This window comes from Schistocerca nitens, chromosome 3 (genome assembly GCF_023898315.1).
Source record: "Schistocerca nitens isolate TAMUIC-IGC-003100 chromosome 3, iqSchNite1.1, whole genome shotgun sequence".
NCBI classification, from domain to species: Eukaryota; Metazoa; Arthropoda; class Insecta; order Orthoptera; family Acrididae; genus Schistocerca; species Schistocerca nitens.
Window position 1 is genome coordinate 684148704 of NC_064616.1, and position 144179 is coordinate 684292882.

At 41.0% G+C, this 144179-nt stretch overlaps 1 protein-coding gene across 1 annotated transcript; it reads left to right on the plus strand.

The window, feature by feature from the left end:
• The first annotated feature begins 20737 nt into the window (after window positions 1–20737).
• LOC126249716 (fas apoptotic inhibitory molecule 1) lies at window positions 20738–99273 on the plus strand. The gene is made up of 5 exons (XM_049951397.1): window positions 20738–20996; window positions 40530–40655; window positions 67922–68144; window positions 89943–89992; window positions 98884–99273. The coding sequence occupies exons 1-5, from the start codon at window positions 20988–20990 to the stop codon at window positions 99034–99036; spliced, it is 561 nt and encodes a 186-aa protein (XP_049807354.1). The 5' UTR covers window positions 20738–20987; the 3' UTR covers window positions 99037–99273.
• Window positions 99274–144179: the final 44906 nt, after the last annotated feature.

A 144179-nucleotide genomic window follows, 5' to 3' on the forward strand; every position in this document is an offset into this window, starting at 1 on the left:
CCGCTCGGCCACAGCGGTTTGGTCAAAGACAGTGCAAGGGGGTCTTTCAGTCTCTAGTTTTGTCCTAAAACTGCGAGAATGCTCTCTGTCTCCCATCTGCATAGAGATAGATCATAAATTATGCATTATGCTCGAGGTATACTTTGATGATGTATATGTTCGAGAATTTACAATGGATGGACGTACTGCACAGTCACCTATCTACATTCGCAATGATACTCGCAAAGTAGAGAATGGACGGTTTAGCGACGACATTGAAATTGGGAAACATGCTGTCACATCAATGGTCGGTGTTGGAATTACTGTAAAATTGCTAAAATTGTTTCCACTATCAACTGTGATGCTTATTATTACAGTACATCGACGGTGTCTCTTCCATCCCATCCGTCCACTGGTATGCTGTTGGTTATCACATAATGATTGACTGACATCGTTAGTTTGAGATGGAGAAAGAGTTTTGGTGGAGGGGCAACACCTTCTGCGGATGGCTGGCACTGAAATAGTGATAGTGTTCATGACTGCAGTATGAGGAATCAGTCGAAATGGAACACAGAGCCATCAGCTATTCCATCACTGTGGCAGATGAATTTAAATGTAGAGGTCGTCATCTTCAGACTGTAGTTTGGAAACGCTCCACAATGGGCCAAACTCTTCCAGTTACCTTATGTTGTACCTGTCTTTTATTTAAAATCATCCAGTGTGTGTGGTGTGTTATGATAGCAGCAGTAACAACATGATTTACACCATGTGACGTTTAGTTTCCTGTGAGAGACAGTCTATCAGAAGGTGTTGTTTAGGACCTGACACAGACCTCGAAGTCATGGCAAATATATATATATATATATATATATATATATATATATATATATATATATATATATATATATGGCAGTGTATAAAGCGTGTTACAGCAGAAAAAAACAATGTTTCAAACAACAACACAAGGTCACAGACAGCGTCTCTTGCAACTTATAGTATAGTTTGTGGGATACAGTCGTCCCCCTACAGTACAGGTGATGCAACTTTACGCTGGTAGATCAGTATCTGTATATTTAATAGGAACGTCACATGTGCTCGATGCCGGCACACAGACGGTATTTGTTTTCCATATACGGGAGGAGAAAAAATGTTTAAATGTGTGTGAAATCTTATGGGACTTAACTGCTAAGGTCATCAGTCCCTAATCTTATACGCTACATAACCTAAATTATCCTAAGAACAAACACACACACCCATGCCCGAAGGAGGACTCGAACCTCCGCCGGGATCAGCCGCACAGTCCATGATTTGGGAGGAGAAAGATAAGGTAAAAATCTTATCGAGTTCTCTTCGGATGAAGTTAGTGGAGCTTTTATAGTTTGTAATTTTTCTCTGTTGGATGGTACAGAATAACGATAACATTTTGGGGTGATGGACGTGAATGGGCCCTGAGGGACACAGATCTTCTTCGGACTGCAGTAGCTGTATGTAGTTTGGGGACTCGCGACAATGCAGTAGCAAAATCCTCGTCCTTCTCCCAGTTCCCACACTGTCTTTTATACTAGCTTGTGTTGCAGGAGCTGGCTATGTCTGTTGCTGACCTTACACATTGTACACTGTTGGCGAAGCTACGACAACAGAAACCCATTTCCACCGAATGGTCAAAACATGGTCCTCTCGCACTAACTCAGGTCGCCTCTGTTTCTGCACGGGTTGCAGAAGGTGGTAGATACAATTTTCTCCGGCTTCTGCTCAGTTCCGACTTAAATTGGAACGATCACATGCGTAAAGCCGCAGAAATGGCAGCAATTGCCGGAGGCATAGGGGCTATCAAATGGTTCAAATGGCTCTGAGCACTATGCGACTTAACTTCTGCGGTCATGAGTCGCCTAGAACTTAGAACTAATTAAACCTAACTAACCTAAGGACATCACACACATCTATGCCCGAGGCAGGATTCGAACCTGCGACCGTAGCGGCCGCACGGTTCTAGACTGTAGCGCCTTTAACCGCTTGGCCACCACGGCCGGCGATAGGGGCTATCTAAAATTTTACTATAGCAGACAGGTTCGAAAAAGGTGACTCGTTTCGAGATGTGAGAGTGTCAGAAATATGATTCACTAGTGGCTGTAATCATTAAAGGCCTTCTCCATCTGATACAAAGCAGGTATGTGGTTGAATGGAGAGACTTCATTCCAAATCATAGACATCATCTCTACCAGAAAGCGTAGCACTAGAGATCTGGAAAACTAGTGTACATTTCTTACGACCTCAATCAGCATACCATCTACTGTTTGTGATCCTTCTTAATCAACCATCGCCTATAACCTCTAACATGCTGGAGAAATATCTAGCAGCGGCATGAGGGAGTTGTAAATACCGGTTTCATACCACGTTCCTTAGCCGAATATCTTTCTAAATTCGGTAATTTTATTACGAGGTTGCTCCATCGGCGACGTGTAACCCCGTTGTTGGTCTGATAATATACACTCCGGCGATCACTGTCTACATTCAGTGTCTCGGTATTTGTCTGGAAAAACCACTTGGTTCAGAGGTAATGCCATATCTCGATTTATAAAGCCGGTACTGCTTTTAACATTCATACTTGACTGCACCTGTAGAACCAAGACCGCTTGTGACAGTAACATACAGTAGTTGTTGCGATCGTGTTTCTTAACATCTGGCGGTTTGTAAGACGATTATGCCTCTCTTTCTAAGACACAGTGGCACCACTCGCAAGAAAAACCTATGAGACATATCCACCCATCGCTGATTTTCGGTCAGCATTATTTCGTATCTCCAGCAGTTAGTTAATGGCGTAGTTTTATGCTTAGTAATAGGGGATGTGTGATAGGTTTGCCTTGAGCATCGGGCTTATAAAATATGTGTATGTGTTCTGACATGTGCAAAGGAAATGACTATGTGCAGTCGTAAAGAAGGTATGGATTTGACATGGAATACTGTGATAGCAAAGGGAAAAGTATGTCAAGTCATAAGAATGGTAGAGATATTTCTATTTTCAGGGCCACAACTGTCAGTAGGGTGTATCTCCGATACTTCGCTCATTGTCGAATGTCGTCCAATTGAGTCCGCAATCGTAATATTAAATGTAAATACAGTGATAAAATATATATGTAGCCGGTTTTCTTGGACGATTCTGTTTGGGGGTGCGTGGCGGGAATGACTGATGGAGTCATTGTTTCACTAATAGCATGCTTGAAATGATGGTGAGATACACCATTCAATACATGGAGGGCACCAAGGGGAATTTTGCTCGAACGAGGGACATTAGGCCAACATGTATGAGTGAAGTTCGGTCTTCTATTGGTTTACCATACGTTGCAGCCATCTAAAAAGGAAATCGTCGAAGTTAAGGAAGAGCTCTGGGGTCGCGAAAACAATGGAACTGAAAAAATTTGGCGTGCCCATGAGCCTAAGACGATTTAGAACCTTAATCAAATACCTTCGCTACGATAATCGCAATTCCCGAGAGCAAAGGAAAAAGTTTGACAGGGTCCGTCTGCGGCGGAGATGGGTTGGTCGTCTGCATTTTTATTAACAGTATCGTTCAGTCCACCTACCTCGTTAGAGTTCTTGCCGATGTCCCTTCACTCTGTGGTAGCAGATACGTGCTAGGCAGTGTAAAGCAACGTTGATGAAACCACCACCTAATACTTACCACACGGAGGCTGCGTAACTGTAGTTGAAAGTCAGTTCCTGAAAGTTCATGATTAAACTATCGGGCATTCGGGATCTTCAGTCTACTTGCAAAAAAGTGTTTAAAATTGCATTAACTCTGCTTTTCATTCATATTGAAACACATGAAATGGCTATCAAGTCCCTATTTAATATGGTAAAATTTTATCATTCAAAGTTCACTGTCTGTATGACAAATATTCACTCGAAAAGCAGCCAGCATTTTAGTAAGTCCATCCGACTAATTTTCACGTTCTGTCTGTCACAGACCCACAACTATTCGCGAGTTAAACATTCGGGCATTTCAGTGGTCTTCTTCGTAAGAAGTTCTCGCCAAAATATTCCGTACAGAGCACGAAACACGCCACGAGGAGTTGTTACAACGACCAGAAAGTTCACACGCTCGTATCTCTCAAGCTACTTAATTTAGAAACACCAAACTTTCATTAAAATGTTCGTAACTCCAGTCGCTTCAGCCACGATGTGTTCGAACCGAAATTAGCACACTATTTCCTCATCTTACAAAGTATTTTTAAGGAGCGATCTGACATCGTGTTACCCGTAGACCGGCTAGCAAGCGACTCTTTTCAAAGTACTCCCCTCTTTTCGTGCGGGAGCAGCTTAGTTCTGATTGGCTGTTGATCTAAATGACCAATCAGAACGTTTCTTCCAGATCATTCTCGTGGCAAATCTTGCCTTATGCAATCACTAATTTGATAGTAATTAATGTCAGCAAAACTTCAAATTCTTGTACTTTGTTTAATCAAAATAAACTATGTGCGAAATATTCTTCAAATTGATAAATGAACTTATTCCGCCTCTAACTTCCATTCTGGCTACTTTTATACGTCACCTGAATCGTGGTTGCATCATAACTTTCCCACGGTTCGTTTGTACAAAGCTTTACGTAAAATGAAATATTAAATTTTAACATATTTCCCACATACACTCTCAATCATTCTCATACACGGCAAAATATAATCAAATAATAATTTTGGTCGATTTTTGTATTGTGTAACGCACATTGGACTAAAGTTTTAAAAAGAAAATTCTAATTAATCGATTTTTATGCACTGATAACTTTGGAATGGCTTCAAATGATAATGAAAGTCAATCTGTTATTGTTCATAACTTGGTTTTAAAGAACAAGCATAGGTTTTAGGCGTTTTAGGTAATTCTCTTTATCTCCAAAACTATAATAAATAGAAATCTGAAAATTTTAACAGTATCATTCCATTAACAACAAAAGGCTGTGTATCAAATTTGAACAAAATCGAATAATAACTAATATGGATTATTTAGATTCGTACAACTTAGCAACAATAACATCCTCAGAAAATTACAGTTTAGGTTTCAGAAGGGTTGCTCTACTGACAATGCCATTTACATGTTCACACACCAGATTTCATGAACATTAAATAATAAAATAGTACCGGTTGGTATTTTCTGCGACCTATCTAAGGCATTTGACTGTGTGAATCACAGTATCCTCCTGAAAACTGTAGTTTTATTGGACTGTTGGTATAACCAAGCAATGGACAATGTCATATTCAATCAAAATTATGCAGAATGTTGTACTTAGGAATACAGCCAATATAGGCTGGGGACATGATTCTGACTGGGGAGAAGTCATGTATGGGGTTTCCCAAGGCTCGACCTTATGTCCACTATTGTTCCTCATTTATGTACACGGTCTTCCATCTAATATACAACAAAAAGAATTAGTTCTTCTTGAAGATGACCCTAACAATATAATAAATCCAATCATACATACAGAATAAATGGTAAAAGAAGTACTTAAAAGTATCATTAACTGATTTGTTGCAAATGGTCTCACCCTCAACTGTGAAAAGATACAACATTTTCAGTTTCGCATATCTGGGGGCACTACACCAATGATAGATGTAGCATATGGCAAGGAAATAAAAAATAGGGTGCAAACTTCAAAATTTTTAAGTGTCCATACTGATGGGAATTTAAATTGGAAAAAGCATATTTTGGAACTACTAAAACGACTTAGTTCTGTCACCTTTGCACTTACAACGATTGCAAATCTTCAGGAGAGACAAATCAGTAAATTGACATATTTTGCCTATTTTCTTGCAATATTGTGTTATGGAATAAAGTTCTGGGGTCTCTCATCATTAGTAAACAAAGTCTTCATTGCAGAAAAATGTGCTGTAAGAACAATGCCTGGTGCCAACGCACGATCATATTGTAGAGATATGTTTAAGGAGCTGGGCATTCTGACTACTGCTGCACAGTATGTTTATTCCCTCACGAAGTTTTTTGTAAATAATCCACTGCAGCTCAAAAGGAACAATGCTGAACATAATTCATTACCAGAAGGAAAAAGGACATTCATTACTCCACATTAAGGCTGTCTTTAGCACAATATGGGGTTCACAATGCTACAACAGAAATTTTTGATTACTTACCAAGTGATCAGTGTCTGACAGACAGCAAAGTAAAATTTGAAAAAAAAAGAATTTCTATTCCTGTAATGTGAAAAAGGTGGCGAGTAGGACTCACAACATATGTATATCTTTTTTATTTTTTAAAAAATATTCAGACTGTAGCCATATGTACAAATTAATTTGTGACTTGAATGTGAAACGACTCGTTTCACGTCATTACGATCTATAGTGCAAAATGATCTATGGAACATGAAACTAACTAACTCAAACTGTTCGCCCTTGTAGATGCAAAAATTACCTACATGTACAAATGGCTCTGAGCACTATGGGACTTAACTTCTGAGGTCATCAGTCCCATAGAACTTAGAACTACTTAAACCTAACTAACCTAAGGACATCACACACATCCATGCCCGAGACAGGATTCGAACCTGCGACCGTAGCGGTCGCGCGGTTTCAGACTGTAGCGCCTAGAACCACTCTGCCACTCTGCCCAGCACCTACATGTACAACTTGGAAGTGTACGCTGGTACATAGTCTGGAGTGAGCAACAAACCACCTGACATCACTAGACGAATGGTTCAGCCCTAATTGGGAAGTAGTCGAAACATCACGTCAGACAATTGGTTTACCGATTTTACGCTTGTTGAAGAGCTCAAAAAGCATGAACTCGCCTACATTGGTACAGTAAGGAGAAACAAGAAACAATTGCCTCAGCCTCTCTGAATGTGGAAGGAAGGAAGCAATATGACAGTATGTTCGGGTTCTATGATTGGGAAACTCTGAGCTTTCAAATTCTAAGAGAGCAAAAAGTGTGAATCTTGTTTCTTCCTTTCATGATGACAATGCTTTTGATCCTTCATCTGGACAGGCCAAGAGGCCAGAGATAATAGCTTCCTACAGCTGCACAAAAGATGGAGTGGATACTGCACACCAGATGTGTACAATTTATTATGTATGCATAAATAACAAAGTTGTCCTATGGTAATCTTTTATTCGATGACGAATATGACTGGGATCAACTCCTCATCTGTGTAGGCAATTAAATTGAGCCATTCACAGGAGGGTGTTCCTCAAAAAAATGGCCCATGTGCTTACTCCCCCAGAGATGCAGAGAAGGAGCCAGAAGAGACATGGGGTCCCCTCCAGCCTCCAAATGCGCTTCAGGAAGTTCAACCCCGCAAGGGAGTTTGGTAATGCTGATCATAAAGACGGACCACCTTTCAAGAGTCGTAGGTGCATGCCCTGAACGACTGAAACTCGTTTGAGGAGGCTTACCATGTCCAGATGTCTGCGTTGCGCGAAGCCAATCTGAAATAAACACGAAAACAACGTCTGCGATGGATGCAAAGTTGCCATCCTTCCAATTCTTTCTGAGGGACCTAAATCCAGCGAAACTAAAGAGGACTGAGTTCATTAGGATCAGGCTAAGGTGCCTACCTCGTTTTATGTGTTTTCTTTTAACTTTTAGGTCACCATTCAGTCCAATTTTTGAATGAAGTACAGTGGAGGGCTAGAAAAAATGGTTATTTTTAAAATCGTGTGTTTTGGACAATAAAAAACTTTTTTCCTTCAGTTCTTTTTTTAATCTCGTATTCCAGATCCTAAGGAAGGTAACTACGAAGAAACACCCCCCGTATTCAAAAGGGGTTGAAAGTTATGACAGTTAGAAATTGTGTGCTTTTTTGGCACATTGCAAGCGAACGAAGTTACAAAAAGATTGCGACCGACGGAAGGTTAAGAAGGATGTGCTGTTTGCTACATGCTAGAAACTCTTCATTCCAATAACAAAGCTGGTCTGATATTCTGTGCACTCTTATTTTGTTCATTAAGCAACGGTGCAGAACTGTTCATTTCCCAAATTAAATGATCCTAGCTCTTGTTTGAGAAATGAGGTCACCTTCTTATCCATTTTCCTGGGCAAGTACGCTTTTGTACTTAATTTTATGCTCTTTTCACGTTGGTGAAAACTGTTGCAACAACCGCGCCCTAATCACTGATCCTAGTCTCTATGTGACAATCCTCGAAGAGAATGAATATATTCGCTACAAACGAGATTATTGCGATGTATTTGCATCAAGGGTAGTGTTCCAGATTAATGGTTCTAGACCGTTTTCAAGAAAACCTTTTATAGTAGTTTGGTAGTAAGTTTTGTGCCATTCGCCTCTTACAATACCTTGCACGTACACTATCCAACAAGGTAAAAATTCAAATGAAAATTTTTTTTTGTGCTGCACAAGGCTGAACTATTGGTCAAAATTAGCCACTGTGTACGTTTTGCAGTGTGAGGTAAGTAAACAGCCTTATCAGTTATTAATATAAGATGTTGATAATGAAGCACATACTACAACATCTTATTACTTGTAGAAGGTATAGAATACAAGTACACACAGTAAGAACTTTAATGAATCCTTCTTTATTTACCGCAATTTACTTCTCAACAAAAACGCACAACACAGGCACGTTTTTCACAGCTAGACAGTAGTAAAAAGAAGATGCAAAGGATATTCAAACAAAAGAGACAACACACAATATAATGTTCGACGTCTTGGTCGTTGACTGATACACTCGTCACATTTGCCCCCTCCCCCTTCCCCCCCCCACCCCCCCCCCCCATTTTGGAGTGGTCCACTCTAATAAACGAGACACTGTTACTCTGGAAACCTGGAGCACCCTGGACCTCACAGTACATGCATTTGGTATATCTGCCAGAACAGGTCAGAGGGGCGGGGGGGGGGAAGGGATATCCGGCACGAGAGGCTGAAGAGGATTGGCCGAAGGATCCGCACGCCAGGGGGGGGGGGGGCTTGGTAACTCGGTAAACGCCGGTTTCAGGTGGTCAACCGAGACTGTGACATCATTTTCATTTGCATCAACTATGAAGGTCTTGGTAAAAATGTAAATGTCGTGTGACTAGGACCTCCGCTCGGGTAGACCGTTCGCCGGGTGCAAGTCTTTCGATTTGACGCCACTTCGGCGACTTGCGCGTCGATGGAGATGAAATGATGATGATTAGGACAATACAACACCCAGTCCCTGTGAGGAGAAAATCTCCGACCCAGCCGGGAATCGAACCCGGGCCCTTAGGATTGACATTCTCTCATACTGACCACTTTTTTTATCTCATTTTGTTCGTTTTGTTCGTTGCATCTGGTCGGGGCGGACGTCGCAAGACACCCGTTTCAGTTCGTCGTTGATTGATTAACTCAGTTTTTTCTTGCAGAGGACAGCTAACCAAAAATGGTTCAAATGGCTCTGAGCACTATGGGAATTAACTTCCGAGGTCATCAGTCCCCTAGAACTTAGAACTACTTAAACCTAACTAACCTAAGGACATCACACACATCCATGCCCGAGGCAGGATTCGAACCTGCGACCGTAGCGGTCACGCGGTTCCAGACTGAAGCGCCTAGAACCGCTCGGCCACTCCGGCCGGCGGCAGCTAACGCCCTGACGTAACACGCTGTGTTACCGTGCCGGCATCCACTCAACTATCGGGGGAGGACAAGGTCTTGGTGTTACGTGAAATCACAGTAAATAGTCCTAAATAAATAGGAGCCAATGGGGGCCTGACGGTGTCGTCCTAATCCATACCTGAGGGCAAGTGAAGAGGTCTTCAGAGAAAAAGATTGGTCGAGAACGGTGCCGCAGTGGGGGAGGAGAGTGTAGCACGCGCTTTGCTACCTGCAGCTAACGCAGAAATTGGCCATACTCGCCTGTTCCCCAGTCACTCAAAGGGGATGAGCAAAAAATTCATCGTGCACCTTAAATGCTTCGCCGTAGACTAAATGCGCTGAAGAACACCTCATATTGTCATTTAATACGCTGCGGAGTCCCAACAGAACTATAGGTAAAGCAACTGCCTAGATTCCACCGTCGAACGCCAAGGCAGCCTTCAGAGTACGGTGCATACTTACTACCATCCCATTCTTACAGGGATGGTATCTCGTAGCTTTAAGGTCTTTGAAATCTGTCATACGTAGCAATTCACAAAAAAAAAAAAAAAAAGTTGGGAATCAAATCGACGGCCTCTTTCAGATGTAAGTGCTGTAGGAATACTGAACCGAGAAAACAATGTGGAGATGGTACCTCGGGCAACGGTGCAAGCAGAAATGTCAGACACTGGGCATGCCTCCGGTGTCCAGACATTTGCCACGGTTTTACCTGCTCCGAAGGGTTCGGTCCCTCGTCTCCCCCCCCCCTCCCCCCTCCTCCTCATCCTCCTTACCCGCCCGCCCAGTTTGCTTTCGAAGTTCCTAACGTGACCATCAGTATGGAAGTTATTACGACGAACAAGGGCAGGCCTCCTGCTCATTAGAAAGGTTTCGCGTATCTTAAACAGAGGGAATCTCAAGTTGTTGTTACATGGATGTGCTTACTCCGAAAAGCGGATCATTGCAAGGGAAAGCTGCTTTCGAGGAACGGAGAAGTGTTGAGTGTATTAGAACATCTCTGTGGACCACCTGACGATGCAGCTCTGAAAGTGAGAAAGCAAGTGGAAAGAGTGAACAGAAGGTCTCGAGAAGAAAGTACACAGTTATCGGAGATATACGCGGTTGAAATGGGAAATCTGTATAATAAAGTTTATGACTTTGTTACAATGATGCCTAATTCAGAATCTATGAAGAGAACCATGCGTCGTCGATGGAGTCAAGAGTGGGGGGACCAACAAGAGCTGGTAGTGGTTTGTGGGGGGTTGAAGGGACCAGACTACGAACCAACAAGAGCCTAAGAACTCTTATGAAATTGATCCTCATGAAGATCTATTAAAAATGGGAGATGGCAGTAGTTTTCTTCTGGAAGACGATAGATTAGACTTGAGAATAATGATTTTTAGTGGAAGCAAAGGAAAAGAAAGTTTAAAAAACATGTTCCCATTTTTTTATGGATGGAACATTTAAGAGATGCAGCTAGCAGTTTGCACAGGTCTACACCATACACGTAGACTTAGGAGGCCCGATTAAAGAAACAAACATTCTTCCTACTGCATTTACACTGCTCCCTAATAAGAAGAAAGACACATATGTTCGTCTGTTTCGTCTGATAAAACAGGCAGTCTCTGAGTGGTGTCCTAAAAAAGTAAAGGTGGACGTTGAGGCAGCTGCGATATCGGCCATTCGTCAAGTTTTTCCCACAACTGAAATAAATGGATTCTATTTCCATATGAAGAAGAGTTTATGGAGAAGAACTCGAGTTCTCGGTCTAACTGAGGAGTACCGGTAGAACGAGGATTTAAGACTTCACGTCAGCATGTGTGCAGCGCCGGCAGTTGTAAAACTTGAGGACGTAAGCAATGGATGGATTGAGATTCATGCAAAAGCTCCTGATAACGGAAGGTTCTCTCAATTTTTTGACTACATTATGGATAACTGGCTAGAGAATGAAGATATCGCAATAGAAATGTGGAACTGTTACGGAAAAAGGCACCGAACGACGAATGCTGTTGAAGGGTGGCACAACAAAATAAATAGTATTATTGGAAACCCTCACCCTAAAATCAACTATTTGGTGGAGTGCTTGAAAAAGGAAGCAGAGCTCACAATCTGCATTTACATGAAATTGGAAATGAATCTTGAAGGTAAGAAGAGGAAGAAGAAGTACTTGAAGCCGGAAGACAGGATAGAGAGAATCGTAAAGAATTATGAAGAGACTGGCAACATTAGGCCTTGCTTGAAAGCCATTCCCCATATTCAGAAACTGGACTAAAATACGTTAAAAGTAATGTATTAAAAACTATGAAGACCATTGAGTCCTCGCAGGTTACTGAGATAAAATTTTTAAAAGATTGGAGCAGCATTATCGGAGCTAATATTAAGTTGTAATTGTAAATAGAGTGTACATTAGTTCAGCGTGTTTAGGCTGATTTCACCCACACCAGAATGGTAGATGGTCATTTATCATTTTCACGGTCCAAAGCCTGTGCAAAGTGTGATGCGAATCAGCCTTTAATGTAAAAATTAAAAAGTGTTTCAAGCCTCACAAAAGTGTCCCTATTGTTGTCACGTTAAGATAACTTTTTTCTACCTTCCAATATTATGGTCATACTATTAAATAATTGTGAGTTCTAAAATAATTTTCTGAAGCTTCAGAATCGCAACTATCTACTAAAATATCATGGTTTGTTAAACTGATAGTATACGCTTTCGTAAAAGAAAATGGGAACTGAACCTTTGAATTGCACCTAAAATTGACATCCCAAAATTGATCTGATGCTAATGTTGACAATTTTGGCACCTCAAATATTTTTTATTTAAGTTTAGCTGCAAACATTTATAGTAGATGTAAATCTACTTAAGTACATTTAGATATAGTCCTTTAAAAATAAAAATTTCTTAACTAAATTGTTGATTATCTTTAAACAGGTCAGTAAAAGCAAGGATCTTACTACTGAAAATTAATTGTTACTAAAGAACATCAGAAAGAAATGTATTAGCCCTCCTATTCTTATACATTAGAGATTTTTTGAAAAGATATTTGATCATTTCCTCTGTCACTGACAGTGTAATTTCAGTTGCTTTGCAACACCAGGGATATCTACTTCTAAATTATGTTTGCAGCTGTTCTCATTTCGAGTTCTGGAATATTTACTTCGTCTTCTTTGGTGGAGGAATTTCGGAAAATGCATTTACTAACTCCACTTTAGTGGCACTGTCATCAGTAACATTACCGTCGCTGTCGCGCAGTAAAGGTACCTACTGAGCCTTTCCGCTGGTTTACTTAACATGGGACCAGTATCTCTTTGGATTTTCCGCCACATTTCTAGAGCGAGTTTCGTTGTGGAAACTATTAAATGCACCTCGCATTGAAATCCGCACCAAATTTCGAGCCTCAGTAAAACTTCACCAATCTTGGAGATTTTGCGTTCGTCTAAATTATACGTGCCTTTTGCGATGCTCCTGCAACAGCTTTCTGTCGTGTTTTGTGTACCATGGGGGATCAGTTCCGTCTCTTATTAATTTATTTGGTATGAATATCTCGAGTGATGTTGGTACTATTTCTTTGAACTTAAGCCACATATGGTCTTCATTTACATAGTTTGGAAGGATTGGAGACTATCTCTTAGAAAGACGTCACCCGAATTTTTAGCTGCTTTTATAAATAGATATATTTCGCGTTTAGTTTTGGTGAATTTCTTTGTTACGTAAGTGAGCCTCGCTACGACTGCGTGTTCACTAATCCCTGTATCCGTAGTGATGCTCAGGATTATTTGTGGCTAAGAGGTCAAGTGTGTTTTCGTAGCCATTTACAATTTGAATGGCCTCGTCAACTAATTGTTAAAAATAATTGTAAAAAACATTTAGAACAATTACGGAAGTTGTTTTCTATTTACAATAGGGTATGAAAACGTATTTTTGTCAACATGCGGAAGGTAGGTTGAAGTAACTGCCAACTGTAATTGTATGAGTAGGGTCTCTATTTGTGATGAGACTCAAGTTTTCTTTTCTTTGAACTGTTCAGCAACTGTTTCATCTGAGACAGGGGTCGGTAAAAGGAGCCAGTTATTAATTTATTCCGGTTGTCGAATATAACCTCTGCCCATACTAACTCACAGGAACTATCTGCTTCAAAGTCGATTGTGAGCTTACATTATTTTTCCTTAAGTTGTCCTTCTTGTTTCTGTTGTAGTGCAGATAATTACAATTACGGCTTTTCCCTCCAGAACCTAAGATGCTTTCTCTGTGACCCTGTAAATACCAGAGCTAAACAATGTAGAGCAACAACGTACGTTACAAGCGTAGCATTCTGTATTACTTCATTTCCTTATTTCTAACATTTTAAAATTGTAAGTCGATTTTAGATGACATGTCAATCATAGATGTTCTTATCTCTATTTAGTGAACGTGTTTTCAGTTATATTTTGAACATTGTCCCGCTACAATTTATTAACTAATTTTTTAGAGAGTAAATTAATAATGAATGTGTCGTTCTTCTTTTCAAACATTCACAAACCCATTTATTCTTTCCCTATTGTCTTTTGGGTATGCAGTTGTAGTAATTAAAGTAGGCACAAATGCAGTGATAAAAAAGAAATTACTAGCGTACATTTGCATTCTCGTTTCATCGATCCTTTCTTGTTGCTCCCATGCCGATGGACTGTTTCCATCGCAATCAGTAAGCGTGAAAGAAAGCTACAGTACAGACAGAGGAATCTATATTTATACTTGGCAGAACTAATTACATAGTGACATAATCGTCGGTATTGCTTACGTTTCCCCAAAGTTATAAATATTTCGACTTCGGAAAAGAAGCTCTGTATTTCGCCAAGATGTCGAAGAAGAAGGTCCCTTACGTACTGGTTGTATCGAGTAAGATGTGGAGACGGCGGTTTGAAAGCGGACAGAGGTAGTGCGGGGAAGGGCGTCCCTTACCTGAGGGATCGCTACTCAAGCTACCTGGCGAAGGGGCAAGTGTGGCAAATGTCCGGCGTGGCAAATGTCCGGTGTGGCAAATGTCCGGCATTCCATGCCTCCGGCCACCCTGGGACGCCTCCGGCCACCTCCTAAACCTGTCACGTAAGGTGACGACGAAACGCCTCCGAGCGATGTCAACATGAATGTGGGCAGAACGACCTGTAGGGCTGGGGAATGCATCTACAAGACAGGTCGTCTGGCGACCAATTTTGTTTTTCTGGCATGGTATACAATTACGCGCCCAGCACTGCCAATATTTCCGCATTCCTGGCCACACCACTTCGGAGGCCACGAACTTAGCAGAAACGTTGACGTTAGGATGTGACAAGCCGTGCAAAACATCGAAGATGGTGCTCCGCCAACTTAATGGAATAAACGTGCACAAAACGTTTCGAGAAGTGTCACACCGTAGATGCGACTGGGAACCCTGTATTGGCACACGTTCAGGTTTCAGACTAGTGGATGCGGGATGGAGCTGAGACTGTTGTAAAGATGCATCAGAATCTTGGTCTTTTGCGACAGCTGTCTAATTAATAGACATCTAAGATGTAGAACTGCGAGATAAACAATCCGCGACAATGTTGTCGGATCCAGAGATGTAGCTGGCATCAGCAGAATACTAGGCAGCAAGGAGCTCTCTGTCAAATGCACTCCAGTTTTTTGCTGTGTAGCCAGACCGTTTTAAAAGAAAACCAGTGGCTGCCACACTAATGATACTAATTGCTGGAGTACTGCCGCAACAGCTGTATGGCTGGCATCAACAAAAAGAGCCATCTGGGGAACTGATGACCTTAGATGTTAAGTCCCGTAGTGCTCAGAGCCATTCTCCGGAGGTAGTCGGTGTGCGCGGAAAGCGAAAGGTTATCCCGGTGTCGTGTGAGTGTGGTGGACGGTGGAATGTTGCCGCTGACTCAGTGCCAATACCGGATCCGTAATCGCAGGGAATTTCTGAAGCAACTGCTGCGCAATGTTGTTGGTCGGCTGGGCAGGGTCAATGGGTGCCGTCATTAAACCTCGTAATTCAGTCTGAGCCTCATACAGAGCTTTCTCCACATCAACGCTCCGCTGCTTGAGTGTATCATTGCAGTCAGCTAGGCTTCTTACAGATTCTTCTTCTTTGAGGAAAAGTTCATTGAGATGAGTAATCTCCTGCTGTTGAAGTGAAGCCCGCTCCATATATTTATGGGGAAGACGTAACACAGTCTTCTCGCGTGTGCGCTCCGCAGCGAGGCGTGCACGGAATGGGTAGAAAGAAGTTCTCGCAACACTCATTTTCGAACCTCTGTCGACCAAAAATTTCATTCCAGACGTCTTATCCAAGACAAACAATCTTGGAAGATTCACATTTAGCAGAAACTGTGGCATTATGCATTTCAGGTAGGCGCTTACTGGTTGTAGAACGGACACGCGCGTCTATGCGTGTCCGTTGTTGTCTTTGGGAACCTGCACGGTTATGAACATCGTCTAGCATTACGCCAGAACCAGAAGCGTCTATGCAACCAACACCATTCGAATTTCCGTGGCGTCTCCTCACCGGTGCGCCGCATGCTCCTTGGGCTGCCATCTGCCAGCGTGGAGTAGAGTCTTGCCGCATCGGTGAGGATTTGCTCCATAGGTGTCTCTGGCGGTTGCTCGGCTGATGTGAGTGCCTAGCGCGCGAAACATGTTACTCGGCGCGCGAGATGCGCACGGTTCGGGGTAGTTCTCTATAATGTCACCAATCGCTGCGCATGAATTAACCGTTTCATCACATGCAAGTGCCACAGTGTCTGCCTTTAAAGCCAGTTCATCCACAATCACGTCAGGAAATGCGGACTAAACTCCGCGAACAGCTCGCGGGAGACGACGTACCGAAATAATTTCATTGACTTTCCTGAAAGGAGTTCCGGACCCGCCGATGCACGAAGCGGGCATAGTAGCTGGGAGGGCGATTTACCGTTACTAAAATTGCTGTCCACAATCTTTTGCAAACAAGATTCTGAGGACCAAAGAAACGTTGCTAAACAATTTTTCTGAACACCGAACAAGAACGTCGAGGCAGAATATCCTCCGCTCAGCGCCGAATATGAGAGGGGGAGGCGGGGGGGAGGGGGGGTGGGGCAAACGGGGCTAGCTGCCTCGGGCGGCAACTTCATGAGGAGCCAAAATCATATTCTTGAAGAAAAAAACCTTGTTTCACAAAGCGCCTAGCTCCAGCGCACATTGGTCCATCGATTATTCACATGATTCTGAAACGCACCCCTGTTGCTTTTTGGACTTTTTTAACACATTCTAAGTTGATTTCAGAACGAATCATAAGTTGATTTTTGAATGTGTGCATAGTGTACATGATGTCGCATCTAGAAATAAAAAATCTTTCCCACAGAAAAAGGGGACGAGGCTACACGAGCTGAGCCCAATAAATACGAACGGCTGAATGCCAATCGCTGTTTATTTATGTGGTTGATTCGGTGTGCAAATGATAAGTGTTCTCATAATTATTAGCAAAATCCGTGGAACTAGACTACCAGAGTGGAAATAAACGACTAACAGGAATAACATACAAGAAAGATTACATATTATCTTCTAGGTGTAACCAAGAAAATTAAATTTTGGCAGAACATTTTTGCCCGATCAGTACACTACTAATGGCCAGTTGTATAGCGCCCAGTAGCAGCCGCTTAAGTACTATCCTCGGAATAGCGCGGAAAACGCGTTGTACAAACACTTAAAAAGGCCTAACCGGAGACTAAACGCGGGATAACTGAACCGGTGATTCTGGCAAGGTTAGTGAAGTTAACCGTAGAATAAGTTTTGACAACGGCAAGAATAGTTACAGAATTCGTGATGACAAGATTGTTTGTTAGAACGAGGAAGGAGAAGAAACGGCGACATCACAATTTATATGGAAGAATATGACGATTCCAAATTTATATAAAAATTTTGTACTGCTACCACTTTTCGATCTCATGTTTGGGGAACTGGAGCATATGAATATGTGAAAGTATTTCGTGACATAAAACGTTTTGCTTGTAGTAGGACTAATAGGCGTTTTATATTGGTACTTCGTGAATTATATCCTGTCGTGTTATTTATGCAAATGAGGTAGACAAAACGACCATTTGTGCCAAAACAGTCGCTCTTATTTGGCGTGTGTCACAACTGCTGCAATATTAGAAATGCCTATTTCGTTTTGCCTAGCAGGCAGTGGCAAAATAGACGTAATCAGATCGAGAAACGACACCATTCTTGGGTAATATCCCTGTTAACAGTTTTTTCGATATTATACGACATTTTGATTTTTCATGGAGCAAAACGTTTGACGAACTTTGATGAGGTAATAGATTCTTTCGCAGAAAGGAAAGCACTCTGTGTAAAGCTGTAGCGAGATTAGAGAGAAAAAAATGCTGGGACCTCAGGATTGAAGAAATGTGTACTGTCTTGCTTGTCTTTTGTCTTTACTGGTTATTGATTCCTATATTTAATTTTATGTCACACAAGAGAGGAAGTTATTAGCTAATAGGCCATAAAGAGTGAAAATTTTCTGAAGAGTTCTCATTCTCCCGGCCACAAATAATCCCACCCAACACTAATTGTGTTTTATATATATATATATATATATATATATATATATATATATATATATATATATATATATATATATAGGGGGTCAGGATGTCAAACCAGCCGACTGGGAGCAGGAGATGCACCACAGAGAATTTAAATTTTCACCGTCCTGAATATAGGTTTGATAGCTTTCATTACAAAATATACGCGTTTGAATTCCACAGAGCAAAATACAGTGACATGCGATAGAAGAATGCTGTGTGAAAAGGTGTGGCATTGCACTTTGGCACACTTAAGACCAAATAACGTCTCTCACATTTCCTCGAACATGTATGTTTTATATATCAAACTCTTCAGAAAAATGTGCACCACAAAATGAAAAATTGTTGGAAATTCGATCGGGAGAGGTGCTGGGAGAGAAAGGGGGGGAGAAAGGGGCGGGGGGACACTGTCATGTTTTTGTTTTGCCCCGGTTCGGAACTATTGTAGATCCAGGATCCGGGGCTGCCGCCTCTCTAGGTTTCCATTACGTTAGCTGTACCATGTATAGTGAATATGGATGTTCAATGAGATGTGAAACTGAACGATATGTAATTTTGAAGAAAGGACGTCCAGCGCCGGCGTTACACCTTTCTTCAGAAAGATGAGTTCAAAACACGTGCATTCCAAATTTCATGGTATGAGCAGCACAAATGGTTATGTGTTAGCCCTAGAAAAGGACAATTATTCAGCTCGTCATATTTGCTCTTAAGCACAAGAAAAACCGTATGGTCCTCTGTGGGTTCTAACGATCTGAAGAATCCGTCTAGAGGTTTAGCACGACATGCTTCTTCTAAAGATCATATAAGTCTTTTGTGCAAGCAGGAACTAGCTTTCAGACCCCATGATGAAACAGAAAATTCCTTGAATCCCAGAAATTTTTGAGCCATTCTTAACTTGGGCTAAACACAAATGAAGATCTGAAAGCACACTGGAAGAAAATGGGCTATTTCCTTTTCCATAACTATACAGAACGAACTGACTGAATGTGATAATGAGTCGATTCGTGGATATAAACTTCCAAGCCTACATTGTGAACGAAGCAGCAGCGAGATTCAAGAACATTTTCCTGGTTTTCATTAGGTTAGAAAAGTTAGAACTACGGCTGTTTTATTCATTGTGCTGAGTGGCGTGTTTCAAAACTGTGATATGAATATCAAACTGGTGACCCAAACTTATGGTGGTGCTTTCTGTTCTGGCAGAAGAATTAAATGGCCTGCAAGCTAATATCCGTGATTTTGTCTCCTAAGCTCTTTTTACACACTGTTTTGTACATAGTTTGAATTTAGTTTAGCAGCAGAGCTGTTCTTGTACAAAACCAGTAAGGATTTTTTTCTCCGCGTTTCGGTGTGTTCCTGCTTTTTTTCCACCAGTCTTCTAAACGTACAGCTATACTGAATAGTATTGTTGACAAACGCATTCTTTCGAGCAGTGACACGAGATGGAACTGTAACGCCAGAATAATAGGTGCTACTCTCAAAAACCGTCTGGGTCTAATTGAGGCTTTGAATGAAATAACTGACAGTCCTGACTAGTGCAACAAACCATCAACAACAAGAGAAGCCTGTGTTTTCAAAAATGGCCCCCTGGACTTGAACTGGTTTTTCGTCTCTTTGTTTTTCAAGGCATATTTTAAAGATTGAACTGCTTTCAAAAATTCTTCAGAAAACAACAATGCTGTCTCAGAATGCGTAGCTTACACAAAAACCTTAAGAAATGAAGGTAAATTGATGGACTTTTTAAAATCCATGAAATGCGGGACTAATTCACAACCTGGAGCTTCCACGAATAGAGTTGAAATGATGAATTGGCAATCCACTGATGTCAAAATACAAATAGGTGTATTTCGAGGTGTTGGATAAAAAAGCTGCTGTTTCTTAACTTAGACAATACTACTCAGTTCGCCAATTATGCTCAGCATTTCTCTGTAGATGGTGTGGATTCATTATCACAAATGTCGCTCACAAACGTCACTCACAGTTTCGTGTAGAGGTGGAAACTGTAAGTTCTTCTCAGCATAAACAAACATTTCACTATCTCAGTTTGAGAGACGTAATCAAAAGAATGACTGAGAATGAAATGGACCAAATTCTTCCAGAAGCTTTCAGACTAGTTTGTCTAATTGCTACCATTCCCGCAACGAGTGCTCCAGTTTAAAGGAGTTTTTCTTGAAAATTCATATCAGCGCACACTCCGCTGCAGAGTGAAAATCTCATTCTGGAGTTTTACTTGCCTTAAACGCGTAAAAACGTATTTGAGGACAGTATGACCCAGGATCGTTTAACAGCTCTTAGTTATTCCTCAGTATCAGTGCTGCGAATACTTGAAAGCCGAGACACATGGTATGACGATGTCGTCGAAAGATTAGGGAAGAAGACGGATCGCTGAGGTAACTTGTTTCACGAGTAACAACGTTCAAACGCCCAATACACCAGTTCATCAGTAAGTGAAAGTGAGTATCATTATTATTATTGTTGTTATTATTATTACTTTTATTATTATTAGCAGTAATAGCAGTAGTCGCTGTCATCGTCTTTTGTAGTAACAGTAGTAGCGGTGTTGGTCGTTAGGCCAATTATCAGCCACTGGTGAAAGGGCGTTCGTCTTCTTGATGTTTACCTCGGTTTGCTCGCTCACGCGGAAGCAGGACGCTCTCCACATAGAATGTTGTATAACGCAAGTTTGCCGGACACGTGGGTGGAGGCAGAATTCTAAAGCAGAATATTGACCAGCCCTGAGAACGATCAATATGCGGTGGCCTACCTGTAAATTTTACAGTTGACCCACCTGGCTTGTTCATGAACACGCAACTCGATAATCGGTCGTGTTCGCCTTCTTGCATTGACACTGTGGCTGTTGGTGTGAACTGGAAGAGCTGTTTAAAACATCGAACACGGTGATGAGCAAGGTGTGTACCTTAGCCTGCAGTGTCATTCACCCTAGCAAGTTACTATCTGTTGTAGCTAGACGACAGTTTCTTTACGAAAAGTCTGACTGTTGAGCTTAATTTTCATATTTGCTTGCATTTATTTCTCTTTCATACTGAAACGTTATAACACGTAAGAGATATAAATCTTATACCCTACGGCTGCTAACACACGAACTTTTGATGGAGACTTGGTTAAGCAGATGTTTGTAACGGATACACATACCGTACTGTGTTTTTTGTACTGTTATGTTAGCTCTCATTGTAATACTTATTAGTAAAGACATACGTTTTATAGCGTTTCACAATCTCGTCCGTAATATTTATTACCTAGTAAAGACGTGCACGTTATTGAGATTCGCAGAGTGTAGATGTAATTATGGAAACAATCTCGTGATTAATATGACACGTTTTGTCCTACATCCTGGCGATGCGCTATCGTCAAGGAACCATGGAACTCCAAAATAAATAAATAACTTTAGTAACTAAGTAATAACTAATTAAAATAACTTTAGTAACGTATAAAGTTCCTCTAAATATGACGACGCAAAATCACTTCCTTCACACAGTGACTCATGTTTAAAATGTTATCACATATATCGAAAGAAACTGTATCAGATTACCTTATATGACAACTAGTACTATTATTTCCCATTAAATCTAATTAAAGGAACACTTTTAGACCACAGATTCAAAATATCCTTACAGAAAAATCTGTCTCTTCAGACTTAAGTTTACTAAACAGTGGGTAGATAAACATTTTACTGGTAATGCTTCTTTTCTCATCCATGATATACCTGTTATTGTTTTAACGTATTAATATGGCAGCTCAATAAACACACACATAGGGAATACTTATTTCTCAGGATGAGAAGTAAGCTGCTACGTGTGTATTTTTTTTTTTTTTTAATTGGCACCTTATCTTTGACACATTCCATAATATTACTTTACAACAGATACCAGTTTAATTTATGAAATGCATACAGTACAGGTACAGCCCGTCAGGGTAACTTTTTACCAGGCAGGCTATCTTTGTACCGCCAACTATTTTCCTTTCAGATGGCCGGTGTTCCACTTATTCCACTTAGTGCCATTGATTTCTTCTAGAAATATCAGAAACAATAAAACTTACTTTTACAACAGAATAATGCCAGCAGGTGGAACACCAGCCATTTGAAACAAAAATAGTAAGTACTTCAAAGATACATTGAGTGGTTAAAAGTTACGCTGATTGACTGTAGTGGTAAGTTAATTAATTTAACTTAATAGATTTTTTTTTTGCTAAGAGATTTTTTGTACTGATTGTTAAAAAGGAGAAAGTAGCAATAAAATGCTTCAATGCTTCACTTGTAAGCAGAAGGGAATTGATTCAGATTCTGGTCCAACCATGTTGATTTTTATTTTCCTTGATGACGGAATCAAGATAAAAGAAAAGTATCACCCTGTGTGAATACTTGCTCTCTAGGACCCAAAATACTGAACATATGATCATAAATTTATCATCAGTGAAACAAAGACATTAGTTTCAATTTTTTTAAAATATGCTTTAGGAGACCAGTTCTTCCATTTTAATGCTTTAATATTATAGACCATGTTAAATATGTAACACATGTGTGTATAAAGAAAAGATTGGAACAGCCACACATAAGAAAAATTGTATTGAGACCAGTTATTTTCATAATATACAAGACACCAGTCAAGGTAGGCCTACCGGACTTCCGTTATGGAAGTCTGTACTTCAAATTCTTCTCTGGCCATCATCATTTCTTTTTCCTGTCTTTTTCTTTAATGAGTTCTTATTAATGCATGGTTTTCCTTCAAATAGGTCTTGGCGTAGGCCTATTTAGTTTTCTACCTTCATCCAACAGAACTAGTGTATACTCCAAATCAACTTGATGTTGATAAGACATTAAACTGTAACTTACTTTGTCTGTTTTTGAGGTCCTTGCATCCTTAGAATTTTTTCAAAAGTTCTAACATTACAGTAATTACTTTTTCTTTCTTTTATTTTCATTGAAGTTACTATTCTTTATTTATTTTGTGTTCTGCTGATCCATGTTGTGAATATTTGATATGGAACATGTCAGTTTTACACGTCTGGTGTGGTTACAGTCTATGGTATTATGTAAATAGCACTAATCAGTTTCATATTAGAATATCTACAACTTAGGATCTATTCCAGAAAATTATATTTTACATATAAATAAATATTACATAAAATTAATGTATTAGGAAAAAATAAATATGTTTCCAATAATAAATAGGCAGAAACACATACAAGGATCTGGGAATATATCTGAGACTTACAGATACATGGCTACTATACACTGTGGCTCAGGAAGTCATCAGTTATATAAAACAACCCACTACAATAGGAAATGCCGTAGGCTTTTTTGAACAAGAGCTTATCATCAACTAAACACAATATTTGAGAAGGGATGGCAGTAAAAATCTTCTAGCCACCAAAAGTGCACCCCTTCTGTACCATACTCAGGTTTGCATATTGGTCTATTCTTCTAGTATCATGACGATGATACACACTATTAGGTTTAAAAAAGAGCATTTTTCCCTTTTGAAACATATCAGAGAGAATACGTATCATGTACTGGATTTCAGAGTTTCAAGTTCCTTAAAAAGGTTGACTCCACTCATGATTCTTATGGCTCTTTTATGTACGTATAGCGCTTTTGTAGCTAGTGGCTGATTTCCCCAAAATATTATACCATATGGCATAATGCCATGAAAATAACCATATAAGTTGACTTAATGGTTCCGACATTTCTATAAGAACAATCCAGGTGTAAAGCAAAAGTCACTGAACTCAGTCTTTTGAACAGATCCAGGATGTGGTTTGATCCATTTAGTTTGCTATTAGTATGTAAGCCCCGTTATTTTGAAGCATCCATGCTAACCATCTACTGGTCACCTAGTTTTTCTCCTATTTTCTCATCTTTAGACATTTGAATATAGTTTATTTTAGTGAATTAACAAAAATACCATTTGTGTTAAACCAGTTCACAATATTCCTAAAACCCTTATTGGCTGACACATCAAGTTTGTCTAGTTACTCATCAGTAAGTAGTATCAGTAAAAATGATGTATTTACAATTATCTGTGAAAGAGGTAGATCATTAATAAAAATAATAAAAAAAGTAGGGAGCCCAGAAATGAGCCCTGAGACAAAAGAACTACTGTTCCTCATCATCCAAATATTATTTTAGATGAAAATAAGAAAAACAAGAAGACTCCAAGTTCACAAGGAAACACAGCATTGAAGGCTGTTGGACAGAAGAAATGCTGAGCCTCCTTCTCATCTCAACGATTTTTTATGTGTGAGCCTGAAGAAAAAGAAGGGACAACAGTAGGTAGTTTCAAGTGTCTCCTCTCTCCTGTCTCAAGACAGACTCCAATGGATTCTCAGTCAGGTAACAGCACCAATAGAATGAAAAAGCAAGAGGAAGGCATCTCTTTCTTTCATCAAAATATAAGGGGCCTCTTAAACAAAACAGATCAACTCCTTACTAACATTAGTGAAAAGGACAGTATAAATAATGCTCAGATTTTGTGCTTAACTGAGCACCATTTTACTGATAAATGTGCCTTGCCGTCTATAGTAAGTTATAGTTTAGTAACATACTACTGTAGGGAAAGTAAAGATAAAGGTGGAGTAGCAATTTATGTTAAGGAGAGTGTAGCATACAAAGCTATAGATATTAAGAAATATTGTGTGGAACAACAATTTGAGGCATGTGCCACAGAAATAATAACTAAATTCCACCCAATAATGGTGTTGGCTGTCTACAGGTCTCCTTCAGGTGATATAAAACTTTTTCTGCATTCAATGGAACTCCTTCTGTCTGGGTTACTTTCAAAAGCGAAGGATATTGTAGTTTTAGGTGATTTCAATATAAACTTTATGACAGAAAATAAGAATAAAATAGACTTTGAGATTGTGATGACCTTACATAATCTGACATCAGTAATAAACTTCCCAACAAGAATTACATCCAAGTGCCAAACTATGATAGACAACATTTTTTTAGATGTAAGTAGACATCAGAATTATATTGTCAGGCAGGTTATAAGTGGGCTTTCAGATCATGATGGACAAATTCTCACTCTTTATGACGTTAATCTGTTCAAAAAAGAATTTCCTCAATGGAAATTCATAAGAGTAATGAACGAAGAGGCAAAAGGAACTTTCAACCACAGGTTGCAGCAAATGGGTTGGTCTTTAGTATATAGCCACGATGATGTTGATACTAAATTTAACTGTTTTATAAATGAATTCTGTGCTCTTTTTGAAGAAATGTTTCCCAATAAATGGGTCGGAAACAGTGCTTCCAATTCTGTAAGTAAGCCTTGGATTGCTCTGTTTATTGAGCTCCCAAAAGCAAATAACCTAAAGCCTCCAGAAGTGTGTATAAAAAGGGATCTCAGTAAAAGTAAAATGGATTTATTCCGCAGTAAATTAAGTATAATAAGCTGGCCTGTAGACTACAATAGTTCAAGCTCGATAAACTATGACAAATTCTTAAATTGTTTCTTAGAGGTATTTAATGAATCATTTCCTCGTAGATATAAGCAAAAGAAGGTTAATGGTAAACTCAAATGGATTACAACAGGAATAAAGATCTCTAGTGCCAGAAAGAGAGAGCTCCACAATGAGTTAAAATCAAACAGAAATCCAGATTTTGTTATTTATGTCAAACAGTATAAAGCTGTATTTAGGAAAGTTGTAGCGGCAGCTAAAAAAATGGCAAATAATAAATTCATACGAGAACACAGAAATAAGACAAAAGCAGTGTGGTCAGTTGTTCAGTCTGAACTAGGAGCCAAAGTAAAAATTCATGAGATTTTGAAAATTAGACATGAAAATGAAATTATAGTAAACCCTGTTCAGATGTCAAGTTGTTTCAATGAATTCTTCCTAAATGTAATAAGATCGGATGTGGATATGACATTCTATCAGGGCATCACAAATTTGGAAAACAGCCAGAACACATCTTTTAAACAATTTGAAAAAATAACCCAAAGGGATGTGGAAAAGGAAATATTGTCTCTAAAAAACAAAACCTCACATGGGTGGGATGAAATAACAACATCTGTAATCAAGTATGTGTACGATATTATTTCCCAACCACTGTCAACTATTATAAATCAATCTTATGAACAGGGATGCTTTCCAGAGGTATTGAAATATGGTGAGATCAAACCTCTATTCAAGAAAGGATCGACAGAAGATATGGGGAATTACCGCCCTATCTCTCTCTTGCCGGTCTTCTCTAAAGTGTTTGAAAAGATTGCAGCAAAACAAATTAATAACTTTCTTACTGTAAATGATATAATTTTTAAAAACCAGTTCGGATTCCAACAGGGTAAAAGCACTGCGAATGCTATAAATGAGTTTATCAAAAAAATATGCTCCACGTTAGATAAAGGTAGAAAGGTCACAGGTATATTCTGTGATCTGACTAAAGCTTTTGATTCAGTGAACCATGCATTACTCCTCCACAAATTACAGATGTATGGAATCAGAGACACTGCTTTAAAATGGTTTAGCTCGTACCTGTCAGGTAGGAAACAAAGAGTAATTTTAAATTCAAATGGAACCAATTATTCATCAGACTGGAAAACAGTTCCCCAAGGAGTCCCACAAGGTTCGATATTGGGTCCCTATCTGTTTCTTTTTTACGTAAATGACCTACCACTTGCTATTGATGTTCATTCAGTCTTATTTGCTGATGATACATCAGTTCTAATTGAAAATGAGGTATCTGAAAATATTCCAGAAAAAGCCAAAAATACTTTAGAAAAACTTGAATCTTGGTTCTATCAAAATGGACTAAAACTAAATGTAACTAAAACCAAAATGATGCAATTTGAAGCTAAATCAGTAGAAAGGAGTGAAATAAAGATAACTTGCAATGATCAGGATATCACAGAAGCAAACCACGTGAAGTTCTTAGGCCTAAATCTTGACAAAAATTTAAATTGGAAGGTACACATAGATTACTTAGCAAATAAACTGAACAACTTAGCATTTGCAATGTGTATTTTGTCAGGTGCCACAAACATGGATACCAGAAAGATAGTTTATCACTGCTACTTTGAGTCAGTTATTCGTTATGGCATAATCTTCTGGGGAAATTCAGCAAATGTCACTAGGCTCCTAGTATTACAAAAGAAAGTAATTAGAAACATGTGTGTTGCAAAAAAACGGGAATCCTGTCGACCACTGTTAAAAAATTTAAAAGTACTATCTATCCCCTCACTTTACATATATGAGATGGTGGTGTTCCTATATAGAAATCAACATACACTAGACAATTTCCGTTTTGACCACAACTACAGCACTCGCCACAGAGATAACTTCAAACTTCCAACACATCGTTTAAAACTTTATGCCCAAACGCCAGAGTATATGGGGTTAAAAATTTTCAATAAAATAAAAGGCAGTAATATATTTAAAATGGAGATTGGTTCACTGAAAAGATTGCTCTTTACTCTCCTGGTGGAAAAGTGTTATTATTCTGTCGATGAATTCATTGAGGACAGCTTCACAATCTGAACACAGGGATTGTAATACATTTATTATATTATGTACATGTGTAGCTGTAACTTAGAAATGTAAAATATAATGTAAACTTTTGTATTTCTCTTAAAAAAAAGTGAAAAAAGTTCCTTTTGTAAACCTTGACATGTCTCCTGTACATCAAATCAAATGATTTGAAAATTGTATGTAATGAGATGAATAAACCACATAACCCACATAACATAACATAAAACAGTCATGTAAAACCAAAAGGGAAACTTATGCTGCAATAAGATTCTGTAAAGATGTAAAAAAATGGGAACACTATAGATTATACTGTAAAATTTTGAAGAAACTAATACGAAAATCAAAAGCCTTTTATTATGAGAAGAAAATAGATAATTCTATTAATAAAATAAAAACAATTTGGAGCATTGTAAAAAAAGAAACAGGAAGAGATACAACAAACAAAGAAGATGTTAATAAAATCAGATATGAAGGTACCCTAGTAGATAACCCCAAAACGGTGGCTGAGATTTGTAATAAACGCTTCCTATCAGTTCCGTAACTCAACAGATTGGTTGCAAGCCCAATGTTGATGAAGCTGTAACTCTTTGTCAAGCAGTATATTCAAACACAATTTCAGAAATGCACCTTAATCCTGTCACTGTAGAAGAAATTCAAAAAATCATCATGTCTCTAAAAAGTACGAACTCTGCAGGGGTTGATAATATATCTAGTAATTTATTAAAATATTCTTGTGTGTGGATAAGGGACATTCTCTGTCATATTTTCAATGCTTCCCTTCAGAAAGGTGTTGTTCCCAGTAGACTTAAGTATGCCATTGTGAAGCCCCTGTACAAAAAGGGCCATAAAGCTGAACTAACTATCGACCGATCTATTTGCTGCCAGCTTTCTCCAAAATTCTAGAAAAGCTAATACATGTAAGAATTACTGATCATCTCATGAAGAATGGAGTTCTCAGCAAGAGCCAATTTGGCTTTCAAAAGGGCCGTTCAACAGAAGATGCAGTCTACACATTTGCAAATGAAGTCCTAGAAACCCTTAATGAAAAATGCTAGCACTTGGTGTCTTCTGTGATTTATGCAAAGCGTTTGACTGTGTTCATCACCAGATTCTCTTGCAAAAAGTACAGTACCTCCAAGACAGAAAACAAAAAGTTGTATTGAATAGCTCGGGTGGAGTATGTGACACTTACTCAGATTCTGAATGGTGTTCCATTACATGTGGAGTGCCTCAGGGCTCAGTTCTTGGGCCACTATTATTCCTGATTTTTATAAATGATCTACCATCATGTACAAGCCTGCCGTGTAAATTTACATTATTTGCTGATGATACCACAATTTTTATGAGCAGTAGAACAGACAACAGTCTTGAGGAACTCATTTATCACACACTCTCAGATGTGGTTAATTGGTTCAAGGTGAATGGTCTCTCATTAAATTCCAGTAAGACCAGCTTTATTCAATTCTGTACAAAAACAGAAAAAGAGAGAGAGATAAGTGCGACATGTGGTAATCAACCAATAGTAAGAACGGAAATAACAAAATTTCTTGGAGTGCACATTGAAAAGAAAATGAACTAGTCTTCACATATTATTGATCTCTGTAAGAGGCTTAGCTCTGCTACCTATGGTTTACGAGTTGTCACTGCATGTGTTGAACCTAACACTGCAAAAGTGGCATACTATGGCTATTTTCATTCTCTGATTGAGTACAGAATTATTTTTTGGGGCAACCAGCAATTAGCAAGGAAAGTGTTCATTATACAGAAGCGAGCTTTAAGAATTATATGTGGATTGCGCCCAAGAGACTCGTGTAGAAATAGTTTTCATAAACTTTAAATATACACAACTACATGCCAATATATTTTTTCTCTCATGTGTTTTGTTTGTAAAAATATAGAGATATTTCAACCAAACAGTAGTTATCATGAGCATAACACATGGAGGAAGAATGAGATACACAGCGAGCTCAGAAATTTGAGCTTGGCAAATATATCTAGTAATTTATTAAAATATTCTTGTGTGTGGATAAGGGACATTCTCTGTCATATTTTCAATGCTTCCCTTCAGAAAGGTGTTGTTCCCAGTAGACTTAAGTATGCCATTGTGAAGCCCCTGTACAAAAAGGGCCATAAAGCTGAACTAACTATCGACCGATCTATTTGCTGCCAGCTTTCTCCAAAATTCTAGAAAAGCTAATACATGTAAGAATTACTGATCATCTCATGAAGAATGGAGTTCTCAGCAAGAGCCAATTTGGCTTTCAAAAGGGCCGTTCAACAGAAGATGCAGTCTACACATTTGCAAATGAAGTCCTAGAAACCCTTAATGAAAAATGCTAGCACTTGGTGTCTTCTGTGATTTATGCAAAGCGTTTGACTGTGTTCATCACCAGATTCTCTTGCAAAAAGTACAGTACCTCCAAGACAGAAAACAAAAAGTTGTATTGAATAGCTCGGGTGGAGTATGTGACACTTACTCAGATTCTGAATGGTGTTCCATTACATGTGGAGTGCCTCAGGGCTCAGTTCTTGGGCCACTATTATTCCTGATTTTTATAAATGATCTACCATCATGTACAAGCCTGCCGTGTAAATTTACATTATTTGCTGATGATACCACAATTTTTATGAGCAGTAGAACAGACAACAGTCTTGAGGAACTCATTTATCACACACTCTCAGATGTGGTTAATTGGTTCAAGGTGAATGGTCTCTCATTAAATTCCAGTAAGACCAGCTTTATTCAATTCTGTACAAAAACAGAAAAAGAGAGAGAGATAAGTGCGACATGTGGTAATCAACCAATAGTAAGAACGGAAATAACAAAATTTCTTGGAGTGCACATTGAAAAGAAAATGAACTAGTCTTCACATATTATTGATCTCTGTAAGAGGCTTAGCTCTGCTACCTATGGTTTACGAGTTGTCACTGCATGTGTTGAACCTAACACTGCAAAAGTGGCATACTATGGCTATTTTCATTCTCTGATTGAGTACAGAATTATTTTTTGGGGCAACCAGCAATTAGCAAGGAAAGTGTTCATTATACAGAAGCGAGCTTTAAGAATTATATGTGGATTGCGCCCAAGAGACTCGTGTAGAAATAGTTTTCATAAACTTTAAATATACACAACTACATGCCAATATATTTTTTCTCTCATGTGTTTTGTTTGTAAAAATATAGAGATATTTCAACCAAACAGTAGTTATCATGAGCATAACACATGGAGGAAGAATGAGATACACAGCGAGCTCAGAAATTTGAGCTTGGCAAAAAAGGGTGTCCACTACACTGGAGCAAAACTCTTCAATGCTCTTCCTCCCAAAATAAAGACAGAGATTCATAACAAGAGTAAGTTTAAGAAAGCACTAAAAATATTTCTGCTAGAAAAAGCTTTTTACAGTCTAGATGAATTTTTAACTAAATAAATTGTTATATTTTAATATTATATAATACAAGTTGACATAATGCCACTAAGAATGTTATTTAATCTGAGCTCTGTATCTGTGTGTGCTCTGTATCTGTTTTCTGTAATGTTTTAATGATTCTAAGAAAATATGTATTTTCTTTTTCTGTATTGCTGCCCAAAGAATTTACTGTATAAATTTTTATATAATTATGTACTCAAATTTCTGTATATGCTATAAGATTATCAGATTGTATTTGTAAAAAACTGACTCGTTCCACGTCCTCGTGTATCCAACACAGTTGGACCTATGGAACACGAAATAAATCAAATCAAATCAAATCACTCCACATGTGTTGGTATCCCATTCTGATACTATTGTGATACCTACTTGACTGTCCAGTATAACTTCTTGTTTTCTGTTAGGGAGGTGTGAATCAAACCACTTCCTTGCACTTTTACCTAGATATGTAGTTTTGTGTAAAGGTGTTTAGTGACTGATACAGTCAAATGCTTTTGATAGATCACAAAATATTCAAAAAATCATCATTTATTTGTTGTTAGACTACAAAGCATTGGCAGCAAATGGAAATATTCTATCTTCTGTTGATAACCCCTTCTGAAATCCGAACTGACTTGCTGATGGTACTATGCTCACTAGGGTGCTTGCAATTGTAGCTTGCATTACTTTTTCTAAAACCTTGGAAAAGTTGATCAGTAGTGACACTGGTTGATAGTTAGAAGTATTTGCCTTATATCGTGTTAATACAGTGGTTTTACAACTGATATTTAAGCCACATGGCTGAGTTTGCCTTCTTAAATGGTGCATTGAAAATTTGTCAAGGGATTCTACTTAAATAGTTACCAAAACATTCAAAATTTACTAGTTATGCTGTGAACTCCAATAAAATTTTTACTTTTCAAAGATTTAATGAGTTTTTCAATTTCATTTATAGTGACTGTTATTACTTGTATCTGTTGAATTGTGCTAAGTACACTGGCTTGCAGAAAATTCAAGGTTTGATTTATGTAATCTTCAACTGACACAATAAAATCATTTTCGTCATCACCCAATTTAATTATTACTGAACATTTGGCTGCAAGTAACAGTGAGAATGGCTTCAACAATACCAAAAAAATTTCTTTGTTTATGTAGTGTTTTTCTTCAATGCACTTTATTCTTAAACCCTTACCATTCACTCATTAGTCCCAAATAGTGAACATAATGCAGCTGTGTATTTCTTTCAGTATATTTAATCAGTTGTGAATGCAACCAACTATTTACTGCTTCATAATTTTCCTATTTCTGTGTAATATAAGACTAAGTCTTGGTTAGCATGTTTATTTTTCCACTAAATACAGTATTACATTGACAAAGTCTATTGATGTTATCAAATTGAGACTGGCTTTTAATGAGAAACGTTTTATGGAAATTAATGTACAATGAGGCAATGATCTCCTTATCTTTCTTAGCAAGTTGAACTTTCATAAATGTATTGAATTTCCAACTGGCTGAGTTTGCCCAAAGGGCGTGATCTTTGAATTACTTTCCTGCGTGGAAAACCAAGAACTTTGGGTTACACTGAGAGGCTGTCCTGAGCAGACATATTTGCTTAAATAAAACTATATCTGTCTTCAGCCTTAAATTGTTTAAGGAGTGAAGGTGACAACTCATTGAATAGTGGTGGTACAGAGTTGTTGACGGGCACATGAACAAGACTGAGAACTTTGCTAGCTTTCAGATGAATCTTTCTTCAGAGCTATATACATACATGCTACAGGGTGTCCCAGGAACAATGGTCCATATTCAGGGATATGACAAGAATCATCATCTGAAGCAAAAAAAATTCATATGGGCAAAGGCCCTATATTGAATGGTTTCTGAGACGGAACACATTTAATGAGCATTGTCATTTATTTTTTGTATTATCCAATACACTACCAGGTTTACACATGCGTAGTAATTGTTAAACATTACAACAAAATACCTATTGAAAGATATGAGTTTTAACACATTCACCCCCAAGCATCACCATACGTATCACATTACAGTTTTTGTATGGTTCATAATAAATGTTTGAATTCACCACAGTTTCAATGTATTTGTGCACTCTTGAGAGAATGCATTGTTTTGATTGCCTGAGTGTGTCTGTACTTTCCCTAATGAGACCAAGCAGTTCATCTTACTTATTCGAATTTCATTTGTACAGTTTAAATTTCATCCAGCCCCACAAATAAAAATCTAATGGTGTAAGGTATAGTGATCTTGGTGTCCAATTAACTGTACTACCACAACCAATCCAGAAATTAGGGCAAGTGTGGTTGAGATGTTCCCTCACTTAGCTGGTAAAATTTGTAGGGGCTCCGTCATGCTGGAAGTACATCGCAATCCATGTGGCAAAAGGGACAACCTCCAAAAAATGCAAGTAATTCTGCCCTGTCATTTGCTCTTCTAAAATGACTGGATCTATTGATATGTTATCAGTCATGCCACACCAAACATTGTGTGGATTTTTCTACAACCAATGATTCCATTCCCTGTAAATGTACTGATGAAAGAAAGTGGTGATTTTCATTTAACCAGTGATAAAATTGAAGTTGCGTGGCATTGCCACTAATGTGAGGGTCATAGACACACTGTATGTGAAATGGGTATAAGTTTTTCATATGTAATGTTTGCCATACATGTGTTCATGTGACATTGATACGTGCAGATAGTTGCTGCATACTGGTAGGACTACACTTCACCATTTCAACAATGTGATGCTGTTCCTGCACAGGTTTTTGAACTACATGTTCAGAAGAAAAGTGGAAATTGGGAAGAATACCTGTCTCATCCAACGTGCTGAAAACTGGTAAACATTCTACGATCAGGAATTTGACATGTCAGAAAGCGTCGATGATACTGTTCATCAGCAGCAGGAGCACTAACATCACAGAAGCCATAAATATACAACTTACCTTCATATTCTTCATCAGTGTACATGTGTGACATTTTGCCAGCATGTGTACAAACACAGTTAACCAATGCTTCTCCTTGACACACTCTCAATCCCTCCCATTGCTTCACTTGAAACACATCATGAACAATTATGCATTCAGCAGGCTAGTTTAATGGCAGAAAGACATCTCGAGCAAAGAGGTTAAAAGCAATTAGGTATGTTAGGCTAGAATAAAACATCAAAGAGGTTGTGCAGTAAGACACATTTGTGAGCACCACTAGCCCAAAAACAAATGTACAGGGTTATTACAAATGATTGAATCGATTACACAGCTCTACAATAACTTTATTATTTGAGAAATTTTCACAATGCTTTGCACACAGATACAAAAACTCAAAAAGTTTTTTTAGGCATTCACAAATGTTCGATATGTGCCCCTTTAGTGATTCGGCAGACATCAAGCCGATAATCACGTTCCTCCCACACTCGGCGCAGCATTTTGGTGAATTGCGAAATGACAGACTGGAGGATTTTACAAAACTGGTGCTACCCCTAATGGAGTTTCAAATCTTGACAACAGTCTGTTCTCTAAGTTAAGCAGATCTTTCTCTCTTCCTAACACAAGACACTCTAATCCCAGCTTTGGCAGGTGATCACTAAGATTTTAATAGTCACTTCTGTCAGTGCATTTCTGTGGATCTCCTAAATCTGTTACTATTTGGAATGAATGGAGAATCATATCATCTAAAAATCTCTCATAGGCACCAAAATTACAGTCAGGTAGATGGCTATCAGTTGTACAAGTCCGGAAAGTCACAAGACCTTCAAAATATTTTGTTTAAGCCTTCCCTGTCACAGAACCAGATTCCATGATGAGTTCTGGGGTCAATGCTAGAGGTTATGAGCTTCACAGAAATTCTAGGAGTGAGGATAATCTGCCCAGCCTCCCCTGTCAGTCACTGGAATGATAAAAGTATGATCTCAGAGCCCAGATGCCAAGCATCATCTGCTGCTATGTGTGTCACAGTATGTAGCAGGTTCCGATGCTGTTCCCTCAGTGGCCATCAGAACAGCATCTTCAACATGTTCAATGAGGACCCATGTGCACAACTAAATGTAGAAGGTGATCTTTTTATCTCTTGCTGCAATTCTTCTTAGGGGAGCCATTATTTGATGTATGTTAAAAACTGCTAGTGCTTAACTGATTCTTATCCTTCTGTGCTTGTATCCCCCAATACAAGACACACCATGCTTCTCAACACATGAAGTGCATTGCACTGGCATGGTTTCAGTTTCAGTGGGAAACAGTATCTTGAATGTATTGCTAAAGGGGATGGGTATAGAATCATGGGTATATAATCTTGAGGTCTTCCTGTTCCCTGCATTTCTTGTGCAGGACCAATAGATCTGCTACTAACATGCCACTCACAGTCAATTCAACAAGTAGTTCAGCAGGTATGTACACTTTCAAAATTGTTTTATGTTTTAAATTTAGAAATTCAGATGCTTATAAACAACAGTTTTAGTATTAATTTATGTTCAATATTCATTTAGTCTTTTAGCAGCCCTTTTTTGGTGGATTGCTTGTGATGGTAGTGGTCATGGTAGTGTGGTGGTGGTAGTAGATTTCATTTCAAAGCCCCTTTCAAATACATTTCTTTAGACTGGATAATGACATTTATTTTCAGAAAAATTGCCCTAATCATATAGCACTCACTCAAGACATTTAGAAAAACCTAGAGCTTTCTTTACTATGATGAAATTAAGGAAATCATAAAATAAACTATTGTAGATCACGTAAAATTTATAGTTCACTTGCCTTTCTTGCTGTTGCATGAGAAAGACGCAGTCTTAATCACTGCTCAAATTTTCAAAAGTGTATAAGCCATGTGAACATTTGTTACTGTCAAAACTTTTCATTCATTGCTAGAAATAATTAAAGTCATCAAAAGATCAAAACAAATTGCAAAATGATTTAGAAAAGATGTCTGTATGGTGCAAAAATTGGCAATTGTCCCTAAATAATTAAAAGTGAGAGGTCATCTACATGAGTGTCAAAAGAAATCTGTTAAACTTCAGTTACCTTATAAATCAATCAAATCCAAATGTCATAAATTCAACTAAATACCTAGGAATTACAATTAAGAACAACTTAAATTGGAAAGAATGCATAGAAAATGTTGTGGGAAAGGCAAACCAAAGACTGTGATTTTAGAATACTTAGAAGCTGCAACAGATATAGTACGCTTGTCCATTCTCTTTTGGAGCACTGCTGCATGGTGTGGTATCCTTACCAGATAGGATTAATGGAATACATTGAGAAATTTCAAAGAAGAGCATCACATTTTGTACTATCAAGAAATAGGGGAGAGAGTGTCACGGACATGATACATGATTTGGAGTGGACATCATTAAGACAAAGGCATTTCTCATTGAGGAGGGATCTTCTCACAAAATTTCAATCACCAACTTTCTCCTCTGAATAAAATTTTTTTTTCTGATGCCAACCTACATAGGGAGGAACAATCAGCATAATAAAATATAGGAAATCAGAGCTCACACAGAAAGACATAGGTGTTCGTTTTTTCTGCGTATTGTAAAGGTGGTTCGATGAACCTTCTGCCACACTGAAGTGTGGTTTGCAGAGTATCCATGTAGATGCAGATGTGACATCACAACGCTGTCATCATGAGTTCCACCACTGTGCCAATCAACACTATCTATATATATACTAAGATGGTATCTGTTCTTTCGGATATCAAATTGTCCCAAGAGAGAAACCTTCAGTTTATTGTAAGTCCATAATTGCCTAGTGACAGATGACAGGATTGGAGAACCCAACTGAAGATATGTCTGAGAATTGATGATAGTGGCAGCAGAACCTACATGCAAACAGCTCGACCAAGTATTTGGACAGTGAGGAATAACTTCCCTGAAAGGGAAGAAGTACAATTGACAGATAACACAGAATCAGAATCAGCGTCATGTTCATGAACATCATGTATGCGGTTGGATTGGCAAACGGATGACACATGACCCTTTTTTTTTGCATTTGTGACACACGGCCCAACGTTGTGGACAATCTTCTTGTGAATGTTTCGTAAAACACTGCGGACATGAAGGAAGTTGCCGTGGGTTTTGCTGCAGTTTCTTAGAGGTTTGCTTACGGTTAGGCTGAGGCTGTGCTTGGGAGCGTACTGTGGCCACATCGGCCAGGGGGGAAACGCCACACCCTTCGTGAACATCGCACAGAGGTTGTATTTCCCCGACGTCGCCCCATGCCTCTATTTGCGCTCCAGCGGCGCGAGAAATTTCAAAGGACTGAGCAATGGATAGGACTTCATCTAGAGTCAGATTTGCCAACTGAAGGGAACATTGCCTAACTTCTTTGTCGGGCGCCAATCGGATAATAGCATCCCGTACCATGGAATCGGCGTAGGATTCTTTGTGAACTTCAGTAACAAACTGACACTTTCTACTGAGGCGATGAAGTTCAGCAGCCCAAGCGCGATAGGATTGATTTGGTTGTTTTTGACAATGATATAAGGCAACACGAGAGGCTACCACATGCGTTTGCTTTTGAAAATAGACAGACAGAAGTGAGCACATTTCAGCAAAGGACAAAGACGCAGGATCTTTCAAAGGAGCCAATTGCGACAACAACTGATACATTTGAGGTGAAATCCATGAAAGGAACAGAGACTTACATGTTTGTTCATCCACGACATGAAATGTCAAGAAGTGCTGTCGAAGACGTTTTTTGTAATCAGACCAGTCTTCTGCCGTCTCTTCATAAGGAGGAAAAGTAGGTAGAGGCAACGACGAGAGACGCCCCGCATTTGATGCCGCGACGAAATCACGAATCGCATTTGTGAGAAGCATTTGCTGTTCTATGAGACCTTGCAATAGTTGCTCTAAAGTAGCCATGGAAACATGTGGGTCAACGATGGAAAAGAAAAGTCCCAACCCCGTCGCCAATTGTTATAACTTCAAGTTGAACAGATATATTTCAAGGAAGATGCAATACATGAAAGTCACAGATCAAGTAAACAGAGTAAGACGTGTGTACACTTTAACAGTCAAATCATAACTGAGTCTAAGTCTAGTGGCCACTGGCTGGCTGGCCACTTAGGTGGCTGGCAGACAGCGCCGCATGTAGAAGACATGCGTAACTGCGCGGCAGCACTTTGAAAGATCGGCGAGTCACAACAAGAACATGTATGCAAAGAATGCACAGGCATGGAAATCTTGCATGTGCATTGATTTGCAGGTAGATGGCAGATACCATCAGCCGTACTTAGCCACCAGCAAGGTTTAACCACCTGAAGATGTCAGACTGTTGCTCCGAAGCAATGTGGAATTTGCACAGTGTCATCTGATGGCAAACCAGACTATTTACAACATATACATATGGAAAGCATGAAGAGTCACATGTAGTTTCTCTGTTCGGAACACTCTGCTACAGAATGAAATATGTTTTCTGGAACTATTTTTGGCTTTTGCCTGGTATTCTAATTACATTTTAACACTTCATTTAGGAACATTTTCCTGGATTCAAGTTTTTTTAACTTGTCGTTAAGCACTGAAACAGTTTGTATCACCATACAAGTCTATAAACTATGTGCTGAATATTAGTGTAGTGATACATGAAAGTACAGGTGAAACATCCTTACATGGTAAGATAACTAGAGAGGTAAAAGAAATATGATGCCTAAAAAGGTTACAAAAATATACTCTCTTTTTGTAATTAGTTGGTTTGTTTCACAAACATGGTGAAATATGAGGTGTTAAAAATAAGCATGAAAGCAGATCTTCAGAATTCTTCAGGCATATTAGAATGCATGAAAGCCATTTTGGTATACCTGAAGATTCTGATTCATAGTGGTATTTACAGAGTAAAATGTTTCATTATGTACCAGTAATGGAAAAATAAATATTCAGAGTTGATTAACAGATGACTGTAAACCTCTTTCTAACCAATGTGTGACTTGTTTCTCAATGCTTCTTGAATAGCTGACTGAATTTATCCAAAACCAATGTAGTGGGCAAGATAATTCATTGACACAGTTTACACTTAAATATGGTACCTTCTCACCTGAATAAAGAAATATTGCCATCTTAAATGGTTGGACTTTTTATAACAACAAAAAATAAATAATACTGGCACACTAATATCAACTAATTTGGCACTGAATGAAGTAGAATGAGGGAATTCAGGCGAGTGAAAAACTTACTGTAAGCATCATGTGCACATTGAGTGATGTAATTTGTAAGCTGAGATGTAGGTAGAGACTGGTATCAGAAATGATGTACTTGTGTATCAGGCTAGGTGGGGACAAATGGCATTTAAATAATAAAATAAAAACAATCAGTGGAAAAAGCAATGCATTCGTGTATAAAACACTGTTATTTCACTAAAGTTTAAAAGTTTACCTGATTTCTTCAGTTTAATAATCAATGAAAGGAGTTTAGAATTTCTTAATGTTCTAATCTGCTCCCATTGATAGTATACTACAGTTCCAGTAGAATGAAATGCTCTTTCTTTTCTAAATAGCAAGTACTGCACAGCCTCCAAAGCACTATTACCTGGGCAAAATTTCTGATAGCACATCTCACTCAATAAAACAGGAAAGTGGTAATAGTCATGCAGGTTGAATCTATGTAATAATGTATATGTAAGATTTGAAAGCATCATGACGTAAAGCTTGTATGGTTTTAAGCTGATAGTGACTAGGAGTATTGTTATGAAAGGGTGGAATGCCACATGTTAGCATTATATGTAATTTATATTTGACAACATAATAAATATGATGAATGGGTTTTTAAATAATTAAATTGAGAAAATGGAATAGAACATATCCCCTGTCCACCTAAGTCTACTTGACCCCAGAAAACAGTGGACTACTTGATTGGAAACTTGTCCTAGATCAAGACTGTGGAATGTTTCCACATTATTGTTGATTTCTGATTTGAACAGGTTTATCTGTGTTTCATCATCTGCCACAATATATAGCCAAGACATTTATGTATTTTGTGAAGGCATTATTGACTTTCATGATCAATTTATTGATGTTATAGTTATTGAGCATCTCTCAGAATTTGAGACATTCTCTGATTCCAAAGAAGCAATAAATATTCTATGAATACTGTCTGATACAATTGTAATACCAATTTGTTTCATAGTCCACTAGTTGTTGCAGGTGACTAGTATGATTTTGAGTAATATGTGTTAATGCTTCCCCAGTTTGTTCATCTTCAGTTGACTCATCTCTGTGCATGAATTCCCTATGTTATTATTTTGCTGTATAATATGAAGGTGCGTGTTTCTTCAGTGTCTGCATAATAGTACTTTTATTGCCTGACATAATATACATTTCAGACATAGAAATTTTGATTCAAAGTAATTTTTATATTTCATATTGATTTACAGTTAATAACATTTATCACAAGCTGTCACTGTTTCATATATGTTAATACAAACTGGATCATGATTTCTGTGCCATGCTCCGTAAGGTGGAATGTTGAGTATCAGTGTAGATGTAAATGTTATGAACAGATCACTGCTAACATTGTTTTTATTAAGAGTGTGAATTTTGTTTCACAAGGAATCAGAACAGGCTTCTGGTGATCTAGTTGCCATATGGGATGTTCCTCTCAATGATGGAGTTCATAGGATTGAATTTGAACATGGCACAGCATCTGGTAAACGCATCGTAAGAGTTGATGGAAAAGTAAGTTCTTACCTTAATTTGAAATCTACAAAACCATGAACTTAAGGGAGATGCATGACTTTATCTTAGAGATGTTCTTTCTTTCCACATGTTTTAGTTATTTCCTTGAATGTATTTTTATAGTAGTCTGAGGAATAGCTGAATGTTGTGTATCGTGTACATAATATGAGGGTGTAACTAACTGAGGTAATTATACTGAAAAATCTTCTGCCTTTCTGTAAAATCCCAAAGCTGCTCAGAATAAGATTGCAATGTTAGTTGAAAATATGGTGCTTAATGTAACAAACGAATTAGAAACAAAAATGAAATACCCCATAAAATAACTAATGAAAAATGGATCGGATAGATCATTTGTATCTTGCTGCCTTTTTTTTTTTTATTTACAAAGTAGGATAGATGCTGAGAACTTTAGTTTAATGATCTATGCCAATTGATTGGTTGCTATTCAAAAGCAGCATACCCAGGATCTGAGATAGGGGTGGGGGGGAGGGAGGTTACAGTGACTAGTGATACAAGAAACAACATCACAAATAGAACCCAGAGCCATCTGACATTTTCAGCTGTAAAGAGAACAGCGACAAACTGCAAAATAGTTTTGAGGTTTCATGATAAATGGCTCCATATACACTTATTACCAATCAGTATCCATTTCTTCAAATTGATATATCTGTTTTTGTGGCACAGTAGGAATTCGAGTTCAGTAGGACAGATACCCTCCTCTGTCTCTTGTTGCATATGCCCATATTGCTGTAAACTACACCAGCCTCTGGAACAGCTACTTGGGCTTCTCCACCAAATAGATTTCAGGACCAGTTAACGTACATTATATCATTCACTCACATTTTTAATGAAGCATTTCAGAGTTGTTATATCTACTATCATTTCCCCTGCTCTCATATGGTCAGTACAAACTTTTTTGTTTCCAAAAACTTCATCATATGAGCAATAAGCATGTGTACCACTGTAAACAATAGGGAAAAGTGATAGTTTTTGATAGTTTTCTGTTTATCTCCTTTGATTTTTCCACATTCTATTAAGTATATTCATTTCTTCACAGCTATAGGGAAAACTATTTTTCCCTTGGTGGTCTAGTAACCCATTATTTTAGAGCATGTAGTTGGAGACAGGAAGTTATTGCTTTAATCTCCAGCAGCTAATGGGTTTCAAACAGTTGTTTTGAGTTTTGTCTGTGGAAAAGTTGTGCATATAAATTTCATTATAAACTAAATAGTGGTTTAAATTTCATGTTAAACAGTTATTTTTGTAATTGTTGAGTTGGCCTTGTCAAGAGGCTGGAGAAACTCATGGGTATACCAGTGCTACTTAGCGTATGTCTACTAACATGCCACAAACAATGGAAAAATTACAGGTAATGCCTTATCACAGAGATAAAGTGTTGAACATACCTGCAGAGTTGTATTGGTGAAATATTTCAGGGAAAACTTGGAGAAAGTTGCACATAAAGTCTGATCGTGCTATGGTATTAGAGAGAGATTGCAACATTCTAGCTGCAGACTGAGAGATTCAAATGATTGGGGTGGTTAGTAAGGACAGGGATTTATGTGATATTGTTTTATATACCTTATCTGAAAATTAATTTTAGCACTTAATCTGAGAGTGACTCGTGATTTCCTGGTTACAAGGTGGCTGAACTTATTGATTCAATTAACATAGAAAAGGTGACCATAAGACTGTTACAGTATCATTGGCTACAGGTTTTAATAGGAACATTAAGGCTGTTGCTTCATAAGTGAAACAAGAGATAGATTTCAGATCACATGAACAATCAACATCAAACATTCATCTCTGAAATTGAAAATGTTGAGTATGTTGTTGTGGTCTTCAGTCCAAAGACTGGTTTGATGCAGCCTTTTGTGCTACTCTGTCCTTCCGAAGCTTTTACAGCTCCAAATAACTACTGCAACCTACAGCCTTCTGAATCTGCTTTCTGTGTTAATCTCTTGGTCTCCCTCTATGATTTTTACTCCCCACACTTCCCTTCAGTACTGAATTCATAATCCCTTAATGCCTCAGAATGTTTCCCACCAACCAATCCCTCCTTCTACTTAATTTGTGCCACAAATTTCTTTTCTCATCAGTTATATTAGTACTTTCTTATTATTTATATGATCTACCCTTCTAATCTGAGTATAAGTAGACAAAATCCAAAGATACTGTACAATATGTGTTAAACAGGTTTGTGTGAAATAGTCATGAGAACTGGGAAAGGTGCATCATGGCTCAAAATCCATGTTTCAAAGTTTTTCCAAAAGCATCAAGAATGTCATCTGATGGCAAAATCCATGTTTCAAAGTTTTTCCAAAAGCATCAAGAATGTCATCTGACTATTTACAACATATACATAGGGAAAGCATCAAGAGTCACATGAAGTTTCTCTGTTCGGAACACTCTGATACAGAATGAAATATGTTTTCTGGAACTATTTTTGGCTTTTCCCTGGCATTTTAATTACATTGTAACACTTTAATTACATTTTAACACTTCCCCATACTTCAAGAACATCAAGAGCATCACCACGGTCTTAACTGTAACCACAGCCTTGTTCACAAACATCAACTGAATGTAGCCAAACTGGGCATATGGAAAACCAAAAGTTAAGTATTCAATAAATTCAAAAGTAAAATTCTATCCACTGATCTAACAAAAAATGCTAAGAAGTTTTGGTCTAGAAATAAGTCAGTAAATGGATGAAAGCCATCTATCCATTCATTAGATGACCATACTAGCATGAAAAATAAAGATGTCAGAGTGTAGAGCAGGGTACTAAATTCCATTTTCTGAAATTGTTCCACTGAGGAAGACCACACTACAGTTCTTCCTTCCAGTTATCACATGAATGCAAAAATAATAAATATCAAGATAAGCACTAGAATAGAAAATCAAGTAAAACTACTCAGCTGAAGAAATTTGACTGGATCTGATGGAGATACCTACATGATTCTACATTGACTATACAAAAAAATTATTCCTCAGAATTCTATCATAGATAACTGAATGAATTGCGTGTGGCAAATGTTTGGAAAATGTGCAGATCATTGCCATTTCAGAAAGAGTCACTGGACGGTTGCATGCAACAACGCATCAATATCAGTAATCTCAATTTGCAGAATTTTTCATACTAGTATATTATGACCTTTCTGGGGATAAAAAATCTCATCTGTAGGAATTAGCATGGATTCTTGAAAGAAGAGTTTTGTGACACTCAGCTCATTCTGTTCTGTCACAAACCCAGAAGACAGTAACTACTAGTGTCAGGCTGATGCCTAGTTTCTTGACTTCTGTGAAGTATTTGGTAAAGTTCCCATTACATCCAAATGAATAAAACATGAGCATACTGAATATCAGATCAGATCTGTGATTGGATTGAGGAGTGACAAGCAAATAGAACACATCATGCCATTGTGTTAACTTCAGAGTAGTGTTATTGGACCATTACTGCCAACAATATTTATAAATGATCCAGTGGTTAATGTCAGAACTTCCATTGGGTGTTTTTGGATGATGCCGTTCAACATAGAGAAGTCACAACACTAGAAAATTATAGTGAAATACAGAGGATGGAAACTTGTGTCATGTTGACCATCAACATGAAAAAATGTAATGTATTGCAAATAGATAGGTGGAAAGAGTGGAAAGACTTGTTATTGTTTCATTACATAAAAAACAATACATTAGATGAATCATGGATTGTCACTCATGGAGAGTGAAATAAGACATAAGGATGGCAGTAGCTTTGCTTTATTAACATCATTATTCCAGGTCTCGATCATAGTACATGAGGAGTGGCTTGGTGGAGGTGTCCAGTTACCTCTCATATGAAACAATACATGTCTGGCATTGCTGACAGCACAAACAGTGGAGCCAAGTGTGGTGTCACTCGAATTCCACTGTCAGCAATGACTCAGGAAAGGCTTCCCCATTCAATGGTTGAACAGCGGACTCTGTACAGCATTCCAGGATGTCACTCAGGGTGTCACATTCTTGTGGTCTAGGCTGTGATACTGAGATGAGAATAATTTAGTTCATGAATGGTTGAGTACTTATATGCTCCAGACTATGGTTGTTTAGGGCTTAAGGCACATTCTCTAAAAACTTCCATGGTGGCAATTGAGGGCAGACTACTGTCTTACCCCCAATGTATTGCAGCATTAGCTGTTGCTATACTGCACTTAGCTAGCTCTGCTGCACAATGCCTGTCTGCCATGTTTTGCTTCACAGTGCATAACACTCTTACCTGTTTGTGGCTGACTCTGTTGCAACTCACTTCCACTCTGGCATACTTTTTGACCAAATACAGTCAATACGGTATTTGCCCTCCTTTTTATCAATACCTGGCCCCTAGGTTGCCCAAACTAGATTATCCTTTACACTAGAGTTCCTGCTGACCAGCCCTTCTGGCCCTAATTCGCTTCTTAAGAATTATTCTAACAATTGGTTTTATTAACAGTGTCACTTAATCTTACACAATTCTACAGGACCCCTTACCCTGCTCCTTAATTTAAACACCATGGAACTAATTTCATTACTAGGCTTCTTGCACAATAACTTGTAATTCTATTTCCAAATTTACAAGTTAAAATGAATCAGTTATCCTTAATATTGCCCCCTTGTGTGTTCATCTGCATTCTCCTGCTTTTATGCTCAGGGTATCCAATCCACTGGAATCTGAATGATGGGTGAGTCCAAACTCAGTCTTTTGCTCCGCCTTCTGCATATCATAACAAGGACTACACTTAGCAGAACAAGTGCCACTGTGGTGGTTGGTATGACAATAGTTAATGTCATCTCTTTCTGGTAGTTATTTTCCTTCTATGAATTTACTTGCTGCAATAAGATTTCCAGGGAGACTCATGACTCCTGCTGGTTTATTTGCATGTTTATAGACTGCATTAACTCTGGCCCTAGAGTTTGATTTAAGCTAGTTTTATTTGTGGCACGTAGCACTTCCATGGGGTCCTCTGGCCAATACAAACAATGCTATGAAATATTCAGTTGAGTTAACCCTGAAGTCATGGTTGTCAGTTGGAAAGTAGGCCCCATTATTGCGTATGCTGTTCCATTTAATAACAAACCATTCTGGTTTAATTCTAGCCCCTTTGCTGATGTAAGCTTCACCTGCTCAAACCAACTAGCCGTTACTACCATTTCGTCAAAGGTAGAGAGCAACCAATGGGTCTCGACATGCTGAAAGTGCAATTCTTGCTTGATCACTTCTTTATTGCATTCTCTTGCCTCCTTTTGTCCCATTAGCAGTTTCACCTCACAGGAATCCTGCCCCTCTCTTATTATCATATTCAAACTGATTGTGATTTCCCATCAGTAGCATTTTTGTAGCTTTCTTCCTCAATTTTCATGTATCTTCCCTTCTTTTTTGCAGTTAATAATAGTCATTGAATTTTTACACTTACAATTTTTTTTTTTCATTTATAGGATATGCATGAACTATGTAGCACTTGGGACATTCTTGTTTACCTACTACTGGTACAGAAATGGAATGCAAACTTTTGCTTCATCACTTCTCACTTATACTGTGGCTACCTGGAATGAAAGGTAATTTTTTTTGCTCAGGTTCTAGAACAACCCCAACTCCAGTGGTAGTTCCTTCTGTACTTTCCATAGCCCATACAATTATACTGCTCTGGTGACAACAAATTTACCCCTAGCTGACCTCTTACAGCCTGCTGCACAGCCTCCCATAGTTCTATTACTCTTCCTCGTGCTTCCCAAACACTATCTTTTATGGACTGCAATCATTTTTCATTACTACTTTCCTAACAAAGACTTCTACTTCAGTTTTTAGTTCTCTGATATTCTGGTTAACTGCCTCTTCTGGCATTCCTCATAACTTCTCTGGTCAGTTGTTATAGTGACTGTGTGTTATTCAATATGTCCTTCTCTAAAGTCATAATCTGCATTGTGTGCCAATCACTCATGGCTGTGCTCCCTTGTACCCAGTGCTTAACCTCTTCTACAGTGTTGTTCACCCTTCAAACATTCCTCATCAGCAGTGCTAAATATTGTTTTCATAAGTTGATCCAGCCCCTCTTCCTTGATGTGTGTGGAATAATCCAGAGTACCTGGTCATCTCACTCCTTAATTTCTCATATGCTCCATGTACTCTCTCACATACCATAGCACTTCCTTTGAGTATCCTGTGCCTTTCCATTTCCTGACAGAATTTGTTGAATGCTTCTTTAAATCTTTTCACCTCATAATGCATATCCCATGAGTTGAATAACATCTGTATCACCCAGCGATGACTAATGATCACTACGTCTTCCTGCTTAGTAAACAGCACTCCCCCTTCTAGGTGCTGGTTCTGCAACACTTCCATCCCAATGAAAATCAGTAGTCATGCTATTAACTGCATCATCTTACCTGGACCTCACCTACGGGAAGGAATACCTATTAATGTCCTCTCCCTTAAATATAAAAACAGTTAAATGTCTATCTCCTAGGCCTTCATGCATACAAGTTACTCATTACTATTTCATCCGAAACCTCTTGTTTATCTTCCGATACCTGTTTCCACACTCTCTCTTTCCAGTCCACATCTCCTATCCCTGGAATAACATCCGGACTCCCCTGAAATTGTTTTATTCATAACTTTCATTCTCATTGGCAACTGAATCTTGGCACTTACTGGCGACATAGTCTCTTGGCATGGTCCCTGCAACTGCATAAAAAACTTCTTTGTCTTTCCCTTCGGCTTCTTCCTGTTTCTCCAGTGCTTGTGCATACTCTATTGCAAATTTCCCTAATTGATTTGACAACTCCCTTAACAGAATCTCCAGTCTTCCCATTCTTTATTTTCAATATGTCAAATAGTGATGGCATTTTATGACCATATATTACTTCATATGGTGATAATCCCATGTTTGTATGCTGCTTTGAGTTGTAGGCAGAGTTAGTGTGCTTCAAATAGGCATCCCACTTGGTGTGATGTGAGTCAACATAATACCCAAGCATCTTCCTGATTGTACTATGCACCCTTTCAGTTCTTCCACTGGCTTGTGGATGAAGAGGACTCATCCTTAACTTTTTCACATTCAGTAACTTACACAATTCCCTGAATAGATCTGACATGAAGTTCATTCACTCTCCCATTACTATTGTTTCAGTATCCAATTATTCACAAGTGCTTGTGCTACTGTTGCTTCCTACTGGTTTGGCATCATGACCATTTCTGCACATCCTGAAAAATGCTGTATGATTGTGAGTATGTACTTATCCCCCGCAGGTGTTTTATTGAGACCCCATAAATTTATATGGTGCTAATTCTTCATGCATCCTCTGCAATGGGTCTCTTGTTTGACACAAATCTGCTCTCTTTGTGCACTGAATGCAATTCTGCATGCACTGGTTTACGTGTGTCTGTCTATTCTTCCACCGATACCTTTCTGCTACGCTTCTTTTGGTAGATCTGCAACCCCCATGACCTGCTAATATATGATTATGTGCTTCTTATAGCACTCTATTTCTTAGCTTTGCTGGCACCGCTACCTGAAGTCCCAGCTTGGTTTCTCTGCATAGCAACCCATCCTGCATACAAAACTGTTATGCTTAAAATACTGCTTACATTTGTCATCCATTCTCTGTGCAGTTTGCCATTTCTTATGTTCATTACCACAAAAATGTAATGCTGTTACTTTTCTACTTAAACGATCTGCATTTCTGTGCCGCTTCCCAGGTTTATTCATGACTGTGAAATCAAATTCACTTAGTCTTACTGCCTATCATGCCAACATACTGGCAGGATCCTTTAACCCCAACAACCATTTTAATGCCATGTGATGTGTTATTACTCTAAACATTTTACCATACTGATAACATTTGAAATATGTGATTCTATAAATAAGGCTTAACATCTCTTTCTCTGTTGTGGAATAACTTCTTTACATGGAATTTAGTTGTCTTGATACTAGCCTACCAGATGTTCTGCACTTTCTACCTCTTGTGACAAGACAGCCAAGTGCATGGTTTGATGCATCAGATGATAAAACAAATTCTTTATTAAAATCCAGAAATACCAATATTACACTCAATGTTAAAGCTTATTTTTGCTACTCAAAAATGTGCTGGTACTCTTCTGACTACACAAATGTAGTACCCTTTTTTAATTGTGTAAGTAATCTGGCAGTATCCACAAATCCCTTAACAAACTGGCAGTAATAGTCTGCAAGTCCTAAGAATGATTGCAGCTCCTTTACAGATTCTGGTACATGAAATGCATGTACAGCTCTAATTAATTTTGGGTCTGCCTTAACACCACCTTTACTTATGATATGACTGTGATATGCTGCCTCTTCCATCATAAAATTACACTTTTCTGCTCTGAGTGTTAACTTCACTCCTCTTAACCTTAGGAATACTTCCATTAATTGCAGCATATGCTATTCCATATCACACCTATAGACGAATATGTCATCAAGATACATTAAACATTGCTATGGTTTTAGCCCTCTGAGTTCTCTGTCCAACAATCTGTGAAACATTGCAGGTGCATTTTTTAAATCCAAATGGCATTCTTCTGAACTGATAGTGTCTACAGGGTGCTCAGAACACTGTTTTGTGTTGATCCTCTAGTGCAGCCACTGTGTGGTGATAACAACTCTTGAAATCCATTGTTGAAAAATATATGCATTGTCCTGAATGATCCAAGGTTTCTATGATGTTTGGCAGAGATGAGGTGTCCATAATGGTGTTTGTATTTAGGTGTCTGTAATCACAACGAAACTTATATTTTTGTTTTTCATCCATTGATTATTTTGGCATGATGATTATTCCTGTTCCCCATGGACTATTACTTTCTTCAATTATATATTCATCTATTGAGTAGAAGGAGTTGACATTCAGAAATTCTTTTAATTTCTTTTTAAATGTAGTTTGGCTATCTGTGAAACTTTTAATGCTCTTTGGCAAATGATCAAAGATTACTGTGGCTGCATAATTCACCCTTTCTGTGCCAAAGTTAGATTTAACCCAGAATAGTGAAGATCATCCTTTCTTTTAGTGTTGTAGCTATGAACTTTGCTATTATTTTTGAATTGGAATGGTTTATTAATAATAAATTTCATAAGTGGTAATATGTATTGTGAAGCTACTGTGAATATCCCGAGTTCCATAAATAAATATCTGCAAGGTGATCTTTGGTAGACTCCTGCTATTATCCAATTACAAACTTTTGTGCAATGAATACTTTTTACCTTAATGATAAATTACTGCAAAATATGATGCCATGTGAAAGCTGTAAGTGAAAATAGGCATAGTAGGCTTATTTACTGATATGTTTATCACCAACATTTGCAATAACCCTAATAGCATAATTAGCTAAACCTAACTGTTTCAGCAGATCTTCAACATGTTTCCTCCAATTCAATTTCTCATAAGTGCACACAACCAGAATTTTTAAATATTCTGCCTTAGCAACAGGCTTCTGTTCAAAGTCTATATTTATCAGTGGTGTTATGCCATTTACTGTGCAGAACTGTATATACTGTGCTTTCTCAAAATTCAGTGAGAGTCCATTTGTAGAGAACCACTTAATAATTTTGTAAAATACATTATTTACAATTTCCTCAGCTAATTCTTGTTTTTTTTGGGTGTGATTACTACACTTGTATCATTGCAACAAGAACTAGCTTTGTATCTTCATGAATATAGAGTGGCAAGTCACTAATATACACTGAAGTGCCAAAGAAACCAGTACAGGCACACGTATTCAAATACAGAGATATGTAAACAGGGAGAATATGGCCCTGCAGTCGGCAATGCCTATATAAGACAACAAATGTCTAGCGCAGTTGTCAGATTGATTACTGCTGCTACAATGGCAGGTTATCAAGATTTAAGTGAGTTTGAAGGTCATGTTGTAGATAGCACACAAGCGCTGGGACATAGCATCTCTGAGGTAGCAATGAAGTGGGGATTTTCCTGTACGACCATTTCATATGTGTACCGTGAATATCAGGAATCCGTTAAAACATCAAATCTCCAACAATGCTGTGGCTGGGAAAAGATCCTGCAAGAGTGGGACCAGTGACAACTGAAGAGAATTGTTGAATGTGACAGAAATGCAACCCTCCTGCAAATTGCTGCAGATTTCAAAACTGGGCCATCAACAAGTGACAGCATATGAACCATTCAACAAAACGTCATTGATATGCACTTTTGGAGCCAAGGGCCCACTTGTGTACCTTTGATGACTGCGCAACATGAAACTTTACACCTCGCCTGTGCCTGTCAACACAAACATTGGACTGTTGGTGACTGGAAACAGGTTGCCTGGTCAGATTAGTCTCATTTCAAATTGTATCAAGCAGATGGACGTGTATGGGTATGGAGACAACCTCATGAATCCATGGACCCTGCATGTTAGTAGGAGAATGTTCAAGTTGGTGGAGGTTATGTAATGGTGTGAGACATTTGCAGCTGGAATGGTATGGAAACCCTGATACCTTCAGACATGAGTCTGACAGGTAACAGATACATGAGCATCCTGTCTAATCATCTGCATCCATTCATGTCCATTGTGCATTCCAAAGGACTTGGGCAATTATAACAGGACAATGCGACAGCCTACATGCCCAGAATTGCTACAGAGTGGCTCCAGGAACACTCTTATGAGTTTAAACTCTTCTGCTGGCCACCAAACTCTGCAGACATGAAGATTATTGCGCATATCTGGGATGCCTTGGAACGTGCCATTCAGAAGAGATCTCCACACCCTTGTACTCATGAATTTATGAACAGCCCTGAAGGATCCGTGATGTTACTTCCCTCCAGCACTACTTCAGATATTAGTCAAGGCCATGCCATGTCATGTTGCATCACTTCTGCGTGCTCGTGGGGGCCCTGCATGATGTTAGGCAGGTGTACCACTTTGGCTCTTCAGTTTATATTAAGAACAATAAGGGACCCAAGACTGAACCCTGTAGGACACCATTCTTGATACCTCCTCAGTTAGAGGACTCTGCTGATTTTTTCATACTATCTGTACTGTTAATTTTGACCTTCTGCAGTCTTCCAGTTAAATATTAAACAATTTGTGCACTATCCCACTTATATCACAATGCTTAAGCTTATCTAGAAGAGCTTCATGATTCACACAGTCAAAAGCCTTTGAGAGATAACAGAATATGACAGTGGGTGATGTTTAGTTATTCAGAGCATTTAATATTTGATAAGAGAAAGAATATATAGCATTTTCTGTTGGAAAGCCATTCTGAAAGCCGAACTGACATTTTATTAGTACTTAATTATTTCAAATATGTGAAACTACTCTTGAATACGTTACTTTTTCATGAATTTTGGATAAATAGAATACCTGAGATTGGGTGGTAGTTGTTAGCAACAGACCTATCTCCTTTTTTTATCCAATGGTTTAACAATAGCATATTTCAGTCTGTCTGGAAAGGTGCCCTGTTTCAGTCAGCTGCTACATATGTGGCTGAGAATCCTACTTATCTGTTGGGAACAAGCTTTTAATACTCTCTTGGAAATGCCATCAGTTTCATGTGAGCTTTTACTTTTGAGTGAATTTATCTTCATAATTTCAGTAGGAGAGGTGGGTTGAATTTCAGTTTTGTCAAACTGCATAGGTATTGCCTCTTCCATATGCAGCCTTGCATTTTCTAATGAATAGCGGGATCCTGTTTCCTCTACAACATTTAAAAATGATTATTAAAATGTTTTTTCTGCTTCTGACTTTTCGTTAACAAACTTTTCATTGAGTTTGACAGAAATACAGTATTCCTGTGCTCTCGATTTCCCTGTTTCCATTTTAACAATATTCCAAACTGTTTTAATTTTATTATCAGAGGTGCTAATCACAGACATAATGCACATACTTCTGCACCTTTTGAAAAATATATATCCTTAAATTCAATTAAGTTCCAAAAGTAATTTTGCCATCTGTTCCCTATTGCATCCCTCTAGGTGCTCCACTTTTTCTTTTAATGCAGTGTGAATGGTGTCCGGCGATTGTCCATGGCTGACACCCCTCATGTCCCACTCTTCTTCTTCTAGCATATTCATATTAGCGATGAACAACCCCTTTGTTAGTCCAATGTCCTCTGCGCTAAAATTATCTATAGAAACAGATATCTGTGTTTCACCCTTTATTTCTTGTATGCATGCAGTACCTCTTTTTAACTAAGCAACCTGCCTGATCTAGTACTTTATTTTCTTCTAATGGTTCCACCACACACAAAATTCCAACCAGCAAGCTAGTTCAACACTAACCCAGAGTGATTTCCCAGTACCCTTAGGTACACAATCTTGCGAATCAACTCTTAGTGTGGTTGTTTGTGGTTTAATCAGTTTGTATTTTGTGATAGACTCCCCTCGTGGCATCTCTACACTGGCAATGGGTTCATCTAACTGAAACATTTTCCTATCAACTCAACCCTATGCTGCCATAGATCAATTATGATACAATGCCAATATAAGAAATCTAATCCTAGAATCATGTTGTAGCCCTCACTCACATGAGGCACAATCTCTACACATTATGTAAATTGAACCATATCGAGACAAAAGTCAATGTTCATGTAGCCCAATGGTTGTCATCTTTATCTCCCACTCCACGCCATCTGTATCGTGGAGGGTCCCATTGCATATGTTTCACCAGACCACTATTTGCAACCAACACATGCACCCTGTGTCCAATAATATCCTGCAAAAACCTACTATTCCTCTTATTTCATAAATCATCTCTCTATACGATTTCACACCATCCAGTCTTAGTGGGAATGACCACAGGTGGACCTGCGATTCCCGTTGGTGTTTAATACCTTATTCTTCCCTGGCCCTCTACCTCTAAAACTTCACTTCCTCTGAGGCTGGTGACACTGCCTCTTTACTTACCCCATTCATCCTCATGTGAAACTTTTATACTAGCTGCAAACACTGTCCGTTTACCCTGCGTGCTAGTTGACAAATCAATCTCCTCACACTCTATAGCTAACTGCACTGCTGTGCACAGATCCGTCAAACCCCCCGTCCATAAACAGTTGGATGCTGTGTTGGCCACAATCAACAGACATCAGGCTGCTGCCCTTGGCTGAGGAGGCATCAAGACACCTGAGAAAATTGCTTTGGCACCTCTGGAGCCGTCTTGCTCTGGTAGCTAAGTGGCCAGCGTGACAGAATGTCAATCCTAAGGGCGTAGGTTCGATTCCTGGCTGGGCCAGAGATTTTCTCCACTCAGGGACTGGGTGTTGTATTGTCCTGATCATCATCATTTCATCCCCATCGATGTGCAAGTTGCTGAAGTGGCGTCAAATCGAAAGACTTGCACCGAGCGAATGGCCTACCCAACAGGAGGCCCTCGTCACATGACATTTATTTACCTCTGGAGCCTATGGCGTCAACTGAGATTCCAGATGCCAGTGCACCTTCTGGTCTGCACATCTCGGCCTGTTGATGCTTACCTAATGGTGCCAGCAAATATTGGCGGAGTTGTGAATCTCTGGGTGGAAGGTGAAAGCGGGTACTAGCCAATCTGCTATCACCCTACCTATTAAAAACAGGTTTGAGGTATTGCCTAATGCTGGAAATTTATCTGAGACAGCATGGGACGCCTCGCCCATGGGGATAGTGGGCAATCTTCCTGATAGGTCAGGACAATTGTAGAGGGTGGGATTGCTTGTCATTGAAAGCTCCAGTGACGGGCAGATTATGGGGCCTCTCGGGGAAAAAATAGGCAGAGCAGGTAAGAAGGGCAGTGTCTACTCTGTTTGCTTGCTGACAAGTCTCATCCAGGTAGTAGAGGAGGCTCTGCTGGCAGTAATTGAGCACACTGGGTGCAGTCACCTCTAAATCATGGCTCATGTAGTAATGAATGACACCTGCCACCTGAGTTCAGAGGCCATCTTCAGTTCCAACAGGCAGCTGGCTGATTTGGTGAAAACAAGTACCTTCACCCACAGGGTGGATGCAGTGCTATCATTTAGCAGTATTGTTCCCAGGACTGATTGTGGTCCTCTGGTTTGGAGCCCAGAGGAATTCTAAAACCAGAGGCTCAGATGATTCCACAAAAACCTTGGATGTGGATTTTTTGTCCTTCATTATTGGGTGGAGAATTGTAGGATCCCTCCCATCCTTAACCAGTTAGATATGAACGATATTCAGGAAGTGGCTGTAAGGTGGCAGAGTACATTTCTTGTGCACATGAGGGTTTCTTAGGGCAAAGAAATCCCTCCACAGGCCCAGCAAGATGTGCTGTGATACCAGACAGTGTAGCATTGATCATAACAGTCGGGAGGAAGAAAATGTTGATATGGTATTAATTAACTGCAGTGGCATCTATGTAAAGGTCACAGAACTAGTCTGCTATATAAACAATAACAATTTATTTATTTATTTATTTGACCATGAGATCTTGTGGGTACCTAGAATATACAGCAAGATGTTGGGCATCATTAAACACAATAATGTTTCTATCATTATAAAACATCATTAATTACCTGTGGTTATGGTACAAATTATTGGTTCAGTATTAACATTGCTTCAGTGGTTACAGTGCTACTATAGTTTCAATGCATAACACTAGTACATTATTATTGGTATTGATACAGTATGACTTATAAAAGAATTATTTCTGGCTATAGAAGAAATGGTCCATTACATATGCCTTCATGGCAGCTGTGAATCCTCAACACTGTTTACTGACTACAAGTTTTTTGGTAATTTTCTAAATATCTTTGTTGTGTGTATGTACATCTTCATTTTGGATGAAGAGTGTGGGATTTTCAATCTCATACTGTTTTATGAATACTATGTTTTTATGTATGGGGGTGTGCTGGAAAGTAATGCCTCCAAATTTTTTATTCTGTTCTCAATATTGGTTGAGATATTACATGTAATGTATATTAATTAGTTAACTTTCCTGCTTTTCTGACATGAATTGCAACACTCTGCCACTAGTAATCTCCAAATTGTAGCACGTAACATGGTGGTGTGTAACATAATATGTTGCTCCATGAGTGGTGCTCAGAAAACTGAAAACATTAATTCAAACATTTCATCTACACATGGAGTACCCTCTTTTCAGCATGACAATGCCAGACCACATGAGTGCTGTGACATCTGCAACACTCTAACACCTTGGGTTCACTGTCGTCAATCATGCTCCATACAGTCCCAAATTGGCCAAATATGATTTTTGTCTGTTTACAAAACTTAAAGAACACCTTTTAGGACTTAACTTTGATAATGATGAAGTGGTACAAGCAGAGGTGAGTTTGTGACTCTGTCAAGAAAGTCAAACACTCTATAGACATGGTTTCAACAAACTGGTCTCTGACAAACTGCCTATTGCCTTCTGTCTCGGGTTCTTCGGCCAACGTTCATCTAATGATTTTTCTGATGTTTCACCAGCACGAGTAGCTGGCATTGTCAAAGCTTCACCCTCCATTGCCAGTGGTGAACTGGAGCCGAGCTCGTGGCCGCAGACTATATGTATCTGGCGCGCCAACGTCCGAGGGCTTCTCCGCAGTCATTTCCGGTGCAGTTCTCCTCTTGCTACCTGCGATGGTCGTTTGCTGCAGTACAGGAAGCCAGGATCCGTTTACCTTAAGGCTTTCCTCTTTCTTGTTGAAACTGTTCGCCTGTTTTTGTATTTCTACAGCTTCTCTGAACAAGCGCATGTGATAGTGCTTCTCTACAGCCAGAACTTCCATGTCGAAGAATTTTATTACGTGGTTGGTCTCATTCAGTGCGTGGTCTGCCATGGCCGATTTCTCCACCTGCCTCAACCTGCAATGTCGCTTAAGTTCTTTGATTCTGGTGTTAATTGATCGCCAGTCATTCCGACATAAACTTTTTCGCATGTGCATGGTATACGGTATATTCCCGACATTGCAAGTGGGTCTCTTTTCTCATTCGCCGATCTAAGACACTCTTTGATCTTACTTGTCAGTTTGAAAATCGTCTTTACGCCATGTTTGCGCAATATACTGGTCTCTCATTGGGAGAAACATGTTCATCACCAGTGTGACTATGTTGAGAAATAAATATGTAGACATGAAGAATAAAGATGTAGAATGTTAATAAAATTTCTTTTATTTAAAAATCTGTAAGAGTTTTCACATAAAAAATTTGGAGCATTTAATTTGAGCATGTCCTCATATATGCAAGCATGAAAGTGGAAAGATTTGCAGACATTATCCTGGACCCAAATCCCAAGAAACTCTTTTCGCAGCTTTGTTTGACTACTGTGTATTTACAGTTTGTGTGACCCTTTCCTTGGTGTTATGGCGGTTAAGTGCTACAATCCTTGATGCTAGTGCACTATTGCATAAATGTGTCAGTGATTTTACTATGAGTTCACTACAGGTTTTTATCAGTTTGTCAGATACACCATCTACTTCAGAAGACTGTTATATTTTTCACGTTTTAAGATTGCCAAGATTTCTTCTTCATTCATCAGGTGCAGAAATAGTGATGTAGCTGAGCTGTTGATCTTAAATGATGGCGCTGTTGCATTTTTGTTAATTGAGTTAATTTGACTGATTAGTTGCCCACTTATGTTTGTAAAATAGTTGTTGAAGATATATTCTACTTTCCTTGGGTCTGTTATTTTCTCTCCATCTTAACATAGCTTGATATTGGCATTTTTGATAGTGACATCACCTGTCTGTTATTTCACAACTTTCCACATTGTATATACAGGTCATTTGCCTTTGTTTTTGCTTCCTTCACAACATTTTAAAGTATTGTCTTGTATTTTCTGTAGTAAACATGAAATTCATCATGCATCTGCTGTCTTTATAAAATCATATAGTAGTTTTGTCTTTTTTGCTTGAGATCTTAATACCAGCTATTATCCAAGACTTATTTTTATTAATGGGCCTTATTCTGTGTTTTTTTCCCTGAGAATCGAGTTTCATAGTAGTTATTAAATATTTTACATGTACTCCCATGCTCATATGCTGCATTCCATGTTTTCTTATCTAACAGATGTCTGAAGGTACATATGTTTTGTTCACATAGGATTCATTCTTCTTTGACTCATTCTGTTTGCATTGTGGTTTTGGATATTTTTGGACAGCAATGTAGGCCTACTGTCCATTATGGTCACTAAATCTTGTATTTATGGTTCCAGCCTGGAAGTCATTATTTTGCTCAATAGTGGTACATGTAGTTTTTGTAATTCTAGTGGGAGAGTTTATATGCTGAAAATACACTCCTGGAAATGGAAAAAAGAACACATTGACACCGGTGTGTCAGACCCACCATACTTGATCCGGACACTGCGAGAGGGCTGTACAAGCAATGATCACACGCACGGCACAGCGGACACACCAGGACCCACGGTGTTGGCCGTCGAATGGCGCTAGCTGCACAGCATTTGTGCACCGCCGCCGCCAGTGTCAGCCAGTTTGCCGTGGCATACGGAGCTCCATCGCAGTCTTTAACACTGGTAGCATGCCGCGACAGCGTGGACGTGAACCGTATGTGCAGTTGACGGACTTTGAGCGAGGGCGTATAGTGGGCATGCGGGAGGCCGGGTGGACGTACCGCCGAATTGCTCAACACGTGGGGCGTGAGGTCTCCACAGTACATCGATGTTGTCGCCAGTGGTCGGCGGAAGGTGCACGTGCCCGTCGACCTGGGACCGGACCGCAGCGACGCACGGATGCACGCCAAGACTGTAGGATCCTACGCAGTGCCGAAGGGTCCGCACCGCCACTTCCCAGCAAATTAGGGACACTGTTGCTCCTGGGGTATCGGCGAGGACCATTCGCAACCGTCTCCATGAAGCTGGGCTACGGTCCCGCACACCGTTAGGCCGTCTTCCGCTCACGCCCCAACATCGTGCAGCCCGCCTCCAGTGGTGTCGCGACAGGCGTGAATGGAGGGACGAATGGAGACGTGTCGTCTTCAGCGATGAGAGTCGCTTCTGCCTTGGTGCCAATGATGGTCGTATGCGTGTTTGGCACTGTGCAGGTGAGCGCCACAATCAGGACTGCATATGACCGAGGCACACAGGGCCAACACCCGGCATCATGGTGTGGGGAGCGATCTCCTACACTGGCCGTACACCACTGGTGATCGTCGAGGGGACACTGAATAGTGCACGGTACATCCAAACCGTCATCGAACCCATCGTTCTACCATTCCTAGACCGGCAAGGGAACTTGCTGTTCCAACAGGACAATGCACGTCCGCATGTATCCCATGCCACCCAACGTGCTCTAGAAGGTGTAAGTCAACTACCCTGGCCAGCAAGATCTCCAGATCTGTCCCCCATTGAGCATGTTTGGGACTGGATGAAGCGTCGTCTCACGCGGTCTGCACGTCCAGCACGAACGCTGGTCCAACTGAGGCGCCAGGTGGAAATGGCATGGCAAGCCGTTCCACAGGACTACATCCAGCATCTCTACGATCGTCTCCATGGGAGAATAGCAGCCTGCATTGCTGCGAAAGGTGGATATACACTGTACTAGTGCCGACATTGTGCATGCTCTGTTGCCTGTGTCTATGTGCCTGTGGTTCTGTCAGTGTGATCATGTGATGTATCTGACCCCAGGAATGTCTCAATAAAGTTCCCCCTTCCTGGGACAATGAATTCACGGTGTTCTTATTTCAATTTCCAGGAGTGTATAATCATGAGATTTTGCTTTTCATTTGAATTTTCCTGAAAATTTATATTAAAATCTGCACATACTATTAGATTTTTCTTATTAGTGTTCAGTTTACTGAGCACAGTGTCTAGTTTCTCTAGGAATATACCTAAGACCCTATGTGGTCTTCTATAGGGGCAGACTGTAATTGTTTTTGGCAAAGTTGTTTCCATAGCTCAAATCTGAAAGCCTTTTTCCTTTCCTAGCATCTCTAAGGATTTTAAGTAGCAATGTTTCATGCTGCTTCTAACAAAAATGCATGTCCCACCAGGGGCAGAGAATATTCTACAGAACAATGAGGATAGTGTTAATTCTGATAGTTTTGTAACTGTCAGCATATCACTGCTCAAACAATGTTCACTTAAGCATACAAAAGAATCTTCCTTTAGATCATCTGATAAGAGTATTTCAAATTTGCCCCCTTTTTTTTACTGTTCATTCGGGTGAATGAGCATGAATTTTGTACTGTTGTCACATTAAGGTATATGTAATTGACCACTTACTACTAGGCCCACATAGCAGTAGGAACAGAAAGCTGGCTGAAACCAGAAGTCTGTAGCAATGATATAATGATATTCCAAATTCTGACTGGGATTATGTCATAAAGATAGGGTGAACACTGGTGATAGATGCATATTTACGGCCATAAAAATAATGTTAATACCTAGTGATATTAGTACAGATTCCATGTACAAAATAGCTTGGGTGACTACAAGTGTCAATGTAGATCAAACATGGTGACTGCATACTTTTCAGTCCCCCTATGTCAGGAGTAATAGTGGCAGCTATATCATGGGATTATGCCTACTCCACCAGCAACCAACATTGCTACCAAATTATGCAGGCAGCCTACTTCCTAGCAGATGACTGCCAAGGGCTACCAAGCTACCTGCAGTCACCAGATGGCAACCAAAATGTCAGCAGAGGTTTCTAGCCCCATGGACCTTTTTCCTATGCTGGTCCTGTGACAGAAGGCAAGATTGACTGTATCCTTATGCCAAGGCCTATACTTAGGCCAGTGCATAGGCCCTGAGAGGCCAGTTCACTCAAAGTGAGTTTCCTGGGCCAGACACCAAATGCTTATGCCTTTCTTCAATCAGGAACTCACAATGGAGCCACCACAACGTCTGTGAGTGGACTTCTGTGAATTCTGGACTTTGTTTTTACCTGCAATGCACTAGACTTAACTATGTTTCCATCATACTGGAAACTTAATACTGGACTATCCTTCATGGACTTTATCTTGAACTGAGTCTGAGTTCTCAACATTTTAACTTGGGACTGTCCTATTAGGACTTGAAAGATATTGTAGCATAGTGGTCTGTGTAATTACTAGTTAGTAACATTTTCCCACCGTGTTTGCTTCATTCTTGAGGTCTTCTGCCTTTTGATCCTGTTATTGCTAATTCTTTCTTATCACCAACCATGTGCTGCGGTATCTGTTCAGGATTAACCTCAGTTTAGAGCCTTTTGTTTATTTGTTGTTAATACGCACTCTGCTTCAAGAACTCTTGTTCAAACCAGATGAGTTTATTTTCTTCATGACTGTTTGAAGACTGTAAATACTTTATGATTAAAGGCAACCACTCATCAAAAAGCAGAAGCACTGAGTTGTTGATAGGCACACACTAAACAAGGAAAACTTGCTAGCTTTTGGAGTTATCCTTTGATGAGCTAGAATAAACTATGGTATGTGAAAACACACACACACACACACACACACACACACACACACACACAAAGCATAAGAATCTACATGGTGCCAGCTAGACTGACAATGCCAATGCTATTTTGTGGCAGGTGAACTAGTTGTGTTGGGGGTTGTGTTGGGTGAGGTGGATAGAGGGAGAGGGAGGTGAGAGGCAGGGAAAGGGCTTGGGGTGGATGAACAGCAGTTTGAAGGTGGGCGGCCAGTTTACCAACTTGGAAGGCGATGTGGGGATATGAATTGGGAGGGGGTGACAGGATGGAGGAAGGGGAAACTGTTTCAAGACCTGTTCCCAAAAAGGAAGATTGTGTTCTCCTAATTCAGTTAAACTTTGTTCATTGTATACAACTGAGTCTGATACTTTAGTCGTGGAACATTTGAGGGAAAACTTTGAGACAATTTCATGTAAAATTCCTGCTCATTTTGTAGTCTTAGGTGAAGCTTTCAACTGCCAGCTATACATTGGAAGAATCAAGTGATTAGTGCAGATAGTAAGGACAGGAAATCATATGAAATTATTTTAAATGGTTTACCCAAAAATTACCTTGAGCATTTAATAAGAGAGCCAAATAGTGAAGGTAACTTTTCAGATCTGCTGGTGAAAAAGAGACCCAAACTTTTTGACTCAGTTTGCATAGGACAGGGAAGCAGTGATTATAAGGTCATTACAGTATCACTTCATATGGCTGTAAATATACAGAAAGGTTGGAAGGTCTTTGTGCATAGCAAGAGTGACAAGAAACAGATTTCAGATTATCTGAGCAGTCAGCATGAAAATTTCAGCTCTAGCACTAACATTATTGAGTACCAGAGGACAAAGTCGAAGACCACTGTACTGTATGCTTTGGACAGCTGTATGTTGAGCAGTGGCAGCTCATAGCTACAGTCAGTGGGGATGCTGCTTCAGAAAATGTTTAGCCTTTGTTTTGAAACAGTATAAAAGAAAACAACCTAGCATAAAAAGAAAATTTATTCAGAAACTTGATAAAATCCTAAAAGAAAAAAGGCAATTTTTTATTTTATTTTGAGCTAGATTATTACAGTTGAAGCTTGATGCAGTCATTGAAAATGGAAATCCAATTTCTTGTTTTAATTTGCATGAAAGAATTGATTATTTTCTCCCTGGTCTCTGGATGATATCGGGCAAAATAGTTCTTCATTGAAAGCATTATACGCACATTTAGTCTTTCCAAATTCATAGCAATTCTTAGAAAACTTTTTATTCATTTCAATTTCAGTGTTGAAAAACAGCATTCTGCCTCTCTTGTAGTTACAGGGACCAACATGAGAATTTTCAAGAGTTTCAAAACTTCGTTAAGAACTTTGTCTACCTTTCCTGTTTTTTTTAAGATAAATTTCAGCAGCTCAGTTAATTTGCAGTATTCATGAATATCAGACCTGCAGTATACTTCTACTTCAGTTTCAAATTATTTTTTGTCGATCATGGGTTATGCTTTAGTTGTCAGTGCTATCCTTTATGTAGGATGTTCATTCTTAAAACTATTAAAACTAGGAAGACTTTTCCTGTTGAACATTTAGCAACTACTAAGTATTTAGTGGGAGATTATCTGTCCATTATATCAACACATATACTGTCACACTATCCTTAGCTGTTACCATGAGTATCTTTGAAGAATGCTCACAGTACTTTGAGTTTCTTAATACTAAAACAGAAGTTTTGAATGTTGTTATACCTTCATTACCTTTAAACACACCAATTTCTCAAGATTATCTGTGGTGCTAAATTATTCAAAATGAGGAGTAATCTTTTGAAAAAGCTCCAACAAAAACTTTGAATTATCATCATTCAGGTATTTTAAAATTTCTGTTGCTTCTGCATTTGATATTCACTGAATTTCACCAGTGCAGTTCTATAAAGGTTGCAGATTTTCATGAACTCTGTATGTTGAAGTTCCACGTTGTAGAAGATGGACATGGAATGCTGATGTCCCTATGCTTCTTGAGAATGGACACATATTACAGTGATATTGAGAAGAATATTGGAATAACTGTAATGTTAGAGGAAAATATTTTTGTGTTTCATGTAATACTCCTGCATTTCTCATTATTAAATTAAGTTGATAAGCATAATATGGAATAAAATGTGCATAACTAGAAACCGCTTTGGTTTTCACTTGAACTCCTTCTTTCTTGCCTTCCATGGCTTTGCACCACCAAATGTCTGAGCAGTCAGTTTTTGTCCATTTCCTAGAAGGAATATTTCCTATTATTCTAAAGTATGTGCCATTATTCTAAAGTATGTGCCATCTAAAGTATGATTTTCTGGATAAAGCATCCTTAAAAGTGCTCAAATATTTCTTCAGACAATATGTACTGGAGAACGTGAACCATGTAAGTGTGATCCAAAACATATGTTGTGTCATCAGCAATGAGAGCTACAAAGGTAGCATTTCTAATTTCTGTCCTTATGTCCTTTGTAGCAGGCAGTCAATTATGTAATTCTGAATTATCCCAAAAACACCTTTGAAGACTGCACTGGTTTCTAAGTGATTCTTACAATCTGAATGTAATTTAGATGCAAAAATTATTAATCCTCAAAATACCTCTGGATTTACTGAATTGTCTTTTTCATCTTGTCCACATGAGGGACTTGTAAAGTTTCCAATCAACATACTTCTTTAACTTCTCATGCTTTATAAATTTTTCTTTCATTTTTATTATATTTCTAAAACCATCTTGTGTCCCCATTACATCACCTCCAAACATGGAAAGCAAAACAGTACTTTTTTACTTCACAGCCTTAAATCCAACTATTCCATTTGAACCATTTGGAATTAAAGCTGCATACATATTTCTTGTCATTGCCTATGTCTAGCTGAGATGTTAGAATACCAGGTTTTGAATGACCTCTTTTCTTAACTGTAATTTTCTCATAGAAAGATAGCTGTGAAAACTTAAACCATACTTCTTGGGGGTGCTAGACCATACATAAAGTTTTCTGTAAAATAAAAAATCCGAAAAACTTAATTGAAAAGAATAGACGTAAGCATGATGACAATCCATTTTCGCACTTTACATCATTCAAGCAAATGATACATGGCTAAGCACAACACATGGAGTAAAAACAAAACCAAAACTACTTTCCACCAGCATGCTGTGGTCAGCTCTATAGAAGTGACGGTGCTCCCATCCCATTGCAGCCTCATGTGCAGCTCCCTATGTGCACATGTTCACAACAACCAAACACCACACCACCACAAATGCAAAGTGCACAGTTCCATACAAAGATTTTTTTTCCATAAACTGAGAGATGACTACTGACATTAAGTATAAAGATTATATATTGCACAAGAACAAAGAAGGAGTTAAAGTAAAAAGAAAACGGTGCTGCAGCTCCACATTGCCTATATTTGAGCCACCACTGGTGCTGAGCAAAGAGGGACAAGAAAGACCCATCTCCCCCTGTGGTTCAGTAAAATTCTATCTACTGACTTGACAGAAAATCCTACGAAGTTTTAGTGTTATTTTAAATCAGTAAATAGGTTGAAGCCGTCTGTGCAGACACTGTATGACCATAATGGCATTGACACAGAGGATGATACAGAAAAGACAGAAATACTAAATGTGTTTTTCGAAAACTGTTTCACAGAGGAAGATCACACTGTAGTGCCTCCTTTAAATAATTGCATGAGTGAAAAAATGGCTGATATCAAAATATGTGACCATGGGATAGAAAATCAACTGAATTGGCGTGACACTGGACTTGATGGGACACCATTATGATTCTACATAGAGTTTGTGAAAAAATTTTTCCCACTTGTAGCAGCAGTTAGCATAGGTCTCTGGGGGAGCAAAGTGTCCCTGATGATTGGAAAACTGTGCCAGTCATTTCCATTTTCAAGGAGGGTTGTTGAACAGACAATCAAAACTAAACCTATATCTCTGACATTAGTCAGCTGTACAATTTTGGAACATGTTTTGGCTCTGAGCACTATGCGACTTAACTTCTGAGGTCATTAGTCGCCTAGAACTTAGAACTAATTAAACCTAACTAACCTAAGGACATCACACACATCCATGCCCGAGGCAGGATTCGAACCTGCGACCGGAGCGGTCACGCGGTTCCAGACTGAAGCGCCTTTAACCGCACGGCCACACCGGCCGGCGGAACATGTTTTATGCTAGCATATTGTAACATTACTGGAGAGAGAAAACATGGGTTCTGAAAACAATGACTGTGTAAAAGCCAAAAGTTCCAGTGCACTCTATTACTCCATGAGCCCCAGAAGGTGATAGACACTGGCGTCCACGTAGATGCTGCATTCCTTGAGTTATGTAAGGCATTTGATATAGTTGTGCACTGCTGCCTACTGAAAAATGATACAGTGAAATTAGAAATTAATGGTAATTATTCTTTTTTCTTTTGCTTTAAGAATGAAGTGGCAAAATTTGTTCGTATTAGTATAGCAACAATAAAATTATAGTTAACAAATTGAAAGTTAAGTAATTTATATATATTTCTGCGAATGGTGAGAAACTGGCATAAACTAAATCTAATTAATTCATCTTAAATTGGCACACTGTCATCTAGATAGCTATGCATTCCCAGTGTTTCAGTAGATCCTAAATTAGCTGTTTCACACTAGATTAAGGAAAAAAGTACGCATTACAGTGATCTCATTTATACATATAGGACTAGGTTGTTGTTGTTGTTGTTGTTGTTGTTGTTGTGGTCTTCAGTCCTGAGACTGGTTTGATGCAGCTCTCCATGCTACTCTATCCTGTGCAAGCTTCTTCATCTCCCAGTACCTACTGCAACCTACATCCTTCTGAATCTGCTTGGTGTATTCATCTCTTGGTCTCCTTCTACGATTTTTACCCTCCGCACTGCCCTCCAATACTAAATTGGTGATCCCTCGATGTCCCAGAACATGTCCTACCAACCGATCCCTTCTTCTAGTCAAGTTGTGCCACAAATTTCTCTTCTCCCCAATTCTATTCAACACCTCCTCATTAGTTATGTGATCTACCCATCTATTCTTCAGCATTCTTCTGTAGCACCACATTTCGAAAGCTTCTATTCTCTTCTTGTCTAAACTATTTATTGTCCATGTTTCACTTCCATACATGGCTACACTCCATACAAATACTGTCACAAACGACTTACTGACACTTAAATCTATACTCGATGTTAACAAATTTCTCTTCTTCAGAAACGCTTTCCTTGCCATTGCCAGTCTACATTTTATATCCTCTCTACTTCGACCATCATCAGTTATTTTGCTCCCCAAATAGCAAAACTCCTTTACTACTTTAAGTGTCTCATTTCCTAATCTAATACCCTCAGCATCACCCTACTTAATTTGACTACATTCCATTATCCTCGTTTTGCTTTTGTTGATGTTCATCTTATATCCTCCTTTCAAGACACTATCCATTCCATTCAACTGCTCTTCCAAGTCCTTTGCTGTCTCTGCCAGAATTACAATGTCATCGGTGAACCTCAAAGTTTTTATTTCTTCTCCATGGATTTTAATACCTACTCCGAATTTTTTCTTTTGTTTCCTTCACTGCTTGCTCAATATACAGATTGAATAACATCGGGGAGAGGCTACAACCCTGTCTCATTCCCTTCCCAACCACTGCTTCCCTTTCATGCCCCTCGACTCTTATAACTGCCATTTGGTTTTTGTACAAATTGTAAATAGCCTTTCGCTCCCTGTATTTTACCCCTGCTACCTTCAGAATTTGAAAGAGAGTATTCCAGTCAACATTGTCAAAAGCTTTCTCTAAGTCTACAAATGCTAGAAACATAGGCTTGCCTTTCCTTAATCTAGCTTCTAAGACAAGTCGTAGGGTCAGTATTGCCTCACGTGTTCCAAAATATCTGCGAAATCCAAACTGATCTTCCCCGAGGTCGGTTTCTACCAGTTTTTCCATTCGTCTGTAAAGAATTCGCATTAGTATTTTGCAGCTGTGACTTATTAAACTGATAGTTCGGTAATTTTCACATCTGTCAACACCTGCTTTCTTTGGGATTGGAATTATTATATTCTTCTTGAAGTCTGAGGGTATTTCACCTGTCTCATACCTCTTGCTCACCAGATGGTAGAGTTTTGTCAGGACTGGCTCTCCCAAGGCCGTCAGTAGTTCTAATGGAATGTTGTCTACTCCCGGGGCCTTGTTTCGACTCAGGACTAGGTTAAGCATTGCAAAATGATCAATATGATGAAAAGGGAAGAGGTTTCCTACTATAGATATCATAATTGCCATAATATTCTCCTGTAGTTACTCATACTCACAAGAATCAATCATGAGACAAAATAAAAATTACATAGAATTGATCTCTTCAGCAATGAGAAACATACAGAAACAAAAGTCCTCACCTAGACCAAGGTTAATGTGAATATGAAATTAGTAGAGTATTTCTTGGTCCCTGTTTGTAAGCATTATGCACATTCAGTGTCCAAAAAGATAATTATAATATACAAGAGACACAGTAACTCTCATTAGTGAGGGACGATTTGGAAGAAGTAAGTAAGGCTACCTTAGACTTCTGCCATACCATATGTGCTGTTTTCAGTATACTAACCTCTCAAATGAATACGCCAGTGAAAAGGCCCAGGGTACATGAAGTTAACACTAAAAAACCACTGTGTTACAGTTAACAAGTAATGGCAATATCCCCAGATCATAGTCTGTGATGACAACTTGTTTTACTTCAGAGTAAAGTTAACTGGTGCCTATTCCTCTCTATTTAGGGGTTTGATAGCTTCCGTAGAAATCAGTTTGTAACTAATGTAATGTATTTGCACAAATTAGTATCTCACAGAGGAGTTTCATCTTTCATGTACACCACTTTAATTATTTTGTGTATCTTTTTCTCTGTAATTTCACATAAAAATAGGGAAAAAGAGAAAATAATTTATATCTATTCTTCCTGATAGGAAATCATCCACCGTGACTGGATGTTTAAGTTGGTTGGTGATGAAATATTCAACATTGGAAATGCTAGATGTGTGCTTAAAGTTATGCCAGCTGGAGCATTTTCCTTTTCTTATGAGCTCTGTGTAAATGACAAAAGCTACCAAAAGTTCACAGAAATACAACGAAAAACGAAAAAGACATGGCTGGTAGAGCTTGAAAGTGGATCATTCAGAGTTATTTTAGGTAAGTTTATAAATATATTACTCTAAAAATTAAACAACTGAATCAATTCAAAGAAGTTTGAATTGTGATATCGTATCATTAATATCAGTGACTGCACAGGTTTTCTGGGTATAAAGTGGTTGAATTTATCAGTATTATAAAACTATGGTCTTGAGACTAAGTGGAAAGCTGTACTCTTTTGGTCATCCATGTTTGAGAATATAAGCTTGTAAATGTTGGAACAGTTTTGCCAATTTAAAAATGAAAACTTTTTAATATTCTCTTTGTTGTATAGGCTGACTTTTAATTCATTAAAAGCATCCTGAAAACTGAGATTTGGCAGAGAAAAATGAGAAAACCTTTGGAACACTGAGTGTTTTCACCAAATCAGTGAACTCATATTTGAAGTAAGGATATAATTTAGCACTGCCAAAAAAATTTTCATGTAAAACAGGATCGATAGACCATGGAAGCTGACTTAAAGAGACTTATTTTGGAGCAGAATGGTATAATGAGAACTCCTATTTACATTGTTATCACATTATAAGAAGTGTTGATGGAACTGGAAAACATATTAGAATATGTTCCATTGTAGTCTAAACCTTTTTCAGTGTGCAGTTACTTCAAATGATTTTTAGTCCTATAACGAGAAAATCTATTTGAATCACCAAGAGGCATTTTACATTGTTCTGATCCATGAATGCAATTGCAGTCAGTAATGGAGACAAGGAAAATTAAAATGTTCCATCATCAGAGGTGATTTTGATCACTGTCATTATGTACAGTGCATGAAAGATCATGTTCAAAAATAAACCAATTCAGAAAATTCTTTTAATCAGAAATAACATCTACATTGTCCTGTGTATTTCATGCAAATTGAGTCTGGTTAGGGTCAGTGCTGCCATACATGATTTAAGTTCACAATACTGTCAAACAAAATAGTGCAGGATACACAAATCGCTTATTGTATAGGTTTGCCACTTCATATGAATAGGATAGATATTTATCATCTAACAACATAAGTGAAGACCAAATTACTCCATGTAGCTTATAGTGAAGCATTACACATGTTACAAACTTGGGAGGAAGATCACTGTTGATAAGATGCAAGAAACTGACCCACAGTATTTGAGGAAGATGGAACAGCTATTAAGTTATCAGTTTCTTAATTCTGGTGTTCAAGTCAAGATCTGATAATCTTGATTTAGGTGCTCTGTGATGACTTAAATCATTACAGGTTACACATACAAAGGACACTGAAAGAATTCTAAGAGTATCTTGTTTTACATTATTGCAAAAACAATGGTGTTTTTTGCTACAGTGAGATCTTTTCATGTAATTTCAGTCATCACCTTTCTTCTCTTAATACAAAAATATTTTGTTGATGCCCACCTCAAGAGAGAGAAATGATCATCAAAAGAAAATAAGATAAATCTGAGCTTGCATGGAAATATTTAAGTGCTTGTTTTTCCCATGCAGTGTGAGAGAGTCATATGTAAGAGAAATAGCCCGAAGGTGATTCAGTGAACCCTCTGCCAAGCACTTAAGTATGGACAAATTGTTATTGTTACTTAAGTATGGCTTGAGCAGTAGTCAGGTAGATGTAGATATCAGGATTTTTCTCAGTAGGTTCATGACTAATTCTTCCCTTTTCTTCTTGAACTGATTTGTACATCATATTTAATGCCAATTATGTTGAAAAGATAGTGGAGACAAATATATTTCTTTTTAATATGAAGCATATTTTGTGTAAAACTTGGTGATGAGCAGAGTACTTATTGCATTATAGGGCATGTGAAACGATTTGAAAAAGAAACTCAATCAAGAAAATTTGATTGTGTCTCGTGACAGGTCAAAGAAAACAGAAAGGCACTACGACAAAAAATTTCAAATAGTGATCAGTTTAATAAGTTTGTAATTAATTCTTTAGAAGTGCCCAGCAAAATCTTTCTACCTAAAACTTGCTAAAGCAAACTGACAACAAATTTAAATAGATCAGTGAAGGCATAAAAATCTTTAGCACTCTGAAAGGGCTGTTACAAATAGAACTAAAATATAAGAGAGACATTTCCTTTATTGATTATATTATAAAAAAGAAAATCTAAACACTATGATCAGGTCCAAAGGACTGCACAATGCCAAGCAGCTGTCATACTATCCTCTGCCATACGGCATTGTTCTGATGTGGTATGGAGGTGTACGGAGTCAGCACACATGTTCCCCCAGCTGTTGTCAGATTTTCAGACCTTGGAGATACTATTTCACATTCTGTTAACGCCTCAGTTAACATCACAAGACTGAGTGAACTATATTCCAGTGCTCCTACTAAATAAAAATTCATGGCAGTACCACACATTCAACCCAAGTCCTCCACATGACAGTCAGACATGTTGCCAACACAGCTATGAGGTGTTTATTGTGCATGTTAAGCATTATAAATTGTATTTAAGGAAGCTATGAAGGCAGCAAAGCAAATGTCAAATGATAGTTTGATTTTAAGACATAAACTGATTCAGTATTAAATCTGAATTTGGTGAAAAATCTGGTAACAGCAAAATTTCTAAGATTAAGATTGAAAATGATGCTATTATAAATCCTGAAGAAGTACCACAGTGCTTCAATGAGTTTTTCAAACATGTTATATCAGAGTTTAGTGTTGCATATTACCTGAAAAACTAAATCACTTTGGGACTGATGAAAAGTTCGAGTATATTTTTGATGTATTGACTAATATAACCCCCCCCCCCCCCCTCCCCCAAGAACCATGGACCTTGCCGCTGGTTGGGAGGCTTGCGTGCCTCAGCGATACAGATAGCCGTACCATAGGTGCAACCACAATGGAGGGGTATCTGTTGAGAGGCCAGACAAACGTCTGGTTCCTGAAGAGGGGCAGCAGCCTTTTCAGTAGTTGCAGGGGCAACAGTCTGGATGATTGACTGATCTGGCCTTGTAACACTAACCAAAACGGCCTTGCTGTGCTGGTACTGCGAATGGCTGAAAGCAAGGGGAAACTACGGCCGTAATTTTTCCCAAGGGCATGCAGATTTACTGTATGACTAAATGATGATGGTGTCCTCTTGGGTAAAATATTCCGGAGGTAAAATAGTCCCCCATTCGGATCTTCGGGCGGGGACTACTCAAGAGGATGTCGTTATCAGGAGAAAGAAAACTGGCATACTACGGATCGGAGCGTGGAATGTCAGATCCCTTAATCAGGCAGGTAGGTTAGAAAATTTAAAAAGGGAAATGGATAGGTTAAAGTTAGATATAGTGGGAATAAGTGATGTTCGGTGGCAGGAGAAACAAGGCTTTAGGTCAGGTGAATACAGGGTTATAAATACAAAATCAAATAGGGGTATTGCAGGAGTCGGTTTAATAATGAATAAAAAAATAGGAGTGCGGGTAAGCTACTACAAACAGCATAGTGAACACATTATTGGGGCCAAGATAGACACGAAGCCCACACCTACTACAGTAGTACAAGTTTATATGCCAACTAGCTCTGCAGATGACGAAGAAATTGAAGAAATGTATGATGAAATAAAAGAAATTATTCAGATAGTGAAGGGAGACAAAAATTTAATAGTCATGGGTGACTGGAATTCGGAAGTAGGAAAAGGGAGAGAAGGAAATGTAGGAGGTGAATATGGTTTGGGGCTAAGAAATGAAAGAGGAAGCCGCCTGATCGAATTTTGCACAGAGCACAACTTAATCATAGCTAACACTTCGTTCAAGAAACATAAAAGAAGGTTGTATACATGGAAGAAACCTGGAGATGCTGACAGGTTTCAGATAGATTACATAATGGTAAGACAGAGATTTGGGAACCAGGTTTTAAATTGTAAGACATTTACAGGGGCAGATGTGGACTCTGATCACAATCTATTGGTTATGAACTGTAGATTAAAACTGAAGAAACTGCAAAAAGGTGGGAATTAAGGAGATGGGACCTGGATAAACTGAAAGAACCAGAGGTTGTACAGAGTTTCAGGGAGAGCATAAGGGAACAATTGACAGGAATGGGGGAAAGAAATACAGTAGAAGAAGAATGGGTAGCTTTGAGAGATGAAGTAGTGAAGGCAGCAGTGAACCTAGTAGGTAAAAAGACGAGTGCTAGTAGAAATCCTTGGGTAACAGAAGAAATATTGAATTTAATTGAGGAAATGAGAAAATATAAAAATGCAGTAAATGAAGCACGCAAAAAGGAATACAAATGTCTCAAAAATGAGATCGACAGGAACTGCAAAATGGCTAAGCAGGGATGGCTAGAGGACAAATGTAAGGATTTAGAGGCTTATCTCACTAGAGGTAAGATAGATACTGCCTACAGGAAAATTAAAGAGACCTTTGGAGAAAAGAGAACCACTTGTATGAATATCAAGAGCTCGGATGGAAACCCAGTTCTAAGCAAAGAAGGGAAAGCAGAAAGGTGGGGGGAGTATATAAGGGCAGTGTACTTGAGGACAATATTATGGAAATGGAAGAGGATGTAGATGAAGATGAAATGGGAGATACGATACTGCGTGAAGAGTTTGACAGAGCACTGAAAGACCTGAGTCGAAACAAGGCCCCGGGAGTAGACAACATTCCATTAGAACTACTGACAACCTTGGGAGAGCCAGTCCTGACAAAACTCTACCATCTGGTGAGCAAGATGTATGAGACAGGCAAAATACCCTCAGACTTCAAGAAGAGTATAATAATTCCAATCCCAAAGAAGGCAGGTGCTGACAGATGTGAAAATTACCGAATAATCAGTTTAATAAGTCATGGATGCAAAATACTAATGCGTATTCTCTACAGATGAATGGAAAAACTGGTAGAAGCTGACCTCGGGGAAGATCAGTTTGGATTCCATAGAAATATTGGAACACGTGAGGCAATACTGACCCTACGACTTATCTTAGAAGCTAGATTAAGGAAAGGCAAACCTACGTTTCTAGCATTTGTAGACTTAGAGACAGCTTTTGACAATGTTGACTGGAATACTCTCTTTCAAATTCTGAAGGTGGCAGGGGTAAAATACAGGGAGCGAAAGGCTATTTACAATTTGTACAGAAACCAGATGACAGTTATAAGAGTCGAGGGACATGAAAGGGAAGCAGTGGTTGGGAAGGGAGTGAGACAGGGTTGTAGCCTATCCCCGATGTTATTCAATCTGTATATTGAGCAAGCAGTGAAGGAAACAAAAGAAAAATTCGGAGTAGGTATTAAAATCCATGGAGAAGAAATAAAAACTTTGAGGTTCACCGATGATATTGTAAGTCTGTCACAGACAGCAAAGGACTTGGAAGAGCAGTTGAACGGAATGGACATTGTCATGAAAGGAGGGTATAAGATGAACATCAACAAAAGCAAAATGACGATAATGGAATGTAGTCGAATTAAGTCGTGTGATACTGAGGGAATTAGATTAGGAAATGAGACACTTAAAGTAGTAAAGGAGTTTTGCTATTTGGGGAGCAAAATAACTGATGATGGTCGAAGTAGAGATGATATAAAATGTAGACTGGCAATGGCAAGGAAAGCGTTTCTGAAGAAGAGAAATTTGTTAACATCGAGTGTAGATTTAAATGTCAGGAAGTCGTTTCTGAAAGTATTTGTAGGGAGTGTAGCCATGTATGGAAGTGAAACATGGACGATAACTAGTTTGGATAAGAAGAGAATAGAAGCTTTCGAAATGTGGTGCTACAGAAGAATGCTGAAGATTAGATGGGTAGATCATACAACTAATGAGGAGGTATTGAATAGGATTGGGGAGAAGAGAAATTTGTGGCACAACTTGACTAGAAGAAGGAATCGGTTGGTAGGACATGTTCTGAGGCATCATGGGATCACCAATTTAGTATTGGAGGGCAGTGTGGAGGGTAAAAATCATAGAGGGAGACCGAGAGATGAATACACTAAACAGATTCAGATGGATGTAGGTTGCAGTAGGTACTGGGAGATGAAGCTTGCACAGGATAGAGTAGCATGGAGAGCTGCATCAAACCAGTCTCAGGACTGAAGACCACAACAACAACGACTATTATATATGTATTGCTAATAAAGGCAATCAGACATCTCCAAAAAGGCAACACGTAATAACATTAATAATGGAAATATATGTAACTTTAAAGAGCTGTAGGTCCTCCTGTGAAGCTGAGCTGTATACAGTGAGAGTCATGTTGTTGATAAAACAGATAGTCTTTCTTGGTGATACACTCAGATAACTCACTGACACATAGAAACATTTAGTAACATTGTGCTACAGCAATGTAGTTTCCTCACTGCAGTCTTCCGTACTAAGATTAATAAGTCTGTAGATCCATTGAGCCTCTGGGGTGAAGCTCTGAGAGTGGCTGCTCAAAAATTCAAGCCAGACAATCAGAGTTACACCAGTGAGGTCATGTGTATTTAGTGTCCTCTGGTGGCATGTATTCACACACATCCCTATTGGAACAGTGGGTGATGTAAGATCAAGCTTGCCCAGTGATGCAGTGTTGGGAGGTTCAAAAGTGGCATCTCCCATGTAGCTGTGAGCAACACACACTGTGCTGGGTGTGTTTGATGAAGACGACTTTGATACCGTTATCACAAAATTCAGAAATATTTCAACAAAGATCATATTAATATTTTACTATCATTAAAAAAGAAAACTTCTGAATTTGATAATGGAATATCCACAAAAGTACTTAAATCAGCACATAAAGTAAGTCAACCACCAGCTACAGTAATAAAGAAGCTTTTTGAACAAAGCTGTTTCCTAGATTTATCAAAATATGCAGAATTGAAACCACTCTTCAATAAAGGGCCAAAGGAAGGTAAAGGATATTATCACCATATCTCTCTTCTTTCTCCCTTGTCAAAAGTTATTCAGAAACTAGCTGCTACCCAGATACAAAATTTTATTGGAAAACAAGATTATTTTGAATAACCAATTTGGTTTCTAGCAAGAAAAAAATCTGTGGACTTTTGTAGTACCCAATTTAGGTTAGAAAAGCCATTTATTTATTAACTCTTGTTGAGAATGCTGAAACACGAAATAAATGACACTTTGTTCACAAGAGTTACTGATCCTGTGAATTGTCCAAGACTACAAATAAATTATGATGGCGGAAACCACTCATATGTGAGGTGAAAATTAATCACTTACGCAAATAATGGTGTCACAGTCCACTGAAGCAGAAGAGTGGTAGGCTGTTGGCACTATACTCAGAGCCCAACCAGGCCCATTTGTAATGCAAACAGTCCAACAAATAACTAATGTAGCACAGATTCGTTGTGAGTATGCACACCATGGGGGTGAGCACATTCACTTGCACACAGAAGTGAGACTGGGCTGGCAGCCACTTGACCTTAAACTGGCTTCCTGATAGGCTCACATGACATGCTATCCAGAGACACTGAGTTGTTCCCTTCTCACAGTAACAATGGTAGATGTAGGTATGGCATATTGATAATGTGGCATCATCCATTGACACATATGGTGGGATTACAAGATAGACACTAAAAATAACTATGTTGACAGTATAAGTATCTCACTAGGCAAGATTAATACAGTGACAAAAACCTGCTTTGGCCTCACAAAGAGCTTTGATTTAGTAAACTACATCTTACTAGCCCACAAAACAAATGAATATACTATTAGGGACAGTTTACTACAGTGACTTACATCAGACCTATGTAACATAAAAGTAATTATCTTCTCGAATACACTAAATTATCCTTTAAAATAGCAAATAAGTGATGCAAGATGTCCCTCGAGACTCTATTCTTGGTCATATTTTCCTCCATTTCTATCTTAATTATATGCCAGCCCCCATCATTTTTACATCAGTTATGTTTTGTAAAGCTTCTCCTTCAGTTGTCATAGATTAATTTTTATGGCAGTTGCACTATCAGACTTGAGAACAGCAGCTTTACATAGAGAACACACTTTGTTATGAAATAAAGCTGACCATGTGCCCAGTATAAATGTGTGTCTCCTGTACTTTTCAGATATTAAGATGTTCAGTAGAAAAATGGAAAATGACACTTTGAAATAATAACAGTACAACTCAAATTACTTTGTTTTATTGTCCCTCTCACACGTACCACACTTCACTAACAATACCTAAATTAATCCAATCTTGTGTTAACAGCTAAAAGCTCATTTCACATTCATACTGAAGTAACCATTGCTACATTGCATTTCCACATTATTTAAATAGGTAATCACTGATCATGGAAGTCTTTACATTTATTTTCTACTCTCAATATATTCCTCCATGAAAGTGACTGATTCATAATGATGACACTGCTTCAACCATGAATCTCATAACTAATTCCATGCAGCTGTCAGCAAAATAATTGAATTACTCTTAGTAACTTTCTCCTATAAAACAGCATAACACTTTCAAGTCTTAATTATACTTTCTACCAAGTTCTTCATACTGTCTATCTGCGATGCAGCTGCACGTCGTTGCTATGTCCAGAATCCCAACAACTCCACTGCACATACCAAGGTGGTGCATGACCTCTACCACTGCGGCATTGTTGCATTATACCAGACAGCAAAGCAATGCTCCCTCCAGAGAAAAGGGCATGCTTAGCTTAAAAAGTTCCAGAATCCAGCAATAAGTAATGAGTACAATATTGCTGCATCATAACATCAAAGATAACAGTAATTCTTACAGTTTGCATACTATAGATGAATTTAATTGAAACTGTGAAGCAGAATAAAATCTCTGACTACATATGTAACACTCTTGATAACTTAAAAACATGGTTCCAGGTGGACATGTCAAAAACATATGGTACAGTGTACAAACTAACAGTCAGAATGCTAGGAAACTGAAATAAGCTATCAAGTAAAGACATAACAGACGTAGAAACTGTCATATTTTTAGAAGTAAATCCAGATCATTTAAACTGAAATATGTATACTGAGTAATTTTCAAGTATGTTATGTATAGTTTTATGGGGGAGGCTCTATTAATACACCATGTGTACTGAATCTCTAGAAACAACATATCAGACATACGTTAGCTGAATATTATTTAAAAAACTAAAACTTTTAACAGTCCCTTCCTTATACATCTATTTGATTGTTCATATAGCACAAGAGATAAAGACAATGTTGTCAAGGGCACGCATATGATAGTTTGTAAGGAGGGGGGGGGGGGGGGGGGGGGCTAACCTGGGGTTTGTAATATGGAAAGTTTTTAATATTTGAGAAGGTGAATGGTGACATAAGTAACCATAAAAAATTTCCAGTTCTGATTCTGTTAAAAACCAGCATAACACTGACTTTCAAATCTTTTTTGTGAAAGAAAAGAACCTGACTCTGACTACACTATATTTTTACGTTACTCTGGGTTTGGAAGGGGTGGGGATAGGGGAGGGTAGTGTGCCCCCCACCCCCCTTGCCCCTGGACTTGGGCATCCTTGAACTTTATGCTTCCTGTTCATTGATTAAAATTATATGTTAAGACTCTTGCAATGTAAGGGAATATAAATTTTCGAGAGCCTGAAACACAAGAACACTCTGAACATGAGGTTAGGTCTATTGAAAGATTTACATGATAATACAATACATAAATGTTACTACTCAGTGAAAGAGATCATAAAGAACAACTGATCATTTAAGCTGGGTGTCACTAATCATTAACTTTGTTATGTAAATATAGCTGCAAATTTAAAGGAAAAAAATAACTTTAGACTACTGTTCCATGTCATTAGCTATAATTTTATTGAAATTAATTATGTTACTAATTTCAAATGAGTCTGCTGTCCTAAACAAATGATTAATACACTATGCAGAATGGATAACTTATTTAAAAATCATTTGGCATAATGAAAGACTAGTTTAAATGGTTTTAATGCAGAACTAATTAAATGCAGGGAAAATGTATATAACAGCATATCATAGCTTTATAAGTTTTATTGGAAGCAGAAAATTGTACCAAAATTTGGAGAATTGTCAGAAACCATCATTATTCAAGAAATTCAAGAAACCCCATTGTAATAACTATAAAAGTATAAGTGTATTTGGCACTTCATAGCTGATTTATTAACAGTAACTTAAAAACAGTAGCACAGGATGTGCTTACAGTACTACAAATGGCTTTTAGAAAAGCATTTTTCACTGGTAATTCAATATTCATTTTACACAAGCCTATTGAGAAACAAAGAGAATTTTGGAGAAAGCAATTAGAAAATATCAAAATGAATGTAGGGGTTCAACTGTTGGCAGATGTCTCCTAATCTGTATTAATCTTCATTGGCTAGCATCTGCTGATCAAATTACAATCATCTCCAATAATAAACTAGATAAAGTTCAATGAGTATAGAAGCTTCATGAAACAGTACCAAAGACAGAACTCCAGAACCCCATAGGAGAAGTATTTCCAACAGTATTCAGAACAGGGGTTCAAGAATTACCCTTCAGCCATCACATTTGGAAAATCTCCCCTATAGACAAATATGAATATTTAAATGTGTGTCTCAATAATACAAAGAGCCATGTCTTAGATACATCCACAATGGAGTGGTGTCTTTGGTGAGACTGGACTAACATATGATTAGAGAAGTGGGGTGTCATCCTCTGCAATAGTTATTGTCTCAAAGATTGACTGATCTGGCCTTTTAATATTAGTCTATTAGTTCTTAGTATGTTGGTGTTGTGGCGTAACAAGACAGCTACGCCACACTGAAGTAGCCGAAATGCACGCGTTTATCTCACGTAGGCTAGAGAGAGGTCTGAAACAGGATACGTAATGAATGCTATAAAGAAAAGTACGTAGCTGCTATAATACTTAACTTTAATCCATCATTGTGGTACATGGCTCTTGACGATACAAGTGAGACTCTTGAGATACAAGCTTTGTTAGGCTAATGGCACCTTGCTAGGTCATAGCCATGGACTTAGCTGAAGGCTATTCTAACTATCTGCTCTGCAAAGGAGCGAGGCTTCGTCAGTGTGCATTGCTAGCGACGTCGTCCGTACAACTGGGGGCGAGTGCTAGTCAGTCTCTCGAGACCTGCCATGTGGTGGCGCTCGGTCTGCGATCCTGACAGTGGCGACACGCGAGTCCGACATGTACTAATGGACCGCGGCCGATTTAAAGCTACCACCTAGCAAGTGTGGTGTCTGGCGGTGACACCACATTCCTCCCCCGCAAATCGGCGAATGGTCGTGTTATAAGGCTTCCGCCCACCGTGGGGAGGACCCCATGTTGACGTATGCGATGAGGTGGGGAGCCTAACAACAGGCGAGGCTGTGCCACCCGCACCCGGCCATTCGGTCCGAGGGGAGCTAGGAAACGCCTGAAAACCTAGTCCAGGGTGCACGCCAACATGCGGTGTATGCGCCCGTAGAGATTCAGGACGGGCCGAAGGGTCAGCCTCCATGTGGTCAGGGCACCCGACGGGTGAAGACGACATCTGGTCCGGAGCGGGCAAGAGTTCCATGGCGGAGGACATCTGGTCACGGGAAGTGATCGGCGGCGCGTGACCCAGGGAGGCGCCAGGCGGTTGCAGCCACGCGTCCACTGCGGGCGGCGCCGGCGGGAGAACAGGCGGCGGCGCGTCGCCATGAGGCAAAATGGAAGGCAGCGTCGGTAACACCTGGGGATGAGGCGAGCCAGTAGATGGGTCCCCAGGGCGCTGACCGGACGGCACCATCGCTGAAAGCAGACGGGAAGCGGCAAAACCCGGGCGACGACAGAGGCGCAGCTGATTGAGATGCCGACGCACCTCACCAGAGGCCCCCAAAACCAAATATATCGCGCGGCCGAGGCAGCGAAGAATGCGCCCCGCGAGCCAATGTCGTGAACCTCGATAGTTGTGATAGAATACAACGTCACCTGGAGCAAAAGCAGTAGTCTGCCGCTGCACAGGAACCTGATGCGGCGGATGCAGCAAAGACATCAAGGTTCGATGAGGACGACCGTGGAGCAACTCAGCCGGCGAGCGACCATCTCGGGGCTGAGAGCGATACGAAGACAAAAAGAGCAACAACACGTCCTCCCGAGAATGCGACTCTTTCAACTTCAACATCTGTGACTTGAAAGTCTGGACCAATCGTTCAGCGGCACCGTTTGAATGAGGCGAAAACGGCGCGGATGTCAGATGTTGAATACCATTGGCCGTGCAGAATGACTGAAATTCTGCGGACATGAATTGTGGGCCATTGTCGGAAACAATAGTCTGTGGAAGACCTTCAATGCAAAAAATAGCGGATAACGCTTGGATGGTGGCAGAAGACGTCGTGGAAGACATCCGGACAACAAAAGGGAAATTACTGAAAGAATCGACCACAACCAACCATCGAGCATTCCAGAATGGACCAGCAAAATCTATGTGTAAGCGTTGCCAAGGGGAAGTGGCTTTTGGCCATGCAAAGAATTTCCGCGGTGGGGCGGATTGTTGTTCGGCACACGCCATGCAAGAAGAGCACATAGTCGTAATTGCAGCATCGATTCCGAACCAAGTACAGTGCTGATGAGCAAGTTGTTTCGTTCGCACTATACCCCAATGTCCTTGGTGAAGAAGCCGTAAGACAGAGGACTGTAACGAACGTGGGACCACGACTCTGGACTGATCATTATCAGAACGCAACAACAAAACACCACGTCGTACAAAAAGTCTCTCCTTGTGAGCAAAAAATCGGCGAACCAACGGATCCTCGATCCGTGACTTTGACAAGGGCCATTGCGTAGCAACAAAACGCAAAACGGTAGCAAGGACAGGGTCAGCAGCTGTGGCTGTAGCTACACGACGAAAATCAATCGGAAACGATTCGACCACGTCATCGGTTTCCGAATCAATGAACATGCAAGCAAGTTCGGAAGAATCGAATGCTTTATCCTCAGCAACAGGCAAACGGGACAACGCATCAGCGTTGCCGTGCTTAGCAGTGGACCGATACAAGATATCGTAGCGGTACTGCGAGAGGAAAATAGACCAGGGAATGAATTTCTGCGCTGTACGTGGGGGTACAGGCTTGTTCGGATGAAAAAGCGATGCCAAAGGTTTGTGGTCTGTGATGATGGTAAAATAACGACCATACAAGAAATCGTGAAACTTTGTAACACCAAACACGAGAGCCAAAGCTTCTTTCTCGATCTGTGAATAATTTCTTTGCGCAGACGAGAGCAATTTGGACGCAAAGGCAATAGGGCGATCATGCGATCCATCTTTGTGCGCAAGCACAGCACCGATCCCAAAATCCGATGCATCTACCATCAACAAAAGGGGTTTCTGGGGATCGAATGGCGTAAGGCAAGTATTTGAAAGCAACGCCGATTTCAACTGGCGAAAGGCGCGTTCGCATTCCGTCGTCCAGACAAACGGAACACCTTTACGGCGTAAACGATGAAGCGGAGCTGAAATGGAAGAGGCATTGCGCAGAAAGCGATGATAGTAATTTATTTTACCCAGCACACTCTGTAGCTGCTTCAAATTCTGCGGCGAAGGCAAGTCTTGTATGGCACAGAGGTGCTCTGGACTGGGATGTATGCCTTGCGCATTTATGACATGCCCCAAATATGGTAAGTCACGAGCAAAAAACACACATTTGTCCTTCCACAAGCGAAGACCATGTTGTCGCAATACTTGAAATAATGTTCGTAGATTTTCGAAATGTTCGGCTTCTGTCTTTCCGGAGATCACAATATCGTCCAGATAGTTTGCTGCAGCAGGGACCGACGCACAAACAGTTTGCAGATATTGCTGAAACAATGCAGGGGCGGATGCGCACCCGAATGGCAGTCTTTTGAATCGGTACAAACCAAGATGCGTGTTAACCACCAAGACGCGCTGGGATTCGTCGTCTACTGGTGTTTGCAAGTACGCATCTGCTAGGTCCAACTTAGAAAAATATTTACCCGGGCACAGTTTGTCAAAAAGTTCTTCCGGGCGGGGTAAAGGAAAAGTGGCAATCACTAGTTGTGGATTCACTGTTGCTTTGAAGTCCACACAAAGTCTCAATTTTCCGGAAGGTTTTGGCAAAATTACTAAGGGTGAGGCCCAGAGAGAAGCCTGCACACGTTCAATTACACCTTGCGATTCTAAATCGTGTAATGTTCTTGCGACCTCATCACGCAATGCGTGGGGAACATTGCGCGCTCTGAAAAATTTCGGTTGCGCGTTGACTTTCAGTTCCAAATGCGCTTCATAGTTCTTAGCGCAACCAAGGCCCGGTGCAAAAATGTCTGCAAATTCTTCACACAGACGAGAAACACTGTCTGAAGGCACAGTCTGGTTCACGGATAGGACCTGATTGACTATTGACAGGTTAAACAACTGAAATAAATCTAAACCAAACAAGTTCACTGCAGTAGAAGAACGAAGAACGTAAAATGACACAAGTTTTGTTTGTCCCTTGTATGTTGCAAGAAAGTGCACTGTCCTAACACGGGGATATGCTGTCCTGAATAACTAGTGAGCTGAACATTTGCGGCACGCAATGGAGGTTTGCCCAGTTGTTTGTACGTGTCGTGATTGATCAATGAAACCGCAGCTCCGGTATCGAGCTGGAATGGGATCACTTTGCCTTCAAAGTCCAAGTCTACAAAAAGTTTATTGTCCTGCTGACGACAAGAGCGACTTTCACGTGCAATTGGAACTGATACAGGTACAGAAGCACTTGCGACGTGACGGGATTTCCGGCGACGTCGACGCACACCATTTGTGGGACGAACACAGTCACTGTTTGAGAAAATGGCACTGGACGGAGGGGAATTAACTACATGAATGTCCATGGGCGAAGGTTCACGAGCCTGAGTATGCTTGGTTCGATTCCGGCGTGAAGCAAAGGCCCTGGAATGGTTGTGATTGTCTGAGCTGAGCTTTTTCTGGCAAACACTTTGAACATGTCCTTTCTTATGACAGTAAAAGCAAATAGCTTGGCGTGACGGGCAATGGTCACGCGAATGTCTAATTTCACACCGCGGGCATGATTTCACTGCATTTGCTTGCTTGCGCGGGACACGTGGCTGCGCGGACGTGCGCGAGGGCTGTTTACAGTTGTGCAGCGCGCCCGGCGGGCCGGTGAATGTGACACACGGCTGGCGAAGTTTCAAACGATTCCAGAGCAAAGTCAAGTGTGTCTTGCCTATCTAATATGTCTATCACTTGTTGAAGGGAGGGATTAACTAGTTTCAAAATCTGTTCCCGTATGCGAACATCAGAAACGTTCTGTGCAATTGCATACGCACCATTGTATCTGAATAAGGGAGTCCACATTCACACTCAAAAGCACAATCCCTAGTAAGGCCTTGCAATGTTGCAACCCACTCCCTATTAGTCTGACCGGCCGTACGTTTTGTACGAAAGAACGTATACCGTTTTGCAACGACATTTACTGTTTCTTTGAAATAGGCATCTAACGCTGACAAAATTTCGTCGTAGGACAGAGTTGCTATGTCGCGTCGGGGAAACAATTTCACTATCACACGGTAGGTGGACACAGCTACACACGAAAGCAAAAACGGCTGCCGCTCATTACCTTGAATTCTGTAGGCGGCGAGATGGAATCCAAATTGGCGTGACCACTCCGTCCATGTTTCCAGGTCTGGCTGAAAATTACGGAATGGTGGTGCAACTGCGTGTTGTGGCTGCGGTAGCGGTGAAGCGGCGGCGGCCGCATCGTTTTGCAGTGCACGTTGACCCTGGACGAGCTGTCCAAGGGCATCCAATAACGCCTGCGTCTGCTGATTCTGCAAGCGATAAAATTCGGACAGTACATCTGGCGAAGCCATGACACAAGTAAATGTAAGCAAGTAGAAAGAACAAGACCCTTTTTTGACTCGTCGCCAACTGTTGTGGCGTAACAAGACAGCTACACCACACTGAAGTAGCCGAAAGGCACGCGTTTATCTCACGTAGGCTAGAGAGAGGTCTGAAACAGGATACGTAATGAATGCTATAAAGAAAAGTACGTAGCTGCTATAATACTTAAATTTAATCCATCATTGTGGTACATGGCTCTTGACGATACAAGTGAGACTCTTTAGATACAAGCTTTGTAAGGCTAATGGCGCCTTGCTAGGTCGTAGCCATGGACTTAGCTGAAGGCTATTCTAACTATCTGCTCTGCAAAGGAGCGAGGCTTCGTCAGTGTGCATTGCTAGCGACGTCGTCCGTACAACTGGGGGCGAGTGCTAGTCAGTCTCTCAAGACCTGCCGTGTGGTGGCGCTCGGTCTGTGATCCTGACAGTGGCGACACGCGGGTCCGACATGTACTAATGGACCGCGGCCGATTTAAAGCTACCACCTAGCAAGTGTGGTGTCTGGCGGTGACACCACAGTTGGTCCTGTGGACAGCTAAAAGCAGGGGGTAACTAAAGTTATTACATTTTCCAAAGAACTCCAGCTTCCAGGGTAAAATATTCTGGAAGTAAAATAGACCCCAAAATGGATTTCTCATTCTACAGGTCAGAGTGTGGAATTGTAGATCACTTTACTGGGTATATATGTGAAACAAAAATGAATCATTGTAAGTTAGATATAGTGGAGATAAGTGAAATGTGGTGACACAAAGAGCAGGATTCCTTGTCAGGCTGGTATAGTGTTGTCAACACAATATCAGATAGGGGTAATGAGGGAGTAGGTCTGATAATGAATAAGAAAATAGGGATGAAAGTGAGTTACTGGGGACAGCATAGTAAGTAGTTCACCACAACCAAGACAGGCACAAAGCCATGACCCACCACCATTGTACAAGTATACAGGGTGAGTCACCTAACATTACCGCTGGATATATTTCGTAAACCACATCAAATACTGATGAATCGATTCCACAGACCGAACGTGAGGAGAGGGGCTAGTGTAATTGGTTAATACAAATCATAAAAAAATGCACGGAAGTATGTTTTTTAACACAAACCTACGGTTTTTAAAATGGAACCACGTTAGTTTTGTTAGCACATCTGAACATATAAACAAATACGTAATCAGTGCCATTTGTTGCATTGTAAAATGTTAATTACATCCGGAGATATTGTAACCTAAAGTTGACGCTTGAGTACCACTCCTCCGCTGTTCGATCGTGTGTATCGGAGAGCACCGAATTACGTAGGGATCCAAAGGCAACGGTGATGGCCCTTAGGTACAGAAGAGACTGGAACAGCACATTACGTCCACATGCTAACACCTTTTTATTGGTCTTTTTCACTGACGCACATGTACATTACCATGAGGAGTGAGGTACACGTACACACGTGGTTTCCGTTTTCAATTACGGAGTGGAATAGGGTGTGTCCCGACATGTCAGGCCAATAGATGTTCAATGTGGTGGCCATCATTTGCTGCACACAATTGCAATCTCTGGCGTAATGAATGTCGTACACGCCGCAGTACATCTGGTGTAATGTCGCCGCAGGCTGCCACAATACGTTGTTTCATATCCTCTGGGGTTGTAGGCACATCATGGTACACATTCTCCTTTAACGTACCCCACAGAAAGAAGTCCAGAGGTGTAAGATCAGGAGAACGGGCTGGCCAATTTATGCATCCTCCACGACCTATGAAACGCCCATCGAACATCCTGTCAAGGGTCAGCCTAGTGTTAATTGCGTCAACGCGTTTCCTATGGGACATTTTTGAGGAACGTTGGCAGATCATTCTGTAGAAACGTGATGTATGTTACAGCTGTTTGGGCCCCTGAAATACAGTGAGGACCAATGAGGTGGTCGCCAATGATTCTGCACCATACATTTACAGTCCACGGTCGCTGTCGCTCTTCCTTTCTGAGCCAGTGAGGATTGTCCACGGACCAATAATGCATGTTCCGTAGATTCACTGCCCCGTGGTTTGTGAAACCCGCTTCATCAGTAAACAGGTAGAACTGCAACACATTCTCTGTTAATGCCCATTGATAGAATTGCACTCGATGATTAAAGTCATCACCATGTAATTGCTGATGTAGCGAGACATGAAACGAGTGAAAGCGGTGACGATGGAGTATGCGCATGACACTACTTTTACTCAGTCCACCGGCTCTCGCAATGTCCTGTGTACTCATGTGTGGGTTCATGGCAACAGCAGCTAACACACCAACTGCACCCGCTTCTCCTGTGATGGGCCTGTTACGAACCCGTTTGCGTGCTACGACCATACCTGTTGCATACAGTTGTCGGTAGATGTTTTGCAATGTGCGGCACATTGGATGCCCTTTGTCCGGGTACCGTTCTGCATACACCCTGCAGGCTTCAGCTGCATTTTGTCGACACTCGCCATAGATGAGTATCATCTCCGCCTTTTCAGAGTTCGAATACACCATGGTCACAGTTCCTACAACACTACACTATCACAGACGCCTGGTAACACGGTGTACTACAATTGGTCTGCATGCGGAGACGAATGCAGAATAACAATAGCAGCAAGCGATACATGCAGACACTGCGACAGCTAGACCAAACCACAACAGTGCACTACAGCCACACTCGTAAACATGGTCATCATCGTAAACATGTCCCTGCAGATTCTGCTCGCCAACCGTGGCCCGTGTTTGTTACAACACGCAACTGAACATCGGAGGTTCCAAGCGTCAACTTTAGGTTACAATATCTCCGGATGTAATTAACATTTTACAATGCAACAAACGGCACTGATTATGTATTTGTTTATATGTTCAGATGTGCTAACAAAACTAACGGGGTTCCATTTAAAAAAACGTAGGTTTGTGTTAAAAAACATACTTCCGTGCATTTTTGTATGGTTTGTATTAAACAATTACACTAGCCCCTCTCTTCATGTTCGGTCTGTGGAATCGGTTCGTCAGTATTTGATGTAACGTTAGGGGATTCACGCTGTATATGTTTAATAGCTCTGCAGATGATGAAGAGATTGAAAAAATGTAACACGAGATAAAATTAATTGTTTAGTATGCTAAGGAAGATGAAAACTCAAGTGTAGTAGGGACTCTAATTTCGTAGTAGGCAAAGGAAGAGAAGAAAAATAGTAAGAGGATATGGAATGGGAGAAAGGAACCAAAGAATAAGCTGCTAGTTATAATTCAGCAAAGAGCACAATTTAGTAATGCCTAACACTTGGTTTAAGTATCATGGAAGGATAGTTGTTTATGTGGAAGAGATGTTGAGACACCATAAGGTTCCATATAGATTATATAATGATAAGATAGATATTTCAAAACCAGATATAGAACTGCAAAATATTTCCAGGTCTTGATGTGGACATAGATCATAATTTAATAATTATGAAATGCATATTACAGCTGAAGAAATTTGAAAATTATAGGAAATGAAGGTGACAGGATTTCTATAAACTAAAATAATCAGAGGTTGTTGAGAGTTTCAGTTGCAGTGTATTCCTCCTGTTACTAAAACTGTACATAGTGCATGCAGGATAAGAAACAAAGGACGAAATTGTTGTAGTTGATGGTGAGATGAAGACACTTGCACAAAATGAACTAGCATGGAGAGCTGCAATCTTAGGACTGAAGAGCACAACAACAGCTGAGATTATTAAACTGGGAGGTGTTCATCAAGAAGCTCATCAACGTCGCCGGAAATCCCGTCACGTCGCAAGTGCTTCTGTACCTGTATCAGTTCCAATTGCTAACAAAGAAAGAATTACAAGACTACAAGTGGCATATAAGCTCACTTGAACACATATATTAGAAATTTCTCAATAAAAATGGTAAAACTGTAATATTATGAAACACTGATTGAGACAGAAGTGCTATACTTGTCTGAAACTATGATATTATGTAGCAGATGACAAATTATAAACAAGGAAGAAAAATATTGAAGAAAATTGCAGATGAAGAAAACAATCAAACAGAATTTGTCAGTTTAAAGGAAATGTTACTTCAATTAGAACACATTAATCACACTTCTGTTGTCATTTACACAGAATGAATAACAACAGGATCACATAGAAAATTCTTAAATTTTTTTAAGTACTGAAATTTATAAGAGATTTATGATACACACACACACAAATACACATACACACAAATTACATTCCATGAAGGCCACTGCAAAATAAACGTATTTAATTATTTATTTCTATTTTATCACATTCATGATGCAGGACTTGTCAAAACATATGAAATCATAGAATTTTTCAAATTTATATTCAGGTACAAAATATAGGCACATATAAGTTGTAATATTATGTCTAGTCTGGTAGCTTTCTCATCAACACTCATTGACTGACTGTAATAAAATGAACAATATTCCACTTAAGCTAGTATAAGAAAACATATTTTTATGTACATACATACATACATACAGACACAAAAGACACCACACATGGTATCTGATAAGTTATTGAAACATCTTGATTGGTTTTAGTAAAGTAGAAAATATTCTAGTTATACAGGAGGAACGTTAATAAAACCAACAAACTTCAGTGACAGATTCCTGGCTGGAAATGTGGGATCACTGCCACGAAGATGGTACTGATGAATCAAAGTTCCTCTGACCATGTGCCATGTGTTCCTTGTGTGATGCAGGCTGTGTGATTGACACAGCATACTGCAAGTAGCATAATGGTGCTGTATTCATGTCAAGAACAAGCCAAGATGATGTTTATGTACAGCCAAGCGGATGGAAATAGTCGAGAAGCAGCATGGCTATAACAAAACAAGTACCCTCACAGACATTAATCACATCACTCAACGTTTCAAGCCCTTTCTTGGCATTTGTATGATCATGGGTCCTTTCAGACAGATGAACATGCTGGGAGGTGGTGGATTGTACATACACTAGATTTGGATGACCAGGTTCTACAGGACATTGAGACAAACCTTAGTACAAGCTCCAGGCAAGTGGCTTCCTAACACAGTTAACATAGTTATTCTGCATGACAATCACTAATACCCCTATCACCTGCAATGAGTGCAAGGGTTATCAGCAGTTAATCCTCTCTACAGGGAAGAATTTTGTTGATGGTTTTTGCACCAGACCATCACAATTATGGGATTTCTGTCACCAGTCCTCTTTACTGACAAACCATTCTGCTGCTTAAAGTACTCTGTGTCAATCACACACCCTGCAAGACACAACGAACACATGGAATGTGGTCAGAGGAATTGTAAAACATGCTGTCATATGTCAGCACCATCTATTGTGGCAAAAGTGCATTTCCGGGCACATATTCATAGGACCTTTTTTCCTCAATTACCAGTCAGGAGTCTGTCCCTGCAGCTTGCCAGTTTTATTAATATTCACCCTGTATATGTACACAAATATAGAATTTCAGGTCCCCATACATGATGCAAAAGACACATAACTACACACATTAACCACAGGAGTACATTCATAAAAGGAGTTTAATTTTATCTAGATATACTTTGATAATTATAAATTTATGAGTATGGAGTATGTATTCTTTCCAAGTATAAAACATGTACTAAGGTGTGAGTCAAGGCTACTGTAGGTTATCTCATATTTAATTTCATAGTATATAGACTTTGTCAACTTCTCTCACATCTAACAATAATATTATTTTCTATAAAAGTGAAATATATGGAAGTGTGTGTACTATGAAAAGGGTTTACTTGCCTCCTAATATTTCAAGAAAGGCCTTTATGATGAATACATAGAACACCATTTCTAGTGCAGCTGTTTAAGCACTATATTATCTGTGCTGATAGCTCACTCACATTTAATGGATCTTGCATTAGCATGAGGTTAGATTTCAACCCTGGTACCATAAGCAAGAACAACATATAATTGGTTTATGAGTACATTTTGCTGTTTATTGCATTTACTTTACAGGTATTTTGCTTGCAACTAAATGAAGTGTAGCATTTTAAAGTTATGATTTGTACTCTAATTGGTTTTTGCTAATATGTTTTTCAAATACAACCTAATTTATTTTCAGAAAAAAGCACACTAGATGTTTGGGCAAATGGCGAGAATTTGGAATGTACTGTAAGTCATATTTTGTCTTCATTTCCTGTTTTTCTGTGTACAGAACTATTTTAAAAATTTAATTATCAATAAGTGCCTTCTAACTTCCATATTCTAGTTTTCAGCAGTAATTGAGCATTAACAGAAAATTGTAATTTATTTTCATCAGTTTACATTTTATAAATATATATTTAACGGTCTACAATACAGATGCCATTACACAGCATGACAGGAACATCTTATCCATTCTTGGTACCCTTATCTTAGGTCTCAGATTTTTTGGATAGGTCTTTTTTTATAGAAATGTTACCAGCACAGTTCTGTATCATTTGGTGCAGCCATAAATATTACTGAAAACTTTCATACATACTTCTAGAATAGAAAGAAATGTAATAAAGAGATTTTAAAGCACAAACTGCATTTTAATTTTGTAGTAAGGGAATATTTATAACTGCAGTAGCAGCCTATAGTATGTAATTTATTTCTTCAAGGGCAATTTTACAATAACATAGGATTTACCAGATTAATAGTAGGTAAAATGTGTTATATATACAGACATATAGATGTGTTTAATGAGGAGGCGACAGGTGGTTAATCTTGCTGTTGTTGATGGAAACATCCCACTGTTTGCCCAAAGTGATTTAAGAAATACACAGAAAAATTAAATCATGATGGTAAGGCAGAGCATGAGTCTTCATCCCCTAGAACTGAGGTCAGTTTCTTAACAAATGCACTACCTCATTCAGTTTAATACTGGTGTACAGTACTCTCACATTTATACATACTTGAGCAAATACTGATCCTAATGGATTGCCATCATGGTACCTATTCATGCCTCACAGTAATTCATGATGTGTCACATATATTAACTACAATTTTAGTAAAGCCACATTGTACATTGTCCTGTATGTTTCATTTCATTTGCCTGCATCTTCATTTCATTTGCCTTCATCTTTAATTCTGTTACAATGTTAACAAACAATGGTATACTTATTTTGTACACACAATAATGTGGCCATTTTATTCATCTTTATTGATGTTTGTTATCGTCTGTTAACCTTTTTAAACAAGCAATGACAACCATGAACTGTAAAGATGATGAAATAGCAGACACTTATTTGTGAACAGCATAATTACATAACAGTTTGTAAATGAAAAAGACATGCAAATTATAAGAGACATAAAAGTTATTCAAAGCTAGGCATCCCACACTAATGGCTGCAACCTGAGGATGACTCCATCTATATGGTTTGAATCATACTCTTTAAATATTGATGTTAAGTATATACGTAAAAGGCTGCAGGAAAATACTGAATATTTTCTTATAAAATATCACATGACAAATCAGTGTATTTTATCAACATCAAAGTATGCTGTGTGACCAAGTTACAGAATTTGTCTGGTGACTAATGCCCAACCTTTGTGAATGTACACTCCTGGAAATTGAAATAAGAACACCGTGAATTCATTGTCCCAGGAAGGGGAAACTTTATTGACACATTCCTGGGGTCAGATGCATCACATGATCACACTGACAGAACCACAGGCACATAGACACAGGCAACAGAGCATGCACAATGTCGGCACTAGTACAGTGTATATCCACCTTTCGCAGCAATGCAGGCTGCTATTCTCCCATGGAGACGATCGTAGAGATGCTGGATGTAGTCCTGTGGAACGGCTTGCCATGCCATTTCCACCTGGCGCCTCAGTTGGACCAGCGTTCGTGCTGGACGTGCAGACCGCGTGAGACGACGCTTCATCCAGTCCCAAACATGCTCAATGGGGGACAGATCCGGAGATATTGCTGGCCAGGGTAGTTGACTTACACCTTCTAGAGCACGTTGGGTGGCACGGGATACATGCGGACGTGCATTGTCCTGTTGGAACAGCAAGTTCCCTTGCCGGTCTAGGAATGGTAGAACGATGGGTTCGATGACGGTTTGGATGTACCGTGCACTATTCAGTGTCCCCTCGACGATCACCAGTGGTGTACGGCCAGTGTAGGAGATCGCTCCCCACACCATGATGCCGGGTGTTGGCCCTGTGTGCCTCGGTCGTATGCAGTCCTGATTGTGGCGCTCACCTGCACGGCGCCGAACACGCATACGACCATCATTGGCACCAAGGCAGAAGCGACTCTCATCGCTGAAGACGACACGTCTCCATTCGTCCCTCCATTCACGCCTGTCGCGACACCACTGGAGGCGGGCTGCACGATGTTGGGGCGTGAGCGGAAGATGGCCTAACGGTGTGCGGGACCGTAGCCCAGCTTCATGGAGACGGTTGCGAATGGTCCTCGCCGATACCCCAGGAGCAACAGTGTCCCTAATTTTCTGGGAAGTGGCGGTGCGGTCCCCTACGGCACTGCGTAGGATCCTACGGTCTTGGCGTGCATCCGTGCGTCGCTGCGGTCCGCTCCCAGGTTGACGGGCACGTGCACCTTCCGCCGACCACTGGCGACAGCATCGATGTACTGTGGAGACCTCACGCCCCACGTGTTGAGCAATTCGGCGGTACGTCCACCCGGCCTCCCGCATGCCCACTATACGCCCTCGCTCAAAGTCCGTCGCACATACGGTTCACGTCCACACTGTCGCGGCATGCTACCAGTGTTAAAGACTGCGATGGAGCTCCGTATGCCACGGCAAACTGGCTGACACTGACGGCGGCGGTGCACAAATGCTGCGCAGCTAGCGCCATTCGACGGCCAACACCGCGGTTCCTGGTGTGTCCGCTGTGCCGTGCGTGTGATCATTGCTTGTACAGCCCTCTCGCAGTGTCCGGAGCAAGTATGGTGGGTCTGAGACACCGGTGTCAATGTGTTCTTTTTTCCATTTCCAGGAGTGTATTATTCAGATTTCTGCCAACAATAATCACAAAAGCTTTTCAAAAATGCAGTAACCCTTTTGAATCAGCCAGTGGTCACCATCATACTGCCTATACACATTTTGCTAGTGGTGAAAAATTTCCATTACACTGTGCATTCATAAAAAAAAGTTAAAACAACTACAGCTTGGAGAGGTGTTTATACACAGCACTGTACACCACCTCAAGATACGAATGCAAAGGTACAGATATCACAATGAACTGACAGCATTTAGTTTCAGTATGATGGATGTAGAAGAATTATGTACAAAGTTTAAATGGATTGTAAATCATACTCTGGAGAAGCATGTGCTGAGTAAGTAGATTATGAATGGAAAAGATCCACCGTGATTTAAAAACAAAATTTTAAAAAATGCTGAGGAACGAAAGTTTGTTGCACTCTTGGTTAAAAAGAGAAAGCAGAAATGATGGCAGGCAAAAGTTAATAGAAATTTGTGCATCTGAAGAAAGATCGATGTGCAAAGCTTACGACAACTACCACTGTCATACCTTAGCAATAGATCTCATTGACCTGAGAAATTTCTGGTCCTACATAAAATTGCTAAGTGAGTCTAAGGCTTGTATCCAGTCACTTGTTCACCAGTCTGGTGTGGCAGTAGAAGATCACAAAAGTAATGCCAGAGTTTTAAATCTTGCATTTAAGGAATCATTCACACAGGGGAATCATACAAACATATCTTCATTTGACCATCACAGAGACTCCTGTACAGAGGATACAGTAATAACTATTGCTGGTGTAGAGAAACAACTGAAAGAGTTGAAAGCACATAAGTTGCAGGCCCTGATGTAATCCCAGTTTGGTTGTACAAACAGTACTCTACAGCATAGGTCCCTAACTTAGCTTGCATTTATCACAAATCTCTCACCCAGCACAAAGTCCCAAGTGACTAGAAAAAAGTACACATGACTCCTGTATATAAGAAAGGTAAAAGAATGGACCTGCAAAATTGCAGAGCAATACTTTTAACGTTGGTTTGCTGTAGAATCCTTGAACACAGTCTCAGTTCAAATATAAATTTCCTTGAGAGGGAAATGCTTCTGTTTGCAAATCAGCATTGCTTCAGAAATCATCACTTGTGCAAAACTCAGATTGCCTTTTTCTCACCTGACGTTCTGCAAATCATGAATGAAGGGCAACAGGTGGATACCATGTTCCTAATTTCCATAAAGCATTTGACGTGGTGCCACACTCCCGACTGTTAATGAACATACAAGCATGCAGAATAGGTTCCCAGGCATGTGAATGGCTCGAATACTTCTTAAATAACACAACCCAGTATGTTGTTCTCAATGGTGGGTGTTCATCAGAGACAAGGGTATTGTTAGGAGTGACCTAGGAAAGTGTGATAGGAGTGGTGTTACATTTTATATACCCTGTCGGACAGGGAAAGCAGCAGTCTGAGGCTGTTTACTGTGGTGTATGGGAAGGTATCATCATTGAGTGACTGTAAAAGGACACAGGATGACTTAGACAAAATTTATACTTGATGTGATGAATGTCAGTTAGCTGTAAATGTACAAAAACGTAAGTTAATGCAGATGAGTAGGGAAAAAAACCATAATGTTTGAGTATGGTGTTAGTAGTTCATTGCTTGAAACAGTCACATTGATTAAATATCTAGGTGTAGCATTACAAAGCAATATGAAAGGGAATGAGCATGTAAGGAATGATAATGATTGACTTTGGTTTATTGTGAGAACTTTAGGAAAGTTTGGTTCATCTGTAAAGGAGAACGCATATAGGACACTAGTGTGACCTATTGTTAAGTACTGTTTGAGTGTTTGGGATCTGTACTAGGTTCCATTAAAGGAAGGCATTGAAGCAATTTAGAGGTGGGCTGCTAGATTTGTTACCACTAGGTTCAAATGACACGCAAGTATTATGGAGATGCTTCAGGAAGCCAAATGGGGATCACGGAGGGAAGATAACATTCTTCTTGAGGAGCACTACTGAGAAGATTTAGAGAACTGGTATTTGAGGCTGACTGCAGAACAATCTTACTGCTGCCAACATGCATTTCACGAAAGGTCCTTGAAGATAAAATTAGAGAGATTAGTGCTCATTTGGAGGCATGTAGACAGCTATTTTTCTCTCGCTCTAGAAGAAAAGGAAATAAAAGAGTAGTGGTACAGGGTACCCTCCACCATGCACCTTATGGTAGCTTGTCAAGTAAGTATATAGATGTAACTGTAGGTATAGATGAAGATGAAGCAGATGGTGTGGGAATGGGGGAGACTGTCGAAATATTGTGATACATAATTCTAAAAAAAGGTGTGTGGTGTTTACTGATATAACAGAGTTGCATTTTTGTATGAAATAAATAATTACTGCATTGTGGCCAAACACTCAAGCAGAAAGTAATCTGAGCTGGACAGACAGCCACGAGCTCTTTCACAAAAAAATATTTTTGATATCTTACTGGTGAGTTAGTAAGTGAAATAAAGTAATATTATATTAAACTTACATCATACTGATACTTTCAGCACAACCAGTACTGATGAAATGTTTTTTAGAATATTAATAAAGGAGTGGATTTGAATCTTCAGCTTTGTGTTTACATTGCATGACATTTACTGCTATAACATGAGTAGATTCAGAGGCAGAACAGCTCAAGCAGAAGTCAACATTTCCTCTGGAATCCTCTTCATTGTCCAGTGTCACTAGCCTGTACAGATGGCTGCACTTATTGTGATGATGGATGGCCACGTTTATTGCTGCTTTAAGTAAATTACTCAGACTTAGTCTCTGTGGTAGTTGGTCAGCTGTCAGGTTTTATATCAGATTTTTTACATAAATTTTTCTGCACAGATTAAAGACTTGCCAATGTGTACAGTGATGTACCAAATGGCAAAAGATCAGTTTTTCCAATGAGCTTCAGTTCAGATTAAAACTGTGTGCCTGACCAAGACTCGAACTTGGGACCTTTGCCTGTCAGAAGTAAAGCTGTGAGAACCGGGCATGAGTCGTGCTTCGGTAGCTCAGATGGTAGAGCACTTGCCCGTGAAAGGCAAAGGTCCCGAGTTCGAGTCTCGGTCGGGCACACAGTTTTAATCTGCCAGGAAGTTTCATATCAGCGCACACTCCACTGCAGAGTGAAAATCTCATTCTAGCTTCAGTTCAGTTTGGATTACAGTGAGGGATGAGTACTTCTTAGGCAGTAAATAGGTACCCACAATTTTTGCACCATTGAGTGTCATGGGCTGTCCATGCTGTCAAAAGGTATGGCTTCAGCAGAGATGCTACAAGGCTCAACACAATATTTCCACTTGTTATTTCAACAAACATGTTTATCCATGTGTTACAAACAATATTCAGTAATTCATCTTCTCTACCTTGCTTATTTGTCTGGCATGCATGTATCTGCTCCTCCACATGCTCTCCAATCCCCTGACACCCAGCCCCACAAAAAACACCCCATTTAATACATTTGAGTTTTTTATCATTCAATGGCCTGTTTATGATGCTACTCTAATAGTCAGTACTGTTGAACTTGGGTGTAACATCCAGGATCCAAGTTAGATGGAATGCTGTTCCTCAGACACTGAAACCTCATCTGGCTCAATGTCAAGAACTGTAGGACTTCTTATGTCAGCATTTGGTGTGAAATACTCATTTTTGACATGTTAATACTCTGATCATTTAATTTGTTTGTATCATTGTAAATCGTATGTCAATTAAAACCCATTAATTTCTGTTGAGTCCACCACAGGGCTTCAATTTTAACAAAACATTGTGTGAGGATAACATCAAACAAACAACAGTGTATTAGAACAAAGTCAAAGCATACTAGATTCACTTTCTCTTAGGACTCAATGTAGACAAGCTGAATGGAGGCAGTAAGAGATACTGAAATGGGATGAACAGATTTCTTAGAACTCGTACAGGAGACCCTATTTAGCAGTAAGGAAATTTTAGTTAAGTTACAGTGCTACATTATTATGAATCTGGAAGTTTATTGGCCAAAGTAACTGTCAATAGAATTTACAAGGAGAAGTCATTTACAATCATGTGTCTGATTTGATAGAGTAAGTAGTGAAGTAAGATAATGGACTTACCAGTTAAACACAGTGTCTTTGGATGAAAACTAAGTGAGGATTCTTCTGGACACTTTTAGTACCTGCAGTGAAGCACAGTAAAGTCATACTGGTACATAATTGTTACTGATATTTTTTTTCTGCATACATACTGAAAAGATTTTAGGTCTTCAATTTATATTATGGATGTCACTGTCTCACAGTTACATAAAGTTTGCAGGTTAGACACCTAGTCTAGTGTTAGTACCAATCACATTTGTTGGATCTTAATACTCTTTTTAATATACAAAAATATCTTATATGATGTAGTGCTGAACATCTTTGGAATAGCTGTTGATGTTCTCTCAGTGATTATCAATTAGTACAAAACACACATGTAGGCAAAAGGGGCTGTAATAATGACACAGAACAGTTGACTATGTAAATATAATAACTCAGTAATCAATATTTGATTAAATGCATCAACTTTTATTTGAAACTAGAAGAACAATGAATCAAACTTGACATGATGGTGAGCAATCCATTTCACAGTGCCAAATTAAAAGAGATGCTACTGCTCGAGCAACACTCGTTTATACTAAATATGGAAACTGAGATCCCACAGTGTTCCCTTGTGTCAGAAATACAAACTTATGATGTCAAACAGTGGAAAATTCAGGATGGACTATGACAATATTATGAAAAGGATAGTTGCTACTCACCATATAATGGACACACATACACACAATCACAGTCTCTGGCTGCCTCAGGAGCCAGAGACTGACTCTGTGTGTGTGTGTGTGTGTGTGTGTGTGTGTGTGTGTAAAGGGGAGATTAAAGAAGTCTTGTGAGTGAGGGCAGTTGCCTTAGAAGAGACAGAAGACCCAGGGGTACTCTCCTTGAAAGTTAAGGAAAAAAACCTTCAGAAACTACTGTTTTAAGCTGTTTTGATACTAAAAAATATCAAACAATTGCAAAAATGTGTTTTATATTAGACAAAAGAGTTTCAAATTTCTTGAAATGTGTAGCATTCACAACCTTTTTCTAAGTAACTTTTGTCTTTTATATAATTGTTAACGGACAGCAACAAGCTCATAAGCCTTTTGTTAACACACAGTTGATAAGCAAGTTAAAAGCAAATAAACTGAAATTAGAATAAAATACTTTTAAAACTGTAGTTCTTAATTTGTACACAACTATATTTTTGCCAGCTTAGTTCATAAATGTATTTGTATTTATATTTTGAAAATTATTATTGTAAAGCATGCTGCTGCGGCAGATCAGGAAGCCCTGCTAATATTTGGCACTCACAATTCAACCAGGAGGGGGAGCACATGTCACTGATACAGGTAGTACATTCTCTTGGGCACATCAAATAAGACGGCTTAGGGAATACTGAATTAAATGACTAAAACCACTGACCAAGACTCTAAATTCACATGCATACCTTTGGTGCAGATTACAAAAATACCATTTGATTTTAATTTAGTTTCAACTTTTGGAGAAGGTGATTGCCCGTTCTGGCCCCCCCTCCCCCCACCCCCCAACCTCTAATCTGCCCTTGCCTGTGTATGTTTTCTGTTTGTGAAGAAGACCTTATCGGCTAAAAGCTTACTTTCTTACAGTCTTTTTGTTGTGCTTATCTGTGATTCGGTATCTCCACTATATGGCGAGCAGCAACTATCCTTTTCATAATATTGTCAAACTTAGGGCGTTAATTATATCAAAGTCATATGTTACTCACAAAGAATGAGTTTCATTGAGTACAGTGGATTTGAGCTTAACCTTGAAGAGACACTATGCAGTGAACTGAGAATCAGCCAACACCAGTTCCCTAATAAATAGAAGAAACATTAACTTTCCTAACATGATAAAAATTTCTTAATTAAGATGTAAATCTAAGGCCCAAGGATATCCAGTTCATGCATTAAAGTATAGAAGCACACAGGATTACATTAATTTCTGTGAATTCTTGAAGTCTGTTTTTCCATAAACCCTTATGTTTTCAGCATGAATTTGTAGAAGATGGCAGTGAAACTCTCTTTTATCTTGGAGGAAGACCAGCATGTATTAAGACTGTGACAAGTGGAAAACGAAAAGAAGGTATTGTCCATATCCTTTTTGTGGATGGGAATATTATTGAAGAAAACAATTCTGTGTAAAGCTTCTGATATATACTAGTTTTTGAGCTTACAGTTTGAATCTCAATCTAGAAGTGCCCTTAAATGTCACTGTTTCTGAACCATCTTCATTGTATGAAATTAAAGTGAATATTTTGTAATAAAAATTTCTTGATTATATAAATGACCAACACAATTGTAATCACAAATTAACAAACAAAGATGCTTGCCACTATGTGCCTTTTGCTGCCAATGAGTAAATAAAAAATGTCAGCACATATATATATTGTACTTGTGAAACAAACTGTTGTAAATGCATATAATTTGTATATTCACTTTTTAACACAGTTTTAAATAAAATGAGTAATTTGTATGAATATATTCATTTATAACCAATTTCCTCTTAGTGTGAGCATGTACTTTTTAAAAAGAATTTGATAATGTCCTATTGACTTCCGTGAATGCATGGTGTCTGTTCCTTTGAAAGAACAGACATCACACTGGTCCTGCAACTGTGAAACACTATATGTAAATTGAAGGGAGATGAATGCCTTCAGTTGGAATAGGACATTAAGCAGAATCAGCAGTGACGAGTCAAAAATGTGTACCAGACAGGGATTCAAACCCAGGATCTCCTGCTTACTAGGCAGATGCAGTAACCACTGCACCATCTGGGACACAGCATTATCGCAACTACACAGAGTATCTTGGTATGCCTCATGGTCGATCCACACTCCAACCAAGCACCACCTATCCACAGCCCCTGTCCATACTTTTCCATGCATTCTTGTGGGGCTCTTCTTTATAGTGACTTCCTTCAAAATATGGTGCCTGAAATTTGATTCTAACCTAAAAGAGGTACCTCTCTGACATCAGTAACCACAGGGATCCTGCATTGTGTGATGGTGGCCCCCATACATTTCCTGCAAGAATTTCAGCCAACCTACCTTTTCCTCTTCTATTCAGGTGCAGGCCATGTCTAGTATAACCCCATCTCCCAATTGTGGCAACGGGCACTGCACTTACCAGGAGTACCGGTATGAAATGAGCATTAAGATACAAGTGTGTCAATAGGGAACATTTGTTGTGAACAAGCCTTAAGTTTTTTTTTTGTTTGGTTGGTATAACATCTGTCAAAGATATTTAGTATACATCAAGTCACGGAACAAACAACATCATATGTTTTCATCGTGTTAACAATGCCGAATTTTGTACCAGAAAGTGATGATTTGCGGAAAGCATTAATTTTTTGTTTTCATTTGAAAAAAAGTGCTGCAGAGTTGCATCGAATGCTTGTTGAGGCATAAGGTGATCATGCTCTATCAGAAGCTACATGCAAAAGATGGTTTCAACAGTTCAGAAATAATGATTTTGATGTAAGAAATGAAGAACGTGGAAGACCGCCAAAAACGTTCGAAGACGCCGAATTGCAAGCAATATTGGATGAAGATGATACTTTGAGTCAGAAGCAAATGGCAGCAATGCTAAATGTTGCACAACAAACAATTTCTGACCGTTTGAAAGCAATGGGAAAGATCCGAAAGTGTGGAAAATGGGTGCCACATGAATTGAATGAAAGACAGATGGAAAACCGAAAAACCATTTGTCAAATTTTGCTTCAAAGATGTGAAAGAAAATCAATTTTGCATCGAATTTCTTTTTCGCGATGAAAAATGGATTTATTTTAAGAATCCTAAATGGGAAAAATCATGGGTTAATCCGGGACAACCATCAACATCGACTGCAAAACCAGATCGATTCAGCAAGAAGACAATGCTCTGTGTTTGGTGAGATCAGAAAGGTGTGGTGTATCATGAGCTTCTAAAACCCAGTGAAACTGTGAATACTAATCGCTACAGACAACAAATGATCAATTTGAACTATCCATTGATCGAAAAAAGACCAGAATGGGCCAGAAGACATGGCAAAGTAACTTTTTTACACGACAATGCACCTGCACACAAAGCAAAACTGGTTCAGGATACAATCAAAACACTTGGCTGGGAGCTGCTACCCCACCCGCCGTATTCACCTGACTTGGCCCATTCTGACTACCATTTGTTTCCATCAATGGGACACGCATTGGCTGAGGAACACTTCGATCCTACAAAGAAGTCGAAAATTGGGTGTCTGATTGGTTTGCTTCAAAAGACGAACATTTCTATTGGCGTGGTGTCCACAAATTGCCAGAAAGGTGGTCAAAATGTATAGAAAGCAATGGTCTGTAATTTGAATAAAATGTTTTTACTTTTCAATTCAAAACTAGTGTTTCATTTTCACAAAAAAACACTCATTCCATACCAGTACACCTGGTATATGAGAATTCATTTCAGGCAGCAGTAAACTAAGCAACTTGGACTTAACACGGCTCACAGCTGTATTAACCCAGGGCTGGTCATGGCACTCCAGGGCCTCCATAAAACTCACATTTGTGTGTAGTTGCTACTCCTATTTTATCCAGGTCACCTCTAATGCTGTAATTACTGTTCTTGGCAAGGTTATTTCCTGCTCCACCTACTATAATAACGTGATCCTCTTTGCCAAAACTTTTGCACAATTTTCTTATATCCTCTGTCACCTGGCTAAGGCTGGCACTTGGCTTCACAATACTTGTGACCTGGTATCCTGCTTCTAACACTTCTTGCACCATCTGGCCTACACCCCTTCTATGGCTACTACCCAGCAGCAAGACTAATTTCGTCCTACTCTCTTTTGGTACCAACTTATACTGAGTTACTTGGCTAGAAGCCTGCTGCACCCTACTGTAACCTACAGCTGTATGAGGCTCTTTCCATCCTACTTCAGGTTAAATTTATTCAATATTGATACCTCAAATGTAGAAGAAGTACACATGTCTATTAAATTTTTTATTATTGACATCACCTCCTTCACACTAGGAGATGGACTGCAATGGCCCACTGAATTGCAACTAACTAAAAACAATAGACTGGTCAGACTCTCTTCAAAATGTTATGATCACAAGTGCTTTCAGTTATGTCTCCTATTTTCAACTGAAATAGACTTCTATTTTGCCTGCAGATTTCTCAAAATTGCAACACATTGCTGCGTATACAGTGTAGATGCCTTTACCACCTACTTTATTGACAGCTTATGCTGCAGCTGGGGCACATAGTGCTGCTTTCATTCTTGTTCTGATTTCTCTTGTGTCATTATTAATGTCATTCTAGATTGATGACACAAATAAATTATTAAATGCTTATTATAGTCTGTCCCTGAAACTTCTTTGTAGCATCTCACTGATGTTATTTGTTCCACCTCTGCTCCCAAAGTAAAATAAGATAATAGTTAACCCCTTTTTTGTCAGAGTCAAACCCAGACACATCTGTGCAGCTGTAGACAGTAGCCATATGTGTGTGTGTGTGCGTGTGTGTGTGTGTTTCTGCTTCTGAAGGAGAAATTTTGTCTGAAAGCTAAAAGTTTAGCAGTCATTTCATTGTTTCTGTGTGTGATTCAGTGCCTCCTCTATGTGCTTAGTAGCAATCTGTCTTTGCATATTGTCATTATTCCATCGTGGACTTTCCATTGGTTGACTCTAAAAGAGTTCAGCCATCTTAAGCCTGCATGGTGGTATGACTTGTCATAGTTTCTATCTTTACCTTGCAAACACACTTGCTAATGGAGAGTAGTATAATGTGGCTTGAATCCACACTTATCAAACGCCTATATAAATTTTTAGAGAATACAGTGACTTGTTTTATGGAAAGCAACAGTAATTCACGATTGTGAAGAGATGCAGGGCATCACAAAGTAAATATCCATGCACACAGCAGATATGGGTGATTATGAGAATTGTCATCAACAGATCTATAAGTGTCTTTTGATTATGAATGAAGAACTACTTAGGTTTAATATTCTACAATGTTTATTATTTATAAACCAGTTTTTGGCTGTTATATCATTGTCAAGGGCAAGGGTAAATATGTGTGGTTGTGAAATGTTGCAGAATATTACATCATTGCCATCATTTCTCATTCATAATATATACAATATTATATCAAGGACCAATGGAACAACCAGTAAATGCAAGTGTTTTCCCATACTGTGCTACAGTGAACAGTCTGCATCAACAAGGTATGCTTTCCATGAAAATGTCCAAAAGTTTTGTGGATATGTGATTGCATTTCTCCTTCAGTGCAGTTCGCATATTTGGTAGCCTAGGATGATGGCATCTTCTGTGCAACACATTCGTTGAAAGACCTCTATGCAAGCTCTATAGGAGTCAGATGTTTTGAATATGAAAGGCATTTTACGTGTTCAATGCTCTCACTTGCCAGTGTGTCTTCAGTGTGACTGCTTCTTTAAGAATGATCCTCAACACTTATGAGAATCAAGTCAGAATCCTTGCAACATCACTTTATTTTCTGTGATCCTCTAATACCAACAATGGAAAAAATGGTTAACAGAAAAGCTCAGAACAGCATGTCCGCCAGCGGGTTCACATCCTGCTGTATCCAGATTTTTTTCACCTTTGCATTTTCTAATAGGTTGTGGACACTTTCTTGTTAAATTAATACAAATAATTTCTTGAATACTCGATGTTATGTAAATGTAAGTTTCATCTTCATTTTGTATGTTAATGGCTATGGTAAGTTACCTTCTGAAAGGAACTGCTGGGACTCAAAAGATGACATGAAAAACTCGGATTTGTCTTGGTCTATGAAAAGAGACAGATTTTTAGAAAAATGTAGGTTTCTACACTGCACAGATAACACTAAGATCGATCATAATGACAATGCATTCAAAATCCGTCCAGTTATGGAGATGTTGAAGAAGCATTGGATTGAGAAATTCATATCTGAGGAAATCTGTCATATGATGAATGTATGGTGAACTACCTTGGCCGCCTCATGTGTAAACAATTCGTCTGTGGTAAGCCTATTGGATTCAACTATAAGATTTGGTGCCTCAGTACCAAAGATGGATATTTGGTAAATTATGAACTGTATCAAGGGAAAGGTCCAACAGGAAATGCCATCTACGAGCAGTTTTTTGGCAAGGCGGCAAGCCCATTACTTCTTTTATTAGATGAAAGAGAAGAGAGAATGTTGCTACTGGTTCTACATGGACAACCTATTTTCAGACGCATCTCTCTTTAATTTCTCGAGTACTATGGATACTCTGCCATCGGTACCATCAGAGAAAACAGAATTCTAAAACAATGTCCACTGGAATACAAAAAATTGTTTTCCAAGAAAGATCTTGGACATTTTTAGACAGCAATAGAGAAGAATGGTGGGTTATTGTATGAGCTGTGACTGGACAGCTCAGTTGTCACAATGATCTTTTTTCCATGTGGTACTCAAGAAGTTGACCAAGTCAAGAGCTTTTTGCAACTAAAATATCAAAATATAATGATTCTTGGACCAAAGCTGGTAGGAAAAATACAATACATATTTGGGAGGTACTGATAAGATGGATCAGAATCTAGCATGCTACCATAATGGAATGAGAAACAAGAAATGGTGCTGGTCTTTCTGTACATGGATGTTAGATGTTCCCATTCAAAACAGTTTGATTTTGTATAATAAAGGAAGAAACTAAAATATTTCTCTTCTGGAATTCAAGAGAGAAGTAGTAGTAGTATACTTGCAGAAATATCAAGCTTTATAAAAAGAAGCCGGAAGACTTTCTGCATCAAGGGCATCTCCTGAGAGTCGTTATATCAGATTCAATTATATTTAATAAAACTGACCACTTCATCCGACATACAAAATGAAAGAAGAAAAAGACGTGTGCTCCCAAGTACTGTAAATCTATTGTGAGAACAATGTGTTCCAAGTGTAAGGTGGGATGGTGTATAGATTGTTTTATTCCGTTTCATGTACAATAATACTGAGTTGAAGTATTTGATTCTTTTAGACATGTCAATTGTCTTGTGTCATAAAATATCAATTTTATGATGAAGAGTTTATATTAAATTTATACAAACTTATTTATTTTGTTGAAGTAGTAAACCGTACAAGTGGAGGTACTGATAATGCCAAGCGTTACTATATGGCAACATCAAATTTCTCGCTAAAGGCAGTAATGACTTTGGTAAAAACATTATGTTGTGTAATTTTGCCTTGCAGAGACACAGTAAAACAAAAAATAAAAAAATTCAAGAAAATATAAATTCAGGTGCTAATGGGTTAACATCCCCATCCGATGGACGGATCACTATCAACAGTGTCACTTTCCCTCACATCGTAAGACAGTGCGCTAAGCTGAACAGATTTCATAGGGAAAAAACCAGCACACTTATGTTTATACTTTACACTTCAGGCCACCTTTCTTGTCAGTTATCGTGATAGTATTTTGAAATCAATAATAGGCCTATCGTGATGCAGATGCTGAAAAATTTATGGCAAGATTGTATCTTCATTTTGTGAATTAGAAAAGAAAATGTAAATTCATACACATGAATATAATTCTTTTGCAGAAATAAAGAGACAAAACAATATTCCTTTTTATTTTAATACTCACATCAAAGAAAGTTTTGCATCACCCTGGTACCTAAAATTCCTGAAGACATTGAAGATGGATATTGTATCACAGACTCAGTCCTTTTGACTGTTCAGAGATGTCACTAAGCCCGCCTAAATATGTAAACAACTATGCATCAGCAGCGCCTATTAGACGGAGGGGTCCGATAGCCGATCAGTTCCAGTCATTCCACCAGGAAGGAGGCACACGGCTCGTGTTGTCTGTAGTTCAATCATGCCTAGACGGTCAATACAGCAGTTCGATCGCATCCGCATTGTTTCTTTGTGCCAGGAAGGGCTCTCAACAAGACAAGTCTCCAAGTGTCTCGGAGTGAACCAAAGCGATGTTGTTTGGACATGGAGGAGATACAGAGAGACAGGAAATGTCGATGACATGCCTCGCCCAGGCCGTTCAAGGGCTACTACTGCAGTGGATGACTGCTACCTACGGATTATGGCTTGGAGGAACCCTGACAGCAACGCCACCGTGTTGAATAATGCTTTTCATGCTGCCACAGGACATCGTGTTACGATTCAAACTATGCGCAATAGACAGCATGATGTGCAACTTCACTCCCGACGTCCATGGCGAGGCCCATCTTTGCAATCACAACACCATGCAGCACGGTACAGATGGGCCAAACAACATGCCGAACGGACCGCTCAGGCTTAGCATCACGTTCTCTTCACCGATGAGAGTCGCATATGCCTTCAACCACACAATCGTCGGAGATGTGTTTGGAGGCAACCCGGTCAGGCTGAACACCTTAAACACATTGTCCAGCAAGTGCAGCAAGGTGGAGGTTCCCTGCTGTTTCGTGTGGCGTTATGTGGAGCCAACGTACACCGCTGTGATCATGGAAGGTGACGTAACGGCCGTACGATACGTGAATGCCATCATCCGACCCATAGTGCAACCATATCGGCAGCATATTGGTGAGGCATTCGTCTTCATGGACGACAATTCGCGCCCCCATCTTACACATCTTGTGAATGACTTCCTTCAGGATAACGACATTGCTTGACTATAGTGGCCAGCATGTTTTCCAGACATGAACCCTATCAAACATGCCTGGGATAGATTGAAAAGGGCTGTTTATGGACGACGTGACCCATTAACCACTCTGAGGTATCTACGCCGAATCGCCGTTGAGGAGTGGGACAATCTGCACCAACAGTGCCTTGCTGAACTTGTGGATAGTGTGTCACGATGACTACAGGCATGCATCAGTGCAAGAGGACGTGCTACTGGGTATTAGAGGTACCGGTGTGTACAGCAGTTTGGACCACCTCCTCTGAAGGTCTCGCTGTATGGTGGTTCAACATGCAATATGTGATTTTCATGAGCAATAAAAAGGGCGGAAATGATGTTTATGTTGATTTCTATTTCAATTTTCTGTATAGGTTCCAGAACTCTCGGAACCGAGGTGACGCAAAACTTTTTTTGATGTGTGTAGCTTGGATATATTTTCTAAAATATTTAGTCATTTTCTATTTTAAACAGATACAATTCATTAATTCTAAAAAGTAAGAAACATTACTAGTCAGTAATCAGATATAAATTATGCATTTAATCCTAAGTTTCACCTTTTGTATATTTATCACAAGAACGAATGGATCCTAGTAATGCCTTGTTAGAAAAAAGACAATAATAAACTTATCTGCAAGACATATTGAAATGGGTTTTTACAATAGTAATAGCTGTCATTGTATCAAAAGTAGCACGACCTTTTTCGTCATGCAAATACATGTTAATCAAACAAAAACCATTTCTACTGCAGCACTTGTACCTTTCAGACCTGGCGCAAAATTAATAATTTTCTCTACATTTTCCAAAGAAACTTTTTTTTAAATATTGCAGTCCACCTTTCTTCTATAGGCACTTACTTCGTTACCTAATCTCTGATATGCTGTTCCATCATGTTTTTAACTTGTCCAAACTTATCGATTTGCGGATTCTCATTGAACGCGGACAGAGGACTGTTATGTTGAGACAAAAATCTAAGATACCGGTAAACCTGAACATACGTCCATAAGGCAGAGTGTCGCAACGAATCCAAGATAGATCGCGAATGTCCGAATACTGAGCCGATGATGATGATGATGCCTGGTTTGTGGGGCGCTCAACTGCGCGGTTATCAGCGTCCGTACATATTCCCAACCTTTACTCAGCCCAATCTCGCCACTTTCATGAATGATGATGAAATTATGACAACACAAACACCCAGTCATCCTCGAGGCAGGTGAAAAATCCCTGACCCCGACGGGAATCGAACCCGGGACCCCGTGTTCTGGAAGCGAGAACGCGACTGCGAGACCACGAGCTGCGGACGAATATCGACCCCAGGTCCAATTTTTTATGTAACCCACACGGTCATCAACAATGTTTCGGATGATTTGAAGACCTCTTTTTCTGTAATAATTCCACAAATCGATAAGTTTGGACAAGTTAAAAACATGATGGAACAGCATATCAGAGATTAGGTAACGAAGTAAGTGCCTATAGAAGAAAGGTGGACTGCAATATTTAAAAAAAAGTTTCTTTGGAAAATGTAGAGAAAATTATTAATTTTTCAACAATTATTTAACTACTGATGTTATGAATCTGTTGACCTTTCTAGAAATTAACTTTTATATAAGACTGTCAATGAAATTAAACGTCCGCAGCTCGTGGTCGTGCGGTAGCGTTCTCGCTTCCCGCGCCCGGGTTCCCGGGTACGATTCCCGGCGGGGTCAGGGATTTTCTCTGCCTCGTGATGACTGGGTGTTGTGTGATATCCTTAGGTTAGTTAGGTTTAAGTAGTTCTAAGTTCTAGGGGACTAGTGACCATAGATGTTAAGTCCCATAGTGCTCAGAGCCATTTGAACCATCCTTTTTTTAAATTAAACGTTTCAGTACGCAACATATTTCAACTGTTCATTTTTTTAATGGTAGCAACAAAAACATCTAACTGATCTGCTAAAAATATCAACCATAATGAGGAAGAGCTGTTAGAGAAGAAATTTTTGCAAAATCTGAGGGCAGTTGTCACGAGACAAAAGGTGTGACTTAAGTGCTTCGAAAATATCCAGGACCATCTTCAAGGCAGGAAGAAGAGAACGCAAACGTTGTTTGTTGTTACCTAAGGGGGCCGTGTATTCAACACAAGTAAACTCGCAGAATTGTTTTAAGGCCTGTATTCTAATAGTAGGTACTAACTTTGTCCGCACAGTGGATCATCCGCCGACTAAGCCAAGTGCGGTATACATTGTGAAAACATATATTTCTATAACGTTTACTTCTAGGAAATTTGTTTTTTCATAAATATTTGATTAAATGAAATACATTATTGCAGGTCGCAAAAGACGCAGACACTTAGAAAGCTATTGATAAACTCTACTAAACACTCATAGACACTTAATGTTTACTTCTTCACAAACTTGTATAAAGGAAACTACTAAACTGAATACGTTCAACGAAGTCGATACAGCGGCTTTTGGCAGCTGCTCTGCAATTGGACTACAGCTAACACCTTCAAAGAATACACAGAAAGCTCCAGTCCATCAACTTAACGTGAACATTCCCTTCATTTTTTTTTTCTTGAATCAGTTGCAATTTGTAAAATACTTTTCTAGGTTAGGTAGGTTTGAAATTTTCACCTATGTTTGTTTTATACCTACACGGGGATATAATGAGTTTAAAAACGGATTTTTGCGACAATACCGTATAATTACAAAACGTTATAAACTCAAGTTTCATAAAACGCAGTTTTGACGGATTTGTAGCCGAGTCCATTTATGTTCAACTTTTACTTCAAGGTTTTGTGATAATTTAATGCTACTGTTCATTATATTAATCTTGGAAGCGCTGGCTTGACACTCAACGGAATGGCCAGTTAATGGCGGAAGTTACCGCTGAAGACGCCGGTGGTTGAGCAAATAGGAAACTAACGCGCAAATAAGCTGATCTGTTCTAAAATGGGCCAGACAATAAGAAAAAAGTTATGGACGTCATATTCAGATTTTATTGGAGATAAAAATAATGCGATAAATTTTTTTTATTCCTTTGAAGATATGATTAGCATGTAGCATTTTTTTTCCTTTTCTTCGTGGGAGGGTCCAATATTTCGCTGCACCCGATGCCCCAAACAGCGTAAATCCGTCACTACTTACAGCTTATTTTGGTGTACGATTTTCGTCTATTCTCAGCTCATGACTGTATCATATATTTCTAAATTCATTAATTTTGCTTCTAGAGACTAGGTCTAGTTCGTCTCTGACATTCTCATTTCTTATACTTTGGAGCAGCTTGTAACTGCATATTAGGATTTAATTTCTGTTTCTTGGATCTGAGATTCATCTCGGTGTTTAATCACACATGTCTCGCTCCCAAACAACAGGGCTGAGATTGCCATCGTTGTCTAATATGAAATTTGTGTTCATTTCCTGCGGTGTCTTCCTTGCATAATAAGTAATGTACCACATGTTTTGGAAAAACTTCCAACCTTATCTTCAATGTCTCGGTCATACTTGTGCGTGACTTGTTTTAGCATGATCGATATTGATTTTCGATCCAATAAGTCTCTCTCTAAATTCCATCATCTTAGCTTTTGACAATTTCAGAAATTTTGTTTATGATGTGATTCGTACAGGTCATCTGGCGTTGTTAAAATGTCTTGGTCATCTATGTTAAGAGGCTATTCGCTGTCGTAGCTAAATTCCAGTAGGTACTTTTGGTTACTATGCCTGAGCCACTTCGTCAGTGCATAAAGTGAACAGTACTGATGATAGACTGCAGCCTTTTCTAAGCTTTATTACCATTTACATTGTTGTTGGCTTTAAAACAGCGTTTCATACGCAAATACTTTTATAATTTCTATGATGCGGAATGGAAATCCTTTGTCAGAAAACATTTATCAGAACTTTTATTTGAATGTAGATGTTCATTTAGTTTTATCCCGAATGTTACGCTTTATAAGCAATAATCTATCTGCATTGTGCTTTAGGTAGCGTAGTAAACTTTTTCAAATTGCAAAAAAAGATCGGTTGTAGCTCCGAAAAGACCATATCACCACTGTGGAAAAAAATTCGTGATTCTACTTCTGTATTCCCGCTTATGAATTGGTTCGTACAGAAAACCGAAAACCTAGCAAGTCAGTTTACTGAAACTGGTGAAAGCTATCTTTACAAGTGTTAGGGAGAATAAGTTTCTGGTGCTAAGTAGCAGAGACGACTGTGGTATTAAATGGTGTAACCGGAGGCGAGTACTAAGTCATAATTATATGTATTTCGTCCTAGCTGTTTTATTATTGTTTTGTTTAATTTTGGGACTGATTATGGATTTCTAACAAGCCTTTTTCATCACAGATCAAAGTAGTCAGAGTACACAATTCATAGAATTTTATATTTCATCAGCGAGCAGCAAACAGAGAATATCGTGCCGTGGCAATTATTAGCATACTGTATTCTAACACATCTTAATAATTCACGTGGCAGCGATATGTGCCACTAACAAATTTTCACGGAAGAAAAAGTTGTTTGGGGCTAATTTGGTTGGCCTGAAGAAGTACGAAGCGGACACTCAATGAGTCGCGAATATGAGAGTGAGTTTTGGTGGATCTGTATTTCGTTTGTATTTCTGGGCTGTGTTATGACTTGGTGCTGATCAAATTGTTATCACATAACCTCTGCAGATTAATAAGCATTTCCTGTGTTGCTTCTAACAGTGGTATAAAAATAAACGAGAATTTTTCAGAAGATTCGCAACACATTATATCTGACCGTACATATGAATATTTGTGGAGAGACGCTAACGTGGAGTGTGTTTATAAACAACAGCTGACATCAGCATCTTGCGTTTGGACGCTGACATCAGTGCGTCGCGTAGGCAGTAACTCAAGGAGTTCATCTTTCAGCGAAGCGCACGAAATCTACGATACGCACCGTACTTAACATTCACGGAAAAGTTTCTGAGATTATTCGTTTCTGGAAAGTCATTATTGCCGCTGTATACTAACTATGCAAAACTGGAAGTTCACTTGTACGACGTAGGCAATATTTTTTGCCACATTCCTCTTTAAAAAAAGTACTTTGCCTACGATGCAAAATAAAATCTTCTCTTATTTGGTATATCTATTTCGATATTACAAAAATAACGCAAAAGGTACGTCGAATAGCACTTTAAAAAGAGTTTCGATGTCTCTCAGTACTACAAAGGAAGGAAAAATTTGCAAACTTTTTTAATATCGTGAGAGCAAGGAACGTTTCAGCAGTAACTCGTTCCTTTTCACTATGTATTGCAGATTTCATCAAGTAAGAAACCATTCTATTAGTACTATGAAGCTCGTCCAATAAGTAAGTCTCCCTATTTCATTTCTCTTCAAAACAAATTGTGCATGTGACATGTCACGGCCGGTGATTTCGACTCGTATGTGTTAAGAACGCTCACACCGGCTTATGTTGCGTGCCGCCGTATCTTGCCAGTATGGTGCCAGTTTGCATGGGGTTACCAGAGCAAAGTGTGTCCGCTTGTGAGCTGCGCTCTGTCATTTATTTTTCCACAGCAAAACAACTATCCGCTGTCGATATCCGTCGGGATTTAACCTCTATGGGGAAGGCTATACGAGGTGTAGCCCGCATCTCGTGGTCGTGCGGTAGCGTTCTCGCTTCCCACGCCCGGGTTCCCGGGTTCGATTCCCGGCGGGGTCAGGGATTTTCTCTGCCTCGTGATGGCTGGGTGTTGTGTGATGTCCTTAGGTTAGTTAGGTTTAAGTAGTTCTAAGTTCTAGGGGACTGATGGCCATAGCTGTTAAGTCCCATAGTGCTCAGAGCCATTTGAACCATTTTTATACGAGGTGTGGCTAGGAAAAAACCGGACTAGTACTGGTGAAACAATAAAACGAATGCAATAAGGCTGAAAGTCGCGTGGCCTGTCACGTGACTCTCGCTCCGCCTACTGCTCGAGTTTCATCTGCCTCCTGCACTCAGTCTGTCCGTGACGTCTGTTTTAAGTAGTTGACGTTTTGTCTGTGCGTCGGAAAATGTTGAGTGTACAGAAATAACAGCGTGTTAACATCAAATTTTGTTTCAAACTAGGAAAATCTGCAAGTGAAACGTTTGTAAAGTTACAACAAGTGTACGACGATGATTGTTTATCGCGAACACAAGTGTTTGAGTGGTTTAAACGATTTAAAGATGGCCGCGAAGACACCAGTGATGACACTCGCACTGGCAGACCATTGTCAGCAAAAACTGATGTAAACATTGAAAAAATCGGTAAACTTGTTCGACAAGATCGCCGTTTAACAATCAGAGCAGTGTCTGAGTTAACAGGAGTTGACAAGGAAAGTGTTAGGCAGATTCTTCATGAAAGTTTCAACATGAACAAAGTGTGTTCAAAAATGGTTCCAAAGTGTCTCACAATTGAACAGAAGCAACGCCGAAGAATGATTTGTTCTGACATCCTGGAAACTCCTGTTAACTCAGACACTGCTCTGATTGTTAAACGGCGATCTTGTCGAACAAGTTTACCGATTTTTTCAATGTTTGCATCAGTTTTTGCTGACAATGGTCTGCCAGTGCGAGTGTCATCACTGGTGTCTTCGCGGCCATCTTTAAATCGTTTAAACCACTCAAACACTTGTGTTCGCGATAAACAATCATCGCCGTACACTTGTTGTAACATTACAAACGTTTCACTTGCAGATTTTCCTAGTTTGAAACAAAATTTGATGTTAACACGCTGTTCTTTCTGTACACTCAACATTTTCCGACGCACAGACAAAACGTCAACTACTTAAAACAGACGCAACGGGCAGACTGGGTGCAGGAGGCAGATGAAACTCGAGCAGTAGGCGGAGCGAGAGTCACGTGACAGGCCACGCGACTTTCAGCCTTATTGCATTCGTTTTATTGTTTCACCAGTACTAGTCCGGTTTTTTTCTAGCCACACCTCGTATACGCTTTAAAATGAGAATGAGACCTGGTTCTGTCATTCGACCCCTGAGCCAAAACTTCAGAGTGTGGTGTGGAAGAAACCTGGTGAAAGTGCCCCAAAAGGGCAAAGGTCACACACTGAACAGGGAAAGTTATGGCAATCATCTTTTGAGACTGTCAGGGGGTGTTAGTCGTTCATTATCGGCCTCGCAACACGACAATGAATACAGAGAGGTATTGTAATGTCTCGAGAAATCAGCGAGCTGCCATCAAAAGGAACATCCTGGGCCTTTGTCTCGCAAAGTTCTCTTCCTTCGTGGTAATGCTCGGCCTCATGCAGCTCGAATGACCCAGGTGTAACCCAGACGATTCAAGTGGGAAGTGTTTCCGCAGCCTCCATATTGACCAGATCTTGGCCCAAGTGATTTTCGCATGTTCCCCCAACTGAAAGGTAATCTTGGAGGTACGCACCTCAACACAGCTAATGAATTCACATCAAGAGTGAACAGCTGGTTACGAGCACAGGACCCGACCTGGTGCAACACTGGTTTGGAAAAACGTGTGTCACGTTACCAAAAATTCTTGGAAAACATGGCGACTTTGTAGAAAGTAACAGAAGCACCGTACAATATCAATAAAATTATGTCAACAATAGTCCATTGAACGAAGGAAAATGAGGGGAAAAATCCTGTAGTCGCAAATTTTTGCACAGGGCTAGGAGGGAGTGTCCTGAACAACATACTAAAAATCCTTAGCGCCAGGGTGTGAGCCTTGACATGGGGGTGGGTTTAAAGGTCATGTTTTTATGTTTTTCTCGAATAACTCGAAAACGTCAAACCGCGGTGTCTAGTAAAAATGTTTCCCAATACAAAAACAAATTACATTAAAATTCCTACAAAAAGGGTCCTATTCATGTAGAACTAATAGTTTTCGCATTGCAGGGAACGGAAAAATCGCAGAGTTAAAATAATTAAAATATTGTTCTAACTGTTTATCTTTAAATGAAGTGCGTTAAATACAAATAGTAAAGGCATGTACCACATCTAAGTGCATTACAGCCGTGTTAAGGGATAAATTGTTTCTGAGGGTGTAACAGGGTGGAGGGGGGGGGGGGGATGTGAGGGATAGAAGCGCAAGGAAAGTTAAAAGGAAGGAAGGAAGGAAGAATGGGTTTAAGGTCCCGCCGACATCGAGGACATTATGAGACGGAACACAAGCTCGGATTGTGTCAAGGATGGAGAAGGAAATCAGAAATGCCCTTTCAGAGGAACCATACCGACATTTAACTGGAGCGATTGTGGGAAATCACCGAAATCTAAATCTCAATGGCCGAATTCGTGTTTGAACCGTCGTCCTCCCGAATGCGAGTCCAGTCTGCAAAGCACTGCGCCACCTCACTCGGTCGCAAAGAAAGGTAGGTTGCCGAATTGTATTAATGCACTTCCTTCCTTCATATGTCTGGAAAGTGATTCCCCACTCAATGTACCTCGCTACGTCACAATAAGGAACTACAGGGCGTTTCACAAACTTTTCAAAGCCCTCCACAGCACGCCTTATGAATCACTGGCGACGCAGTGTGCTGGCATACCCGGGGAGTGCTTACTTTCCACAAAATGTGTTATCACTATATGTAAAGCAGAGATGAGTTACTAACAACATGAACATAATAAATGCATATGGACAGAAACTACGTAATTGCCTGCACTCTCTTCTCCATTGTTATAGGGACAACTGATATTTAGTCGTCCTGTACGACAGTCACCCTGTAGTATTCTTCAGGAAAAGGCAATTTCCCCCACTACGAGCGCCGCTCGCTCATCAGCTTACAGTCAGACTATACCTCAATGCATTTCCTCTCCAGTTCTCTTGTGTGAGTATACAAAATAACGTCACTAGGCACGTGTTTACAAAGTGGAGCTATTTTTAGTTTATTAAGTGAGGAATGTGTATATGAAAACAGTGACCACGTTCCTACTATTGGTAAAACAGTATGTTTCACAAAATACGTGCATGCGCCACTTTCTGGAATTCATCCAAGTCCCACTGATGGTAAAACAGATATATTGGTGAGCCAAAACATTATGACCATTTGATTAATAGCTTGTTGATCCGTCTTTGGAGTGAACGGATTCGATAAGTCGTTGGTAGGTTTCTGGAGGTGAATGGCACCAAATGTCTATGCACAGGCCGCATAAATCTCGTAAATTATTGACGTGTAGTTTGCGGGTGCGGAGCTGACGTTAAACAGTGTCCCATATGTATTCCACCGGGTTCTGATAAGGCAAATTTGGAGACCAATACATCAATGTGAGTTCACTACAGTGGCGGATCCAGGAAAACCTCAAGGAGGGGGCGCTAAAGATATCTTGAGCTACCTTTACTTTTTCCGTAATAAAAAGTTAGGTATGAGAAACTACTGTCATGTTCCCAGAATGAGATTTTCACTCTGCAGCGGAGTGTGCGCTGATATGAAACTTCCTGGCAGATTAAAACTGTGTGCCCGACCGAGACTCGAACTCGGGACCTTTGCCTTTCGTGAGCAAGTGCTCTACCAACTGAGCTACCTTCCAAACTTTACAAAAGCTCTTCTGCGAAGAAGAGCTACTGTAAAGTTTGGAAGGTAGGAGACGAAGTACTGGCAGATGTGAAGCTGTGAGGAAGGGGCGTGAGTCGTGCTTGGGTAGCTCAGTTGGAGCCGGCACGGTAGCTCAGCGTGTTCGGTCAGAGGGTTAGCTGACCTCTGTAATAAAAAAAAAAACTGAGTTAATGGATCAATGACGAACTGAAACGGGTGTCTTGTGACGTCCGCCCCGAGCAGATACAACGAACAAACACGAACAAAACGAGATTAAAAAAAAAAAGAAAAGTTGGTAGAGCACTTGCCCGCGAAAGGCAAAGGTCCCGAGTTCGAGTCTCGGTCCGGCACACACTTTTAATCTGCCAGGAAGTTTCTTATTGTTATGTTATTAGTAAAAAATATTGTTACGAATCTCGTAACAATATTTTTACTGAGAGGTAATCTTGGAGGTATTATTAATACTTCACAATCAACTGATCACTCTCATTCTTGACTAATCTTCACACTTGCACTTGCAACAACTAGGACTTTTTACTCATTCATTCTTCAGTCTTAATATTTCTGCTTCTGAAAGTAAACTAGCTTCCTATTCGGCGAATAGTCTGTATTTATAACGCTACGTATCGAAGGTTCTCTGTACATGAAAACAATAGAATGTTCGCGACTTTTCTCGAACAAAAAAAATTCAAATTGCTCTGAGCACTATGGGACTTAATATCTGAGGTCATCAGTCCCCTAGAACTTAGAACTACTTAAACCTGCCCGAGGCAGGATCCGAACCTGCGACTAGTAGCGGTCGCGCGGTTCAAGACTGAAGCGCCTAGAACCGCTCGGCCACACCATCCGGCTTTCTCGAACAAATACCAGACAGAATAACGTATCGAGATCACTAGAATGGTCGCGACTTTTCTCGTGTGTGTGTGTGTGTGTGTGTTATCTATCTATGTACCAGACAGAAAACATATAAAATACAGTGACGCGGACGCGCTTGCTATATAGGAAAGTAAAACTAGCCGAAAACTCGATTCAGTCGAGTGGACTGACGAAAGAAACGAACGAATAGTTTGTGGGCCGACTGTCGGCGGCGACGCGGGTGGCAATGCTGGTGGCCACGCAAGGAAGAGGAGGGGGGGGGGGGCGCCCCACGCGCCCCCCCCCCCCCCCATTATGTATTCGCCACTGGTTCACTATCATGCTCCTCAAATCAATGTAGCACGATTCTGTCCTTGTGAAATGGACAGTTATCCTGCTGGAAGATGCTATCGCCTACGGAGAATACATCAAGCACTAAAGGATGCAGACGGTCCGCAGTAATATTCGTGCAAACGACAGCTGTCCCTTGGAAACAGGAGAATATACTCCACAGCATAATACTGCCCCTCCAACAGTCTGCGTCTGTGTGATGGTGCATATTTCGGGTAGCTTAGATGTTCGCCTGAATGGCGCTGTATTCGGATACTACCCTCGACTTTCTGTAACAAGGAATATGATGCATCCTACTAAGTAACACGTTTCCATTGATTCATGGTCCAATCTCGATGATCTCATGCCGACTCAAATCATAACTGAAGATGGTGTTGGGTCAACATGGGAGCACGCAAAAATGGTTCAAATGGCTCTGAGCACTATGGGACTTAACATCTATGGTCATCAGTCCCCTAGAACTTAGAACTACTTAAACCTAACTAACCTAAGGACAGCACACAACACCCAGTCATCACGAGGCAGAGAAAATCCCTGACCCCGCCGGGAATCGAACCCGGGAACCCGGGCGCGGGAAGCGAGAACGCTACCGCACGACCACGAGCTGCGGACTGGGAGCACGCAGGTCCGGAGCCTCTTGTTTAGCAATGTACACTGAACGGCGTGCTCCAAAACAGTTCTGCCTGCAGCATCATGTTGTATGTTAACCGGGGGCTTAGAAATGACTGAGAGGCTCCGTCCCCACCGCAGCCGCAGTGGTCCACAACCCCACGACGACTACCGCAGTCAACTTCACCCCTCTGCCGCCCCACACCGAACCACTCTTTCAGGGTTATTGTGTGGTTCGGCCCCCGGTGGATGGATCTCGACCGCTAGTGATACGAGGCCGTTGGGATCCAGCACGGCGTTCCGTATTACCCTCCTGAACCCACCGATTCCATATTCTGCTAACAGTCATTGGATCTCGACCAACGCGAGCAGCAATGTCGTGATACGATAAACCGCACTCGCAAGTCGGAAACGTGATGGTACGCATTTCTCCTCCTTACACGAGGCATCACAACAACGTTTCACCAGGGAACGCCGGTCAACTGCAGTTTGTGTATGAGAAATCGTTTGGGAACTTTCCACATTTTAGCAGGTCGTAGGTGTCGCCACCGGCGCCAACCTTGTGTGAATACTCTGAAAAGCTAATCATTTGCATATCACAGCATCTTCTTCCTGTTGGTTAAATTTCGCGTCTGTAGCACGTCATCTTAGTGGTGTAGCAATTTTAATGGCCAGTAGTGTAACTTACCAAAATAATAATTCAATACATATATTTTAAAGAAGGAAAATGACACCGACGTTTACCAAAAATCAAACGTTTACCGAGTTGTGATGCTCAACGGTCAGCACAGAGCAGCAGAACATCAAAAATAAGGGAAAAAAATCCCAAATAAAGAAGGAGTTGTGAGAATAAACGAAAGCTGGTAAGCGTGTTTCCACATCTGAAAGATGACGTCTATTCAGACTTCGCACCAGTCGCGTAAGAATGGCGTTAGTAGCGTCACTATGAGGATGGAAATCAGGTTTGCTTTAAATACGTCCCGTAACGGTCGTGAGCATTAGTTACCATTGAGATTAGACGTAGTGAATTGATGTTAGCCAAGAATGCCTTTAAGATGACGAAGGCGCCATTATCAGCAGTTCGCTACCGAGATCGAACGAGGTAGTGTGGTAAGACTACGACAAGCTGTATGTTATTTTCGCGATACTGCAGAAAGTCTTCTCAGGAATGTAACCGCTGTATGTGGTTAATGGCAGTGGTGGTCACGGGAAAGCATGTATGTACACAGTAAAATCTGGGACCTAGAAACTACGGAGAGTCTTCATCCCGCTGTAGCCCTCAGTGGTTGACAACCTCACTACAGGCCACAGAAGTCCACTCACCCCACAGCCGCCCCAAATCAAACCCAGGGTTATTGTGCGGTTCGGCCCCCAGTGGACACCCTGGACACCCCCCTCGTCATACCAGACGAGTGTAAACCCAAACCCCAAACGTCTGCATGGTAGACTCATTATGGTGTACGCGTACGTGGAAACGGTGTTTGCGCAGCAATCGCCGACACACTGTAACTGAGGTGGAATAAGGGGAACCAGTCCGCATTCGCCGAGGTAGAGGGAAAACCGCCTTACAAACCATCCACAAGTCGGCCGGCACACCAGCCCTCGACACTAATCCTCCGGGCGGATTCGTGCCGGCGACCAGCACGCCTTCCTGCTCGGGAAGCAGCGCGTTAGACCGCGCGGCTACCTGGGCGGGTTGCGGGATGGTACTCTCGCAAGAATACTGGCATCTGAACGGCCACGTGCCACTGCCGACATGGAAGACCGTCATGTTCGGTGTACGGCTGTGGCGCAACATACTGCGTCTGCAGCAGCAATCCGACGAACAGTTGGCACCACAGTGACACAATGAACTGTTACATATCATTTACTTCAAGATGGCATTGGGCGAGACATCCTGTAGCATGAATTTCACTGACTCCAAATCACGGTGCTATTTGCAGCTGCCGTGGTGTCAGGGGAGGGCTCACTGGAGGACGGAGTGGAGGTTTGCTGTGTTTTCTAATGGAGCCGGTTCTGTCTTGATGACAGTGATGGCCGTGCGTTGGTTACAAGGAGGTGAGGTGAGGGTCAGCAACCAACATGTTTGCTGTCTAGACACACTGGACCCACACCTAGAGTTACGGTCTGGGATGCGATTATGTATGACAGCAGGACCACTCTCGTAGTTATACCAGACACCGTGACCCCTGTTTGTAAGTCAGTCTGGTGATCGGACCTGTTGTGCTGCCATTCGTGAACAGCATTCCAGGAGGTGTTTTCCAACAAGACAACCATCGTCCACATACCACTGTTGTGAACCAACATGCACTACAGTGTGTCGACATGTTGCCCTGGCCTGCTCAATCTCCATATCTGTCTCCAACGGAGCACTCCAGTATCACCCACAACAGCATTAACCATCGCTTGTATTGACCAACCAAGTGCAACAGTCATAGAACTGCATCCTACAAACTGACATCCGGCACCTGTACGACACAATGCACGCACGTTTGCATGCTTGTATTCAACAACCCGATGGGTCTGTGAATTTGCAACATTAATCACTTAAAATGTTACCTAGACAAATGTATTCCCAAAATTTCATTACTCTACATACATTATTTCTTGGTCTTGGTATGAAGAACATAAAAGACCGTGGAAACATCGCACCAGCCACTTAACATTTGCACAACATCTCTGACAAGAAAACCACCACCCAATCACAATAGTTATACATAAGAAGACAATCGGATTCAGTATCAAAAAAATCTCCTAACACTACAAGAGAACTTCTAAACTCAAAAGGCAGCCATAGAAATGAAACATGTAATAAACAACCAAATAAACATCGGCAGACAAACGTTATTTAAACCAGTGAAACATATAGTACATAAATAACAATCCCCTAACCACAACAAAACAATACCACATGTAACAGCCAACATACCCCCTCATGAGACCCACCACAGTGCCACATAAATTAGCTTTACCGAAGTAACAATTTCTGCACACAGAACTTACGACATATACACCGATCAGCCAGAGCATTTTGACTACCTACCTAATAACCGGCATATCCACCTTTGGCAGGGATAACAGCGGCGACGCGTCCTAGCAAGGAAGCAATCAGGTCTTGGTAGGTCGCTGGAGGGAGCTGCCACCACATCTGCACACAGAAGTCACCTAATTTCCGTAAATTCTGGGGACGGGGCCGATGAGCTCTGACACCACGTTCAACAACATCCCAGATGTGTTTGATCGGGTTCAGATTTGCGAATTTGGTAGCCAGAACATCAATTGAAACTCGCCACTGCGTTCGTCGAACCACTCTGCCAAACTCTTGGCCTTGTGATATGGAGCATTATCTTGCTGAAAAATGCCACTGCCATCGGGAAACACGATCGTCATCAAGGGGTGTACGTGATCTGCAACCAATGCACGATACTCCTTGGCCGTCACGGCGCCTTGCATGAGCTCCATTGGACCCATGGATGCCCACGTGAGAGTTCCCCAGAGCATAATGGAGGCGCCACCAGCTTGTCTCTGTCCTGCAGTACAGGTGTCAAGAAGCTGTTCCCCTGGAAGATGAAGAATTCGCACCCGTCCATGGCCATTATAAAGAAGGTACCGGGATTCATCAGACCATGCAACGCGCTCCCATTGTCCCAACGTCCAGTGCCGATGATGACACTCACGATTCAATTATAGTTACCGATGTCGTGGTATTAACATTGGCACATTCATTGGCTGCAGAGGACCATCGTTAGGAGAGTTCGGTGCACTGTGTGTTCAGACACACTTATACTCTGTACAGCATTAAAGTCTGATGTTAATTCCGAAACAGTTCGCCAGCTATTCTATTTTACCAGTCTGCCCATCCTACGATGTCCGACATCTGTATTGAAGGGTGGCCGCCCAACCCCACTGCATTTGGACATGGGTTGACCATGGTTTCGCCACATGTTGAGGACACACACCACAGCACTTCTCGAATACCCGACAAGTCATGCAGTTTCCCAAATGCTTGTGCCACGCCTCCTGGCTATCACACTCTGCCCTCTGTCTAACTCAGATAGATCGCGCACCTTTCCCATTCTACACATAGACCGCTCGCTCACTTACACTAACTGCTTCGTGCACGTGTCTGACCAGCAGTCATTTCTCGCCAGGTGACGCCTCCATCGCCTGGACGAGTTTATATCGATTCTAGGCAGGTGGTCATAATGCTCCGGCTGATCAGTATATGTCCCCTGAACACACACACACACACACACACACACACACACACACACACACAGAACATACCCGTTTTTTAAAAAATAGAAGAAGAATATATAGGGGGCAATAAAAAGTTTCCGTTCGAAGGTTGTACAGTCCAGAATGGATATGCCAATCAACCAAAATTGTCGAGTGCACTGAGTCAATCATCCCACCGGCGCACGAGGTTGAAGATACCCATTTGGCAGAACACCGTGTCCTGCTGTGTGAAGAAGTCTGTAACTGCCAGCTGCACATCCTCGTCCGATAGATATAATCGATTCTTCAAGAGCCGGCCGCGGTGGTCTAGCGGTTCTAGGCGCTCAGTCCGGAACCGCGAGACTGCTACGGTCGCAGGTTCGAATCCTGCCTCGGGCATGGATGTGTGTGATGTTCTTAGGTTAGTTAGGTTTAAGTAGTTCTAAGTTCTAGGGGACTGATGACCACAGATGTTAAGTCCCATAGTGCTCAGAGCCATTTGAACCATTTTTTTGATTCTTCAAGATCTTTTCTAAGGGTCCGAAAGCGTGATAATCTCATGGTGGGAGATCAGGCGTATGGGGTGAGTTGGCGTAACTTCTACTTTACGGCATTTGCGCTGTGGGGACATGCGTTATCATAAAGCAGCACGGTACTTGGCGCACTATTCCACAACGGTGGTTTTCGGCAGACATGCTGCCGCTTACACAGTCTTCATTCTCTAATGGATATCTACTGGCGTTTGTCCATCAGCAGCCAAGAAAAAAACAACAGCACGTTGGATCTGTTTTTACGTACTTGGTAATAACGTCACCATAGTTCACGTTGCCATATTTATTGCACGCACACCAGAAAGACACGAATGCCACACCAATCCTGTGCCTACAATGTCGGTTTTAATATACCCAGATCTAAGCCAAGCTACATTGCATATACGCTGCAGCAACTTCCTCAAACAAAAACGTTTACACACACACACACACACACACACACACACACAGTAATCAGAAAAGATAAACACATGCACAAAGGAATATCAGACGCTTCCACAGACACAGGGAAGAAAACAGAAGGTGATCTCATCCCGAAACATCACAAAAACCTAGTACAGGAGATGTAAGTGCATCGACACTACACGTGAACCAAAATAGATCCAGTGTCAGTAAAGTGCAATGTTCCAAAAACCGAGCACATTTGTGCGGAATAACATTAGAAATGAAGTAGAAAGCAAAAATTGTGACTAATAATTGTTATTTGACACAGTTAAATAGTAGTAACGTAAAACATGAGCTAAATACAACTTTTATTGCAGTTGGAAAAGACGGTTTATAACCATTATTACTCATGTAACTGTGACTGCGGCAAAAGGAGACTAAAAACAAAAATGGCATCATGGAGCTTTGTTGTTTGTGGTTACCACATACAATGACACAGAGGCAGATGTCGTAGCACTTCTCGAGATACGAGGGTTGGAACTTTAACAGTGGCAACTATTTATTTACAGTTCGTACAAATAGATACGTGTTCCAAAGTTTTACTGACCTTCAAAGTAGTCACCAGCGTTGTGTATAAACCGTTGCTAGCGATGTGGTAGGATACTCTTAGCACTGCCATTTGTGTTGACAGTTCGAGCGGCGCCGTCTATTGCCCGACGAATTTGTAGCAGTTCTGAAGCGAATGCCGTGAAGTGTTTCCTTCAGTTTAGAACCTGAGTTGAACTTAAGAGGGATTAAGTCAGGGGAGTGCAGTAGGTGGTATAACATTTAGCAGCCCCATCAGTCAAACAAATCAGTAACAGCTTGCGCTGCACGTGCTTGAGCACTGTCCTGCAAAATGATGGTCAGATCCTGCAGAAAGTGTCACCACTTCTATCTCTATGCTCTTCATTTTTGGAACACAGTCTACGACCATCTTAGAGACACAAGTGATATTTACTTTCTGCAAGACCTGACCATCATTTTGCAGGATGATATAGTAGGTCTGTTTCGACATTGCCTGTTCACGACTTATTTCCAGTATGATAATGAGTTTTACGAACACATCCAAGGAGTGGCCGCGGGCAGCCCTCTGTGTCCAGCTATTGCTATCTATTCATGGAATTTTTTGAACAGCAGGCGCTGCAGTCTGGCAGTAAAAGCCGTTTGAAGTGGTATCGGTATGTGGATGACACTTTTGTGGTATGGTATCACGGTGAAGAGGAATTGTATGGTTTCTTGGTGCACTCCTAAATAGTATTTATCCGAAGATACAATTTACTATGGGGAAAGAGAGTAATGGACAGCTTAATTTTTTGGAAGTATCAGTAATTAAAGGGGCAGGTGGGAGTGTAGGGCATAAAGTATATAGAAAAGATACACATACAGACCTTTACCTCCATAAGGATTCGAAGCTCATCCCAGGCAGAAGAGTCATTAAAACATTGGTGGACAGAGCTAATAAGATCTGCGAGCCAGTATGTTTACAAGATGAACTAAATCGTTTGTGAACGGCTTATATGAAAAACAGATACGCTGACAACAAGATAGATCGAGCACTACATCCCAGAAGAAAAGCGTATGACAACATTCAGCAACAACAATTGCCAGCTGGAAAAGTTTTTATTCCATTTATTCGCAATATCACGGACCGTACTGGGAAAATTCTGGCCAAGTTTCAAGTTGAACCAATCTATAGATCCACCAAGAAGATTAGTGAGTGTTTAACATCGGCGAAAGACGCTCGACGCCCCTTAGCAACTCCTGGGGTAAATAAAAATCCGTGTAGCTGTGGGAAGGCTTATATTGAAACAACGAAAATAAGTGTCAATACTCGCTTAACCGAACGTGAAAGGAACTGTCGAATGGGCTATACCGACAAATCAGCTGTAGTGGAACATGATTTTAAAGACGGTGATCATTAAATAAAATTTAGCGAGACGAGTGTGCTAGCCAGGACATCGCATTATTATGCACTCATGTATAGAGAAGCTATAGGGATTCAGAAACACCACAATAATTTTAATAGAAAAGAGGAAGGCTTAAAGTTAAATAAGATATGGCTGTCGACTTTGCACCAACTATGTGACAATAGATCACCTTCAATCGAAAATAATGAAGTTAGTCACAGATAGACTTACAGTCGGTCCCGAGTGACGTATGGTGGTGCCCTCTATGCGCTCTATATAAATGGGACCTCCATGGCCTGACAGCCCATTCGAAGGTTGGATTCCCTCTCTTCTTCATCGAAGACTTTCACTGCCTGGGCTACCCTCAGGGTGCATCTTCGACGTGGAAGATCCCCGCCTTTTCCTTGCCGTGTCGTCTGCTCGCCGTCACTACTGCTCGCCGTCCGGTCCTCCTCGCCACCGCCGCCGCCGCCGCCGCCGCCGCCGCCGCCTGCCGGTGCTCGCGGCCGCCGCCGCCGCCGCCGCCGCCTGGTCGCCGCCTGCCGGTGCTCGCCGCCGCCGTTCGGTCGCTGCCTGCTGCAGCCGCCTGGTCGCCGCCGCCGCCGCCGCCGCCGCCGCCGCCTGGTCATCGCCGCCGCCGCCGCCGCCGCCTGGTCATCGCCGCCGCCGCCGCCGCCGCCCTTCTCGCGCGCCGCCACCATGTCCCAGCCCACCACCACTATCATTTTCACCTCTCCCTCCGCTGCTCCAACCACCATCACATGGAGCTCATCCTGCACCCCCCTTCCCGTCCTTCCTTCTCTCCCTGTCGACCCCACCCCTGCGCCACTTTCGGTTGTAACCACCCCCAACTCCTCCTCCCTTATCACTGTCGCCCCATCGACAGCTACTGACTTTCCGCCGCTCCCTGCACCGCCTCCGACGGGCTCCAAGCCAGCACGGATTTCGGCTCGACGTTCCACAGTCTCTGTGACATCCACGCCCCCTCCGTCTGCGTCATCCGCTGCTCAGGGTGGCCCTGCCCCCGCCATATCCCCCTGCAACCCATCCCCCTGCCCCCTCTACACCCGGTCGTGACCACGAAACCCTCAAAGCGCCCAAATGTTGACCCTTCCCCCGAAATCTCCTCCAAGAAAACCCCCACTCCCCGTGACCCACCCACCCCCATGGACGCTGCTCCGACCCCCACCACGCCTGCCACCCACACCTTTGTCCTCTCCAATCCTGACCCTCAATTCCTTGATGCCCGCTCCCTCACCCTCGCCATCCGGAAATACTACCCCAATGCCCCCATCTCCCTTCCGATTCCTCGCAAGGACTTGGTCCTCATTAAATCCCCCAATGCTTCCTTCCACACCGATCTCCTCTCCCGCATCCTCCTTATCCAATTCGGCCAACGTGCAACCCTCACCCCCTACCACACCCCGTCCTCTCCCCGTCAACCTCAACCTCCCCGACGTCCGCCAACCTTCACCGCTGTGATCACAAAGCTTAGCTCCGTGATCACGGAGGCTGAGGTGTTGGCGGAACTCAACTCCTGGCCCGACATTGAAATCCGCTCGGCCCGTCGCATCTTCAATGATGCCGGGCCGACTTTTCTAATGCGGATATTCACCGAATCCTCCTCCTCCATTGACCGCCTCCTCACCGAGGGAGCCCTCATCTACAATCGCTGTCATAAGGTTGACCCCTCCAGTTCCCCAGTACAATCCTACCGCTGCAAACGCTGTCTCACCTACAACGACCACGTTACCTCTGCCTGCAAGAACCCCCCTACTTGTCCCCACTGCAAAGCTTCACACTTCCTCAAGAATTGCCCCAACCTCACCTCTCCCCCCTCCTGCAACACTTGCAACGAACCACATCCTACCTACTCCTCAAAGTGTAAAGCGAAACCTCCACCAGTCACCCCTGAGCTCACCGTCCCTGTCCGTCCTGTTGATGACCCCATCCACCCCAACAACTCGCTCCGCCCTCCCCCTAATGCTGAGGACATAATCCGTTTCACCACCATTGTGCTCCAAAACATCCACCCCTTCCAGCGCTCGCACACTCTTTCCCAAATTGCCCTCGCTGCCCGTTCCATCTTCCATCTTACCACCTATGCCACATACTCCCACAACCAGGCCCACTTCACCTTCACCCCCCTCACCACCCTCGTCTAACTCTCCCCTCCCATGGTACACGAACCCTACCGTCTCCTGTACCACAACATTCGCTCCCTGCCCACCCACAAACTCCTCTTCCTCCACACCCTCCATCAGCACCGCGTGGATGCCTTCGTCCTCAATGAAACCTTCCTTCAACCACTTATCTCCGTCTCCACGGCTCCTTACACCCTACACCGCACCGATAACCCGTACCCACTGGCGCGTGGCGGAGTTGCTATAGGCCACCTCAAGCACCTCCCTGTCCGGCCCCAACCTCTCCTTAACAATCCTGCCGAGCATCTCACCCTCAGCCTCTTGTTCCCCACCCTTACCGTCACCTGAGCCACCATTTATGTCTGCCCTCGCACCCCCATCCCGTACGATTTCCTGGCCCACATTGACCGCACCTTTTCCACCTACGTGATTGCCGCCAACCTCAATATCCACAGCTGTGATACTGCTGACCTCCAGCGGTGGCATCAGTTTCTCACCACTCTCCAGGGTGACCTGGTTCCCCTGCCTCAGCACACCCGACCCGAATCCGACACCACTCCTGATGTGGTCCTTGCCTCTCCCAACCTCCTTGGGCGCATCGCCGCAGATGTCCTTGACCTCATTGGCAGTGACCATGCTCCTGTTCTCCTCACTATGTCTACTGGTCGCCATCCCCGCAACGCTCCTCGCCCTGATGTCCCTCCTAAACTTGTCCATGATTACTCCCATGCCAACTGGGATGCCTACCGGGACTCCATTCACACCCAGGTTGACGGCCACGACCTTACCCTCCAATCTCCTGATGACATTTCTCGTGCTGCTGCCTTCCTGCACCAGACCTTGTCTGACGCCGTCGCCACCCATATCCCCACCAAAGCCATCCACCCTCACCGCCCCGCCCTGCCTCCACAGGCCGTCCTTCTCCTTCGAGAGTCCCGCCGCCTCTACCGCTCTTTTCTTCGCACTCGTGACCGGGATACACTTACCCGCCACCGGCAATTACAACGTCACATCCGCAACCTGCTTACTGCGAAGAAACGCCGTGCCTGGCGCCAGACATGTACACAACTCAACACCACGCTCCCCATAAACTCTTCCAAGTATTGGTCTGCTTTCCACCGCCTTACTGGGAACCGCCCCACCCCCCAGTACCCTCTCCTCCTTAATGACCGTCCCTTTCCTGACAACCTCAGTAAGGCCAACCACTTTGCCTCCCACCTCTCTGATGTTTTTTCCATCCCAGATGATCCCCACTTTGATTATTCCCTCTTCCCTGATGTCATGGACCGTACGAATACCTCTGTTCCTCCCCTTGCTCCCAACTTCCAGTACTTGGGCCACACACCACCATCTGAACTTAACACTCCCATCACTACCCAGGACATCAGCCTCACACTCCGCACCAAACGCAACACTGCTACCGGCCACGACTGCATTACCTACCACCACCTTTAACACTGCCCTCCCTCGTTCCTTTCCATCCTTGCCACCCTCTACAATGTCATCCTTGCCACTGGCTTCTATCCCGACCTGTGGAAAACCTCCCGTATCCTGATGTTCTCCAAACCCAACAAGCCTCCATCTGATGCCTCTTCCTATCGTCCTATCTGTCTCACATTGGTGTTCAGCAAGCTCTTGGAATCCATCCTTTCCCGGCGCATCCATCACCACCTCCGCCAACACCACCTCCTCCCAAACACCCAATGTGGCTTTCGACCTTCCTTCTCTGCCGATGACCAACTCCTCCGCCTCACTCATCTCCTCTCCCTCCAGCTTAACTTCCGTCGCTCCGCTATTTTTGTCTCCCTTGACCTCGAAAAGGCCTACGACCGTGTCTGGCATCTCGGTCTCCTGTTTAAACTCCAAACCTACGCCCTTCCTATCAACTACATCCGTCTGGTGGCCTCCTTCCTCTCCCACCGCCCCTCCTATGTTACCATCCATAATGCCACTTCCTACACCTTCTACCCCTCTGCAGGTGTGCCCCAGGGCTCTGTCCTCACCCCTCTCCTCTACCTCCTGTACACGGCAGATATGCCCCAACCCCCCCCCCCCTCCAGTACACCTCTTGCAATATGCTGATGACACCGCATTCCTCGCCCTCGCTCCTACCCTCCAACGGTCCCAATGCCTTCTCCAGAATCACCTTGACCTTTTTGCTGCATGGTGTAACCAGTGGCTCCTGAAACTCAACCCTTCCAAGACCCAGGCAATCATCATAGGTCATACCACTCGCTCCTTCCGGCTTCTGGATTTCTCCCTTACTGTCTGCACCCATCCTGTCCGCCTCACCCCCACCCTCACCTACTTTGGCCTCACCATTGACCGTCACCTCACCTGGATCCCTCATCTCCGCTCCATCCAATCCAAAGCCCACAACCGCCTCCGACTTCTCAAATTCCTCTCTGGCCGGACTTGGGGGTTGCACCCCTCTACCATCCTCCACACCTACAAATCCTTAATCCGTCCCATCCTCTGTTATGCCAGTCCTGCCTGGATATCTGCCCCCCCCCTCCCCCCCCCCCCCCCAAATTCTATAAGTCCCTCCAGATCCTTGAGCGTCATGCACTCCGCCTCGCCTTCCGTATACGCCTCCCGTCCCCCACGCGGATCCTCTATGATCTCATTCCTTTCCCCCGTCTGCTCCTATTCCTCGAACATATCCGCATCCTCTACACCTCCCGCCGTCTTGAACCCCCTCACCCCCTGGTTGCTCCTCTCCTCTCCGATCCCCGCCCCCTGCCACGTCTTCACCGTTGTGTCCCCCCTACCCTCCATCTCTACACCCTACATCTCCTTTCCCAAGGTGGCTTCCGTCAACTCCCCCTTCCGGATGATGCTCTCTCTCCCTCCATTTATCCCTCCTATCAACTCTGATCCTCACTCGCCCTCCTTTCCTCTGTCCTTTCCCTGGGCTCCCTCTTCCCCCCTTCCGTCCTGTTTTCTCACCACTAAACCTCTCCCTACCTCCCTTGTCCCCCCCCCCCCGAGTCCTTTTGTATTCCCCTCCTCTGCCTACCCCACTCCCTGTCGCGTCTGCCCAGCGCCCCCCACCCCTCTTATGGGTCCTCATCCTCCATCAGCTCCTTTCCCGGCTCCCCCCCCCTTTTTTATTTTCCCATCATCTGTACAGTTTCCCCCCACCTGCTCTCGGCTGTGGTCTGTCACATTTGACAACTTTTTAGTGCAGTGTTCCAGTGACTGTTCAGTGTTGTTCGTCTTTCTTGTGTTGCGAACAGAAACCATGCAGTTGCTGGGTGTGAATTTTATGTCTTTTGCGAACAGAAACCAGACTGTCGCCGTGTTTTTTTAATTGTCTGTCTATTGTTTTACCTGTCTGCTTTGTATGTATTTTCTTAGCGCCTTCATCCCTCTGTTCTTTGTTTTAAGTTCCACGATTTCTTTTCGCCATGTTACTCTTTAAGTCTCCGATTTTATCGCCTGTTTTTATCATTTATTCTCTTCATCTTTCTAACAAAGTCTGTAGGCTGAAGAGCGGCATACTAAGCTGCTGCCAGCGCGCCCCCTTCGGGGGGAATTGAAATTCAATAAAGGAAAAAAAAAACCTGGCAGCCAATCGTTGACTCGCTTCGAAAGATGTTGTCCGCAGTTGGCAACGAAACGTCAGGAAGAAGAAGTTTTACAGATCGACCACAGCGTCTCAGCCCAGAAGTTTTAACTAATGAAGACACCGGCCTTGAAAGCCTACACGTTATGATAATGGATCATCTTTGAAAATCTGTCCGACTGAGATAGGTTTGCCCACTGTAAATACAGATATTAGTTGGAATATAAACATCATAAAACAGATAGCTGATGTGTATTAAGAATTTTTGAGTAGATATTTTGAGTAATTGTAGAGCCACTAAATGTTTATTTTAGTGGTTCTTTGCTTCTGTTGTGTTTCTAAAATCTCAAACAACAAACATTGTCGAACAATGCCTAGAAATGATCTACATATAATGTATAGCCATTTATAGAGAAGCTAACCACACTCGAAGGTGATTAGAAGTAACAGGCACAACAGGAACATACTCTATGAAATAGTGATGTACTGGGACTCGCATATGGTCAGTGTAACCAGCGCTAAGAAAGTAACAACCCGTTTTGATAGTCTGTAACACCATGCAGAAAACCCATAAGAACTGGAAAGCAATGTACTCTTTGGACCAAGGGAGAAGAGCATTTTACTCTTTGGTTTATATTTTTCATTGAAAATCCACCCTCCTCCCCTCGCATTATATAATGTTTTGGAAGTGGATTGAAATTAAAAAATAATTAAACAGCCAGTCAGATAGCTTCCTTTGGCAATGAAAAGCGGAGCATGACATCTTCTCTTTCAGTGGCGATTGCAACTGCGTAATTTTACGCCATGCAGGCACATACTTCGCTCATCTTCACGCAGCCATGTCCTTACACAGTCTCAAATTTTTCAAATGGCTCTGAGCACTATGCGACTTAACCTCTGAGGCCATCAGTCGCCTAGAACTTAGAACTAATTAAACCTAACTAACCTAAGGACATCACACACATCCATGCCCGAGGCAGGATTCGAACCTGCGGTCGTAGCGGTCGCTCGGCTCCAGACTGTAGCGCCCAGAACCGCACGGCCACTCCAGCCGGCCTTTACACAGTTTCTCTTAAAAGTAAGCCATTTCACAAAAGCTGTCATGCGATGTAAAACAGGAAATTGTGCACATGCATGAAAGAGATGGAAAGTTTTGTCTGCCATGCAGGTTCAAATAGGCATGACAGATACAGGTCACAAGAAAAACACTGAGGTATGTAGCTCATAATACAGGGTGTTTCAAAATGAATATACGGGTTTTAAAGCTTTGTAGCGCGTATTATATTCACCTTACAATTATAAATAATACACCAAATGAAAGAGAAACACACACAGTTTTTCTTACAATTATTCAGTGTGAACACCGATCACACATCGAGTCGACAGGCGAGTTGTTCCAAAACCTTGATCAATGTGCCAGGAGTAACTGTTGCAATAACACTGTTTCCAAAGTCAGATACATCAGCTGGTATCGGAGGCATATACACATGATCGCGTCAGATCGTATGTGAACGTCGAGGTCATGCATAAATTGCTGCGTCAACAGGCTCCTTGCTCCCAATCCACCGGTCGGATACAACGTCGTTTAAACAGTCGCGTACTGAGTTATGCCAGTGAGGCGGCGCACCATCTTGCTCCCAAATAAAGATTTGTTGTTCAGCTTCTTCCCATTGAGGCACGGCCAATAGCCTTAGCACATCAACATAAGAGACATCAGTTACAGTTGATTCACCGAAAAAGAAAGGCCCATAAACTTTCCGCGGGGATATTTCTTGGCGCTAAATGGTTCAAATGGCTCTGAGCACTATGGGACTTAACATCTGAGGTCATCAGTCCCTAGAACTTAGAACTTCTTAAACCTAACTAACCTAAGTACATCACACACATCCATGCCCGAGGCAGGACTCGAACCTGCGACCGTGGCGGTCGCGCGGTTCCAGACTGTAGCGCCTAGAACCGCTCGGCCATCCCGACCGGCTCTTCGGGCTACGCGTGAAAGACTCGCACTCGCTCAACACGTTTTTCAGTCACTCTTTTTCATTCCATACTCTTCCCACTGCGCACAGGTATACAAACAAATCTGTTTGAGTTGCTCATTCATTTGGTGTATTATTTACAATTGTAAGTTGAACGTAATAAATGCTACAACGCCTTAAAACCGGTATTTTAGTTTTGAAACACCCTGTATATTGTGGCAGTTGCGCCTTACATATTTCATAATACATTTACGACAAGTGTTTTACTGTCACATTTTCATAATATTAACTAAAAGAAAAACTTTTGCCGTATTTCATAAATCTTAATTAAATGACTAATTTCACAAATCTTCATTATGTCTGTATGACCTGTGTTCAGGTTATAAACCCATCAAACAGTACACAAGAGATTCCAAACATGGCATCCAAACAGAGATAAACACATTTCAACTTCTTAATCTATCTGTTCTAGACTTAAATCAAGGAGTTTAGAATAAAGGGAGATAACATTACCTATGCTGAGAACAGGCATTGTCTGAAGGGCAGGGGGCGCTTGCAGTCCATCATCTTGTTCAGACCAAAACAAGGCTTTCTCCCTTAAAACCCTTTCTACTGAAAGCCTCTAAATTGGCAGTCGCATATGGAGATGTACTTAGATACCACATACTTTTATGGAGGAACACTCGTTATCGGGCAGTTGAGAACTTATTTCGAGTGAAATTTGATTCATTAAGCATTGCCGTAAAACAGCTAATCGTTTAAAGTTGAATTATTAACTATAGTAGTTAACAGTACTAATGGTAAAAGATCCTTCCGGTTATTTCACTGCCCAAATGTACGATTTTTAGAAGTAAGCACTGAAATTAAGTTTTTTAGTCAGAGGGACACGACAATATTGCATAAAATTACTGACTAAGCTTAGGTGTAACTAAGCCTTACCACTACAATCAAATGCTTACACTTAATGTAGAGTAAAGCCTATCTTTGTCTCCCTCATGTATTTTTTCGCATAAATGTTTAGATCAGTCTGCACTCGATCAGTTTCGTTTGACCATTTTGCGCAATCGGGAATATACGAGGGTTGGAACTTAAATAGTGGCAACTATTTATTCACAACCGATACAAAAGAGTTATATGTTTGCACCTGTAACTGTCCTTCAAAGTAGTCACCAGCGTTGTGTAGAACCCGTTGCCAGCGATGTGGAAGGCATAGTATACCGTTAGCAGAGTCTGTTCTGTTGATGGTGCGAATGGAGCGGTCTACTGCCTGTTGAATCTCTGGAATAGCTCTGAAGCGAATGCCAAGAATTGTTTCCTTCATCTTCGAAATCAAATCAAAGTCACAAGGACTTAAGTCCGGTGGGTATGGTGGATGGTACAGTACTTCCCAGTTCCATCGACCGAACAGAGCAGCCACAGACTGCGCTGTATGCGACCGCGCATTGTCGTGCAAAATGATGGTTGGGTTGCGCAGAAAGTGTCGTCGCTTCTTTCGCAAAGCTGGACGCAGGTGATGCTCCAAAAACGAACAGTAATACTGTGCATTGACGATCTGCCGTGGATGAACGTAATGCGTTGTGGTAACACCATCACAGTCGTACACGAGAATCACCATAACCTTAGACCGCTCCATTTGCACCATCAACAGAACAGGCTCTGATAACGGTATACTATGCCTTCCACATCGCTGGCAACAGGTTCTACACAACGCTGGTGACTACTTTGAAAGACAGTAACAGCTGCCAACATGTAACTCCTTCGTATCGGTTGTGAATAAATAGTTGCCACTATTTAAGTTCCAACCCTCGTATATTTCACTCATGATTTTAACTTACTATTAAAGCAAGCAGTGCACATATGGGGTGCATCATAACTAATGGCGTAAACGGATAAAACTGAAAGTACGCGACACAAGAAGCAAAATGGGCTCTAAATGCATACCTTAAGAGCTATGAGCACTTCTTCATTTTCGGTACTGTGAAAAAAATCTCTTCTACTTCAAGCTCTTCGCTCTCAATATTTTGGGGGGAGTAGTATAGACCAAAACAAGAAAAAAATGTCCGTAAACATGGACTCTAAAGTACATATCTTAAGAGTTATGAGCACTTGTTCAGTAGAAGAGATGTGTTTCACAGTAGCGAAGACGAGTAAGTGCTCATAGTATGCATATTACAGCCCATGTTTACTGGCCTGTTTTTCTTGTTTGGGTCCATATCATCTCCTCCAAAAATACGTACAGCAAAGAGCATTTTAAAGCACATGTTTATTGAGACTCTTTTTCTTCTAACATCGTGTACTTTCAACTGTATGCGTTTACGCACTTAATTATGATACACGTTATCTATTCAGTTATTAAGCCTGTAAAAAGGAATTTCGGCAACAAATGGGCTATGCAATTAAATTATTGTTTTATATGCAACAAAGCAATACTCTAGTTCTTTGTGGAATTAACTCTTATTTTCATTTCACGAACAAAACAAACATACAACTTATTAACCAGCGTACTTTATCACAAATGTAGTCACAGTCCTGCAAAGATAATTAAAGTATGGCATGTGCATTCACTTTTGTTTCTGTGAGAAAAGGACTTTCAACATTCTCAGTGCATGAGCCATACTAAACTGCAATACAAAGTGATTATCACGTGGCTATTGATATCTCATGTAAGCACTCAAGTGCAGAAGTAAAGTCTTCTGTAAACACTCATAAAGCCAGTAACCATTAAATCAGTGGAATTCCGTGGACACACACATTGCATCACTTGTGAGACCAGGTGCGCCAATTTGTTACCACTTACTGTTCTAGGATGTGGCAAGCAAGTATCAAGTATAACTCTGACATAATCATACGATCTTGTAGAATAAAATTTAAGCATTGATACAAATAACCTCAAGGCTGAGCCACATTTTGTTAGAACAAAAGAACATGTCTTGGCAAACTAACACGATAACTCTTCATTTACACTAGATACACTTTTAAGCACTGAAATATTCTTAATCTATGTAGTTCTTCTTCTGAACGCGTACATCGCATGATTCAACTGACTATTTTGCTGCTTGATGTGACAATCTGGCTGCTGAAGAAGGTTGAGTTTCTTCCTGCCCTGCACCTTTACTTCTCACACTGTGTACAACTTTCGCATCAAATGAACAACAATGTAATGAGATGGTACATCTGGATTGAGGAAATGGTCTTTTGGCAACACTAGAGGACGAACAGATGGATGAAATTAGCATCGCATGTCAAATAAGGATTTATATATTGAAAATTTTAAACCAGTAATTTGTTGCCTAGCCACAACATTCAATCTCTGCATTATCTCAAATGTCAACATTTACGTTGAAAATGCAATGCATGTCCAGCTGCTTTGACACCAGCTGCCAACAGCAAAGGGAAATAACTTTGACATCAAATAAATACACATCAAACACTGAAAGATTACAATCATTCATGAAATGTTCGGTGCAACTTACATTCTACATGTAAGACAGAAACGATGAAAAAAAATGAAACGCTCTGATGCGAGCACATGACGATGTTCGGTCAGACTGAGCTCCGTGGACATGGTCAAAACATATTGCACTCTATTTTACTGATGTGCTTCTTTTCGTCGCAAGGCATTGATCCACAAGTTTTTCCTTGCACTGTTCTTCGTGAACTTAGATATTGAGAGTGAAAACATGGAAACATACGATATTGCAGTGCCTGTATTATTGTGATACGTAAAATAAGAGAAAGGCAATCACTCACCTGTAGTGGATCGATGTGGGGAGAAAAATAAGAGAAAACAGTATTGACACTAGCTTTCGAGCACTAGCTGTTTTTTTCAGCAGTTGTACACACTTTCACACACAGCCACGCCGATACTCGTACGCACTAATTAAATTAGTCTTGTCGTCGCCAAGGGAGTGTGCGTTTGGGTATCTGTGTGGTTTTATGTATTTACGTGTGTGCTACCTCTGGGAAAAAAGCTAGTGTGAATGCTATTTTTTGCTGTGTGTTATGGGCTCCACGTATCGATCTGCTACGGGAGAGTGGTTGCCTTTCTCAGAATTTACTTAGTGCTACAATTACTCATACCTATGCACATAGCTGTACTCCAGTGTATGTTCATTCTCAGTTAGAGTAAATTCTGTCCAATTGAATGGCATAACGTTCTACGATAAAAATATAATAGTGCCAAAACAACCAACAGAGATGAAGTGTAAGTAGAGAACTGATAGAAATTCATATAAGATTACTTTTGCTTAGTTGCCACCTTTGGAGTCAGTTGCGCACTGGAAAACACGCTTATAACCCGAAACCTAGGTCATACAAAAATAATGTTTTGTGGAAAAAGACAAAAATTGTTTCGCTTACGTAATACAATTTATAATGTCTAACAAGAAGTCGTATGTGAATCAATTAAAATGATTTTCGTAATACATCTATAACCAGTACGATACATTTTCATTACTATAATATATCTGTAACAAGTAGGCTATAATTTCAGTTACTGCTACCATTACATCTTTTTGTATCTAAAACTTATAGGTTACAATTTCAGAATGGTATATTAACATCACACGTGAATTACAGTTTCAGTTAACATCTTTTCTACATCTGCAACACGTAGATTACAGTTTCAGTTCATTACATTCATAACCAGTATTTTACTGATAAATCAATTCTAAATCACCCGCTGTTGAACGTACAGCTGCTGACTACCTATGTTGAATACGAGCCAACGCAACATCGTATATGAAGCGTTTACCATCTTTCGTCTATAATGCCTCTATACTTGAAACTACACTGGTGGAAAAAAATTAATACACTCTTGTAGAGGTTTTCGATACACTCAAGATTTATTGTTGCAACAGTGCATACGGTGTACATGAAATGATTACATTTGCACATTAATACCATAAGCAGTTCTGAAGTACCAGGATTGACCATACTGAAACACCCAGCAGGGTGTGTACAGGGACAAGAAAAAAAATTCCCGGATTTTTCCCGGATTTCCTGGTTAGAAATACACCTTCTCCCGTGTGAAAACACACTTTTTCCGTGTTAAGTGAGAGTATATTTTCCCTTGGAACTGCAAAACTTAGCAATCCTTTGAATGTTTATGCTTTTATACATGGGCGTAGAATTTCCCGGTACTTTACAAAACGAAACTCAGGGAAAAAGACATGTTTTGGAAATATCTTTCATCTGCAGCAACATATACGCTGCGTCTTTTCGTATTACGAAAGTATAGATTGGAATTCCACCAAACACCGCATGTTACTTTCCGAATCATTGAAATCGAGATTGCGATGCGCTTTTGTAAGCCAGTCATAGCTCATGTCACGTGATCTCGGCAGCCGATGACAGGGGATATTCAGAGCATAGGGCACGTGATGTAGTCAGCCAACAGCAACATCACTGTTTCAACGCGCAAGTCGCCGAAGTGGCGTCTACCCGACGGGAGGCCCTAGTCGCACGGCAACATCACTGTTAAGTAGCACGAACACAGAAACAGGGAAAGTTAATAGTTTAAATTAATATACATAATGCTGCTACAAGAAAAGCAAAGCTTAATATTGTTCTCTAAGGTTAGTAAGCTGCAAGAGAAGCTATGCTTTCGCGTACAATGTTGAGCTTTTTTGGGCGTGTTACACTTTAAGATATATCACACAAATGTGTCAGTAAAATTTTTAATAATGACATAAATATCTGATCTTCAGAGTTCGAAATTCTTCTAAATGGCTCGTCATCAAAGAGTTGATTTTTAAATGAGAGGCCGGCCGGTGTGCCCGAGCGGTTCTAGGCGCTTCAGTCTGGAGCCGCGCTACCGCTACGGTCGCAGGTTCGAATCCTGCCTCGGGCATGGATGTGTGTGATGTCCTTAGGTTAGTTAGGTTTAAGTGGTTCGGAGTTCTAGGGGACTGACGACCTCAGATGTTAAGTCCCATAGTGCTCAGAGCCATTTAAACCATTTTTTTAAAATGCGAGTCTAACGCTGTGTGATTTAAGAAATTCATAGTACATTCTCGCACATAGTTCAACTTAGGTAAAAGGATATTTACTTTGAAAGTAACGCTTTTCAAACCACCATTCGCAATATTTTCCTGCGACCTGTTAGAAAGAGGTTCGTTTCAGCAGTTGCCAGAGAGCGCAGATACCAGCCAACACCGCGCTTGCGCGGCTACCAAACCCGTATGTTAGAACGTGTAAAACATTAAAAGATCATAAATTATGTCATAAAAGAAGCAAGACAAACACTTCGTTTCAAATACATTAACTGCCTGTGCGGAAAAGGTTAATAAAAGTAAAATTTCTCCAGAACAGACAAAAATAAATTCATTGTTCTACAAGGCGATTAATATTTGACTGTCAGAAAGGTGGACATAAAATAAAATCTGAAATTAATAACATATTTTAGCCTTCCGTAAATATGTGAATGTACACTCCTGGAAATTGAAATAAGAACACCGGGAATTCATTGTCCCAGGAAGGGGAAACTTTATTGACACATTCCTGGGGTCAGATACATCACATGATCACACTGACAGAACCACAGGCACATAGACACAGGCAACAGAGCATGCACAATGTCGGCACTAGTACAGTGTATATCCACCTTTCGCAGCAATGCAGGCTGCTATTCTCCCATGGAGACGATCGTAGAGATGCTGGATGTAGTCCTGTGGAACGGCTTGCCATGCCATTTCCACCTGGCGCCTCAGTTGGACCAGCGTTCGTGCTGGACGTGCAGACCGCGTGAGACGACGCTTCATCCAGTCCCAAACATGCTCAATGGGGGACAGATCCGGAGATCTTGCTGGCCAGGGTAGTTGACTTACACCTTCTAGAGCACGTTGGGTGGCACGGGATACATGCGGACGTGCATTGTCCTGTTGGAACAGCAAGTTCCCTTGCCGGTCTAGGAATGGTAGAACGATGGGTTCGATGACGGTTTGGATGTACCGTGCACTATTCAGTGTCCCCTCGACGATCACCAGTGGTGTAAGGCCAGTGTAGGAGATCGCTCCCCACACCATGATGCCGGGTGTTGGCCCTGTGTGCCTCGGTCGTATGCAGTCCTGATTGTGGCGCTCACCTGCACGGCGCCAAACACGCATACGACCATCATTGGCACCAAGGCAGAAGCGACTCTCATCGCTGAAGACGACACGTCTCCATTCGTCCCTCCATTCACGCCTGTCGCGACACCACTGGAGGCGGGCTGCACGATGTTGGGGCGTGAGCGGAAGACGGCCTAACGGTGTGCGGGACCGTAGCCCAGCTTCATGGAGACGGTTGCGAATGGTCCTCGCCGATACCCCAGGAGCAACAGTGTCCCTAATTTGCTGGGAAGTGGCGGTGCGGTCCCCTACGGCACTGCGTAGGATCCTACGGTCTTGGCGTGCATCCGTGCGTCGCTGCGGTCCGGTCCCAGGTCGACGGGCACGTGCACCTTCCGCCGACCACTGGCGACAACATCGATGTACTGTGGAGACCTCACGCCCCACGTGTTGAGCAATTCGGCGGTACGTCCACCCGGCCTCCCGCATGCCCACTATACGCCCTCGCTCAAAGTCCGTCAACTGCACATACGGTTCACGTCCACGCTGTCGCGGCATGCTACCAGTGTTAAAAACTGCGATGGAGCTCCGTATGCCACGGCAAACTGGCTGACACTGACGGCGGCGGTGCACAAATGCTGCGCAGCTAGCGCCATTCGACGGCCAACACCGCGGTTCCTGGTGTGTCCGCTGTGCCGTGCGTGTGATCATTGCTTGTACAGCCCTCTCGCAGTGTCCGGAGCAAGTATGGTGGGTCTGACACACCGGTGTCAATGTGTTCTTTTTTCCATTTCCAGGAGTGTATTTTAATTCACTTGATAGCTCTCGGCCACAGATATCCGTTTTGTTTTCATTTGACGTGAGAGTAAACGAAGGGAAAACAGCAAAAACACTAAATGTAAACAGGGGTAACGTAGAGACTACCCACTATAAATAACTCAGTCTGCTCTGCGCATCAGCCCCGAATATTTGCGATCCGGGTCAGTGCTGAAAAAAATCGTATTTTCAAAAATATGTTCATCTTGTAGCGCAGATCTTTCTGAAAAGTCTGAAACATAAAACATATGTGTTCGAGGAAATGTAAGACATGTTATTTGGTCTTAAAGTGTACCAAAGAAAAATGCATTACTGCCACGTCTCTTCAAGCAGCATTCTTCTATCGCACGTCACTGTATTTCGCTCTGTGGAATTGAAACGTGTATATTTTGTAATGGATGCCATCAAACTATATTCATGACAGTGGTGCCTCTCCTGCTCCCAGTCGGCCGGTTTGTCATCCTACCCCTCTTAAAAATACTCGCAATTAATACTGGATGGGATTATTTGTAGCTAGGAGAACAGGAACTCTTCAGGAAATTTGCACTCTTTATTGCCTATTAGCTAATAACTTGCTGTTTTGTGTGACATAAAATGAAATATGGGATACATAAAACCAGTAAAGTCAAGAGACAAGCAATACACTACACATTTTTTCAATCCTTAGCTCCTAGCATTTTTTTCTCTCTAACCTTGCTACAGCTTTACATGGCATGCTTTCCTTTCTGTGAAACAATCTATTACCTCATCAACGTTTGTCAAATGTTTTGCTACATAAAAATCTAAATGTCGTCTTCTAATACTCAAAAAGCTGTTAATACAAATAGTACTCAAGACTGGTGTTGTTTCTTGATGTGATTACGTCCTTTTGTCACTGTCTGCTACATAAAACAAAATAGGCCTTTCTAATATTACAGCAATTGTAACACACACCAAATAAATGAATCTCTTTTGACACAAATGGTCATTTTTATAACACGACAGAATATAATTCATGAAGTACCAATATCAAATGCCTACTACAGGCAAAAAGCTTTCTGTTAGGAGATGAAATGAAATGAAATGTCGTGTGATGAGGGCCTCCCGTCGGGTAGACCGCTCGCCTGGTGCAAGTCTTTCGATTTGACGCCACTTCGGCGACTTGCGCGTCAATGGGGATGAAATGATGTTGATGACAACACAATACCCAGTCCCTGAGCGGAGAAAATCTCCGACCCAGCCGGGAATCGAACCTGGGCCCTTTGGATTAACAGTCTGTCGCGCTGACCACTTTTTTTTTTTTTTTTTTTTTTTTTTTTTTCTAATGAACCGCTGCAGGAGCAGGACGACGGGTAGGGCAGGGGTCGACACCCGAAGCCTGGCCATCCCGCCGCCACGCCCAAGCAACGTGTTCGAGTTCGAGGATCGAAGGATAAGGAAGAGGATGTACTGGGTTTGTCGATGTTGTTTTATTTATTTATTTCTTTAATTTTTATAACATTTATTTTTGTATTATAGATTTATTTTGTTTCATTACAAAGAAAGATCCTACAACTGCCGTAGCCGAGCGTCCGGGTCGTCTTCTCGTCTGTTGGGAGGGGTTCCCCCCTATTCCGTCCGTAGAGGATCAATATGCTCCAGGATTCTTCTTCATTTTCAGCGTCTCATACCCGGAACGCCCCAGTGAGCAGGAGGATCCGCAAATAATGAACCTAAATAATTAGCGAAACGAGTTCTGTACTTCGGGTGGCGGCTGAAAGCCGCATGTGTCGTCATCAATAGGGACCAAAAGTCGAGTGTGCCTTTGGGAGCATCGCAAAATATATAGTAAACGGCCATGCCTTTCAGCCAGTTAACGGCGTTCGTTCTGGTTGATGGAAAGTATACGCCGTCGGGGCGCAATACGTCATCAGGGGAGATAGACTCCGGCAATCGCCGCAAGAGTAACGCCAGCATGCGCTGCGTCAGTAGCCAGCACTCGCTGGTCGCGGCACACGTCAGACGGTGTGCATCCGAGTCAGCGACTGAGCATGTCGGACACAAGGGGTCGTCCGTCAGATGTATGGAATGTAGCCTCTGACGAGTAGCGAACTTCCCATTCACAACCACGTACCACAATGAACGCACCGTCGTAGGTAGAAAAGGCGTGTGTACCGCTCGCCACACAGTGTTCCAGGCGACTTCAGGCTGTCTGTGGGTGACCGTATTTACAGGTTGCTGCTGTTGATAGAGGCGATAATAGTCGTTTGTGCTGGGCTTCCGTGTCGTCGGGAGTTCTGACCGTAAGTAGCTAAAGTCAATCAAGAACTCTCTGATGTGGGTGAGTGCCGATGAAATGTGTCCTACAGAAACCGGGGGATGCAGAGAGTGTGGCGCCACTTCCGCAATCAGGGTGCCCGTCAGAGTGGCGTGGGCAGAGGTCCACTGGCGACGCATAGTGTTGATATAAAGCGATCGCGCACGGTTATATACATTAATTAAACCGATGCCGCCCGCCCGCTGCGGCAGTGTCAGGGTGGCGTATCGGACTTTAAAAACCAGACCGGTGCTTACGAAATGTCCATATGCTGCTTGAAATCTGTTGGCCATCGTAGCTGTCAAGGGAAGGATATGCGCAAAATAGTTCAGTTTTGAGACAAGATAGGTGTTGACATAACGTGTTCTGAGGAGCATATCCAAGCGACGCAGTTTGTTGTCCTGCAGCAGAGCACGTGTCTGGTGTAGGAGCCGACGGTACGTAGCCGCCGCCGTACGGCGGACATTGCTATAGAATTGCACTCCTAAACACTTGAGTACGGGCACCTTGTCAAAGGGCACCGCCGTTGTGTGGGAAAGCCCCCGTCCGACATCCATGTATTTAGTCTTCTTCACGTTGATGACACTCCCAGCGACCGCCCCGTACTGGCGTAGCCACTGTAGCGCCATATGCATTTCATCCTCTGATCTGGCCAGGAACACCACGTCATCGGCGAATGCACCACAACGAAAGGTCACGTCCCGCAAGGAGATACCAGTTAATCGCTGCCGTAGACCATGTAAAGCTGGTTCAAGCGCTGCAGCAAATAATATACCCGACAGGGGGCACCCTTGTCGCACTGACCGTCCAACAACAATGTGACCAGACTGATAACCGTTGACCATCATGCGGGAGCGCGCTCCGTGGACCAGTCGAAGGACCACCTGTGCAGACTCCGGAGAGAGGCCCATGTGTTGCAAAACTGCGCGTAAGAAGCCGTGGTCGACTCGGTCGAATGCGTGGTCAAAATCTACGGCGACAAGGGCGCCTCGTATTTTGCAGGCCGCCGTCAAAGCAATAACGTCGCGGTATGCTCCTAACGCCGTATGAATGTTGCTGACACCACCTAAACATGTCTGATCGGTGTGGATGGCATTCCCGATAGCGGTGTGGAGACGCGCGCGGAGGATACGGGCGAAGATCTTGTAGTCGTTGTTGAGGAGTGTGAGTGGGCGAAAATCCTGCCACCTACTACCACCATTCGGTTTCGGTACTGGGATCAAGATGCCTTCTGTGAATTCTGTGGGGACAGTGAAATCAGGGCGGAGCAGGTCTTGAAACATTTGGAGCCACTTGTCACCCATAAGGTGGTAAAAAGTGCGGTAGAATTCCAGGGGTAAGCCGTCCGGTCCAGGCGACTTGTTCGGTGCTCCACGTGCCAAGGCCGATGTCAGCTCGTCGGGTGTTATGGGCAACAGCAGACTATCATCGGGTGCCACGTCCCGAGGGGCGGGAAAATCGTGCAA

Coding starts and splice junctions, on each gene's coding strand:
- LOC126249716 (XM_049951397.1), top strand. Junction 68,145..89,942: donor ATCATTCAGAGTTATTTTAG/GTAAGTTTATAA, acceptor ATTTATTTTCAG/AAAAAAGCACACTAGATGTT. Junction 89,993..98,883: donor GCGAGAATTTGGAATGTACT/GTAAGTCATATT, acceptor TTATGTTTTCAG/CATGAATTTGTAGAAGATGG.